Source organism: Pseudopipra pipra, chromosome 10 (assembly GCF_036250125.1).
Source record: "Pseudopipra pipra isolate bDixPip1 chromosome 10, bDixPip1.hap1, whole genome shotgun sequence".
Lineage (NCBI taxonomy): Eukaryota > Metazoa > Chordata > Aves > Passeriformes > Pipridae > Pseudopipra > Pseudopipra pipra.
The window spans coordinates 12,867,753-12,995,782 of record NC_087558.1 but is presented as its reverse complement, the minus strand read 5'-3'; the positions used below and the strand labels follow the sequence as shown (position 1 = coordinate 12,995,782).

Genomic DNA, 128,030 nt, shown 5'->3' with positions numbered 1-128,030 from the left:
TGTAGTTAAAATTACCCCATCTCTGCTGCCTCCTACCACCCAAGGGAAAGTTATTTTTAACTCCAGGTTGCCCAAGGGCTGCTGCACAGTAAGATCTGTTGCATGGTTGCCAAGGGTCTTTGCCTGGCAAGAAATTTGGGAAGAGAGAGCCCTTCCTTCAACCAGCTGGGATCAGTCCAGAGCCTAAGGGTGGGCACCCTGCAAACTGACCCCTCCAGGCTCCCCAGCTCCTCCTGAGGGAGCAGAAGCTCCCACTGAGGCAGCTCTGGAAGTGTAGAGGACCAAGTGTCTGGCCAAGTCCTCTTTTGCTATGCTTTTGTTCTTTTCAGTTTTCAAATAGACTTGGGTTGAAGCTATTCCAGGAGCCGCAGTGGCACCGTGCAGGCAGGACCTCGAGTGCACCGAGTCAAAAGGACAGTCATGCAAAACCAGAGGGGATTAGCTTTTAATGCGCTTTTCAGGGCAAACCCTGAAAGCGTGGGATTGCAAAGATCCCAGCAGAAAAACTAGCCAGCTTGCTGCCCTCCTGACAACAAATCTGCTACCAAACTCTCCCAGTGTCAGGCAAACTCACACAGAAACATTGGAAGAGCCGTGGATGCACAGGAGCACCCCATTGCTTCCCCATCATATCTGACCACGTGTTACCCTCACATCTCCTCTGGCCCTGGCACAGTGGCACAGCTCCAGAGCTCCCTGGGGGCACCTCATGTAAGAGTTCAGGAGCCTCCAGAAGAGATGCCGTGTGCATGTGAGCACAGTTATCCCTGCTCAGCTTTGTCTTTGGGAATGAATGTGGTACTGTTCAGTGCCTGCTACACTTGCTCTCAGGGGTCTCTGAGCTAAACTGAGATAACCTGGCTGTGCACTCGTTTTTTTCCATGTCTGACTTCATTGATGTCTCTATTAAAAGCCAGCAGTAAAACTGGGAGCTAGCGTGCCAGGTGGAATTACATGATTTTTTTTATGTTACTTAGCATTTTAGGGCTGAATTTTTAGATTACCAGAACTTTTCTTAAAGGCTTTTCTCTCTCTGCTGCATCATGTGCAGCAGACATTGTTATCCAGGTGTTTTGCTCTGCCTTGCAAGTAGTCCTTGTGCCTGCTGGGTCTCTTGTGGTTCATATTCTTATGTTATGCCCCAGAGAAAATTCCATGTATTGATAAAAAAGGCAATATAGCCTGCACCACAAGATGCAGCAACCACAGATGAGACTCTGGAGAAAATCAGAAAGGTCTGGAAACTGTCAAGTCTCTCCCAGGGTTTTATTTGGGATCTGTCAGTGACCTGTTCTGTGCCTGCCCTGCTGAATCACCACCACAACCCTCCCCTCTTCAGAGCTCAGTTTCCCTTCCTGATCCCTTAGGAATAATCCATAATAATGCTCTGTAATCTGCAAGAGTCTGCTACAAATGCAGGTTTAAGAGCTGCGAATACGCAGAGTCCAGGGGTTGGGCATGTCTGTCACGAGAGGCAGGACACATCTGGTACTCCTGCAGAAGTCTTGCACTATCCAGCACACAGACATGCAAGACACAAAACTGCAAATGAACCTCTGAATGCTGTGTAGGAGGAACAGGTGTGAACCTCACCACTACAGAACATGAGCTTTCACCTTAAATATATAAAAAATAAAGAGAGGAAGGCTCTGAATTTTGTTACCATTCATGTATACATTTATTAAGCCAAAGGAGTTTGATCATGTCATTGTATGTTACTAGAGCATGTGAGATCTTTTCTTTTTAACTTCACTAACAATGGTTATTTAAATTACTTTTTATTTTTGCCTTTCAAGCTTAAAAAAAATTTACTCTTTCTGCATTCTCCATGGAAGGCTCTTTGTTTTTTTTTTTTTCTTTTTCTTTTCTTAAAGTACAAAACAAATATTCCTCAGACATGTAAACAACCATAATGGAAATGAAACTGCTTCTAAAGTTAACTTCACTGTTACGGACGTTCTGATAGATTTATGTCATGTTGGATGTATTTCAGCTCAGTGACTCCTTCAGTGGAAGTTATCATCACCTGCACTGCCCAGAGGCCCTGGTCAGGGTTAAGGCCCTTCTGTGCAAGGTGCTGTACAAATACTTCAGTGTAACTCTGAGGTCCCTGGTAGAAGGGCATTCACTCTTGTGACTATAACCCTCTCTGCTTCCCCCTGCTCCACCGTGTTCCTCACAAATTACAGGAGCTTGAATGAAACTTCTCCAGGCTAACTCTGGAGCTGATATTCAGCTACTGTTGAAGAGAAATGTTACTGCAGGCCACTCCTGACACCTGCAGTCCTGTGTGTAAAGCTGCTCACACTCATGGGAATGCACATATGAGTAAGAAACTCCTGTGGGGAAGGTCTACAGGATTGAGTCCCTGGATCATTGAACTCCTTTGCAAGAAAGCAAGCAAGAAAAGCAGACTTGTTCCTTTTCTCTAATGTTTCATCAGTATAGTTCTAAGAGAGAAAGGGACGGGGTCAGTTGCTCAGTTTCAGCACCTTGAGCATTTTGAGTTCTGATCCTCAAATTAAAGAAGTCTCTGCTATGCCTTGGGCTACTGTGACCAGGCCTGGAAAAGTCAGTTGGACATTCTTTGTCATGAGGAAGCAGTGGTTTGCCATTACAGCACGGAAGGACTCTCTTTTATGGTATGAAGGCTGCACCCTAGGCAGGAATTGTGAAGATTGTGTTTGGCCATCAGCAGAAATTATTCTGAAAACACTTCAGAGCAATTGCAGTTTAAATAATGATTATAACTTCATATTTGAGGTGAAAAAAGAAAGGATTATGTGAAATAAATAGCAAAGAATCATTGCCTCTGCACAAACGTAACATATTCCTGCCTATGAAGCATTTCCTGCAAATTATTGCCCTTTAGGTTATGTCTGATATTTAAATGAACCCTTTAGAGCTAAAATACAGTACTCTGAAATGAGGTTAGAAAAATTTAAAAAGGACTAATGGGAAGTGTGTACAAAGCTCTCTTTAAAACCAATTTCCCACCTGGGTAGCTTACGAGTGTGAGGCCTCAGTAGACATAGAGCCGATCTGCGATGGCAGCAGGCATGTGTGTCATGATCTGCATGCGCAGCCACCAGTAGTAATCCATGGGGTGGTAGCGGGTGTAGGGGGCGGTGGCGGTGAGGGCGTGGGCGACGCTCTCGATGACGGGCGAGGTGTCCCTGGAGCCGCTGTTGCAGTAGCTCTCCATCTTGCTGACCTGCTCATCAAAGTACTTCCTGCCATAGTCCTTGCGCACGATCTCCGGGAGCTCGTCCCACATTTTGTCGGCAATGGCTTTGATCCGCTCGGGGCTGTACAGTTTGGTGCCAGCGATGAAGTTGCCGGGCTCCACGATGCTGACCATCACTCCCTGGGGCTGCATCTCGTACCGCAGGCAGTCGGAGAAGGCTTCCACGCCGAACTTGGTGATGCAGTACGGGGAGCGGGCAGGGCTGCCCATCCGACCCATCATGCTGCTGATGTTCACCACGCGACCTAGGCAGAGGCCAGGCAGAGCACAGCTGAGCTGTGGCACCTGACCCAGGACAGACACCTGGTACACACCACCCAGCAGATTCCTGAACGCGCATCCCCCTCCTGCTCACTGCACAGCTGTGAGGGCTGCCTGGCAGACCTGCACGGCTCTACCTGAGCAGAGCTGTGCTATGCAACAGCCTTCAGACAGCAGAACAAGCCCAGTGCTCGTGCTCCTTGGCTCATTATACCTGAGGGAACACATGGTGACACACAAAGCTCAGTGCTGTGGGGAACACAGAGAGGACTGGACAGAGCCAGCACGGTGGGAAACAGGATTGCTCAGCAGCAATTTGGACTGAGCCCAGTCAAGAGGAAGCAGGAGCAAGGAAAGTCTCTGGCACCAAAACTGAGCTTGTTTATTTGCAAATCAAAGGCACAAAATCCAGCAGCCAATGGTGGCTCACAGGAACAGATTGCTCCTGTACCACAAACAGGCAGAGCAGTTTAAGTCCACTGCACCCTTTTCTGTGTGACAGCTTATGGCTCCAGGAACAGAGATGGGGCTTTCTCCTTTCTAGAAGCCATTCATTTTGGCTGAGGAGAATGCTGGTAGGAAGCTGTGGATGCTGTAGTCTAGGCAGAGGTTGCAGTTCTCTGCACTTCTTGTCAGTGCTCATTGCTAAGTTGTGTTAGAAAGACATGGTGGAAGAAATCCTGCCCAGGCCACATCCAGCCCAGGTCTGCAGCAACATCCACAGCATTGTTAATGCCTGTGGATGCCTCAAGTGAAAAATATTCTCATTTAGTCAGGTAGTTTGCCCTAGTACAGGAAAGGTTTTGCTCCTTTATGAGACCCACACAAGCTCCAGGTCTGTGTGCCTTTGCTGTACAAATCCCACCTCTCCTACATTACAGACTCCCAGAGCCAACAACTTCCCTGTAAGAAGCTTTTTAAACTTCTGCTGCCCACCCTGCCAGCACTGGCACAGCTGTTTTTTCATACAGCAGGGAGGATTGCTCCTGGCATTTAGTACAGTTTATCACATGGTGAGCTGCAGCTTCTGAACAGGTAAAAGAAGGTATGATGGATTAGATCTTGTGTGGGATGTTGCAGGACAAGGTAGCAGAGATGGGAAAGAGAAATAACTGGTTTTCAGGCCTGCTGCCTTGCTGTGTAACTCAGAGAGGTCAGGCAGTCCCTGTGTATGCTGGGGACCATGTTCTGTCTATAAAGGTAGGGAGGTGGCCACTGGTGCAGAGAGCAGTGCAATAGACCCTTCGGCCTCCAACACAGCAAGATGTGGCTGGATGAGGTACCTGCTACAGGGAGAGCCAGTCAGGAGGGGATCACTCACCCTTTGACCTCCGGATGAGCGGGAGGAAAGCCTTGGTGGTTCTCACAGTGCCCCACAGGTTCACTTCAGCTACCTCCATGTAGGTGTCCATGCTGGTGAACTCAACTTCCCCGAATGTGGAAATCCCAGCATTGTTAACCAGCCCCCAGAGCCCTACAAGACAAAATCAAGCACCTCTGTGAGACTAATGAGAACAGGTTGGTAAAAGCTTTGCTAATAGATTATTGAATCACACAACAGAGATTTTCATTATGTCTTGTACTGATGGAAACCAGATAGAAGACCAGAGCACACTTCATTCTCCTGAGCAAATATAACCACAGCTGGGATCTGACTGTACCATCCAACACTGCAGCCACAAATACTGTGAACAAGGTTTCCTGGGAAGTTCTGAGCCAGCAAACAGAGAACCTCAGCCTTGTCTGAGCCGTTTCTTTGCCACTCTATATTCTTCCATGGTGATTATTTAAAAGAAGCAAAATAACAGTCTCTAAAGGCAAATAATAAGAATAGGAATGACCTTGTAAGAAACAAAAGAGTAATTCTTTCAAAGTGAAATCCCTTCTGTCACCATAAGAACTAGAATGTCTGCAGTGCTGGAAAGGAGAATGTAGGCATGGGTGGGCATGCATGCCATGGCCTATCCCGTTTATTCTGCTGCAACCAAGATGGCAACAGCTGAAGCTACCTACTCATTTGGCATTAAAAAGAAAGACTGAAAAGGAATTTTGAATAAATCAACTCACTTCATAAAATATTCTAATTGTACAGGAAACATACTGAGAAAGGTCTAAGAAAGGCTTCTGTCTGCTGCCCTCAGAAGCAGCAATTTCATCCTGGCCTGGGCTTGAGAACATAGGGCTAGAAAACTTAACTTTTATAGAAGATCCACACATAAAAATTAAATATAAAGAAAGGCAAAAGAAATAGGTTTATGCAAAATCCAAAAGTAAACATTATTGGTTGTTCTGCTTTTAAACAACCTTGTGTTGAATATGGATGTTCTTTAGGCGAAAAATGTACTTCATCAAAGGGTGGAAAGGTTTCAGAAATGTATGAGCAATGGGGATTTTTACAGTACTGGAGCAGAATTTGTTGTCATCACCTCAGCAGAATGAAGTAGGCAGGCTAAGAAAGTCTGTTACAGCTACCCCCTGAACTCGAAATGTTTGTATCTGCAGTGACATTAATGATTAGCTCAGTTGGTTAAAGAATGGTGCTAATAAAGCCAAGGCTGTGGGTTCAATCCCTGTATGGGTCATTCACTTAGGAGCTGGACTCGATGGTCCTTGTGGGTCCCTTCCAACTCAGAATATTCTGTGAACTCTGTAGTGATACTCAGCTGGCTTCATGGGAAATTCTTTGGAAAACCTCTCCATTTCCTTTGCCTTTTGAAAGAGTGGGGGAGACATTTCTATTGTTAATCCCCAATCCTTGGGCACTGGGCAGGTTTTATGACATAAAGGGAGTCACAATAAACTTTAGTTCACAGGAACAAAGCACTAATCCCAGAGCCTTGAATACCACTCTGGTTTCTGCTAATGTCCCCACAGGAGCTAGTGGAGAACAAAGCAGTTTCCTTTGTAGATGCTGTCTGAAGAGGGAAGCTGCTTTCTGATATAGCACAATATTCAAACAGGCCATTTGCTCTGCAAGGCTGCTCCTCAAAGCTCTGTGCTCTTCAGTCATGTGATCAGCTTTTGAAATATACCCTGACAATGTTCTTGGAGCCCAGGCGAGGGAGCTCCTGCCCCCTCTGTGACCTCAGTGCCCAGGCCACGTACTCACCTTTCTCTGGGTCCTGCAGGCTGCTGTTCACGTGCTCCACTGCTCGGTCCACTTCTTTGCTGTCACAGACATTGAGCTGGACCGTTCTCATCCGATCGCTCTTCATGTTGTCCAGTTCCTTGGAGCCACCCTCTCCCTTGTCCTAGAGGGGAAGAAAGTGCTTGTTTGAATCTGGCCAAAGAGCCTGCGTAGAATATCAAATGCATGGCAATCATCAAATCAAGCCAAAGGCTGAGCAGGGCAGCCACAGAGTAACGAGGACAGTCCTGCAGCCCTAAGAGGAAGGGGAACAGACAGGGCTGGTCCTGCAGAAATCCATTCCTCAAGCACCCCCATCTGACCGTGAGCCTTCACCAAGTCAGCTGGTAGAAACTGCTTCAACCACCAAGCAGCCAGAGCTGATGTGCAGGTGTGCTGACAAAAACAAACCCATGAAAATAACACTGAAGTTTCACAGTCATTTCCTCTATTTCAGGGCTAGGTCAAATATACCCAAGCAAAAGATGATGCTTCTTACGTCTACCTCCACTTCCATCTAGCATCTAAAAACACACTAAGCTTTTTCTGCCACTAAAATCAGCACTCTGATCAGAATTCTGCTTATGGTTTTGCTAGTGAAACCTGTGGCACAATGAGAAATCAGCTCATTCTCCTGAGTTGTTTTTGTTCTACAGAAAGCATATGGCCAGAAGACACGCAGGAGGCCAAGCAGTTAGCTAAAGAGCTTTGGTATTTTCCAGTGTTTGTCTGATGACAACTGCTGTTACCAGTCTTGCCACGGCCACAGAGATTTTGAAACATGGGATGGAAATCCAGCTAAAGAAGCAAGATTTAATTACAGAGTGACGCTGCAAAGCTTTCTGCTGATTTTTTTTGGAGGAAGTAAATATTGATCAAAGCCTAAAAGACTTAAGGCATGCTGCTGCATGTCAGTTTATGGTAAAATTGTGAGAGGCCAAGATTTTCCACTAACATGCATTCAATAGAGTACTGAAGACAGCAAAATGGAAAGGAGACTTCAGTGACAGATAAGACATGCCCACTGAAAACTGGGTCTTTCTAGCAGCTCAGACAGAGGAAGTGAAACTCAGAAGTGACTTTGCAACTCTGAAACTTTTGGCTCCTGTCAGTGTAGAGGCAGGCTACTACTCTGAACTGTGTTTTTAAAGTATGGCTGTGTTCTTATATTCTCTAATGTTGATCTTCAGTTACAAAATAGCTATCAAAAAAGTACTCATCTAACCTTTCTCTTGACCTCTTTTGAAAGGCAGTTTGTAACAAGTGTCTGTTCTGCTGTAACGCCTGTAGAGGGAGCCCAGCTAACAAAGAAATCCTTGACCCAACGCTGAGACACCAAAAGGCAGCAGAAATAAAGTACCACATGCCATAAAATCACTGGTGGCTTGGTGTACGTCACAATTATTCAAAATAAACCCTGCATAACTATGTATGGTCTGAGAGCAGGGCCAATGGTCCAGACTCAACCTGACCCCCAAATTTGCTTATGGATAAGCCTATAAAGTTGGATTTGGGGTTCCAGTTCATCTGACATGGAATAGACCACAGTGTTGTGGTTTAAATAAGAACCACCCTAGATACTGTTCAGTCCTGGTTCTGATCTAGGCCAGGTTTTGCTCTCTGAAATTCAAGCAGCCGTGTCTTTTTGGCTATCACCCACCCTCCCTCTCCTAGGCAGAAAGCTGTGCAGAGAGGAGAAGGAAGACTGGGTTTGCTATGTGTTGGTGCACACGCCACAGGTGAAGAACACAGTTTTTGGTTTCCCTACCTTTTGCAGGCAGCCAGCGTAAATAATAAAGCCTTTTTCATGGAGGTGTTTGGCCAAGTCAAATCCAAATCCTGAGTCACAGCCTGTTATAAGCACAGCTCTGCTGCCAATCTGCAAAGCAAAACAGAACAAAACACTCTGGAATTATCTGAAATTGGTGATTTGCAGTTCACAGAACAAATCATGTCCTTGGCCAGGAGCAGCCTGTTCCAGGGATGTTCTCTACACTCTTTGCCAGCTACTGCCACCCAGTGCCTCCTGAAGACAAAAAACGAAGGTTTCATACTGAGTTCACTCCAGTGAGGCAGGATCACTGTCCTCCCAACACAAAGAGGAGTTTGGCACCTCTGGCAAGAGGCTCCCAAGGCAAACAGATCAAGCAAATCACCATTCTCTGGCAGTTCACATCCATCTTGAAATCTGAAAGTAAACCAAAGAGTTCCGAAGACATGTTTTCCCTTCTTCAGGAATTGTTTCTGTATGTTTAAAGTATCCCATGCAGGCCATAGGAAATGGAGAAAATTTGACTGAAGAAAGGATATGGATTAATCTTACTGACTGCTCACTCATCTTTCTCTCTGTAGCACATGAACCCTCTAGTGCTGGGTTTTAAAAGCTAAGCAGAATCAAGTGGGGTTAATATTTAAAATTAAGACCAGTTGGTCATCAGTCTTTTTGTTTGGTTGGGGTTTTTTTGCCTTCTTATTTTTCCAACTTACAATTTAAATAGAAGTATACCTCATTCCTTCTCCAAACTCCTTCTTCTAACCCAAAGAGAGGCAGCAGTTAAGTGACATGCTAAAAATTGCATGGTGAATCAGACAGTCCAACAGCAACATTTGCACATCCAACAAAGTGGGTGGGATTAGGTGATAATTACTTGAAATTCATTCCAACTCATCTCTTTTAACAAACTATAAATTTGACTTTCCCCAGCATACACAAGGACCAATCAGGGTCACACTGGAAGCCCAGCAGTGATGCAAGGATCATATCTGAGTTCCTCTGAGACTCTGTTCCAGAGTTATGGAGCAAGCTGTGCATGTTCTAGCACCGCTACAGTGCTGAGTTCTGTGCCACAAGACAGGCAAGAGGGCAAAACACTCCCCTTCCTTTTGTCTGGCACTGTTCCTGGCAAGTCAGCGCCTTCAGAGAGAGGGCTGTTAAAGGGGGCTACTCTCCAGATCAAGTGGTGAGGACACACCGATTTATTTACATCTCTTTAGACAACCATACCCCAGAATGAGTGCTTTATTAAGAACCTGTCATGCAAATTCCCTCTGCTCTAAGGTGGAAGATTTCATCTGTTGAGTGAGTTCCAAAAATAGAAAAAGCCCACTCGTATGATTGTTTATTTCCATCCTTAGCAGCGTGTACTGTGCTACGTCAATGGAAGCTGTGATAGGAAAGAATGTGGAGTATGTTGGAGATCCAGCTTGGAGTCTCTCTGGCAAATCAGAAAGACAGATTTGGTCACCAGGCTTCAGGGATTTTAAAATCTCAGCTCAGCAGAACAAATTCTTGGAAGTCAAACTCACACTCACCTGATCGACTTCACTTGCATAAGAGCGGCTGCCACATGGGGACAAGAGAGGGAGGAAAAATTTCTGCACAGGCCTGTTAAAAAAACCCAAACCAACAGAACAATCAAGCATGGGATATCTTGTTCATACCTTGCTGCTGTAACATGCACATGAAAAGGAATGTATGCTGCCTACATACATGATGTAGGCTGTCCTTTGAGAAGACAGAATCCAGTTCTCCTTAGTCTGAGTCTGTGTGTTTCCTACAGTATGAAACATTTGTTTCTCCAAAGACCTTGATGCTATTTCCAGCTGCAAGAGCTGTCTGGGTATTATGAAGAATTCTAAAATAGCTCCTGGTCTGAAGGCACACACTTGCTTCCACCCACAAAATGGGCAGTGCAATGTTTGCATTTTCAACAGCAGCAATGCTCTCACTTAAGGGTTGCGTGAAGCTGGGATGTGAGAAGTCTTTCACTTGTTTGATGAAAGTATTCTGCTGTGGTTTTGTCTCTGATACCCAGCCTGAGGTTGAATTTCCTTGGATATATCTCACTGCTTTTACACACAGCTCCACCCTTCTGTCATCCTGGATGACACTTCTGCAGTGTCTACCCATTAGATACTCTTAGATTTTATATCCCCTCTTTGCAAGTGTTTAAGCTAAGAGACATCTTCGAGCAATACCTGGCGTGCAGATGTGAAGCTCCTCCGCACAGTACGTCTGACTCCCAGGAAGATAAAACATGTTCACAAAGACAGACCAGAGCAAAGCAACAACACCTTCCAGAGAGTGAGATTCTATTTAGAAAAGCTATGTTACCAGTAGCATCACTCTGTCTTAGGTCTTGCCATCATTCATCAAAACTGGGCTTGGACAACACACCAGAGTGACTCCAAGCTCTGTCTTTGCCAGCCACCTCTCTAGACTTTATCAGCTGTTTCATTTTTGCTTCAGGCAATGACCACTGCCCTCCTGGAGCCTTCTGGCCTTCCCTTAAACTTGCTGTACTTCATCTACCCTCAGCTCCTCTAACAGCATCTATCCTTCAGCAGAGCTTATCCTGCAGGCTGCTTTTCTGTCTTCTAAGTGAATTTGCATAATCATTCACAATTATCTCCAGCTCAGACATCACGGGTGCTCCCAGGGTGACCTGTGCTACACTGCACAGCAGCTTGCAGACACACTGGCTTCTGAGCCACATCTTGGGAAAACAAGGCTAGAAAAAGGATCTGTGACGGCAGCAGCCTTGAACCAGATGGAAAAGGAGCTGGTTTACATTGGGGCAATGGTGTCCACTCACTCTCCTTCAACAGTTTAGCCCTTTTTCTAACTTAGTGTCACAAGCCAAATCTTGAAATAGTTACAGCCAATTTAATTGCTGTATATGTCAGTCTCCAGGCAAAGTGTGTGCTAACATCACTGACCTGCAATCCTGGACTGGAACTTTTACCTCAACAATAAGCTTCTTTGTGTGTCCTACAGTGCCCAGAAATGTTCATAACATTTCTTTTAGTTGCGTGAACTTGTTTTTTATTTTTCAGTGTCAAGTCCAGTCCTGTTATTTCACTGCAGAGCAGTGATTTTCTGCACTCAATTCACAATAACCTGTAGAGAATGACTACTATATTTATTGACATTCTGCCTACCTTGAACCTGAAGGCAAGGGTAGAAAGTAGATGTTGGCTGCTGATCAACAGGAACGTCATCAGCGGGAACGTCATCAGCAGGAACAGCCACGAAGCATGTGAGCCCCTACACTGTACATGAACGTACCAGGAGCCATTTTTGTCTGCATGACTGAGTTCTAGAGACCACAACTGAGACTTTCAGAATACAGAGATGGTCCTCAGATTGAATCTGTGCTTGTAACCATGCATTGGCTTTTGTTCAGTTCCACCAAAAAAAGGGAGCTTGAAGAGTCAAGTATATAAATCCTGCCTCAATGCATTAAGACACTGGTTTAGTGACAGCACTGCCTTTCAGATGAACAGTTGGATTTTCATTTCAGGTTTAGCAGCTTGTGGGGACTTGCAAATGCAACACATTTTTGCCCTGAGTACAAGACGCACAAAGCACAAATACACAATAAGCAAAACAGAAGGAAGAAAAAAAATGTGCTGAAAATTCTTTTCTCAAGTTAATAAAACATTAATTCCTATTTTAAAGGCCACAGCAGATTCTTGCTGGTGAGCTTTGGTGTGTGTAGAGCAAATAGGAGATAAAAGTCTGTTTGCATAGGAAATCTCTAACAGCTTAGCTATCTACAACACCCTGTTAGCAGAGCCACCCTCGACCCTGATGGTGCTGGACACCCCTATCAACAGCAGTAGAACAACACTGCAGGTGGCAGTTCCTGTTTAGCAGGCCATAAGCCACTTTTAAATGGCTTATGTACAATTAGTGGTACACACACCACTGTTTGGGAACTCCGCTCTAAAACAAAGCCAGGGAAAGCACTGAACTTCCTCTGGATTTGGACTGGTAGGGTTCCAATCATATAGCAATTTAAACAGTGAGGTTTTCTTTCAGAACCAGAAATTAGAATTAGATAGCCAATTTTCTGCATGTTCAGAAAAAAACAGCTTCATTACTCAGCCCACCTCAATTTCTCACTAAAACCTCCCCTCTTAACTTTCTCATTTAATGTGATTCATCGCCTCTTTAATGAAGTCACAGAAACATATGGCAGTTTCTTGCACTGCAGCAAAGCCTACTTGCTGATATGCAAGAATAAATCCTTGCTGGATACTTAATTAATGCTCTACTTCACACCTTTTTCACTGCAGTGTGGAAAAAAACCCACGTTGCCAAACCCTCCTTGCATATAGAGTCCATCTCCTCTGTGCTCAGAGCAGTGACTGAGCACTGGCACAGGTTGCCTGAGCAGGTTGTGAAATATCCACTCCTGGAGATACTCAAAAGCCAACTGGACACAGTTCTGGGCAACCAGCTCTAGGAGGCCCTGCTTGAGCAGGGGAGTTGGACCACGTGACCTTCAGAGTTCCTTTCCAACCTCAATCACCTTGTGGCTCTGAAAATAAACTGCCCCACTGAAATCAAATGAGTCTTTGGTGTGTGCTTTACTCAAGATCTCATGGCTGCTTGTCCACCAAGTTACTTACCTAAAGCCACTCCCTGGGTCCTTGAAATTAAGGGCTTTCCCAGAAAAGTTTAGGAGAGGCCGGGACAGCTTGGTAGCCAACATCCTTTCAATTAATGCACTTTACCAACAGCAAGACTGTTCTTCCTTAGCTCTGCAACACAAGATAGCACCTCTGTTTTAGTTGCTCAATTATTTTGTAAGACATGCTGACTCCATGTATTTCAACAAGAAAATAAAGTCCAAAGGAACTCATCTTTTCCCCTTGCAGTTCCTCATGCTGAGATAAACAGCTCAACCTTGAACCGCTTCAAGATGCTTTTAAATAAGGAAAAGCATTATAAGTAAAGTACCAAGCAGAGAGGCATCTAAACAAAATGTGAATTACTCCTTTAGTGCATCTTTAACTGTATTCTCTGAAACAGGTAAAAATTAAGGTACTTACATGGAATGTATTATTCAAGTGAGCTATATGAAATAATTTTAAACTAAAACATAACTTCAAGTCACAGGTGATGTCATGTTACATATTTCCAAAGGAATCCTTGGGCTTTACAGTTAAAGATACGTTTCTTTGCAATTAAGTAGCTGGTTACACTGGACCAAGCACAGGGAACCACCATTAAACTCACTACAGGGTGAAAACAGCTAAAGAACAAGACTTAGTTATGGAAAGTCAATTTCAATCACATTTATCTTGGATGAAACTGATCCATGGCACAAAAAAAAAAACCAAACCAAAACAAAAACATTTCCCCAGCTTAACGCACAGCCTCCTTTATTGAAGCCGAGAAACGGGATCTAATTGTTAGGGCTTGTTTGCATCTCTGCCGAAGGCTGGGCCGCCGCCGCGGCAGCTCCGGGGCCTGCTGGGAGCCAGGCCCGGGCTGAAAAACAGCGGAATTACCGCAAAAACAGCAGCGGCGGGCACCGAGCTGCGGAGGGAGGGAGCGGTGCGGGCTCAGGAGGGCACGCTGGCTTGGTTAATCCTCAGAAATCCCGGTGGTTTGATCAAACTTTGGAGCTCGGCTGGTGCCCCGCGGTTTTTTGCGAGAAGGTTTGCAGGGAGCGGGCGAGGCGCGGGGTCCCCGCGGGCCCCCCAGCCCGGCCCAGCCCCTCTCCGGGGCGCGGCTGCCGCGGCCCCGAACGCGGCCGAGGGACCGAGGGGGCGCGGCCCGGCCCGGCCCGGCCCGCGTGGGGCGCTGCGGGCGGGGGCCGCGCTGGGGGATGCCGGAGCCCCCGTCCGCCGCGGGCAGGGTCGCCGTGCGGACCGGCTGTCAGGGCTCCACCGGGGTACCGCGACCCATCCCCCGCCCGCGCGTTACCTGGACCGGCGGGTGCCGGACGCTGCTGCCGTTTGAATGAGGCTGGGCTGGGGCCGCGGTGCCGGGCGCGGCGGGGGGCGGGCCGGGGGCAGGGCCGGGCCGGCGGCGGCGATAGGCTGCGGCCATGGGGAGCTCGGCGGGGCTGCTGCTGGCGCTGGGCGCTGCCGGGCTGCTGGTCCTCCGCCTCCTCCTGCCGCGGCGGGCCCGCCGCGCCCTGCCCGTGAGTACCGCGGAGAGGGGCCGGGGCCCGCCGGGCACAGCCCGCCCGAGCGCCCCCGGGCCCAAAATGGCGCCGGGCCGTGTAGCCGGGCCGGGGATGGTGTCGCAGCCGGAGCGGCGGGGCCGGGCTGGTGGAGCCGGGCACACAGTGCGAGGGGGGCGAAGCGCCGAGCTGGGCACGGCCCGGGGCAGTGCAGACCCGCCGCGGGGCTCGGCCGGTCCGTGGTGCGGCGGGCGCTGCCCTCGGACCCCGCGGCGCGGCGGCTGCTCCGCTGCGCACCCCGGTGTGCCTCACTTGGAGGGAGTGTGTTGATAGAATCAGAGAATTGGGTTGGAAGGGACCGTAAAGATCATCCAGTTCCACCCCCCTGCCGTGAGCAGGGACACCCTTCACTAGACCAGGTTGCTCCAAGCCCCGTCCAACCTGGCCTTGAACCTATGGGGCACCCACAGCTTCTCTGGGCAACCTGTGCCAGTGCCTCACCTCCCTCAAGTAAAACTTCTTTCCTAATATCTAATCTGAACCTACTGTATTTCAATTTGAGCCCATTCTCCCTTGTACTGTTACTATATGCTCTTGTAAACAGTCCTGCCCCATCTTTCCTGTAAATTCCCTTCAGGTGCTGGAAGGCTGCAATTAGGTCACCCCAAAGCCTTCTCTTTTCCAGGCTGCACAGTCCCAATTCTCTCAGCCTTCCCTCTTAGGAGAGGTGCTCCATCCCTCTGATCGATTTGGTGGCCTCCTCTGGACTTGCTCCAACAGGTCCATGTCCTTCCTGTGCTGAGGACAGCAGATCTGGATGCAGCACTGCAGGTGGGGTCACACCAGAGTGGAGTAGAGGGGCAGAATCATCTCCCTTGACCTGCTGGCCACACTGCTTTTGATGCGCCCGAGGATAAAATTGGCTTTCTGGGTCAATGTTTTTGCTTCAGGGCCTCCAGCTCAGTCTTGCCCCCCTGAAATAACAGATAACAGCTGTAGCCTGCTTGCAGTGTCCCAGTTCATTCTTCTGTCTACTCTGCTCTTCAGACCTTCTGCATCCCTGTCCCACCTGGAAAAATATCTTCACTTTAAGTGAATGTTTTCAGTTTTCATGGGATTGAAAACCTCAACTTTCCAACCCTGGAAAAAGGAAACAAGCTGAGTTTGCTGTGTAGCTGCACTCATCTTCAAATCAATCTGTTTGATAATGTCAGGGTAGAGCATAAAAGGGAACTGAATCAAAAAAACAAGTGGCACAACAGAAGATAAAGTCTAGGCAAGCATGGTGGGTTCCCACATGGTCTACAGAGACAGGCTGAAAAAGTAGATTCAGTTTCTTCAGCCTGTTCTGCAATAAACATGTATAATTTTGATAGATCACCTGCATTAGTAGAATTAATTCTACAACGTAATAAAGCAGTCATTCCCAGTAGAAAAAGCTCGTGAGGTGTGTGCATCTGAGCTGGCTGCAGGTTAAAATCAGGCTGCCCTGCTGGGGCTGTTTGAACTGTGAGAATTGTATATTACAGTGTCGTGGATCACACAGCAAGGACACAGCCAGTGTTACTCTGCCCACATGCCACAGCAGCACCTCTGGTACCACAAGTTATTCTGTGCTTGTAGCAGGTCCCAGGTGCCCTGTCAGCACTGTGTGTGAGAGCTGACCCCTGTACAGTGTTTCCTGAGCTCTGCATGAACGTGAGTGAAGGAGGCAGCCGAAGTTCCTCAGAAAGCTCATTAAGGTCACTGTGCTGATAGCTGGTCCTCTCTGCCTGTCCCAGCACTGAGCCAGACTGTAAACTGCAGACTGACCTTATCAAACTCCAGGAACAGGCCCATTAGGCCTTATCTTGGGACCTTATCCTTTCAAAAGATAAGGATAACTGGGCTTGTCTGTGTTTGGAAGTTTTTCTGGGATAGGATCTTTTTTACTGGGAGTGGGGTTGATTCCTACTCTCCTCCCTTGGAGCTCTTTGTCCATCAGGCACAGCACAAACAGGTGCAGGTACAGATGTGAGATCCAGTACATCCCCTGGGTTTTTGCACGCTTGTGGGTGCTGCTGAGACCTCAGGCTGTTAGGAGCCATGCTGCTGTAGTCGTGTTTTATTACCAGCAATTAGGGTCATGGCAAATAATTAACGAATAATCATAGGAACCTTCTCATACTGTAGGTTCTCATACTGTAAGTTGTTCCTCACTTTTCTTGCTCTTATAGGCAGCTGAGAGGATTTTTAAATCTCCTCCTTTCTGTCTACATTTTGGTGGTTTGTTTGGGGATTTATTTTTTTTTTCTAGGGAAAGCAAACCAACTGCTGAGAGCTAAAACTAGATGCACAGGGGAGCACACCCCAGCCATCTGCTTTTATCTCCTGCAGCTGAGTTGTCGTGATCACACCAGCTGCAAAGGAACTAATGATGGTTGAAGATTGAGTATCTTCTTTGTTTGCTTTTCCTGGGTTCTGGAAGTGATTGTAGTTTTTATTTCCTTCACGGTTCCTGCTTTTTTGTGAAGTTCTCTGTCTGCAGGATTCAGAAGTAAAGGGGCTAGGGAGGTGAGGCAGAGGAGGAAAACAGTCTTTTTCTTTCCATGGGCCAGCTGCTTGAGTTATTGCAGGAGGTGGCTGACAAATTCTGTGATCTGGCTCATGCTTGATTCTCATCTCTCTTGGAGTTGTGTCACTGTCAATTAAATTAAGTCTGAGCACTGTATATTTAATTCTCACTTATCTTTTTTCCTTTAGCTATAGCTATCTTCAGAGCTTTAGGAGAGCTAGTCTGTAGCTGGGTGCTCTTTGTCTGAAACAGGAGTCGGTGTTAATGTGGGTGTTTGTATGATAAATGCAGGATAGACTTTTGATCAGTTCTTGTTTCAACTTCAGCTCATGACTCCCCTTTGAGAGCAATAACTTCAACATGAGTTATAGGTCTGGGTGTAGCTTATTTGCTTATTGCTCTCTGCTTAGGCTCACCTGAGTTTGTGCAGTAATGCTCTGATCACTATCACCCTGCAATTATCCCTTATTGCTGCTTCACTGCACTGAGTGTCAGCAAAGCAAGAGATGAGAGAGCAATGGTGATTGACCCATTTCTGTCTGAAAAAGTGGCTGGACAAGCCAGTGCACTTAATACATAAGTATGTTCATATTCCAGCTGTTGTGAATACAGTAACAGGGAATATTAGTTGCAGATATCTCCATAGAGATGGAACTGACCTCACTTCCTTATTGCATCCTCTAGACTTTTATTGCTATATCACATTATTGCCTCATGGATATGGTTCCAGCTTGGAGCGTTGTGCAGCACAGCAGCTGGCAGCCTGCCAGTTGGGTTAAGCGTTAGGGGTTCGTTGCTTCACAGCTGTGGTGAGAGGATGACTTTCAAGCAAAGACAGAGGGTGAATGGACTTCTCTTCAGGATTTGGGATTTCTCAAGCCTGTTGTGTCATACCAGATGGAACATAAAATCTTCTCTCTCAATTTATCTGTCAGTCAAAAGACAATAATGATGTAGGAGAGAACTGTAGGATTTGAGAAGTTGTTCCTCTTAAGACTGACAAGTTTCAGAAGGAAACTCTAACCTGCAGTCACATTCCTTCGTGCTGAAATACAGCAAGGAAAGTGCCGCATAGAGTGGGAGTAGGTGGGGAACAGACAGTCGTCACTGGCAGCTAAAAGAGCTGCTGTACTGTTCAAGCCAGTGACATCCTGCCATTTGGATGTTTTCTGTGCTGCTTTTTCTTATAATGTCTGTGAGCTGATAGATCATTAACTTCTTTTTAAATGTTTCTGTTCTCCTTTGGCCACTGGCACTTGAAAGAAAGAGTTCCTGTTTTAGCTCAGGTATCAAGGCAACACAAATTGTTACAGGCCAGCAACTGAATAAATTTAGGATTTCACAGTAGCTGGGAGCTGGCTGTGTTTCTACACTACAGTCTTGTCACCTCGTTTATGCTGGTTGACCCACTGAAATGACTGGGATTAGGCTGCAGTCAGGTTCGTGTGCAGACAGGTGCCACTGTGACTTGCATCTGGAATTGTACCTCCTAAATGGTGTCTGGCCCTGGCAGCAGGCAGCTCCTATGGTGTGGGGCAGGGTGCTGGTGGTGGCTCCATGCAGTGTCTCATGATATTGTATGACTGTCTTTCCCATGCAGGCTGAAGGGAGGGCGGTGCTAATAACAGGCTGTGACAAAGGTTTTGGACATGCCTTGGCAAAACACCTTCATGCAAAGGGATTTACTGTTTTCGCTGGATGCTTGCTCATGGTGAGTAGTGATATCGATCAAAATTCTTCTCTGATTAGAGAAAAGTGCTTCTCAAGTCAAAACATTTTCATCAGCAGTCTCCTTTTACCCCAACCCAAGACCTGAGAGAGGTGCAGTGGGCATGGATCGTTATATCTTCCGTTGTTTCATGTGCCTATTGCATCTTGTCATTCCCATAATTCTGAACTCTTTATGGCAGGGTTTGTCTGTCAACTGCATGTCTGTACAGTAGCTTGCACAGTAGGGCACTGCTCACTGCTAAAAGCCTCTCAGCAATACCACAGCACACTCAATAAATCTGACAGGCCAGGACTGCTGTGGCACTATGGCTTTCTGACTTCCCTGGCATCCTTGTTGCTGTCCTTCACACTATCACTTTTGTGGACTCACTCCTCAAACTCATTTTTAAGCTGTCTCTCCTGCATTATTCAGGCTCTGTTTCCAAAATATCTTCTAATTGTGCTTCTGCAGCTTCTGTAGAAGCTGTTTGGTTTCTGGATACCTGAATAAACAAATTTACTGTACCTTTTTGACATCTGTAGGTCTCTGTGTTTGTTTGTAGGTCTCTGTGTTTGTTTGTAGGTCTCTGTGTTTGATGGGAGGCATCACTTGTAAGAGATAGGTTTAGGCACACCGAATCAAAAGGGGTTGCAGACCCCTCATCCCACAGTCCCTGCTCTTGCATGACACTTACAACTTAGTGTTATGAAGTCCTCTTTATAAACTGGGTCAGCTTCACTTCCATCTCAGATGGGATTTTACCCCTGCTTTGTTTTTTTGCTATTTTGATAGTCAAAACTCATGTAATTTCTGACCTGGATTGTTCAAGATCAATTCATAGCCACTTATTTCTCCATTTGAAGATGGCCATTTCAGCACAGGTGCTCAGGGAGTGATGACCACAGATTTTTGAGTACTGTGGAGAATGAGAATGAACAAAAGTGCCCCTCTTTGCCTTGTGTGATCGTGACAGAGGTTACGTTCTTCCCCCACACCAGAAGGGAAAGTTATTATCAGCTGACATATTGTGTAACTTGAGAGCAAGAGAGTCCTGTTGGAAAATTGCCACTGTTTGGAAATTTCCATACGGAGGCTTTGTGTAATTCCTTCAGTAATCATGTCATACGCTGCTTTGGGATGCCTGTCTGTGCTGATAGCAGTTCAGGCACTCACTTTGCAGAGCAGCAGATATAGGGAACAGAAAGGAGAGGGGAGATAGGGCAGGCTGAGGGGGCTGTTCGGAAGGCAGCGTGTGGAGCAGAGAGGGAAAGGCTTTGCTGGAAGCCACATAAAGAAATTAAATGCTCCTGAAGTGAGCCTTGCTTGGTTGCTTTATTGACTGTGAGCTGCTGTAGCTTCCCTGCAGGGTCAGAGCAGGTGTGGGGGCAGTTGTCATAAAGCTGGTGCCATACTCTTAGTTCACACCTAGTTAGTCCATCATCACTTACTTACATGCTTTTATACAGAGACTTAAAGGATCCCTAATGTACTAACCATTACAGAAAGCTCTTGTATTAAATACAAGGTAATAGACTGTCAGGTGCATCAGGGGCTTCTTACTGATCAGACAGTCAAATATAAAGTTACAGGAATAACAAGAATACTTCAGGCAGGCTGGGATAGAACTGGAGAGGATCAAATGCAAAAGGGATTACATTTAGCAAGTGCAGGTAAGCCCACAGACAAAGTTTCTGTTAATATATTAGGATTAAGATGAAAAAGCACACAGAAACAGATTATAAAGTAACCCGAAATGTAGAAAGTACAGCAAAAGTTGAAATAATCGTCTTCTTTTCTTTGATCCTACTGAGAAAAGAATAAATTGTTTTCAGATGCCTACTGCCAGCAGTTGTCATGAGGACATGCAGGCAAGAAAAGGTAAAGAGCAGGGAATGTTTAGATAAATAGAACATGTTCAAGTTCATAAGGCCTGATGAAATGTACTGATGGGCATTTAAAGGATGAGCCATTGTGATTTCTGCCCCATGGGTGATACTTTCCAGAGCATCTGGAGGCCAGGAGATTTCCAAAAGGCTGGAAGAGGGCAGATATTGTACTTCCCTTCCCAAAGGAGATAGACCTCTGAAATTGCCTACCAGGCAGCTCACCTTCAGTGCACTAGATGCAATTGCTACACACTGCTCTGTCAGTTTTACAAATGATGGGATCACAGTGTGATGGACACTGTCTGTGTAAGTTTACTGGGAACAGACTGTGCCCTGTCAGTCTAATCCTATTCTGGCTAAGCAGCAAGGTAGTTAAAGAGAAAGGAATAAATGTATCCTGAATCACATTTTGTTACAGTCCCTCATGATAGTCTCATGAGCAAACTTGTGCTCTAAGTGACTTGTGCTCTAAGTGACTTGTGCTCTAAGTTCAGTCCCAGGACCATTTTCTTGGAAGTACCCTCTGGAAGAGAATTTTCACTTGGAAAAAAATATGCCCAGAACCAGGCAGAGAAGACTGTAGGCCCTTTGGGGGATAGGGTTCAAAATGATCCTGACAGATCGGATGGAGTCTCAAATCAATTACGTGAAATCCAGTAAGGACAAGCACGAGGTGTTCCGCTCAGGAAAGGCAGGAAGGGAGCGGGTGGATGGGCAGCAGCAGGGTGGGGAGGAACTGGCGCAGATAGAGCAGGCTGGCTGGATCCACGGGTGTTCAGCATTGTGTTTGTGGCTTCCTGATTCCCCCTGACATCTCACTGCAGGTGCCTGAGTGCTTGCCAGAACTTAATCCTGAATCCCATGAGCTTCCCTGGGAAAAAGCCATGGCTATGTCTGTTACAGGAGGGCTCTCTGCTAACAAATGCCTGTGTGATCTGCCTGTTCCTCAGCACCGCTGCCTTGGGATCCTCCAAACCAGATCAGGGGAGAGGAACGAGCAAGGGGAAGGGGAAGCAGCCAAAAGCTGGAGCAAGATTCCTCAGCTGGGTAGAGAGGGATTGTGGGGCTGTTGGGTTTCCTGGCCTGGAGCAGCCCCTGCTGAGCACAGGGTGGGATGGGCAGGCAGAGCCGTGCAGGGCTGTGAGGGCAGGATAACCAGGGGAAAGGAGATAGCTGGGAGGAAATGGCAAAGTCCTGCTGAAGGCCTCTGGAGAGTACTTAGGCAGCAGGCTGGGCTGGAGCAGGATGGCTTTCAACTCTGAAGGAACTGGGAAGAGGAAGCTGGGAGATTCTCTAAGAGGACAAAAATCAGACAAAGTGACAGCAAAGGGAGAGGGAGAAGGGCCACTGCTGCCAAGACCTCGCTTGATTCATGGCTCCTGCTGGTGAATCCCAAGATCAGAAAGGTCATCCCTGGGAGGACAACCTGGCTGGTCCCATGGGAACTTCTCCAGGTGTTTTCCCAGCCAGCAAATCTACCATTAAAAAAACAAGGAGGATGTACCATGTGGATGTCTCAACAGGAAATGTGCTTACAGCCCCTGAAGACCACAGAACATATGATGATGTTCAGTTGCTTCCATACAAATACATGGCTGCTTCATTTGTGAAGAGGTTTTCTGGACAAAGGAGTTGAGCACTTTGTTTTACAGTTAAACAGTGGCTGAAGTGGTATCTACAACTATGAAAAGTGGTTCCAATTGATATTGCGTATTGAAGTCAGTCTTCCAAAATCAATATGTTTTGTCAACAATGAATAAACTGTAGCTGGGAAAGTAACTTTGCAGATAGAGTTGCATTGGTGATAGGGGAAAATTCATCTCAATATGAACAATACAAACCATTTATGTTGGATTTTTAAGTTGCTGTCCTGTGACTCTGTTTCTAAAAAAACAATGAAGATATTTCTTGTTTAGTTTACAAGTATTGTGAAAGATTAAAAAATATGTAGGGAAAGGTGTTGTCAGTGCTGAAATGACAACTAGCACTTGAATACAGATATACTTACGTTTTCATTTTTATGTAGATACCATAAAGCTCTCTCTGTACAAGCTGAATTAGCTCCACTTTTTTCACTGTTAAGTAGCCGAAAGTTGCTTTGTATAACTCAGTGGAGATGCAAGAGCATCTTCCAGAAATACAGTCAGGCATCATACAACCTTCATCTGTTTCAAAGGGAATAAAATGTTTTGGTGACTATGTTATTGGCTACTTGTAATGCCACTTTCAGAGACTGTTTTTGTGGCCAGATAAGAAGCCAACGCAACACCACATCACGTTCGATGTGCACGAGAAAAGCTTCAAGCTGTATTTGCTGTTCTAGTGATACTGGGAAATAAGTGAGTTGTGAAATAACATGCAGCCATGGGGCCAGGAATTCGTTCCTACTATTGTCATAATGGCAATGTAACTATATATTGATTTTTAAGAGAGCTGCCCTGTTTTGCTCAAAGCTGTGATGGACATTTCGTCTCTTTTCCTTCATTACATGTCATTGTTCACTCGACTGAAGGTGGACATGAGATGTTGTATACTGTATTAATTAAATAGCCTGAGATACTTATAAAAAACTAAGCAGTTACATGTTTTTTATATCTGCCTGTCTGCAGAGGCAGCTGAGCAGGTGACTGTGGGAGGGTCGCTCGCCTTGTTTGCCCTCGTGCTGTGGGAGTTGATAACGAGTGCTAAAGGAAGAGTGGCAGCCAGGCACGGTGACTCACCAATTCATAACTTTTTCCTCCCTAAAGAGGCAGAGCCTGTGACACAGGGAACAGTTCTGTGAATTAAATCTCAAGCCTGCTGTGAAACTGCACGGCTAATCTGTTCTCTTTTCACTTTTATTTGTTATTTACCACCTGAGCAAGGCTGTAAGGCTTAGGCAGCAATCCTGCCTGGAAGTGAGCAGGTAAAGTTTGGAATTTTAACTGTGTTTATGTTTGAATAAACAAAAAACCACCACAACAGTAACAGAATCTCTAATGATAGCAGTGGAGTGGGGAGGAAAGAAAGGAAAGCCATCATGTTCTTATTGCCTATAGTGTGAAAAAAAAAATCTGTTCTTTCTTCCTTAGCCAGAATCTCCTTTCATGCCTCATGCCTGTAATCGTGCTGTTGTGTAGCAGATGTCCACTGAGCATCTGTGCTGCTGTGGAGTAAGAGCACAATATTGTATAGGTTGAGCTGTGAATGTTTCCTGCTGTATCCTGTACATCAGACTGTTTGCTGTTAGGCCATGCTGAGGGGGTGCCTGCTGTCTTGTTTTCAAAGTGGTCTGACAATACTATTTCATTAGAACCCAGGCAGTATTTTGAAATGACATGAGTACAGTGCCTAATTAGGTGTTTGCTTTTAAGCCTTGAGTATCTGACTCCAATCTCCTTATAAGTGTTTGCTGTGTCACCTGTAGAGTGTGAAGACTGAGGCAGTGGAGTCACCCACAGTTCTCCCAGGCTGGCACAGTATTTCACCATTTTACAGATGTGAAACCCATCATGTGAGGAGCCAGCAGCAGGGGGGCTTCATGGCCCCTCACGGCAGTGGGTCACCGATGCAGTTATAGAAGTGGTGCTGGAGGAAACAGATAGAAGGCACGTGGGTTTGTGTGGATCCTGTGCTTATTTGTGCACCGGGTTTACACCTCTGTGTGCAATGTCAATAGCTTCTGTTTCCTGACTCTGTGGACATGCCTGGCCCCAAACTGCATTACTGTTCTTGGTCCACCTTAGTGGGACACCTTTCTGTTCTGCTGAGCAGGATGAGAATGGAGATGGAGCCAGGGAGCTGAAGAACATGAAGTCAGACCGCATGAAAGTGCTACAGATGGATGTGTGCAGTGATCAGGAGGTGGCTCAGGCTGTGGATTTTGTGAAGAGGACCCTGAAGGAGCCAGAGAAAGGTATGTGGGGATCTCTTGTTCACAGAATCCTTTCTACAGAGCTGGCCATGCACTGACCAGGTCATTCTCTCTCTGTACTGCCAAAAGAGGGTTAACAAGCCTGAAGGCCTGTGACAGTGTATGGCTGGCAGTCAGGCAGCACTGTCCCCAGGTCAGTGAGGACAATTGTCTTGCTGTTGATGTGGCATCCACATGGAAAGAGACCAAGACTGGCTGGAGGATTAGGCTTTAACTCTGCATCCCATAAAAAGCAAGGAGTGGCAGCAAGCCCACAAGTGTCTTTGTCCTTGAATGTCTGTGAAGGCCATGGAACAGCCAGAGCTTGATCCCTTCCATGTGCTCCTGCCACAGCCTGGCTCATGCAGACCTTGCTAGTGACCCTGCTAATGAAGAGGTGACAGGCCCTGGCTGCTTAGTGCAGTCCCCTCTGCTGTGCAGGTACAACTGAGCACTGCTGGAGCACAAATCTGACCTGCCCCAAAACCTGCATTAATCTTCAGCTGGGTGAGTCCATGTCTCCAGTTTGCCATGCAACATCCCAGAGGTGATATGAAGTGGGATCCAGGGCGGGCTTGGTATAGATGACCTTAATCCACGTGTCACCTTAAGCATAAGTCCAACTCATGGATCCCAAAAGCATGTTAAAGAAGATAGGAGTCCCTTCTTTCCTTCTTGGGAGTGGTTTGGCAGAGGGATGTGAGTTTACAGCCTGGTGTGACACCACCTAACCTCTTCCCATGTAGTGAGGTTGTGAGGCTTCTTGCCCCGCATAGGTTTCTCTGCAGCCTCTGTGCCAGTAGCAAGCCGGACAGCAGCTGTAGACACAGGCTGAGAATGAGCTGAAGTTTAGCGTCTGTGGCTCCAGGACTTCAGGGTTGTGTGACTTGAAGGTGGTTGCTCCTCTTGAAGCTTGGAGGAGACTGCCATGGCCCTGTCGTTGTTCACAGCAAGTATAAAGCTAATAAATAACAATAGCTCTAATCTTCACGCTAATAATGTGAGCACACCTTTCTTCCTAAAGCAAGCATATTAAATGTAACTGAGTAATGCACAAGCTCTGATCCCACACACGTTCTCTCTGCATGGCTTTTCTTCCTACACAATCACCCAGCCCTCATCACATATTTCACAGCTTCTCAAGCTTTTCCTGAGGAGCCCAGCAACAGCAGTGGTGACACAGAGCCATTTCCCACTGAGTGAAAGCTTGGAAAGGAGCAGCTCTGTTGCTTCTATTAATGCAGCAGTGTTTGCAAAACTGTGTGTGTAGCAGGGACAGAGAAGCAAGTTGGACCGGTTCCTCCTGCTCTTGAGAGCCTTATCCTGTAGCTGTTTGCTCCAGCACGGTGTGCAAAGCACCAAAGGCTTCTTTTTAGGCCCATCAGTGTGACTGAGATTGGAGGCTTGCCAGTAAAATAATGGTCAGTAAATAAGTGCTGGCATATAGAGACTATTGAGGTGCCTTGCACAGAGGTGGTTGTTGCACATTGAATGTTGCCCCAAAGGAGCTACTGCAGAACAGTTCTTGTGCTGTACAGTTTTTTGTACCTCTTCTCCCTGAGCTGTGTACATAAGGCTGAACTAATTTTGATAGGAGTGCCCGTTTGTTTTCGGTCTTATGCAGTTCCCACTGTATTGTTGACACTACAGACGTAATAGTGATAAGGCTCTGCTCAATAAACACACCACTGTCCAGCAAACAGCCCCATGCCTGGGCACCCCTCAGCACTTTGTTCTGTATGTAACGTGCCCTGATGGGTGAGCAATGGAATTCCAACAACAAAGTATTGTAAACAGTGATTCAGGGACGTTCATGAAAACTAACCTCATAACCCAGGAAATGGAAATGGTTGTAGAGAAATCTACAGGAATTTGTCAGGAATGCTCTGCAGACATCAGTTTCTGTCTAACAGTTGATAAGTCTTTGGTAAATCCCTGCCAAATTTGCTCTGCATAGTTTCTTGTTACTGGTGAAATTACCCCATCAGGTGCTCTGTTTCCATGGTCCTCCTGCTAGCAATTAGAGTTTGCTTTGCAGCAGCAGAGGGGTCCCCATTCAGGCTGAGATGCTGTACTGGCTGCAGATGAGTATGAATTTTAGAGTCATTTTGACCCACTGAAGCTGGCAGCTTCAGTAAGTGAAGCAGTGACAGGCTGCTATACACAGCTGGTCAACAGCCTCCAGGGAGAACAACCTCAGCTGGGAACAGGGCAAGGTTACTGGGACCCATGTGAGAACAGGGTGTCAGGCTAGCAAGGGCACATTGGTGTTTTCAAATGCACCAGGAGGATACATTCCATTGCACAATGGTAGAGTATTGCAATTTGCTTGGAGGACTGTGTTTGGTACAATACATGGTTACTATCTGACCGTGAATAAATACAGGCTAGAAGTTATTCAAATACTTTCATACATTAGGGCAGGGAAACTGTGAAGCAGAGGCAGGGCAAACAGCCAAAAAACTTCTGAGAAAGAGCTTAATAACTTTTATCAACAGGGTGGCATGACATTTGCCACAGTCCCATCGGTGCTTTTGATAGCAGTGTCGGAGCTCCCTGGACATGAAAGATCTTCCTTAGCCCTGTGCTTGTTCTTGGTGGTAAGAGGAAGGTCAGGGAGTGGAGGGGCCCTGACTCCAATGCACCCCAACAGTTCAGCCTTCACTCCAACACAGTGCAAAATAACCGTGGTGTATAGCAGGACATCTAATAAAGAGCAGCTCTGTTATCTTGTTCCAGCTCTTCTGTTTGCTCCTCATGCAGTTTATGGCTGCATAGTCAAATATTTCAATAAATCCATGAAGTGTGGATTTAGTCATGCAGTTGTTTGCCACTGGGACTCCAGCAGTAATTGCTTTGAAGGGTCAAGTCCTTGGTGACCTGATAAGTCCTGACATGTAAGGGGCTCAGTGCAGAAGCTTTTGGTAAGTGCAGTCAACTTAATTTTGACAGTCTTTGCATGCAGAAGAGATGTTCATTTTTAAATTCTAGTAGTTGTAAGGGTTCATTGTAAGCTTGCTGACCCTTAGTTAGAGTTGAGGGAAACAGATACTTAGACTAAAACACAACAGCTGTTAATCAGGCCATGAACTTGCAGATCAATACCATGCACTCTCCAAAAGAGTGAGTCAGAGTTGTGAATGGGATTTAGAAAGCCATGATATTTGTTTTCCTTGCCTTTTTTTTTTTAATTGTGGGGAAATTGAGCCCCCTCCAAAAATGCATAACAGCACTGAACAAAGACAAACCTGGGACCAACAGGAGGCATGGAAAGATCCAGCCATGAGAAGCCCCAGAACAGCATGTGACCTTACAGCAGGCATTCAGGGAGGCAAAGCTTGTGTGGCCCCATCACTCTCCTTGATGTTGCAAACAAGCCCCTAGTATACCAAGAGTGTATTTCATCTCCTTGCTGGGTTTTCTCTACAACCTTTTTTTCTAGAAGTCCCCAGTTCTTTATCAAGATTTTAGGTTACTGTGAACAACAAGGAAGGTGACTTTTCTGTGACACTCTTCCTTGTTCCACTCTTCAACCATGTGTTTTTTGGCAGGTTTGTGGGGCCTGGTGAACAACGCTGGCGTCTCAGCCTTCGGAGAGGTGGAATTTGCAAGTTTAGACAACTACAAGAAGGTGGCAGAGGTCAACCTGTGGGGCACTGTGAGGGTGACAAAGGCTTTCCTGCCCCTCATTCGAAGAGCTAAAGGTACATACTGGGTAGTGTGGCAAGGCTCAGAGTTATTGTAGCACAGCAAAGAGATGTAGCTAAAAATTCAGGCTGTGCTTGGAGGAATGCCTGTGCAGTCCAAGGAGGCTGTCTGAGGCATGCAGTGTAAGCATTTGGTAGTACAGGGCACTCTTGGGGCAGGCCAAGCACCTACACTGCAGGTGTTATCTTAAATATGCAGGATGTCAGAGACCTTTGTGTAATGCTGGCAGATATCACACAGACAAGATAATCCAGAGTCCACTGAGTGCTTGTGTTTGGATAACTGAATCTTCTCCCTTCATGTTATTCAGTTCACAGATGACTTCAGGTAGTGATGGAATGAATGAGTCAATAGCAGCCAATTTAGATATCTTACAAGACAATGGTATTATCAAAACTCTTTGTTTTATATTAAAAAAGGTATGTATGAGCAGAACTCTGAAGAGCTTCTTTATTTGGTATGTGTGGGAATGCTGGCACAGGTGTGTGTTCTGTGAGGACAGAAAGGGGGTGTATTGAGAAGATTGCTCAGATACCGTTTCCAGAAAGCAAGTAACCACTAAGCAAGCTCCATCTCACTGCAGAAGGGATCTTACCCATCAGATCAGCAGGTCGTTCCCAGGTGGTTTCCACAGGTGGAAATTCAGAGGGAAATGTCTTGTATGATTTGTAAATTCTTTTTGATACTGTGGCAGGCATGTACACCATCCATGGAGGAGGTCAGAGCAGGGGTTAGCCTTGCTTGAATCAGGAGAGAAAGGCTCCTTGACAGGGGATTTGTATGCCTCTTCAAGATTCAGATCTTAGAAATCAGCATCATCCAACTAAGCACCCTTTTACTGGGATGTTCTGGCTGCTGCTTCTGCAGCCCATCACCTCTCCCTGCTCTTTTCTCTCTAGGCCGTGTGGTGAATATCACGAGCATGTTGGGACGGATGGTGAGTCCATCTCGCTCCTGCTATTGCGTGTCCAAGTTTGGGGTGGCAGCCTTCTCCGACTGCCTGAGGCAGGAGATGTACCGCTGGGGTGTCAGAGTCATCCTGGTGGAGCCCAGTAACTTCGTGGCAGCAACCGGCATCCTGACGGCAGAGGGCATCGACAAACAGGCCGAGGCTCTGTGGGCCGGGGCCAGTGACACCGTGCGGGAGGACTATGGGGGGGAGTATTTCACTCGCCACGTGGCCATGATGAAGTCCTTTGTTAACAGTGGCCTGAAGGACATGTCTCTGGTTGTGAATGACATCACTGATGCGCTCACTTCCCCGTGCCCCAACAACCGCTACAATCCCATGGAGACCTACTGGTGGGTGAGGCTGCAGGTCATGACCCACCTGCCCACGGCCATTGCCGACTGGCTTTACATCCCTGGAGCCACCCTGTAAATGGCCGTCCTTCTGGCATCCTTCCAGGGCTCATACTCACGCACAGGTTACAGCTCACTTCTGCACTCCTTGCTGATGTGTCTCCCCTGTAGATGCAGGATTATGGCTTCAAGTCGTGTCTTGTGGAATGCTAGAACAGCATAGCTTTTTTGTTTGTTTTTTTTTCCTAATTCTTGTTTGTATTCCCTACTGTCCTGATTAAAGTCGAAAGGTATTTTCCTTTTAACTAGGAGGCAGAGGAAGGTTAACATAATGGATCAAATATGTGGCTAGTGTAATTGGGTCAGCAGAATTCCCCCAGCGATAAATTTGGCTCATTAATGGGCTCTTGCTTTTCCTTACAAGGATGACCTGCTAATAGCAGAGTAAAGCTGTTGCTATGAGATGGCTCAAAGGGAAAACTAAAATGGGAAACCAAAGCAAAGTTTTCCTTTTGATTGAAAATGGGTCAGTCACAGCCTTCCATTGTTTTTATGATACTGCTAGGAAGCTCTGCTGCACTGTGACTGTCTGCTCTTTCCAGGGAAACAGCCACACTGCCTCTAAATAGCCTTATTACCTAGCTGCAAAGAAGGGCTCTTCCCTCCCTGCACTGTGGCCAGGAGATGCCAGAGCAAACAACTGGGGATAGGCTGGGCTGGTAAAAGCGCTTCTAATAATGAGTGAGGTCTGAGCCATCCCTCAGTCAGTCCCTGTGGGTGCTGGGATTTGCAGCCTCTCTCCACCTGCTGCTGCAGAGCTTTGCGGAACAAGGTTTAAGCTGATGTAGCAAACAAATTTGGCTCCTCTGACTGCTACCTTAGGTGCCTAAACTACTCAGCTGTGGTACTGACACTCCCCCTGCTTCCCTCACGTCACTGTCCCATCCAGACTCCCTCTTGCTGGTGAGGGAGCTGCTGTTGGCTTTCCCAAATCAGTTTTTTGGTTTAATCCTCTGTGCCTGAACAGTGACAGGGTAGTGTGCAAGCAGAATGACCTGACTATGAGCTCTGGAAAGGTCCTTTAGGAGGCACATTTCTTACCTTTAATATTGCACAGTGAAATCTGCATGTCACACAATCATCTTCTCTGAGAACCTCCTGATAACTGTTATGGGCTACTCTTGCCCAGTATCTCCAAGGGTCTCTCCTGTTGGCCATATATAGGATTTCAATAATTTTTCCAAGTGCTGGGGCTGCCTGGCCTCATGCTCTATTCCCTCTGTTCCAGTGGTAACCACTGGTGGAGCAGCCAGCAGGCTGGGGGTGCTGCTGGCCAAGCTGGTACCCCACCCTCTTACTCTAGGGACCAGCTTTTCCTTCCACTGTTTTGCCTTATGTGAGATTCAGTGGCTGTGAAAAGAGCTTATTGATTGCTCTTTTTTCATCTGTCTCTGCTAGCTCTGACGTGGAAACTGTGCCTTAAACTTTTTGATTGCCACTGGCTTAAATTCTTGGAATCTGCATGCAGCCATGAATGCTGTGATGCCTTGAGGAGGAAAGCAGACTTCCCTTGGAGATGCTGTCAAAGCAGTTTGTATTACAAGTAACAACTCCTGGAAATACTGCTGTGCAGTTCTTTTTTATTCCAGATCATCGGCACATGGAGATTGCCTGGGATCCAGGACCTAGAAGGATCCCACTGAACTGCAGCTTAAACAGTGTTTTAATCACTTCTTCCCCCTGCACTGTGAAATATGATTACTGCTAAGTAACTCTGATTTGCACAGAGAGAAAAATAAACTGTGAGATTTGTAAAGCATATACCTCTGGCACCAGTGCTCATTTCTACATTGGTTTTCTCACCCCTTTAGAATCTGAGGCCGGTATTTCATTAAGTTCAGTAATTAAGGTGGTGGTGATGCTTCAGCAGATAGTGGGACTGTAGAAGCTCGGTGAGAACTTCCTGGAGCAGAACAGACAGCATGGTCTGTTTCCTCAGCAGAAGGCAGCTAGAGAGGCCTCTCTGCAAAGGTACACATTGTCAGTGTTTGTGTTTTATGTGATTTCCCTCAAAGGACAGCATTGAGAGCAGTGCTGTGTATCATTCATTGCCTCAGTGCTCTGTGTAACTAATCCAAGTGCTACAGCTGCCTGGTAATAAGGATTAGCTCTTCTCACAGACAGGACAGAGACTGGCAAGCCAAGAAGTGTCCAAGGCCATGCAGGACCTTGTGGTTGAGTCAGGGTTAGGATTTCACAGCATGTGAGCCTCAGTCCCTTCCTCTGCCCCCTGAAAAGTGCTCAGCCAGTGCCTGATCTGTTTTCTGCCTAGATGGGAAGCCCTGGGTGGGTGTCTGGGGGTGAGAAGAGCAGAGTGCTGGTGCAGGAAGAGCAATTACTTTTTGTGGCAGAATAATAAATGTGGCATCTCTTATCTTCTGCGTGAAAGCCGCTACAAGTCTTACTAAGTCTTCTGAACTGCTACAGCTGCACAGAGGAATGTGCCAGGATTGAGGGCAGGCATTAACACCATTAACACCATTGTGCTGCTTTTAAAGGGCACCAAGGTTAACCATCACCCCACAGGCACATTGCCCAGGGACCTTGAGCTGCAAGTCAGGAGAGAGCTCTGCACTGTGTTTTACTTCATAGCTCCAGGGCCTCTCTGCCAGAGCAGTTTTGCTCCCAGGGGTGCAGGTAGCACCTGTTACCTTGTGGGGTCAAGTGCTTCAAGAGAAGTCATTTTCCTGGTGGGACTTTAACCAGGGTTACTATGACAATCAGTCAGCAGGCTGTCCTCATGTTTCCTTCCTGTTTTCTGCCTGCTCAGAGGTGTTGAAGCATTTGGAGCACAGCAAAGAACTTTCCCTTTCCAGCTCTAATGAGAGGCAACCGTTGCTCCTGGAAGCATGACTAAGGAGGGAGCTGTTGGGAGAGGGAATGCTCCCTGACAAGGCCCTTCAGCTCCATCACTTACTGCAGGGAGGGGTGTCAGTCCCTGCATCCCACCAGAGACATCCAGTGGGTGTCTGGAGTATGGCTATGCAGCTTCTCTTCCTGTGGGAAGCAGAGCACAATTGCTTGTGCAGGTACTTACCCTGGCAGCCCTCCAGAAAAGAAGATGGGGATCAAGTGCTCCAATACTTTGGTAATGGGGAAGTGCCTGCAGAAAATCTGCCTGGGGACTCAGGAAAGGCTTCCAGGTGGCAATGGCCATCTTTAAAGAGGATGAGACAGTGTGGTGGCTTGGCTCTTGGCATGAGGTGTCCTAGAGGAGGTGGAGGACACAGTCACTCAGTGGGTTCAGTGGTCTGTCCATTCCAGTAAGAGACTCCAACACTGAGTTTTCCCAGGGTCAGCACTGGTGTGGGGATGTTGCCAGTGCTTTTACTGGCTTTTGCTGCCACACCACGTGCATATGCAGGAAATACCTCTCCTCCCCATCTTCCTCACATACTCTTGGCCCCCACACTATGTAAGTCCCAACCCCATCCCCTCCCTGCACGTGTTCTTTTGCTGCACACCTGCTCGACAAGTGAGTCCCTACAACTCTGTAGCCCAAGAGCACATTTGGACCTTGTTTTTGCACCACTGTCTCTTTTCCACCCATGAGTCACACATGAGCTGCCTGATTCCCTCAGGCTTTGGGGATGGACACCTGTACCAGGTGGCTGCTCCCCTCCTGCAGCACTAACAGGAGCAGGAAGCCCCCAGCTCACTGGGGGCAGGCATGGCACTTGGCACAGCTGGTCCAGCTCCTGGCTCAGGCAGCTTTCCCTCCTGCAGGCACGAGCCAGGAGCTGGCTTCCAGCCCTGTCTGTGCGTGGGCACTTACAGACTCAAAATCAGCCCCAGGTTGATCCGTTGCATCCCAAGGAAGTTCTTACACTGCTCTACATCTGTCTAGGTATGAGAAGATTTTGTTCTCAAGAATTTTTCAAGAATAATTATGTTGGGGAATGGAAGAAATAACATGTGTTGTCATAAAAATTCAAGATAATTTGATAATGCATATGTGTTCTCACCCCAGGTCTCTTTACACTAAAATACATGCCTGACTAGTATTCCTGGGGTACAGCACAGCATTTTTACTACTGTCTAAACTAATCATTCCTAAAATCTCCCAACTTGTTTGAATGAAACTCACCATGAATGGTATCTCTGTGCTGTTTCAAACTGTAACTACATATTGCATCAAAATTACTGACCACTGAATTTATGTTATTTATTTTCTGTACAGCATAAACCCCAGTCTAGCAAACAGTTAGGCCTGTGTTTCAATGCAAGCTGTGTGTGCTCAGGCCCAGCCTCAATGCAGCTATTCATGGGCAAAGCCAAACACATATGCCAGTGTCTTTGTGCTCCACAGCCTGTGCAGAGGGATGTGACTTGCTCTTTGAGAAAGGGCATTCTTAAAATTCTCCTCTGACCTGTGGTGTGAGATTGGGGGGCTCAGAGATACAGAGAGGAAATGCTGTGCTGGCTGGTGGAGAAGTCCATCAGGGCCAAAGTGCTGCCCCTGGGTCTTCCTGGTGCATATATAAAACAAATATAAAACAGCCTTGAGGCCTATGAGTGGGGGATATCTGAGGGTCTGAGGCCACCCTTGAACTCTGTGTGTGATTCCTGCACTCCTGGTAGCTGATGCTCTGCAGTGCTCCTGCAGCAGGGGATCCTGTGTCCCTGCTGAAGGGCTTCTCGCTTGGCTGGCAGGAAGCATAATCTGCAGGAGATTCCCTAATTGCATTTCTTAATGCAGTAGAGGCCATTCTCTCTCTCCGTGAGCAGAGCTGCGATAACCTACACACTATAAATCTGTGTCATGAGGAAGATGTAGGTTGTATATAGGTCATAGAAAATATAATTGTGTAACTGCATTAACGCATCCCTGAGCTAAGGGCTGAAATATGGCTTAACTGCAGAAAATAGGGCTGTGGGCTTTAAATAGCCTTACTCGAGCATCTCTTGGACAGAGCTGGTGATTCCGTGAACAGATCACTGTGCCTCCTCCAGGAGAACGGAAAATCCCTTTGCAGAAGGCGCTCTCTAAGCATGTTTAATGACCTTTTTTAGACCATTTAAAATATATTTCAGTATGCTGGAGGTTGCTGGTCCAGAGAAAAGCATCATGAATCCTCTGGGGAATGTATGAGATCTCCTCTGAGAAGGGGATGCAGAGCAGGACAACTGGGGTGTTCTTTGGGCTGGGCTCAGCAGGGCACAAGAGGACCCATCTGAGGGGAGAGCAGCACCTTGAGCCAAGCTGAGCCACGGAGCCAGGGCCCTGCAGTGCCCATGAGATTTAAATTTGAGCAGGCATCCACAGGCAGGGCCCATGGGAGTCTGGTAATTGCCCATGGGATCTGCTCCCACATCCACTGGAGAAGTCCTATTCTGCCCCCTTCTGCTGTGCACTCCTCACTGCCCTCGTGAGGACAAGACCTGGCTGAACACCTGCCCTGCCAGAACCTGGTGTCTGCTGTGAGAACGCAGCAGCAAATGCATCAACAAAACCTTTTTTACCTTATTTAGCAGCATTAGGCTGCCCTTGGTGTGGGGCACTGGGACATACCGGATGTCCAGGATTATGGACACTGCTGGAACTCTGGTTTTTATGGTGAGCCCATCCACAGGGGTGAGATGCCACTGAGCCAAAGCTTTGCCACTGAGCCAAAGCTTTACCACAGATCCAGCTCTGCAATGTATTTCTCTATACAGAGACCTTTATTTTCTTCTGTTTTGGTTTTTTTTTCTGCTTTCTGAAGAATAAATATCCCTCTGGCTCCTCTCTCTGCAGCAGTGCCAAGCAGTTCCTCAGCCAGGCCAGAAACACTGCTGGTCCTTCACCTTAGGGTTTGTCCCTTAAATAATAATATCCTTTTTGGTTTTCCAACTTCTTAAATCTCTCTCTTTAGTTTCTTGTGTTTTGAATACATAACTGGTTAATTTTCAGGGCAGAGAGCTACTCACTAATAGTATATAGATGAATCACAACATCTTTTGTGCACTTGCACTGGACCAAATTCCCATATCCCAGAGGCCAGTTCACGCTTCCAGAGTCTGTTTACTTCCTTTGCTGTCATAAGTGTAATTTAAAATTTGACACCATTTTGCATAAATGGATTTCAAAGCACTTTTTGCCACTCCTGAAAACAGAGGAAAATTCCCACCTGTCTTCCTTTTCTCTGTTTTATCTCCTGCAAGTTAATCTTTGTTTCTGTATACATGTTGCAACTTGTCTGACCAACCCAAAGCCTCATTTCTTTCAGAGGAGGAAGAAAAACACAAAAAATGAACTTACCAGAGAAAAGACAGAGGCAGGAAGGGAAGGCATGCCCTGAGCTGGGAAGAGCTGGCTATGCAAACAACATTGTCTCCGTGGTGGGACTCTCAGGACTCCCAGATTATCCTGGTTCCCAGGATATGATACCTCAACACTGCAGGTCACACAGAGAGGCTCCAACACTGGATCTTCAAAGGCAGCAGGCCTGCACACAAGATCTCTTCATGCAGAATGGCACAAAATGGCCATGTCTGTGGCAGCTCTCCAGCCCCCGTGAGTTTGGGCTGCTGAGGCACTATCAGGAGATGAAAACTTCCTTGTGGGGATAGGCAGGGAACCCTGGGCTAGCAGCTACCAGAACTGGCACTGGTGGTGTCCTACAAGGAAAGTATATGCCCAGAGTTTCTGATCCCTGCAGTGCTTCCACTGGAGGCTTTTTCTCTTGATAAGAGCTTGGGCAGCTTCTTGACTATCCTAAGAAATGCCAAGGATGTCATCACAGGGTTGAGAGGACAATGTCTCTCCAGCTGCTCTCTCATCTCAAGGCAGGTGGAAAGTTTCTGGGGGCTTCTCTGCAGCGGCTGAAATCCCGGCTGGGTACCCAGTATGATATGACAGTCTTTCCCTGGGGAGCCAGGTCCCCACCAGGCCTGGCTGGCTGAAGCTTCTCTGTTATGTGGGTGCCAAAAGCAGATTTCTGTGTGGTCTGGGGTACGCAATGGGACAATCTCACTTCTCTACTAAGCCAGGTCGCCTGCAGGTAGAATGTCATGGGTGGAGTGGCACTGCCCTGTCCCAGCCCTCAGATGCCTGAACTTTATATGCAGCTCCAGCTGGTTCTAACCAAGGGGTTTTCTTTGCTGGCAGCACTCAGTGCCATTGTCTCCTCTTCCTGGGGCCAGCGAGCCTTGTCTCTGCCAACGCAAGACTATCCCAACCAACACAGCCCACCTGAAAGTGCCCCATGCACAGTGCTGCCTCAGCTGCCACCCTGGACATGTTGTGTGCCTCGTGCCACCTCACCCTGTGTATGCTTTGCACCCACTCCTGCCTCCCCACGCGTGCATGTTGCCCACCCCATCCACACCCCTGTGCCTCACAGGCAGCGCTGCCCTGTCCTCCTGCAGCCCCTGCGGTACCTCCCTGTCCATGTCCTGTGCACACGCCCTGCCTGCCTGCCTTGCAGCTGCCTCATCACCCAGAAATGTGGGTTCAATCTTGCATGAAGCATTCCAAACATGTCTGGTGCCCCCCCCTTTTGCCCTGGTTTCTCCCCAGCTCTCCTCCTTCCTGTCCTCCCACCCCTGCTCCAGCTTCCTGCTCTTTGATGTGCCTCCCCTCCTCTGCTTCAGGGTACAAACTGCTTACCAGGTGGAGATGACTGTTCCCACCCCACAATTAGGTGCAATTATAAGGTTATGCTTTTCTCTGGACCCCTGCTCTGGAGTGCAGCACAGGTGGATGGGCTCAGAGTAGAGTCCTGCTGCGGGCTGAGGACAGACACCTTGGTCTGTGCAGGCGAGTGGTGCTGGTGGGTGCTGAAGGTGGTATGATAGGAGAGTCCTGGCATGGCCACTGAACACATTCTGGCCAGGTGGCCCTGAGCAGAGACTCAGCTGCAACAGCCCAAGCCTGCTCCATTCCAGCAGAGGAGCAGCAGATATCTGGGTGCTTCCCACTGTGGTCAAGCAGAGCCCAGAAATGTGCCCCTGGGGAAGCCTCAGCCAGTGCTTGTGTAGAGACGGGTCCCAGCAGGGGCAGCGAGCTTGGCTGTCAGCTCTCATCACCTGTGCCTCAAGCTGTGCAGTGCCTCAGCACCCATGGGGTGCCTCTTGGCTGGCACTAGCCAGTGGGGGAGCTGGACTCCACTGCAGCCCCTGAGCTCCTGAGTGTGCTGCCCTTGGCTGGAGGTGGGATCCCTGTGTCTCCTACCAAGACATGGGTTTTCTTCCATTGCTCTTGGTGCTGGCTATGAGGGAGGTGATGGCTACAGCAAAGCCCACCCCACCTCTGCTTGCCACTCTCGGTGGCTCAAGGAGCATCAGCTCATGGTGGCTCTTGTCTCCTCACAGCCTCCTGGCCATGTCCCAGGTGAATGTAGACTACTGCAGCTGGTTCCGTGGAGCGTGGCTGAGTGGATGCCTTGCTGTTTCAGTGTGACTCTGGCTGCAGGGTGCCAGGAGCCAAAATGGCAGTGCCCAGCCACCCAGCCACGTCTCTGGCAGGGTAGGGCAGCCCTTGGGTGCTGGGCAGTGCCTGTAGACCAGTGCAAGCACGAGCCCCTCCTGCTGCAGCAGAACCACTCCATCACTGCCACCACCATCAGGGAGTCCTTGCTTCATCCCATAGGAGAATGCTCCACGTGCAGATGTAGATACGCACACAGACACACCTCCACATGGTTGTACTCATGCACACAAGGCTGAGCCAAGGCTGGCCATTCTATGGGGCTTTCTCCTCTGGTTACTCTGCAGAATATGGTCAGCCAAGCTCAGCAGAAAAACTGCTCTTGCTGGTCTGCTGTGCATGGGGAATCCCATCTCTGCAGTGCACTGAAGCAGGGAAATGCTCACACCGATTTTCTGATTTCTAACCTGTTTCTATCACAAGAGGTAGAGATGAATGTGGGGCTTGCAAAGAGTCTGGAGGACACCTCTGACTTTGGTATGGGCAGCCAGAGCCACCCCATCAGGGACATGGGTGGCTGCCCAAGAGCCAATGGAGCTGTGTGCAGGCAGGGAGAGCCCCTGCATGCTCCCCTGCCCTGTGCCAAGCACTGTGGCAGACCACGGACTTGGTGCTCCCCTGAGCTATTCACCACCAGCTGGTGCTGCTGGGTCTGTGTTGGATGAGCCCTGCACAGCTGTGATGGCCATTGAGGTCCTGGGAGCACTTCAGCTGTGGCCATGTTTCAGGGCACACCTTGGCTGCACAGCCCCAGAAGGGGACAGGACTGAGCTATCTGTGGCTCTTGGGGTGGCATTTGGGCAGCCAGGAGTTCAAGAGTGTGTGTGTGCATGTAAGGCATGCAGTGCATGTAAAATGCGTGTAAAAACACACCTAGAGAGAATGTCTCCACAGAGATCAGATTAAAAGAAAATGTAATTAAACACAGAGAACTTCCTGTCAATTACTCAGCTATCCTTGCATAACTGTTGGGACTGGCTGCCTTCACAGATGGCTGCTTTGCTGTCAAAGGCTTTTGCTGGGCACCTGTTGGAAAAAGTGCCAGGTCAGCATGGAATTAATTGCACCGGCATCTTTCCCCATAGTGAGATTTGAAAGTCTAGAGAAAAACTGCTGAAAGGTCTTACAGCTCCTCAGATAAACCTGTGATGTCTCCTGCTGCTTAATCCTCCTCGCGTACTCCTGCAAGTGACTGTGGTGGGGACAAGGACATTGCAGTGGCCCAGAGGGTCTCTGGGGCTCAAGTGGCCCCTGGCAGAGGAGGCTGCTCATCCCCCTGGGAGCATGGCTGGCTGCTCCTGGATGAGAGGGAGCAGGACAGGAGCTGCTGCTGTCCCCATCCCCTCTCAAAGGCTGTGGCACTTCTCCCCTTCCCCTGCCATCTGCACCCAGGCCTGAGGCTCTTGTGAGCAGCTGAAAGGCAGAGAGCTCTGCAGCTGTGGGGCGATACCCAGACACGTGAGGTGCCTTTGTTTGCCTGGGTGAGCAGCCAAGTTGCAGCCCATCTCCAGCTTCATTCCAGCTGCAGATCTAAGGCAGCTGACTGGCCTGCCAAAAAACCTAAACACGTCGAGGACCAGGGAGTGGCTTGTGCCATTGTTGAATAATGATGTTCCCAGCACACTTATAAAGCGAAGCAGAGAGCTCACCACAGAGCTGTTCCTTGCAGCCCTGGTCCTCTGCAGAGCATCACTCCTCCTCATTCACAAGGTACGTTTCTGAATTGAGAGATTCAAAATGGGAAATGTTGGTCTGCAGTGGGGCTCGTTCCTGCTGCTGGAGACAGACTGGGCTTTTCTTTTAAACTTGGGGAAAATGTTACCACTGCTCCTGCAGAGGAGTTTCTGGCCAGGGAAGCAGAGCAGCCCTGTGCTGCAGGGTCTGTACATGCCAACCTACTCGAGCAGAACCCAAAGCACTTGGGCAGCATCCCGGATCCAGGGGCTGTTGGGTATGAGCAGCACAGCTCCTGCTTCTGCTCTGCAGGAAACCCTGTCCTTTCCCTCATCACACCATGCTTTTGGGGATTGGTTCATGTTGCATTTGGTGCTGATTTGAATCTTTACCAACTTCCCCATCCTGCAGTACTATGTATGTCTTTGCACACAATGACTCCTCCAGAGGCAGCTGCGCTGTCTCTCCCACCACCTTGCAGTGTCAGGCAGCCCTGGCATCCACGGGGATGTCTCTCCTGCCATGCAGGTTCCTGCAGGTGTACACTGCCAGCTTCCATTTCCCAGGGTCCCAGCTCTGTGCTGGTTCTGGATCACATTCCTTGTGCTCCAGCATTTTAAAGCAAACATCTCTTCATTTCCCTTTGCCTCAGCATTGGACAATGATGCTCCTGTGTGTCCTCGGAGGTTTATCATCCCTGCATCTTGCTGGGTGTCACATGTGGGTGATGAGTACAAGTGCTCTCACCAGACTCACCTGGTTTTCTGCACAGCCTGAGCACTGTCAGGGCTTAAGGCCATTTTGAGCTGGGCACTTTTCTGGCACAGTGCCTTTGTGCTCTTCTCATGATTCTTTCCTCCTTGCTGTGCCATTGATGTGTTTTGCTGCACACATCCTATTTTTCATGCTGTATTTCACACAAAGTTCTGCTCCAGGGAGGCCCCAGCTCAGCTATTTTCCTTCTCCTCAGGTCTGTTTGCTGCCTGCATCCCAGTGCAGCCATGCTGGGCACGGCAGTGCGGCTCTCAGTCCTGCTGAGCGTCTTCAGCTTTGGGAAAAGCCAGATGTTTCATATGGGACCATGCCCAGATCCATCAGTCCAAGAAGACTTCGATATTGAGAAGGTGTGAAAAGTTTTCTAACAGTCTTTTAGGGGGTATTGAGTTAGGCTAAGGGTGTATGAGACTGATGGCAAACTCCCTGGGTGCACAGGGAAGTTGGCAGGTCCAGTCTCAATGCCTTGTGCTGGAGTTGCCAGGGAAGGTCTGTGCCTCTGCCAACCCCCCCACACTCCCTGTGCCATAGAGAGGCAAAAACTGTGCTGGCGAATGAGCTGGACTGCTCTGTCTCAGCCCACTCATGCTAAAAGCATCTCTTTAAACTTTCTTCTGTTAGTATCTGGGGAAATGGTATGAGATAGAGAAGCTGCCCTCAACTTTTGAGAAAGGAAGCTGCATCCAGGCAAATTACTCATTGAAGGAGAATGGGAAGTTCAAGGTGATCAACAAGGAGATGCTGTAAGTGTTTGCGTTCGGGCCACATTTTCACTGCAGCAGTGGCACTTCTGTCACCCCTCTTGCTGTTATGGGTGTTTATTTTTCTCTAAATTGCCTGTTTCTGTGTCTGGGGGTGCAGACGGATTGCAGTAGGTCTGCTGGGATAAGGGGCTTTGCTGGGGTTACGGCAGAGATGTGGGTCTCTAGTTCCTGCCAGTGCTTCCTTGGGGCTCACCAAGTCTCTGTCTCATTGACCAAGGTGAATGGTGAGAAAATAGATCAAGAGCACATGGTGACTTCAGTATTCAGTATGAAATAGCCTGGGTCTACCCCCTGGCCAATTTGTGATCCCCAGTGATGGCTAAGAGCTGGATGCCCTGGATCCTGTCCCAGGGGCTGGTTATGGGATGGCAGCTACCACCTTGTGCTCCTGCATGCTGAGAAGTGCTTGTGCCCTGTGCTCTTCTCTGTTCCAGAGTAAAGGAACTCAATGAAAAATTGAGGAAAGGTGGAACATCTGGGTCAGTTTTACTTAAATATTTGTCAGCTGTTTTCTGGAGCATTTACCTTGCACAGGTACTAACTGCTGTGTAAGGGGATCAGCAGTCGATATCAGTTTAAAACAGTAGCCAAGTGAATGCTTTTTCCTTTATTACAGTTGAGAGGTTATAATTATCCTGAGCCCTCCTGGATTTTTGCATGGACAGATGCAGAATTCATCTGTTTCCATCACCAGCCCTGGCTGTCATGGGCTGCTGCTGTGAGGGGCTGAATGAATGAGAGGGAGAGAGGGGGGAGCGCAGCGCTGTCCCCTGTGCTCCCAGCATGGCAAGGGTACTTTGTTCTGGCTCACAATAACAACAACAATGTAGGAACACATCCCTTGTGTCCGGAGAGAGCAGCATCCTTGCCTCTCACTGACTGCCCAGCACTGTCTCAGCAGCTCCACTGCTGGGGCAGCGCCTGGCAAACAGCTGGACATTCATTTGCGCCTGCATTGGTCTGTGGGACATTAATCCAACCATTGCTGTGCCCACTGCAGCAGCTCAGAACCCTGAAATATCAGGAATGTTTTGGGTCAGTTTGCACTGTGCATCCCTACAGTATCAGCCCCTTGACCTCTGCTGCTGACAGGATTTGCTTTTGCCTCCTTGGCTGTTCCTGTTTCACAGGGAAGCAGGAAACTTTCCTGCCCTGCAGGCAGCGTCCAGGTCTTGAGGCATACAGGGGAAAATGAAATTATAAGATAGGCAGCCCAAGTCATAGGGCTTGCTGCCAGGAGGGCAGTGCTCCAAACCAGCAGCCAAACAAACCTTGGCTCACCACACAGGTACAGGTAATTTGTGTGAGGAGGAATGTGCAGTGACCTGGAAAAAACGCAAGTAAATAAACAGATGTGAACATGTGTCTTCCACAACTAATAGGAGTTGAGCTGCTCCCTGGCACATCCAAAATCAGTGCTGGGATCCTCCCATCCCATACAGAGAGGTCTTGCTCTCCATATTGTCTGTCATTGCCACTCTGGCACCAAAGGACACCATACTTGCAGGGGCACTTGGAGAGAGGCAGCCTGGGGTGCTGGGGTGGTTTGACCTGGGACACCATTTGACCTGCTGCACCTGGCCCAGGATCTGCTGTGCCCTGGGTGCAGCTCATCCTCAGGGATGAGCTGTCCCTCCGGGAATGCTGGGGTTCACTAGTACCTGTTTCAGCCACCTCCTGACAGTGGATGTGTCAGGAGGGATGATTTAGTGGAAGCAAAAAAACATAATTATTTCCCACTCTCCTGACTTTGTTTCTCACCTTTGTCATTCTCCCTTTAGTTCCAATGGCAAAGTCAATGAAGCTGAAGGAGAACTCATGCACATGGATGTAAAGCAGCCGGCCAAGCTGGGTGTCCGCTTTAACTGGTGTAAGTGTGTGGTGAGGAGGCTCCTGGTGCCCACGGCCTCGGCTGTGCTGTGGTCTGAGCACCACCACGGGCAGCACGAAGCAGGCACTGCTGCCATGGCATCAGGGGTCAGAGACAGCAAAGCAAGGGGTGAAGCTCGCCTGGTGACTTCAGCGTGGCACAATGGGGCAGTGGCAAAGGGTTAGGACAGACTTTGGGACCAGCAGGCAGTGGTTTGGTGATACTGATACGCCATTTACAGCAACAGCCCGCTCAGTGGTGGAGCTCTTCTCACCAGCTGATCTCAAAGCAAGAAAGATCAGCAGCATTACTGTTCCTCCAGGTCATTTCACAGATGGGGACAGGGAGGAGGGAAGGTGGGGGAGGCAGCCCCACAGCCACTGTAAGGGCCAGGAATAGGCTTGTTTCTCTGCACACAGCAGTATAGCTAGTAGCCCACTCTGCCTCTGCTTATAAGTGCCTTTTAACAACCCTAAATATGTTTTCATTTGCTTTTTCCTTCCCTTGTCACTGTAACACTTGACAGGGCCCTGCTGAGGGGCAGCGCATTTTATTCATGTTACAGAGCACTTTCCTCTGTCCGCAGCAACACTTTGGAAAGTGAGCATCAGTCTCCTCTTGAATCCCTTTTTATTCTGCTCCCTCACACCTTTTCCTTGGCTGTTTCACAGCCCTCCCTCACAGAAGGTTTATTTGCAGATACGGGTTGGAGCAGAGGTACTTGCAAAGGAGATACAATGATTGTTCATGAGCACAGCTAGACTTCATTTTGTTCTTCTAAGGCATCACCCACAGCCATTTCAGTTGCAGCATGTGTAGCCCCAACCACCTTCACCAGGCGTGAACCCCAGAGAACAGTGCCTGGCACTTCTAAGGGCATCAGAAATAAATCCCAGGGCACTTACACCTACTTGCTGGACCCCCCTTTGCTTTCCACCTGGTGGTTTGAAACTGGAGTAGCTGTCCGTCATCAGAGCAGATGCTTTGGGTGTAGCTGCCTGATGGAGAAGGGAATTTGGCTTAGCTGGGATGGGCTGAGCTATACTGACTCCCACTGCTGGGCTCCAGCTGGCTCCATGAGCCAGGGCTCCTCGTGGCAGTGGGTGGTGGTTTGTGCTCCTTGGATTACCAATGTCAGCTCCTTCCCACCAGCAAGAACCCTCACACGTGTATGAGCTGGGCTGGCTTTCAGTGGCCCAGGTGAGCTGTTCAGGTCATAGTGTTAACTTTCCAGCAAGTCCTTCCTAGTCAGGGCTTTGTGGCTCTCTGGAGTTTGTCTGGGCAGAACAAGGAGTCCTGGTAGGCTTGTATAAATTATAGCTCCCTGTACTGACCACAGTTATGGAGCAGCCAAAGTGGGAACAGCCCCAGGAGCTGTGGCTGTAGTGCTGCAGAGCCATCCAGAGTTGGTTTTGCATCACACTCACATGCCCTTCTCTCTCCCAGTCATGCCTGCTGCCCCTTACTGGGTTGTCTCCACCGACTATGAAAACTACTCACTGGTTTACTCCTGCACTAACATCCTCTGGCTCTTCCACATGGACTACGCTTGGATTTTATCAAGAGCTCCTGAATTGCACCCAGAAACTGTGGAGCACCTGAAGAGTGTTCTCCAGTCCTACAAGATCGACACCGACAAAATGATTCCCACTGATCAAGCCAACTGCCCTGCTGAGATGTAACTCCCAGCACACAGTGACACAGCACCAGACCAGCGATGAACTTTGTTGCTTGCTTTATTATCCATTAGAATTTCTCTGTGTAACTGAGAAATTTAATAACCTCTTTGCTAACTATAGTTTGCCAGCCCAGAGTTACTCTTTGCTATCATTCCCTCTGTCACTCTTCCCCTTTTCTTTTTGCCTTGCTCTGACTTTTGCAATTGAGTCAATGCTAATGGGTGAAGAAAAGAAACCCTGAAGTGCAGACATGAACCTCTGCTGTTGCTGTGAGTCCTCCAGTTTGTGGATGGAAAAGGGTATGAGATGTGATGTGCAAGTATTAGTCCTGGGAAAAAAATCATTTATCACACAGCTCCAGGTGTTTTTCCCATTTTTGTCTTGATGTTTCTGGGCCTGCTAGGAATCTACAGTGTCTGTTGGCACTGCCTTAGCAGCAGCAACATGGTGGGTTGGTCCTGCAGCCTGGGAACTGACACTGTGGTCTTGAAAGTTTCCCAGTGCAGGGCTGTAGACATATGCTGCTGCTAAGTCAGCAGACCTCCTTGCTAGAAATCAGATCTGGCCCTTTGTATTTTAAGTCTAAAAATGTCCAGAAACTCAGCATCACTCCATCCCAGGTGTCTATATGTGTCCTCTCTTGCCTCTAGGGAATGTGGTCCTGCACTTCCGAGAGGTCAGCCCTGACTATACTTGTAAGCAGACAGAAAGAGATGGGTCTGCTCCCTTGTTTTCTCTTCCAGAGGCTTTTCCCCGAACTTGGAGAGACAGCAGGCTCTGCCTGACACCCTGCTCCCTACTGTTCCAAGTGCCAGGTGCCTGCTGGCACTGCATCTGCCCTGGCAGGTGTTCACCAGGCACCAGGACAACTCTGCTTGAATAGCATTCATGCAACTCATTAAAAATGAAACAAAAATACCTGCTTTGGGGCTTTTGTACCTTCCCAGCTGCGTGGCCTTTGTGAGCAGGCAGGAGGGCTCAGCATGACCTCCTCTGAGGTCGTGGCACTGCCAGAGCAGGAATGCAATGCAACATAACAGCCATGGCTGAAGTGAAATGGTTTGCTCCAGGAGCCTGGAGCTCTTTCCAGCTCTCTGGGGTTGGATGTGTGGGCACCCCGCCATTGCCTGAGCCGTGCCAGCAAACGTGCACTGTGGCTTTGGGTGGCAGTGACACTCAGCTCCTGCTGCTTTTATTAGCATGAAGAAACAGCCATGTGGATGTAGAATGTTGTAAATCTGCTGGAAACATTCTACACGCTGGTGGGACCCTGGTGGTGTGGGTGTGCTGCAGAGAGCTTTCTTGCCCTGGGAGGGCTACAGGGGGTGAGCAGGGAGTCAGTATGCCACTAATCTCACTAGCTGGAGGAGGCTGAGACAGGAGGGATCAGAAACAATTGCCATATTTAAGTCAGTATCCCTTTAAACTTTCAAATCCTAATGCCACAGTTCCTATGACACAGAATCCAGCACTCCACCCTCATTCTTAGGCTGTAAGGGTGATGGACACACCAGGATACCGACAGCTGCATGGTGGCTCCCAAGTGTGTCAGATTTTGAGGGTGGATTATTTCATCAATGTTTCATCAGGTCCCTATCTTCCTCCTCACATGGACGGTGCTGCTGTAACCCTCATCCCCTATGCTGCCACAGGCAGGGTGGCTGTGCAGGCACTGAGCCCCTGGGGTGCAAACCTGCAGCCTCACTGGAGGGGCAGCCAGTGCACCTGGATACCACTGGGAATTGGGTAGGCAGGTCCTGCTGAGAAACAGGAGTGTTTCACTCAGCAGCAGAACCCTGCGATGCCTGACCCCTCTGGACACCACACTGCCTCCCTCGATGTGCCACAGGAATTGTGACAAACCTGGGTTGCTCTGGCAAACGCACAGTGCCAGGGGCATCTCCACACGGTAGCACAGAGAGGGGCCCAGGGACACCACAGCACGGCTGTGGCCTGTCCTGCCATGTGCCACCAAATGTCCCCAGTGCAAAGCACGTGTGGGACACCTTGTGAGTGCAAAACCCTTGTGTGTGTACAGGAGTGCCACCCACACACAAGGCCCACACGCTCCCCAGCCCTGGGGTTGTGCAGACACCCTGAGGGCAGCAGGCCCCCAGTGTGGGCACCGACCCTGGGTACCCCATGTGTCCTGATCAGTGCCTGTAAGTGTCAAAATGGGGAGTGCCAAGAAGATGGAGCCAGGCTGTTCTTGGTGGTGCCAACCAGTAGGACAAGAGGCAACAGGCAGAAAGAGAGGCACAGAAAGTTCCACCTGAATATGAGGAAAAACTTTACTGTGCAAGTGACAGTGCATTGGAACAGATTGACCAGAAAGGTTGTTGTCTCCTTCACTGGAGATATCTCAGAACCATCTGGATACAATCCTGTGGCATGGCATCTCTTCCAATCTGACCAATTCTGTGATTCAGTGATTCTGTGTCTGCGTGCTGCTGCTGTGTCCCCATCCCCGTGTCCATGTGTCCCTGTGCCCATGTGTGTGTGTCCCTGTGTCTGTGTGTCCCTGTGTGTATCCGTGTGTTATCCCTCTGTCCTTATATCCCTGTGTCCGTGTGTGTCTCCACGTCCCTGTGTCCCCGTGTCTGTGTGCCCCCGTGTCCCTGTGCGTGTCCTCCCGTGTCCCCCGTGTCCGTGTGTGTGTCCCCGTGTCCGTGTGTGTGTCCCCGTGTCCGTGTGTGTGTCCCGGTGTCCGTGTGTGTGTCCCCGTGTCCCCCGTGTCCGTGTGTGTGTCCCGGTGTCCGTGTGTGTGTCCCGGTGTCCGTGTGTGTGTCCCGGTGTCCCCGTGTCCGCGTGTGTTTCCCGGTGTCCGTGTGTGTGTCCTGGTGTCCGCGTGCTCTCCTTCCCCCCGCATGCGCGAGCGCCGCGCGGGCAGGGCGCCCCCCGGCGGTGGCGCAGGCGCCCTGCAGGCGGGGTCGGAGGCGCTGTCGGTCCTCCCGGCCGCCAGGGGGCGGGAGCGCGGGGCTGGGGCGGCGGCGCTGGCGCGGGGCGGGCCGGGCCGGGGCGGCGGCGGCACCGAGCGGGCGGGACCGGGCGGGCGGCGCGGCCATGGAGGCGCCCTCCGTGCCCTCGGTACCCTCCGTACCGGCCGCCGCGGGCCGCGGGCCCATCAAAGGCATCCTGAAGAAGAGCGGCAGCAAGGCAACGTCGGCGGGAGCGGCCCTCGGGGCGCGGCGGGCCAACCCGGCCTGCGACGAGGACGAGCACGGGTGAGGCCCCGGCGGTGGGGGCGGCGGCGCGTCCCCGCGGGGCCTCCCTCCATCCCTCTCGCCCTCCCTCCGGCCGTCCCGCTTGGCCGGGGTCCCGCGGAGCGGGGTCAGCCGAGGGCGTCTCCAGCCGGGGCTCTGCGCTGCCCGGGTGGTGCCGGGGGTATCAGGGGGTCCATCCGGTGCCCCCGTGCTGCGGCGGCCCGGGAGCTCGGCTCCATCGGCAGTGGGAGCACCTGCCGGGGCTGGAGCACCGCTGGGAGCGGAGGGATGCCGGGCTATGCTCCTGGGCGGAGGCGGGAGGTAACTGTGGCCGTGGCTCCTGCCAAGGAGTGGCACTTCCCTGCCGGTGTGGCAGCTCACAAAGAGCTTTACAGATGCTACGAGGGTAGTTCGCGCTTTGGGAAGTAATGCTTTGCCATGTGAGATTTACTCTCAGCCTTCTCAAAGGCAGCTCAGATAACCAGAAGCGTGTCCCTGAGGAGGGGACCTCTCCTGGGCTGAAGTGTCATCAAGATGTATTGAATCATACGTAAAGATCTCACACTTGAGAATGTGCACAGGCTGTGTGGTTTGTGATCTGACTGACATGAAAATCTTGGTTTAATTGTAACGTGCTGAGTTAGTCCAAATATGCAAGAAGTGGTCTTTAGCCGGCCAGCACCTGTCCTCTGGCAGTGAGAATTCCTGCACTTTTCCTGATGCACTCAGCATCTGCCTCCTAATGTTGCTCTGAGACTCCATCACATTATGGTGAGCAAGGTTTGACCTGAGCTCTGTTTGTAAAATTGCTTTTGACATTTTTCTTTATGTGGGACCTAACTCCATATTGCAAGGAGAGAAATAATGATTAGAATAAAATGGACATGCAGGGGTTTTTCCTTTCTTTTTTTTTCTTTTCCCGTTCTTTAGTTTTACTATTATGTAGCACAGGGTGTTCAGTACCACACCAGACATGAAGTACAGCTATTGGTAGCCTCTGTTTAATTTTCTACAGTTTCTTTTGTACCATGTTGAATGAGCAGGAATTGGAGTATGAACTGATGAGCATCTGGTGTATTGGTTATTGCACACAGTAATTTCTTGGGAAGCAGTTAGTGGGCAGGAGTCCAGCTTCTATTTCCTGTTTACCAATGTGAGTCAATAAAGTCAATTAGATTATTTCTGAAAATGCCTTGCAAGCTAAAGGATATTGGCTAAACCTGGCAGGCTGCATTAGGAGATTTCCAGGAAAGATCAGTACAGTGTATTTAAAGCTGGCTTGTGTGCAGTTATTATTTTTGATTGGCAAGCATCATCATATCAGTGTTTTTGTTTTTAAAAGAATGATAAATAGTACAGCTGTGATTTTCCTTGCAGATTAAAAATTATTTAATAAATTCAGGTATCTTTTTTCTTCACGTACCTCTGTCAGCAGCCTCTCTGCTTATTTCCAGTACTGAAATTCAGTTTTGAATATCTTTTAAAAATAACTGCAGATGAAAGAGCTCATTGTGTCAGCTGTCATCTTTTAAAGATCCATGTTCAGTAGAGCTCTCATGGGCTTGCATCATTCTTGACCTTGCACTGCTGTCAGTGATGGTAACATTCTTTGGAAAACTTCCTTAATGAAAATATGATGCAAGATGGAAGCTTGAGAAATTAGGACACCCCTGGAACTGCATCCTGAGAGCTGAGATTGTGGTTTATTGGTAGATATGTTCTTGGCATTTCTCATGTGCAGTACTTTTTGCCTCCAGGCCCCTGTAAGAGCCTGTGAGCAATGGGATCTGATATTTTATGGAGTAACAGTGTGAGAGTGTGTGTGTTCAGCACCTGTGGTGGAAGAGATGAGCCTGCTATGGTAGGAGCGAGGAGTGAGGTGTTCCTTGAGTAACACTGCTGCTGAGACTTCTTGCCAGTCCAGGGTGTGGTGTCAAATGAAATTATTGTGTATTTTTAAAGATATGAGAAAATACAAATGAGCACTTCTGAGATTTTGCAAATATGATTTTCCTGAGGAAGATTAGATTTCCTGTTTCCATATCTGAAGGGGTGTCAGGAGGCATTTCCCTGTCATAGTCCTGAGCTCTGTCATTAGTGTTACACTGTGCAGACATGCCTAAGCATGCAAAATTGGAGACAAACAAGGGAGATGTGGGTTTTTAGAGCACTTAGTCACTCTCCTGTGATGGCTTTTTACATGCAGCGGAGAAATTACATGTTTGTCTCTTTGCCACTAATGATTTCTTTTTTCCCTAGCCGAACTTTAAGTTGTGCTTTGGGAGGAGTTCCACAGCCAAGGCTTTTAATGTTGGAATCTGAGTTTAAAGAAATGAGTGTGAAAAACTAAACCACTACGAACTTCTTCACTCTTTTATTTGTGAGTCCCTGCTCGCTGTAGGCTGTCTGATTTCGAAGCAGCGAATACAAAGGGATTGTTCCAAGATTGCCAATATTATTGTCAAGTATTGAGTTGTGAGCCTAGGCAATAAACCTTGATGGACTCTGGGCAAATGAACACAAAGCCTGTGCTGGGAGTTGCTCCCATCTGTCATACTTCCTACTCAGCTGAGCTCTGTCTGTTTACAGGGGCCGTGTACCCTTGGCCAGCTGCCCTGGCTCATAAAAACCCTCACTGTGCAACCAAGTGATCATCTTAGTTAGTCATAGGTGAACTTCAGGCTGATGTTTAACTGGTGATTTTTCGACTCCTAAATAGAAAGGTTTGAATGACTGGCGTTCCTAGACCAGAGCTGCTGCTTTGTCATCAGGAAGCTCATGACTCCTGGCCAGAGCCGCGATCGGGCTCACGTGTTGTCCGCTTAGGCTGCACAAAATGATTAAATAGACCTGAAGCCTCAAACATGAGAGCTTGGCATTGGTTACTGTATGCTGAGGGGATTAAGATCACTCAATTTGTATTCATTTTTGGAGTGTAAGTCTGTGGCATGTGGGATTCAGCATCAGCCCCCACATCTATTTTTTTTCTCTTCAGTTTTTTTCCTCCCACACTGTATTACGCAGTGCTCCCGTAAATGTAAAATTTTAGTTTGTGCTTATCAGTTTTTGTTTTACAGAGAGCATTCTGCTCAAGACTATTTGTGTTATTGAGATTGAATATATTTTTCAAGTTTGTTATTGGAACAGTCTGTTTAACAAGAGTAGTTAAGTGGAAGTCTTCCAGCCAACTGTCCCTCCCCCCCAAAAAAAACCAACCACACCAAACCAAACAAAAACCCTACAAAACTCACGAAGTCCTGTAACATTTGCTTCTTAACTAATAATTTTCAACAGGAATATGTTAATTCATAAAGTAATACTAAATTATGAAATTATTTTACTAGTCTGAAGTTAGATTTTTGGCTTAAGCTAAGGGAAAGACCACCTTATACGAAGCTTGCAATAACCTTTTTTAGCGAAAATGTGGAACATGGTGGTTTTTGTTCCTTTAACATTTTTTGTGGCTTTTAGATCAGTGGAGGGATGGCTCTTCCTCTGGCTACGAGACAGTTGCTTTCCTTGTGGCTTATATGTTTTGTCAGTGAGCAGTCAGTGTGGGTGAGCTTTTGTTTCTCCAAATACACATAAAATGGTACATTTTCTGGTTGAGTGAGGAAATTCTAAATAATGTAACATCACTGGTGCCTGTCTGTGTAAAATGTGAAACTCCCTCAGCTTAATTACAGCAGTGAATCGGTTGGCTTATGATTCCAATTTAGAATTACAAGAGCAGTATTAATAACCAGCTTGTTCTGTGTTGCTTATTTTACTGCAGGGGGGGGATTTGCTGGTTGGTATCGTTTATGTAACAGGTTTGCTAATAATCATAGCAGCTCCCTGAGCAGAGGTGAGCTGGAAGGTATGGGTTCTGTTGAGCTCTTGTGGGGTGTAATAAGAGGAAGAATGCTTTGTTACAAGTTACTGTAAAATCCAGCAGTTCACAAGACACTGATTGAACGAGACCAGTAGTTTCTGGATTATATGAACAAGAATACATTTATAGATCACTGAGTTTATCTGGCTATTATGACTTATTAGGGAAATTAAGTTGCACTGATAATTTGTCATGATAGAAGTATCTATAGAACAGTATTTATTAGTCATACTTTGAACATGTCTGTGTGTCACAACAATATTCTTTGCATTTAGGATGTAGTAAAGATCAAAAAATGTTTTCAACATTCTTTCTGTGGTCAAACAGCACTAATTGTTTTTAGAATATAAGAAAATTTAACTTTGTTTTCTAATTTCAGTAAAAAGTCCCAGAAGTGGGATGAAATGAACATCATAGCTACATACCACCCTGCAGGCAAAGATTATGGCTTGATGAAAATAGATGAACCAAGTACTCCTTATCACAGGTATGCTTGCTAAACTCCTGAGTGCAGCCAGGTGACGTCATAGTTTTACAGCAAAATTTACCTTGTGGGTGATGTAATATTTATTATGGCTGATTATCTGTGACTGTGCAGGCCTACTGAATGTATGCAATGTATTCAGATTTACAAAGCTGCTAAATAAAGCTTATAGCTACTGAGGAGAACTATCTAAAAGGGCAAAGTCAATTTTAGAAGGTTTATGTCTAGCAGGTTTTAGGCTTTGAATGGAATAAATAAGTCTGACTTGTATTGATTTTATTTTTTTCAGTGCTAGAATCTAATGTCGTCATATAATTATTTAAAGTAGATTTGGAAAGCTTCTGAAGTACTAAAGCAGTCTTTTAATTGAAGGTTTTGACTGTTTTCTCAGCAAACTTTAAGCAGCAAATTACTAATAAAAGCTACTTTTTGTTTGCCCTCCAAGCATGGTAGGAGAAGATGATGAGGATCCAGTGAGTGATTCAGAAGCAAATGAGCCCTTAAAAGCAGACGTGCTGAGTAAAAAGTAAGTATTGTCATAGAAAAAATTGACTAAATGTTATGATAATCTGCTCTTTCCTGGGGTACATTTTCTTTATGGAAAGCTGTTGCTGGTTTCTCCAGAAGTTTCATTTTTGCTGTTGTCAAATTAACTGCTTTTCAGTGTTTGATGGCGCCACTAGTAAAATTGCAGGTTGTTACTACATGAAAATATGCAAAAATAATGAACAAAGCAGTCTGTATGAGTGTTCTGAAATGCCATGTATTTGAAATAGTGAAAAACTTGCTGTTTCAGCATTTTGTATTGCATGATTTATGTAGACTGGCAGCTGCAGCTGAAGGTAGAGGACCCAAGATCATAGCAAGGCAAGAGGAAAGCAGTGAGGAGGAGGAAGAGGATGAAGAATTAACACCTGAGGAACGAGGTAGGCATAAGTTGTTTCCTTTGTTTTGCTTTGATTTTTTTTTTCCTACCAAATAGTTTCAGATTTTCAGTTAGAAATGTTTGGGAAGAAAAAATACTGTTAGAAAAATGTTGTGATTTGAAAATGAAGATAAATAGTCTTTGAACAAATATGCTGTTCGTTTCTAATCAGGACTGTTTGGTTTGGGATCTACATATAAACAGGAATTTGCTGTTGCTGGATGCCTTCTTGTATACAAGCTTCAGCTGTGGGAATTCCTGCTAAAAAAATCTAGAGTCCTCAGTGAAGTTCTGGTTTGGGGGTGAGGGAATAGTTCTTAATATGGACATATTTCAGGTAGGCTTAATTCAATGAGTACCACTGCAATTAAGATGCTACTAATTGCTTGCAAACATACAGATGCTATTTCTATTGTTTTCAAAGCAACTAGTAGGTGTATCCAGTAGGAAATCTACAGTTATTCCAAAGCAAATAGCACCTTTAATAGAGATGTGGTTTTGTGTTAACTTGAACTGGAGTGTTTTGAGGGAACAGTCAAACAATACTTCTGAGGTTTCAGTCTTGCATTATCTAGCTGGTGCTTCTCAGATTTCCTGGTCCCAGCTTTAAGCATGTAACCCTGCTATTCTGAAGTAAGAAAAGAAACCAACAGTGTTTGGGCTGCCAATAAGCAAAGTTTATTTTAATTATAATGCATTATTGCTAGACCTGCTAATGTTTAGTATATGGAGCAGAGTTAGGCTTCAGGCCATGGGGAAAGTGGAAAATATTTTCTTCTACATGTGATAAATATATCTCTCATAACTGCCCTTTGGTAGCTAGCCAGGAGTCAGGCCACATCTGCACAAGTTCGTCTTCTGTCCCACCAGTATGTCTCAGTTTGTCCTTAAGTTTACTTAGAAACAAGGCTTGTGAAACTTTGGAATTTTGTGTGCTGCTACCAGATGCTTCTCTTGGTTCAGACTTGCTCTTAGTTGCAAACAGGTTCTTTTAAAAGTGCTTCAGCCATTCCAGTCCATCAATTACTATCCTTTTTGTGAGTCAGACTCAATATAAGAACACTCCACTGCTTGAAGAAAATAATTTTAATTCAGTGATTGACTAAATAATGCATTTTCAAGGTAGGAACAAATTTGATCTAGGAAGCAGCGAGTGCCTCTTTGAAGAAGAAATAGGTTGATTTTTCTTTTTAAGGGAAGAAATAAATATTTGCATTTGTTTGTTCACAGAGAAAAAGAAACAGTTTGAAATGAAGAGAAAAATGCACTACAATGAAGGAAGAAACATCAAACTGGCAAGACAGCTCATTGCAAAGGAACTACATGGTGAGGAAGAGGATGATGATGATGAGGATGAAGAGATGTCTGATGCTGCAGATGTGGAAACAATGAGTACAGAAGCTGCTGTACATGGTGAGCTACTGATTAATTAAAAAGCACGTGTAAGTACTGGTGTCTCTTTGAACTGTTGGGAAACAGTGAGCAGTGCTGCACACTGTCTTGAGAGGTAGATTTGTAGCATGTAACACAAACCACCAGTGTTGATAAATAGCACGTAAGCTTTTGTTTGTTGTGACAAAACAGAAAAGCAAACATCTCTGCTTCCTACTGTTTCCCCAACATAACTGACTTTGGGCAGTGAAATTGCCAACATCCTTTTTAAGGGAAAAGCTGTCTTGTACCCAGCATTAAAAGCTGTGGCCACACAGGAGAGCCTGGCTTTTTGTTGTGGGTCAGTTCCCATTCTGCTCCCAATCCATCCTAGAGCCAGCAACGGGAAACAACCATGAATGTTTCCTCTCCACTGAGAATGTATCTTAACTTCCTAAGGAAGAAAACTCTAATGTAAAACTGGTGTTAGGCCTTCAGTACAGACTTGTCCTTGAGCAGTAATGTTTATTTCTATAGTATGGGATAAGACTCTCAGTTTTGCTTTTAGTGCAGCTACTGGAAGAAAGTCTGGGACTTTTAGGTTGGAGCTGTTTCTGGAACCTGCTTCAGGGCTGTCTCTTCACAGGAAACTTATAAAACTATAGAGGCTGACATCTTCTCTTTCATCTTTAAGCTGCTCTCTGGGTGAAAAGGGTAAACTGTATAATAAAAGTTTTAGATTTTTGTGGTGGTCTTCTGGTGAATAATTACAGTTCACTTCCCACCTGTGTGTGTAACAGCACTTCTAACAAGTTTTTGACATTAAGAAAACAGACATCTGTTGCTGATGGGCTGTGAAGTCTGTAAGCCTCATTCATCTGCGGGTGGCAAAGCTATGAGATGTTAGCATGGTCTGCAGACTTGGGAAGATGCTGCATGGGTTTAACTTGGTTCACATGTGCTTTTCACAACCATGTGAACTAGGACCTCTTCTAAAATTCATTTAAATTCCACGCAATAAAAAGATGATATGCAAAGTTGCATGTTTAAGTTCTGTGAATTGCACGTTTTAGTCCCGTCATTTATTACAGGGGGACTAATGCCTTCACAATTGCTTTGAAAGGGTCATTTGGTTCATGTCTGAGACCCATTACTGGACTGACTTAATCCAGTAACTTAACATATGCCTTATAATGGCTAATTACTAGAACTTCACTCTCCAGGGGAAAGGAGGGCTCCAATAGGCAACCGTATGACCTTTCTCCATGGCCTGAAGCTGCCATCTCTCTGCACTCTGCTGTAAAACAGAGGCAACTCCGCTCCCCAGCTGCATTCGCCACTGGAAAGAAGGCACACCTTTGCAGCATTTTTCCATCTCTGTTGTTGAAGTCCATTCCACCTTCCTCATAACCAGCTTCAGAGCCACAACTGGTAATTATCAATTTTAGACTGCTCATGGCTTATAAACTGTCTGCCAGTTTATCAACCCATTAACTAACTGGTTCGCCTCCACACCATAGCATATAGAAATACTTTCCATTAACCTGATGTAGTTCTCAATTCTTCACTTTTCTATCATTCTGCTTAAACCCTGATGTTTCATTATCTCCTAATCTCTGTATCAACTCTCACAGCTTTTGGTCTCTGTCCTTGGATCAGTTCTTCTGAGGTTCAGTACTGGTCTCACTTCCGTAGCAGCTGGTGAACTGAATGTCCTCAAACGTTCCTACATTGCGATAAATGTTCAGCAACATAGCTGTGTTAATGTCAAAGTTTTACTGGAATAACTTTTTTGAGATTACATCTATTTCTCTCTCTCTCATCTGTATTCTGAGAGCACAGAAGAATTTTCTTATTCATAAATGTCAATTAGAGCTACGGAACATTTCTCAAATTGATGGTTTTAACACTTGCTACTTGGGTTTTTTGCCCATCTCTGCTTTTGGTCATGCTGTGCTTTTGGTCACATTAAGCACTTGAGTATTTAAAACAGTATTTCAATTTGATTGTTTCCTTTGTGGAATTAGATCAAAATGCTATTAATATTCATGTTCCTGAGATTCCCTTGTTAGTACTGTAAGAGTATGGAAAGATTATTCACCTGGATAGCTTTCAAAGAGCTCTTTGACTTCAAATTGTGTTTTAAAGTGCTTTTGTATAGGAAAGGAGGGGTTGAGTGATGCAGGAGCTGATTTTTGCAATGGCTTGTATTGGCTTCCCTGACTAACAGCCCTGACACTTGCTTTTAATTGCAAAGGAAATGTCTTGGGTTTTCTGGTGTTGTATTGTAGCTACATTTTGATAAATTCTTCCATTTGACTTGAGTTCCTGGGAAGTTGTGGAGATCGTGAGGCGATGTGGCTACCACTCGCCACTTAGGCCTGTCAGTCTGTGTGAGTGGGAGCTGGAATGCAGTGTCTTTTTATTCCAACCCAATAACATGATTTCTGTAGTACTGATGATTATTGCAGGTAAAGATGTGACATAAGAGGCATTTCCTAGTGGTCTGTTGTGACTTTAGGGCTCCACTGGCTCCTGGGTTGTCTTTTAGGCAATTTGAGACCTTCTTCTCACTTGGAATTTTTTTTTCCTATGAAGATCCCTAAAAGGTTCTGTGCTTCCCTGATCTGATGTTCTTTTTTACCCTCTAATCCTGTCTGTTTTGTATTTGAGTAAAACTAACTCTTCTAATCTCTACACTGCCCTTTTGAAGAAGGGGCTAAAGTCTTAGGGCAGGTTTATAAGAAGGCTCCTGTCAGACACTCCCAGGTTCACTAATCCAAGTTGCGCTTCTTGGTTACAGACTGAGATTTCTTGCTGATCGAAATGAAGATGGCCAGTTCAGTCAGTGATGGTGAGAACTCTTCGTGTATTTTTGCCCATCTCCATTGTGGCTGCTGAGTGTTCTTAATGGATGGGTCATTCCTTGCTTGCCTCAAGTAGCTGTACCTTATCCTATTCATATGGATTCTAGCAGCCAAGATTTTTTGTGGAAAAGGAAGCTGAAGTCGCAATAGACTGCGCGTGGCACGGGGATTGGAACTAGATGAACCTTTAATGTTCCTTCCAACCCAAACCATACTATGATTCTGTGTTTGCTTGTTTCAACATTTCAGCTTCTCTGGCTACTCCCTGTTTATGACCCCATGAACAACATAAATAGACTTTGCCAGCAGAAGTGACCTTTGTTCCTCTCCATAAAAACTTTTCCTTTAGAAATTCTCTTTGAAATCACTGAAGGGAATATTCCTGATGTAGGTAAATTTAAGCATGATGATTGCCCTGCAGACCTGTCTTTACTTCTGCTGCAGAAAAGTATCAGGTAGAGGGTGTTGTCTGTAGCAGTTTAATTGACAAGCAGTAAGACTACTGTTCTCTCTCTCTGGTTCATTTAGCTGTGCTAACCCTGCTCAGAGAGTGCCCATCAGCTGAGCTGTCACTGACTGGGTGTGCCCTTTGGCCTTTGGTAGATACAGAATATCTGTGTTTTCTTAACCAGGGCAAGCATCACCCTAAAGATGATTTAAGTGAGAAGGCTGGGAGCTCACAGCAATTGGTTCTGCTGGTTATAATTATGCTGTTTGCTTGTTAAACTGCACATTACCAAACCTAACTCATGCCCAAGCTTAACTGGTCTTTTAAAAAGATTATTATCATTTTGATGTGGTATTCTTTGATCTTTCTCTTCTGCCACTAATTTTTAGGCACATACATATATAGAGAGAGAGTGGGCTTTTTTGTATAAAAAGCACTAATAAGGAGTTTTCTCCAATTTATTGCTGTGCTTTGGCTCAAAACCATGAGTTAACAACTTCCTGAAAACACAACAGACTGTGCTCCCTCATGTATAAAGTTGGGGGGTTTTATTTCAAGTGTCTCACTGAATTGAAATTTGACATGGAAAGTACTGTGTTTGCTGATGTTCAAGAACTTCCTGTGACAGGTCTTAACTCCTGGGTTAAATCCTCCCAGTTCCAGGGGTGGTGCTCAGTGTGCTGAGCAGTGGTGTTGGCCACCTTTTCAGAGCGTGAGGGTAAAATAACTACTTTAAGTTTCTGCACTCTTAGACTAAAAGCTAATACATTGCTAAGATGGCAAACATAACCTTTGGAGAAGCAAAGATGATTTCAGGAGGTATTTATGTGTGTTTTGAAAATATTCAATGAGTGTGAAGAATTATCTGTTTTTTTGTAATCTTTCTTACACAGCACATGTTACTCGTGACCAGCTGGAAAGTAGAGCACACAGCATAGAAGAAATCTGTCCAGAACTGTAACTGCTTGTCAAAGACACAAATATAAACATCGCTTCATGTTTTTTGCAATTAAGGCTCTTAAATGTTGAGAAGCATATCAGTTACAATGTTGTATTGCCAAGAATGTTAATTTTAGACTTGTCCATTAGGCAGAAAACACTGTCTGATTGATTTATTCTTGTGCCTAGTATTTCATGAAGAATACTGCTTCATAATCTGTTCAACCAGAATGGCATTCCCTGTATGTATAATGCTGATTATCTTGCGTGATGTACTGTTACTCTTGCTTTGAAACACTCACTATCTTTCGGTTTTTCACTATTTATTTGAGAGTGTTCTAGATGTGGTGTCTCTTATCGAAAGGTTTGGGATTCAAGAGCCAAACGGTACAGCATAATATCAGATTGACATGTGAGCTACTTATCAGATGTGTTAAGCAATTTAAAAAGGGATTATTTAAGTCCTACAACCTTTTTGTAAAGTGTTGACCTGTTAATCTAGATTTCAGTATGTTACTACCTGCACTTTCCCAGTCTTTAGAACAAGAGCTGTGTTATTTCTTAAGAGCGGTGTTTGGAATCGGTTGTTAGTTTCTGACTAAAGCAGTACTAACATCTGGTGGAGAGAATGTTTTGACACTGGAAATGGCTGACTTGATCTTTGCATTTCACTGTCATTATCTCTTCCATCGGGACTGGCTGTTTTGTGGAGCTCTCTTTGGCTTATTGTGACAACATGGAAGTTTCCTCCTGCTTTTCTCTTAAAACCACATCCACTGTCACTCTTCTGGCTCATTTCAGACGTTTGGTTCTTTCCAGTTGCATGAACAGTGCTTGTGCTACTAGCACCTGAGGAAAAACACCCAGCCACAAGGAAATCCACATCAGGACTGTGAAGATGTGCTGAGCTTAGGCTCTGGCTGTTCTTTATTAAAGATAACTGCTGTTGATCTACTCATTTGGGGTTGGCAATCCCCATACTGAAAACCACTGGTCTGTATCTTCCTATGTCCATTGCAACTTAGAGCAACTGCTTTTATAAATGAAGGCTCTTTGGAAGACTAGAAGGGAAACTGCCTAATTCAAATACTTTGTTTACAGTGTGGTTATATAGCCCCCATAAAGAGGGATTCTGCACCTCCAAATTGCTGTAAGCAACTTCCCACTGGGTGAAATTTGACTGGTGAATGTTCGGGTATTCAGAGTAGTTCCTGGGGTTTATTACACAAACAAAATAATACACTTAAGCTTTAGCTTGGTTATGGAATACAGTGTATATCTTAATTTTGATCTGAATTTGATATGTTGCAAAAATCCATATAATTATATGGATCTATTTTAAAATGTCTTTTTCTCCACTGTATATGTGAAGTTTGAATAAAGGAATGAAAGTTATTTTACAGTTATATGCATTCTCAGGTGTGAGCTTTCCTGAAGTCCCAGAGAGACTGAGAGTGAATAAGGTGATAGGATGCTGTCCTTTGGAAGATTTATACAGGAATAATTCATTAGAATGGATGCATTGCCAAAGATACCTGTGAGTTGTGCTAACTGGGTGTTGTAGTGTGCCTTTCCCAACTATCTCCTCTCTTTAGTAGGTAACAGGGTAGTTAGTCAGCTGTGGGTTATTTAATCTTCTAAGGTCCTCAATCAGGATTAATAGCATCTTTTCACAAGAAAGACTTGAACTCTTGATTCAGGCCAGCGTGGTGATGCTAATTTTTCAAGATGGATAATGCTATTTCTTCTTGCATCAAACACAGTCACTTCTATAGAAAAAACAGGGGTTAAGAGCAAGCATTTAGATACTTCTGACTCCTCAAGTGATTTATTTGAGCTTTAAATGTGGCTCGCAAGAATAGGATTTCAAAACTCTTAAGTTTGCTCCCTTTCCATAGCAGTTTGCAGTGTTCAGTGTTGTCTGCACTGAGCTGTGTTTCAGACCCCGTGCCAGGCACTGAGGTCCTGCTCGGCAAAGTCATGTCACTGTCAGAGAGGTGTGGGTGGGTCAGGGGGTGACCAATGTGTGTGGGCAACACAGATCTGTTCTGCGAGGCTGTACAACACATCACCTGTACTTGGTGATAAGTACACGTGGGTACTTTGTACCTGCAGTTAAGGTAAAATCCAGCAGCACCAGCTCTTATCCAAGCTAATGTCCTGTCCTCCTTACCCACCCCCCGCCTTCTGTGTCCAAGACCATTTTGGTGCTCAGTGGGGCTTCTCTGTACCCTACAAGGTCTAGAAAGCATTTTGTTTAACAAACAAACTCTGCTAATTTCCAATAAAGACCCTTCCTGTAATGGCTTCCGAAGTCCCGAATGAAATGTAGCTTTGAGGGAGGTACAGTACATAAATGCATGAAGATGGTTTTAAATTAACCTCAGAATGTATAGTAGGCCCTTTCATCAGTCAGATGATTTTGAGCTGAGTGATTTCCCTTTTTCCATGCCACCAAACCCCTAAGTTCTAGTTTGATGCCATTTTGAAACTTGTTTTAGTTTGGGGTTTTTTAAAGGCTTTGTTCTCTTCATTCTCCTCGGTGCTGGCAAAAATTCTGTTGTGCTGTTTCATCTTCCTCACCAGGAGTGCAAACGTGATGTCCCTGACACTGCTTTTAACTGAAAGGCAGGTTTACTTGGTTTTCTCCAGGCTTACACCTTCATGCATTTTAAAAGCTAAACCAGGCAAGTAGTTACAGATACTCTATATAGCTTTTTTTCCAAAGGGATGTCTGATTTCCCTCTACTTGGGAAATATCAGTTATAGTTCCCTGCTGAAGGGACAAGAGAAGAAATGCCTTTTCTCTTTTTACATTGATGGGGATTTAGCTTGCATGCACATCTTAATCTTTAGGTGCGTATGGTAAAGGCTCATTTGTACAGTACAGAGTGGTACAAAGAGGAAACAAAAGATATACAGCCCTTACTAATGTGGACAGTGAGCTCCACAGCATCATAATTGTGAAGCTTCTTGCACAGGTTTGAGTCCTCAAGCTGCATCTTGTTTAGAGAGAGCATTTTCAATATGCTTCCAATAGGAAGATAACTTGCAAATAAGAGCCTTAACTCTGTCTATAAAGGTTTTTTTTTCTGTTCTTAAAGTTTCTTTCACACCAAGTTGTACACAGTTCGTGGAAACTGCAGATATTTTTTCCACTCTCTCATGTTAAAGCTGTAAATCTTACCAGAACTCTTTGTTTCTGTAATATGCTTTTTTTGTGGTGTTGATTATGATGCCACCTCGCAAATGTAATTATTCTATTGGAAACCAGTGTTAAGTGTCACAACGTAAATAAAACCATTGTTTTCATTACTGCCTTATGGCACTAATACTAATCTATTGGTTGTACTTCTTGGAGCTCTTCAGAAGAAACCAGCAGCTACTGCAGAGTTTGCAGGTGTGTTCACAGATAAATTCTTACACCAATATTGCAATTTCCCTGTGACTGCAAGTGAGGATGTGCTCTTTAGTGTAACTTTTATATAAATCAAGTTTGTACACACTTTCAGATTTGTTGGCTTACCTGGACCTCAGGGTAGATCTGATAACCCGAATCACGAATTTAAGACAGCAGCACCACATAAAAGGTTGCATTTTTCAGGGTGTTTTTCTTTGCGTGTTGTAAGATTTAGGCACGACTGCTCTGTCTCTTCATGGTCAGTGTTGAGTAATCACTCACCAGCACTGAGTAATGGAAAATTACTAACACCAACTACTCCTTAGGAAGTAAAACTATTCTCAGAAAAAGAGCTGGGCTTTTTTCAATTGCGTACTTCAGCTGAAAAGTGGATTTCACATCAATGCAGCCTAAGTGATACAAATATCCCTTAACATGATGCTTCTTCTCAGTGGGTGTGACTTGACTCCTTAACCAAACTAGTGGTAGTTTGGCTACTTTTGGTGAGAGATAGCTCACAAAAACATACGGTTGTTACATCTGTGTAACTTGGAGTTTGGTTCTGACATTTCACCAGTCTTAGGAAAAAACCTTGACACCCTAAACCACAACTGAATGAACCACAAAGTGTCCCTTTGCTTCTGTGAAAGGACACCTGAACTGAGGGAGCAACAGTAAGGGTATTGGAGGCATTCACCCTCTTGGAAACAAAAGAAGTCTTATGTTCCCCTCCATCCTTCCATGCTGACTGTTTCTCCTTGTGACACCAAAAGGATGTCAGAGGTGAGAGAATGGGGAGAACAGGAAAAAGAGGTGAAACGTGGTGCAGGTGCTGGGGCAATGGAAGGTGTGAGGGCTGCAGGGGATAAGTGGGCTCGCTGGAAGCAGCTATGGCAGCTCCTCAAACTCCTGGAGGAGCCAAGTGTGAAGCACATCAGCTTCCCAGCACGGCGCCCCTGTGCCTGCAGGATGGAGCCTGGGACGTGTGACTGCTTCATCTGTGCCAGGTCTAACCTGAACAGTAAGTCGTACTTGTCTGTCCCTCCTTTGGGGATGAGCAGCATGGCTGGAGCTCCTTTGCTTGTTAGTTTTACATCTGGGAACAGTAAGCAGTGCCAAACTGGCTAAAGATCTTTTCTGCATTCTCTTAAGGGATCAGAAATCTACAATGTTTTTGCAGTCCTTCACTGCAAACTGCCAGAGGACCGACATGGTCCTTTTTCACTCTGTGATACGGCCCTTCAAAGAGTATTATCGGGCAAACACGAACACACAAACACTTGATAGTCTTTGACAGGAACACCTGCGGTCTGCGTTTCTCCTTTAAAGACACTTTCGAGTCTCCTCCTGGTAACACAACTCCGCAGTGATTACCACGGTGTAGAAGTGCATCACGCCGGAGAGCACGGAGAGCCGGGGCTTCTGCACGGTGACACCCTCAGCAGGGACTGGCCCTGTGTGCCCCTGTGTGTGCCCTTGTCTGAACCCCCGTGTTAGTCCGTGTGTGCCGGCCCGTGCGCGCTCCCGCCGCAGTGCCCGCCCCGCCGGCCGCGGCACCGCGGGCCCTGCTCGCCCCCCGGCATCACCTGCTCAGACGGGCGCCGGGCCGGGCCTTCCAGCACAGCTGTCGCTCCCCAGGGGAGGGGTTCCCCTGTTTAATAAGGAGCTTTAATGTAACATATCCCGCAGGCACAGACCGAGCACGGCCCGTCCCGCCCCGGCAGCGCCGACCGGGCCCGAAGCCTCTGTTCCGGGCGGCCGCGGCCATGCACCCTCCCATTGGCGCGAGAGGCCGGCGGCCGCGCTCCCATTGGCAGGACCGGCTGTCACTCTTCTCACTCAATCCCTGCGGGGCCGGCGGTTGGCTGCCTCCTCTGTGTGGCCGCGCTGATTGGGCACTCTTCCCGTTGTGCCCGCCTCTCCCGCCTTGCGATTGGCCCGTGCGCCCCCGCCCCGGCGGGCGGTCCCCGCTGGCTGCCCGGGCCGTCAGTCGCGGCGGGGCGGGGGCGGTGCTCGGAGGTCTCTACCCGCCCCCGCCTCGGCACTGCCCCCGCCCCCAGCACCGCCCGCCGGCCCCGGCCCGGCCTCGCCTCGCCCCGGGCTCTCCGCGACACCACCGCCAGCAGCCGCAGCAGCGGAGGCAGCGGCGCCCCGGCAGCATGAAGGTGACCGTGGACTTCGAGGAGTGCCTGAAGGACTCGCCGCGTTTCAGGTACCGCCGGGAAGGGGCCGCGCCGGGGTCGTGCCGGGGGACAGGAAGCGGGGCCGGGTGTGCGCGGGGCGGGCAGGGGCTGCCGGGGCGGGGGCCGTGGGGGCCTGGGGGGGACAGGTATGGGCAGCCGGCTCCGGGGAGAGCGGCGGGCGGGGCTGTGGTGGGTCCTGCCGGGTTGTGGGGGGCTCTGAGGAGGAGGGGGACGCGGGAAGTGCGAGGGAAAGGGGCAGCGTGTGTGGTACGTGAGACTGGGTGGGCAGTGTGCGGGTCCGGGGCTCGCGTGGAGGTGGCAGAGTGCGCGGTGATCGCTGCTGGGGTCACCCCCTCTGAAGAGATGGGTGAGGAGTGCCAGGCAGCTGGTGCTCATCATCCACAGCAATGCCAGCTCGGGCTCGGGAGCGTGGACTCTCTTGGTGGTCCATCTCCGCTTCTCCAGGGCTGTGTTCGTGCTTCAGTCCCCCGTGTCTCCTGCTGCACGGTCCGTACTCGCTGTGCCCACTGTTGGGGTGCCAGTACAAAACAAACTCGTATAATCTCACTTCCTGTTGTCACACCAAGGCACAGACTCTTGTTTTTTCCCCACTCCAGTGACCAGTTGCCTGTCATTGCTGTAGGGTTACTTCTGCTTATGTCGGGCAGCTTTCCCCTTCATCTTCCCCTATGTTTTTATCCATTATCTCTCTATATATTTTACACCATTGTATCTACTCAACATAGTTGTGCCTCTCTAAGGGATGTGTGGCTGGTCTGTGCCTCCATACACCTACCACCCTCCCTGCTCGTTGGTGGAGACACAAACAGCTCCATGACATGATGTGTCACTGCTGTGCCCCTCCTGTCCCATGCTGAGCCCATGTTTGGAGTGCCTGTGGCTCTGTGGTTGACACAGCCTGGATGAGCTCTGCTTGTTGAGGGAAATACTCCTGCCCTTCCTCTGCTCTCTGGCTGTGTGTTCACGCCTCCTTTTTTGTATCAGCTTTACCAATCGCATGGTTCTGGGATGTGGAGGAAGTTGGAGAAGAAGGGTTGAATGGTTTATGCTTGGCAGAAGTTGGAGTTCCTGTTCTTCCCTCCTTTGCTCCTGTCCCTGCTGCCAGCTGGTTGCTGGCTGTTTCTGCCATGGGTTTTTTGGTGACTGTGACATGTATTGTTGGATCCTTCAATGAGCTGGGTGTTCTGGCAGAAGAGACTGGTTGGTTCTCTGCCAGGTTGGTGCATTGAGTCAGCACTGCAAGGGGTGTGAAACCTGCTAAAGCTTATAGGGGGGAGAGAGAGGAAACTTCACTGCCAGAAGCAAGGCTAGAGGAAGGCAGCAAGGAGTGAGACCTCCCCTAGGGCAACAGGCAGCTCAGCTGCTCCACAAAACTTTGCCCTAAGTTGGACATGCTTGCTAGTGTGTGTACTGTCTGTCACGACTGTATTTAATCAGTCCATCCTGTTTGGTGACAATGTAGTTGTAGATTGACTTAATTTAACCACAGAACTAATTGCATTTTTTTGGTTACTGATACTTGCTAAAGTATTAAATACATTAGAGAAAACAAGAAATTGTGACTAAAATTTGTGAGCAGAAGTGTGCTGCTGTTTATTCAGGTTAAGACATACAAGTTCATTTGAATTCACTTTGTATCATTCTCCTTTTGCCCCTCTTGATTCCTTTCCTTCAAGGAAAGAAACTTTGTCTTCAGGATCCTTTAGTACTTCATGGTCTTTCCCTCAGTCTCTGATACTACTACCCTTGAAGAAATTGCAGAAAACCTTGTGGTGCCATCACTTGTTGCCAGCAAAACATCCTTCCAGCCTTTAACTGATAGGAAGTGGTTAAAATCATGAAGAAAAAGTCCTATAGTATTTCTGAAAAAACGTTTATATCTCTCATTATTAGTCATTAATATTTGCTATTATAATTTCGATCATTTTTAGTGTTCCTGTGAATTGCCCAACCAAAACACCAGAAGCCTTCTGAATGAAGGTTACTGCTCTGGTTTTGTTGAGGGATGTTGGAGACACTGATGTAGAGCAAGGTCGTGACAAAGTCCTTCACTCTTGCAGGGAGTAGCATGGACATAAAGCACCTTCCTGTGCTATGTTCCCTGTAGCAAAGCAGAGCTGCAGCTTTCTCCTGACTTTGCTGAGCAGGAGGGTGTAGCCTCCCTCCTTCCCATCACTGTACCTGTTGGAGCAGTTAAATAAACCTGTTGGGAGGCATATGGTGTAGAGAAATGTCACAGAGGTTACTTTCTTATGGTCGTGGACAGATCTGGGAGGACATGGGTGAATCAGAGTTCCTGAGTCACCAAATCTCTGTTTTCATGGGGAACTGTTTAAATATTTTCAAACATGCTACTACAGACAGCTTCAGACACATGGCTTTCTTGCTTACCTGTTTCTTGTGGAGTTCATGTTCATCTCTTTTGGCTTTGAGATTTAGTTGGGCCCTGAATCATAGAAACAAAGGTCTGTTTCCTTGCCTGAAACGCATCTGAAGGGAGAGGGGGTTGTGCCTGTTGATACGTGATTAGTTAATAATGGCCTCTCTTAAAATATGAACAGGCCAAAGATCTAGCAAGGAAATGCATTTGCAGTTCTGCAACAGTGTGTGGTGACTTCCCATCAAATGAAGAAGTTGCCTGGGGAGGGGCAGTCCTTGAGTAGTAAGAACTGATCTGTGCTGGCATGTTCTGTGTATATAATCAGGAATTCCTAGAGTAGTTTTTGATATGCAAATAGTCTTGTGAAACAATTCTTTCTCCTTTAAACAATGAGAGTTTGAGTTTCAGAGTTTAATGGAACAGGCTTTTACATTGCTGTTTCGTTTTTCCTTGTAACTAAAGAACATTTTCTCTCAATGAGTGAGGTAGGCACTGTTAACCACATGAATCAGTCTGCAGCTAAATTATTAGAAAGGAGAAGCAATTTTAAGTGATGTGGAAATAACAGCTATTGTAAGTAGCAGTTAACAGTCTTGATAAACAACAAATAATAGAAAAAGCTTGCAATGTGTGCAATGGTAGAACTCTCTACAAAAACCTTTGGTCTGATCCAGTTTTTAAAAATGTATCAGGAAAAAGATGAACGTTTTTGAGATAATTTCTTTGCCCTTATCTGTCATTGTTGCTGAAGTTTAAATTTTTTTTTGTATTTAAATTCCTGTTTGCTTCCTGAGACCCCAGCTGCAGAACAGATGATGGGTGAATGAGGTAGATGAAAGAATATAAATGAAACTGTTGCCAATTACCATTCTAAGTAAAAGTATCCGTGGATAGTATCTGAGTAGAACTGGTGGTTATAGTGTATTCCCTTCAAAGGGACTCATCTGAGAAGTCTTCCATTTAATCTGAGCTAGAGTGTTGCTTTGGGTGGGCAGTCTATGGTGTAAGACTGGCTCGTCACTGGAGTTCCCTGGTATGTGCTGGTTTTCTTCTTCTGTGGCTTTGCTTCTGGTCTGTCTGAATGGGGCCAGCTGAGGGGCACCTTGTGCTTATGCAGGGGATGAGGCTGAACGGGCCACTTGTGCCATTTTATGGCTTTCTGGGTGTATGATGTGGGTTTTTTCTCTCCTCTTTGGTGCTGTGTAATCAGAGGTAAGTCACTACACAGCTGTTTCCCAGGTAACAAGAAACGTTTTGTCACTTAAAATATGAGTAATATAAGCAAGTGACTTATTTAACTTCTTTGGAATAGGTTGTATTCTGCACTCAGAAAATTATCCTAAGTGTCTAACACGTATACTTTGGTCTGATTATTACTTTCTGAAGAAATGTAGAAATAAGAACATCAGTAAAGTTGTCCCTTCAGTGTTGGGTTCCAGTGGGAAGGTGCTGCAGGGCAGCTGCTTCCCAACCTGCTGGGAGTGGCAACAAACCCCTCGGGTTTGGTCTGGGTTTATAGCACAGCTCATCTGTGGGGTTGTGGCTGAGTTGAAATCACTGGGGCTGCTGTGGGCAAACTCAGCCACATTTCAAATGTGAAGAATTATGTGACCAAGAACTCTGCATACAAAATCTGCTTGTTTTGCTCAGACTTACCTAGCTGTTTTAGAATAAATTTTCAAAGAAATGTTTAGTCTGTGCTTTCTGTCCTTGGTGTTTGGGACTGAGAAGCAAATTTGTAACTTATTTGGCAGGGCAGGGTGGAAAGTATTGCAGAAGAATAGGAAAAAAGATACAGTAAGTCAGAAGAGAAAGCTGCCAAACGTTTAAGTTTGCATTTAGCATTTTTCATGTTTGTGTGGTGGTGTTAATGTTTATAGTTTCCAGTTTGTGACCATAGAACTGCACTTTTTGTAGCTGAAGTGAGTGACATGGAGGACAATCTTGGCAGGGTGCTGGGAAGTTACACGTGTACAACATCCCTGTCCCTACTGCTGGGACTGGACTCCCTTCTGATGGAGTTAGTTAAACTGATTGATTCTAGATTTCTAAGGATTTATTTCTTTTTAAATCTGTAACTATGCCTTTCAAATGTACATTAAGAAAATGATTGACCTAAAGAAAGGGGGGTGTATTTGAACATAGTGTGCAACGTCAGAGCATTTTCTGCTAGGGAAATCATTCAAGAATAAAAAAGGTTTGTCCAAGATCCCTCTCAAATACGTCTTAAAAATCTCTCACGCTGAAACCCTTTAAATCTGAAAAGGCTTTAACAGTAAGTTGTTGCAGTCCTTCCTAATGGAGATTAGAGGTGTCCTGAAATCAGGTCATCTTCATTTGGTTAGTGAACCTAAGTGTTTTTAATTATAATAATAAAAGTTGACTGTTACAATTATGAATTACAAAGTATAGGGGGTTTGATGGTGATTCCGTTTCTTTGTTGTTTGATTATGATTTACATTAAGTAACAGCAAACTGAAAAATCTTTGCTATATCTCAAATTGCTAATAGGAACTCAAGATGTTAATTTCCTTTTTTTTTTTTTCATTTTTGTCTTGGAATCTTTAAAAAAAACCCCACACTGAGAAGGGAACTTACAGTGGAAGTAATAACAAAATCTGCAAGTTATCATAGTGTTGCTCTAGCACAGCAGCAGGGCAGTTGCTGAAGAACTAATGTTAATTAAGCCTGTGCAACTGATCTTTAATGAGTACTTGCAGAATTAGAAGGGCAGCGTATTTATGTGTGAGCAGTGGAACTGTAATTACACGAGTCCTTACAGTCATTCAGGTTTTAAATATAGATTTGAAGAGGTTTAGTTCTTTAGCCTGGAGTGTCTCATTTATGTTAGCTAAGCACATCTCGTGTAATTGCATTAAGAACTGAAGTTACAGATAGTTTTGTATTTTGGGGGGGGGCAGGGGAGGAATATCTGTTAAAATCTCTGGAAAGAGGTTGGTAAATAGAATATTCACTAGGGAGGTGGCAACTATAAAATAGAAATCTGTGTCTTGGGTTAGGTGGGCTTTGGGTGGCTTTACTTTTTTCCTGTGCACATTTGTGAAACTGTTGGCCTCTGAATAGCAAATGTGCTGATTTCAGCTATGTCAGCAGTGTCCTGTGATCTTTTTTCAGGCTTAGCTTCTTGACAACCTTGTACTCAGAGCTACATTATTTAGTCAGCATTTTTCCTCTTCTTACTTCGTGCAGTGAACAATGTGACTTAAATTATTTAGAAATAATTCTAAAAATTTCCCAAAGCAAACTCTGTCCTGATAACCCATTTGGGGAGAAAAAGGAAAAGAAAATACCTAATTTTCATTGACTACAGGAATGTTTCTACTGAAGTTACTGTTCTTAGAGCCAGGAACCCATTGCCTCAGTCTTGATGCAGGTCTTGCTGCCTGAATCAATTAGTTTAGTATCTCAAGGAGATGCAAATATAGAAGTGTCATGTTTACGTGTGCAGGAAACAGAAGAATAAATTCTGAGTAATTTAGTTGTGGTGTGGGGTTTTTTTGCCTCTCACTTGTACATGCAGATTTCAGTTTAAGAACATGTATAGAAGTTTAAACGGTGTAAATGCGTTTGTGATCTTTTTGAGCAGATACTGTGCTGTTTGTTTGGGGTTTAGGTATTCCTGTGAGTTTAGGTAATGATTTAAGGTGCTTTACTTTTTGCTGGTGGCAGATTTGTAACTAAAAAGTAGCTGTCTGCAATGGAAGACCTTGAGGAGGAAATGCAGATTAGTGTGTGGACTGTAATGTCGTTTTAACACATGCACGAGTTTTCCATACTTTTCTGTGTGACAGTGTAAATCCTGATTTTGTTGCCACTTTTTCATATGACCAAAAGATCAAGAACTAGAGAAATAGTAGATATTATTATGATCGTAAAGTAAACAGTTTTAAACAGTCCAGTAGAGTGAAACATTGCTTTGCCTTGCTGGTAATCTCTTCAAGAGGATTCTTTGTGTATGTGGCAGAATAATGACTTTATGGTTAACATTTACTCTGTGAATTTTAAAAGCAGCCAGGCCTCAGACCTGGGTAGATCAGTTGTGTTGCTTTGATGCGCTGCAAAGAACTCATGCCTTTGTGAAGGAGAAATCTAATTTATGGGGTGATGGCCTTTATACATCTTCAAACTGACAAGGCACAAGGATAGACTGAGAAAATAATTTGTTGCAAAGTAGTTTCTTAGGGGTTTTATGAATGAGAGGAGGTTTTGAGCAGAGAAAACGCCTGTCAGATGGCTGGCAAACTTACTCGTGTGGCATGAGCCTTTCTGTGAATCGGGCTTGCTGATTCTGAACTTTCTGTTTGATATTCTAAGACTTTATGGTATTCAGGCACAATACTCTTGAATAATTTTTATAGTTCATATGGCAATAGTAATGGGCATTTAAATAGTTGTATTGTGGTTTCAGTTGGGAGTCTAACAGTCAGTGCACAAACTACCTTTTTCATTTCATGAATTTGTGATCTGCCTTCAGTAACAGTCATTGAAGGAATACTTCTACTGGCAGTTTTGTATGAATAAACATAAGGCAGAGCTAGTGAGAGGTTGCATGATGTGATTTTGACGTTTCTAAGCTGGATATAATACAAAGAGAAATTGGAGAAGCCATGTGTACTGAAATGTCTTCTGTCTGATAAAATTTTAAAAACATATTCTATGCAAGACAATTTCATATTTCCATCTTTCTGTGTACCAGATGTTAATTTAAGTAGGAACACGTGGATATCAAACACACTCAACATTTCTATGCATTTTAAATATCCTAGTCTTCAATTATTAGTTATCTTGTCGTTATTTTTAAAAATATGTATAACTTACGTAATGCTGCAGATCACGTAGCAGATTTTAGTGTACTGATATTTAGAATGGCATGTTCTAGAAGGAAATTTGAATAAAATTCAAACCTTTGGTACAAAGGAAGAACGTGTCGTATTTGGAGTCAGACTTTTGACCATGAATGTTATCCCTTCTGCCTGTCAGAAAAGAGGTGTGGAATTTATTCTGGGAGATGGGGTTTGGTTTTCTGCTCTGTGGACTCTACCCAGGGAGGCACTGAGACTTTTCTGTCCCTGTCTGGTGGTCTCTGCTTGGCACAGCGGTCATGGCCATCGTGAGTCCGTGCTGGAAGTCCTGTCCTGCTCTCCGATGCCTTCCTAGACTCCAGCTCTCCAGTGACTCCCTTCCTGCTCAGTGGGCAGTAATGGGTGTCTGAATGTTGCTAATTGTTTAGATAGAAAGGTACAGCTTGTGTTTTGTTTGTTTGTTGTACTTGTGAAAGTAATCAGACTCAGCATATGAATGGATTCTTGTGGTGAACTTCAATGTAAAGAACATGTGGTGTTATTACAATATCACTGGTTTTATATAACATGCTGTTGTTAATTTACTTTAGGTTTAAGACAACCCAAGTAACAACTAGGTGGGTGAAGAAAAATAATGTGGGTGGAGCAATGTTGGGCTTTGTGATCTTAACTGACACAGCAAAAGGCACTATAAAGACTCAACTGCTCACCTGGAAATGTAGGTTATGTGTTGTCTTTCCTAGACTTGTACCATTCATGTAAATTTGAGTTCCTGTCTGTATGAAGTGTTCAGTAAATAATGACATAGGCCCCTTCTTTCTTAACTTCCTTAAACAGGAAAAGCAGAGTTCATCTCATCTGCTGTGTGGCCATCCCTCCTCTTAAGGCAGATCTTAGGCTTAGGCTCTTTACAACTAATAATCTCCATTAAGATTTGATCCCAAATGCCTCTTGATTTGTTTTAGCCATATGTGTCAGGATAAGGTGAACTGCACCCTGGAAATCACGTGTTTCTACTCTGTCATTTCTAAAGGTGCTTTAGATGACTAACTGGGGTATCTCTGTGTAGATACCAGTATTTAATCAGATAAGGCACACTACAACAATAGAACAATTGCATTGGCTTTGCCAGACAGGGTTGTCATTGAGGATAAAAACTGTTTAAGATGACTGAGGAATCTGATGTTTCATTGAGGATGCAGCTTCTGGCTGACTTTGTGTGTTGCTAAAGTGATGTCTGGTTAAAAGGACTACACACTTGTACAGGATTATTGTCCAGAAGAATCTGTAGAGAATGATTTTTAAAATTAGTCATTTAACTTCCTGAAGTACTTTATTTTGTGAAATGTCTCATTTGGTCCTGTTTATTCTATCCTACTTGATTTATCTCAAAAAGTATGATGAAAAATGACAAGGTGAAACATTAAATGTGCTTGCTATTGCAAAGTATCTACTATATTGTCAGCATCAATCTTGCAAAACCTTGTTTGAAAATATTTGCAGTTGATTTGAGATGAAAAGCCTTTAATATGTATTTATTAAAAGATATGTAAGCTTCTGTTTGGTTGAAAAACAGCTTACCTGCGATTAGCTTTGATAAATGAATGAAATCCCAGGTTCTTTAAAATCTCTTGATGACTAAAAGTAGTGGGAGAAAAGATACTAAATGTATTCAAAGAACATTTAAACCTTTTCCAGAACTGTGGGTGTAACATATGCATTTTGTAGTTTTTATGTTATAAAGTTCCAAATACTTATTTTTTTAATGGGTCACCCATTATCATTTGAGAGGAATGATGAGGAAAAGAGACTGGCCTTTCCAAATGTGAAACCAGTAAATTTGAGGAAAACACCAGTACACTGTATTTCTGTATTCTCCTACTGTAGTGCTTGTGCACTCTCTTGGTTTGAGATTGGATTGATTTGACTGACTGCTTCAGTGCAAAGGCATAACAGGCAAACAGACTGCTTTTTTGCTATATGAGGGAACAATAAAACTATTAATTTACATGTAGAATGCACTAATGGTAACTGAGTGTGAGATAGATGTACGTGTATTCACCTGAGAGCTAAATACAGAATTCAGGTTCAGAATTTGTCTATTACAGCAAAGCTGCAGCCTCCCCTCTGACTATCAAATAGAGCGTTCTGCTTTGGTGAAAGTGTATTACCAAAATATTCAGCTTCTGAAATGGACAAAAAGGATAAATGCTTGCTGAGGACTCAAGTCCTCATAGCAAATCTGAAGCTTTCCTCAGGTTTTGGTAAAGAAGGTCCATCTGGTATAACTGGATCGTAGAGAGCGAATGGTCCTTGGCTCCTCTGGAACATGGCAAGCTCTGATTACAAAAGCTTTGCCAGCTTATGGTGGTTTGGACACAGCAGTGCTCCTCCTTCCGTGGGATAAGGTATGAGTTAGCAACTGAGGAAATTACGAAAGGAAGGGGACAGATATTACCTTTTTTGAAATCAAGACAAACACAAGATTCATATGAAGATTGTATCTTTCTGTTTAATTACACAGTACTCTGACCTCTGCTTGCCTCTACTTTCCACAAGGTTTTCTGTGCAGGTTAAGTCTTGCTGTACCAATGCTGAGCCTATTGATCCTCATAATCCTATATTGGGGGTATCTGGTGATATTTATTCTTTCTGCATTGGCTGCAGTTGAGGTACAACTTTCCAAATCTGGGATTAATATCTTCACTCTTCTTCAGGTTGTTCTTACTTACAGCTTTTAAAAGAAAAGTTGACATAACTCTAGCCCCTGACTAGTAACTCCAGATCATGGGAGTAGTAGAGTGTAGTCTTTAGATGTCCTATCTTGTATCTTTTGCAGTTGGTTAACTTGATGGTTATATTTATGGCTCCACTTCCTGACCTTACTACATATTTGACTTTTCAGATGTTGAAATCCTTCATTCCATCTGCTGCTTCTGTGTTCAAGATTCTGTATTATTGCTGAGATTTAAAAGATTAAAGCAGTTCTGTGATGTTTGCAAATTTTCAGCACAAGAGGTTTCTGCACAGCACCATCAGTTTCTTGAGCTTGTTTCTGCTGCCCGTTTTTTGTTGCAACGCCTTGATACTATAATCCTACTTCCTTATCTGATGGTAAGGCCTCATAAAAAGGTTTTGACTCCTTCTTGGATGTTGGAATCTCTGGTCCAAGTTGTGCAGGACATGTATTGTGATGTGTTGTGTTCTTATCGACTTTCAGTGTAATCAGGTTCTTGTCTGTGAAGTTTTCATGGTCACCGTTGTGTCCCCATCTTGTTAACAGCTGTCTCATGATGAGCAAAACACTCCAGTTGAAAGTTGAAGAAAACCCTGCTGCTCAGACTCTTTGTGGAGGAAAAGCGTTGCTAATTTCCTGCTTAGGCTTGCTATCAAGCTCTCCTGGGATAAAAACAAGCTTAAGAAAAAAATATTAGGCAAAACTATTGGGAAAAGAACACTGTTAGGCATTTCTGGCAATTCAGTGCAAAAGAGCAATGAGAGAAAAAGCTTGGGAATTTAGGGCCAGCCTGTAGCACAGAGGTCCTTACAGACTGTGTGTGATACATTCAGTGCTGGTGCAAGTTTAGTGGTAATCAGTTTGACTTCCAACCACGGATATTAAGGGCAATAAAACCTGTTCCTTTTGGAGGACTGATTTGTTTATCGTGTTCATTACTTGAACCATATGTAGTAAAGCAGTAAAGAGCAAACCAAGAGAGAAGCATGAGTCTTAAAAGGATTTGTCCTGTTTCTTTGTTATATCAAAGACCATGGGAATTATTGAGGAGAAACTAAACTTTTTAGGTGAAAACAACCTTAAAAAGTAGTACCTACAGGCAGACCTTTGCTTTAATGATTCTATGAATTCAGTAAATACCCTTGCTTTATTTCATTTGATAATTTTGTAAGAGGAGAAATCTGACTTGGGAGGAGTAGAAGAATGGCCCTTCAAATATGGAGGACTTGATTCTTGTTTCTCTGGGGAAATTTGAAATGCAGATAGCACTTGCTATGGACCTTGGCTTATTCATCAACATGATAATCTTCTGTTCAGGAAATGCATTTCCATATTTCAATCCACCAAACTCACTGAAAATTTCTAGGATTTCAGGGTAGAGGTTCCCATTTCTGATTAAAAGCCCTACTGTTCATGTAGGGCACGTAGACGTTTTTCCAAGCTATCGATAAAATGTTTTGTGGCAATGACTGAAGCATTAATAATGTAAGGAGTAGTAGCATGAATGAGGAATTTTATCTTAGCATGTCAGGGAGTGTTCATCATCCCTCAGTATAGAGGGACTCTGTGCCAGCAGGGAAAAATCTCTGCAGTGCCAAACCAGGACTTCAATGGGCTCTATGACAGGCTGCAACAGTGTTCTTTCTTCAGACCGTATTAATGGTTATGACACATAAGTTGTAAAACTCTTCTATCTGTCCATGCTGTTATCCAAAGTTATTAGGCCTTATTGTTCAGTGTATGGCTTCTTTGTCCCTCAATATGTCAAGTTTCTTTTTTAGCCTGTGGTTGTCTGATGCCATTATACATGTACCAACTGTATTCCTTGTTAGCATTTTGATTAAGGTTCTTCTAGATAGATTTTTATACTCACTATAGAAGCAGGAAATCAAATGAAGTACACAATGAGCAGTTGAAATGCTGGAGGGGAGGTCTGCTGTTCAGGAAAGGGGGCAGGGAGAGAGGGAGAAACAGATCAGACCAAATAGGTGAGCAAATATATCACCTTCTGTGGTAAACCTGCATTTTTGTTTGCCTTTACATCATACTTGCAGCTTACAGTCTATCTCTGATTAATGTCTACTGTCCTTTTTGCTATCTGTCACCTGACAGGCTCTGACATAGAGGAGGAGACATCCCAGTAAATCATCAGGTCCATATTCTTATCATGCACTTACGCATCTCATCTTATTTCCAGTTTTTCACTTTCCATAGTACCTTTTTTTCCATGCTGTCCTTAAGGTGTAGTGAGTGTTGACTGAAAGGAACTGTCATCTGCAGTGAAGTCCAAGCTGTCCATTGAGAAGCTGTTCTGCACAGAATATGTGCAACCAAGAGAACTGTGTCTTTCCAAGAGTTGAGGACAAGACCTGAGCAGTAATGCTATTAAAATTGCTGTGGTGAAAATCAGTTATTTCCATTTCATGAGTCCAAATACATGAATATATTCAGAAGTCCCAGACTGAATAGCAGTTGATTTTGTGTACTTGTTCTTCCGAAAGTATATTCAAAAGGTTCGATTTAATCGATTTTTCCTCGATTAAAATAAATTAATTGTTAATTCTAGAATTAACAATAATTAATGATTAATTATCTGTAGCACCTTTGACTTCTCCAATTTGTTGTGTGTCAGCATCTGGTTTATAATGAGTACTGATGCCAGCCTCCTCACTTCCAGAAACACAGTCTGAAAATGCAAGCTAGAATATGATAAATAACTGAGCGAAAGCCTAAGGGCAGGATGTGTCCTTGGTGGCAGTTAGATGTTGTTTGAAGAGCTGACTTGAGAAGCCCTGGCTATCACTACTCTTTTGGGAGAGTGAACAGACCCAGCAGCCCCTGTCTGTGGCCATGGTGTGCTTGGCCTTATGGTCAGGTGGGTGTAGTGGATTAGTCCAGACTAAGTTGTTTCCTTGGCACATGTCTGCAGCTTCAGATCTAAGACTGACCCATTCTCTTTTTTGAGGAGATTTTGGCTCATCGTTCTGTTTGGTTCCTGGGATTTGCTTCCTTGAAGTACCTTAGCCTGGAAGAAAGTCTTTCACTGGTCACTTAAAGGGAATGCTATGATGGACATCAGAGTTCAGCTGCTCTTCACTTCTGCTGGGCTGGGTAGCTGGTGACATTATCCTCATTTAAAAAGGTTGCTAAGTCAGATCTTGAGTTTTCTTCCATAATCTCCTGTATTCCTCCCGCACTGCAGCTGTGCAGGAAGCTGTATCTAGCAAACTGAACTGTGTTTTGGGGGGGTGATGGAGGAGAGGGGTCACAGCAGAGGAAAGAAACACATTCCTGAGAGTCCTCATTACAGAGCATGAAGAGTATGGGAGACTGCTCATTTATAAAAGTTGTCCTCCACCCTGAAGCAGCTGTTCTGGTTTTGTGCATTGCCATGCAGTGTTGGAATATCTTGGGAAGCCACAGATGTTTGACTTTGACTCATACACTGGGGCCAATTTGATCCCGATTCCCAATGCTGGAGCCTCCTGGCTGAGATCATGGTGACGCAAACCTTGCTCCCAGTTCCCGCTTCACTAAGGAGCAACAGTTTTGTTACATGTCAGGTTTGGCACCCGGTCGTCAGATGTTTCACCACCACTTCCTGTGTTTATAGCTGGAAGTTGTGTCTTGGCTGTGGACATGACATTTACTCAGAATTATGACAGTTTTCTGTGAACTTTACTCCTGACACAGATGTTTCAGAGAGAAATGCACCTTTGTATTCTGTGGCTTCAGAAAGTATTAAGAAAAACAAGGATAGAATTAACATAGCAGAGTTCAGATCAGTTGTTTTCGATGTATTGCTAACCCAGTATGAAAACAATTTTTGTGACCAGGTGGTACATAATTGATATATGTGTCTGTATTCTGATAGGCTGAGGACATCCTTTGTTGTTCTTGTGCTTGTAATCCAATGCTGAACTAATACTGTGAATGTATTTGTATGATAAGAACTTCTACTAGTTTTTATGGGATGGAAACAGTGAATGTAGCCATCTCTGTGCAAAGAAACATGGATTTGGTTGGAACCCAACAGCTGTTTGATTCATATCCAGCTGTAAGCCCCAGATGTGCCATCCCTCCATTATATGGCAGTGGTGGGAAATAGCCCAGAGGAGCAGCCTGGTGCCTCAGACCTTTGGCATTTCAAAGGTGATCTGCACTGAATCAAGTGGTAGAGGGGCTGTGTGTCTTCCTTTTCTCATGATATCTCTATCTGCTTTTTTTTATACTTCTCTTTTCTTGACCTGCCCCTCATCTTTTCAGTTTTTTGATCTTCTGTTGTTACTTCTTACAGCTGAGCTTATTCTGTCTCAAAATTTTCCTCTTGGAATAGAGCTTTAACTACTGAGCAGATGTGTTGTCTTTATTCTGCCTGTTCTCACTGCCTTTATCTCTCTTCTTCATCTTGAATCTTAGGCTCATTGATTCCTGTGGAGCTGGAACTCTTTGCTAGTTAAAGACACTGAAAAAAATAATATTCTTATCAGATCTTGCTGCAGTTCTGTAAACAAGCTAGTTAATCATGCTTTTATGTTAATAACAGAAACAAATAAAATTTTGTTGCACTGTGATTATAAACAAACAAATACAAAATTGTGGTCTAAATATTGAGATACTTTTCCTTCCTTTGGTTTGTTGGTTTGTTTTTTTTCTCCTTAATGCTTTCTGAAACAAGATTGTCTAGAGACTTAGATGGAAATAATCTTTTATGTAAGAAAATAAAGAAAGTAAAAGAGAAATTGATATTGCCTGAAATCCTTCATGGTCTGAAGCTAGAGAAGAGGAAGAAGCCAAAATGTAGCTGCAGGAATGTGCTTAGATATAAAACTTAGGATGTAACTGTGGGAATGGATTTGGATACAAAAACTGGAATGCAACTATGTGCAGTGAAATCTGCAAAAAGCTGGGAACGTCATGCTCAGTGTTTGAAATCTGCAGGCAATTGGCAGTGTTTTTTCAGAACTATGCTAGTAAAAAAACTGTTTTTCATGAGTTTGGGGCCTGATCAAGTCTTTCTTTTTTCTTTTACTTTTTTTTTTTGTGTTCTTGGCTTGTACTCATGTGAACTAAGATGGAATTAGCAAGAGACAGTAAAGCTGTGGTTCTATGTAGTCTCTCCTGAGTGGTGAAGTTGGCTTAAGAAAGTCCTGCTCCAAATTGTACTTCCCTGCCTGTATAACTTTTTCCAGGAAGAGCTGGTTTTTTTTGTACGACTGAAATGTGAACTGTCTGATCCGATTTTCCAAAAAGCATTACGGAAAACTTCCTATTACTTATTTTTTCCCCCCAAGATGGGCCACTGCTGGTAAATAGAACAGTGGTTCCATGAACAGTTATGCTGGAATGACTGAAAGAGTGAGTGCCCTGTGATGGGCCAAGAAATTAGTTGCCAGATGTTGCCAGAACTTAGTACATTCGTGCTCTCAAGGCAATAGCCCGATGAAGCAACAGCGTCCACAGACTGAACAAAATGTCATCCATCCTCAGTCTTCTGTTTTTTCAGGTAGCAGTAAGGAAGGAGGTGTCAAAGGAAACACCAGCTCTCAAGCAAAAACAAGTTATGCTTTAGCAGTGCTTCATGAAAGCAGCTTTTACTGGCAGGTAAAATTTGACTGGCCTGGAAGATTCAACCAGTCTAGAGTAGAGGTAAATGATATAAACAAGCATGCCATCCAACCTTCCTGCAAGTCAACTGACACGTGGCAAATGCTTTATTTTTTCCTGATCTCACTGCAAGGTCAGTCATGACATAGCTGCAGGTTTGCAGGTTTGAGCCAGGAGAGTCTCCCATAGAGTTACTTAAGAAATTTCACTCATAATTTCAGTTTCTTTCCTATGTCATTACCTTCAAACTTACTACTGGCTATACAAGAATACAGGAAATCTATTTCCATGTGAGAAACATTAGGATTAATAAAATTTGATGTCAAATCTTTATCAATAAACTATGTCTTATCAGTGATGTAGTTTTTTCTTTTTTTTAATGTCAAATTTTCTGCAATTCTTGTGGTTCTCTAAAATCTATGCTGTTTTGTAGTTGAAATTTAAGTGAAACTATGATGCCAATAAATGAGTTAAATGAACGTGTCCTTGCCCCTTCCTCGCAGTCCAGAGTATTTTTGTATAAAGTTTTAGAGGAAAACATTTTTTACTCTTGCAGGGCAGCTTTAGAAGAAGTAGAAGGAGATGTGACAGAACTGGAACTGAAACTTGACAAGGTAAGCTTTTTAATTCAACAGTGTTTGTTCTTAAAAATGTTAGAAGATGTGTTTAGGTTTTGTTTTAAAGTTCACAGCTGGGAAGTGGCAGAGGCCGACCAAGCACTCAGCTCTTGCAGAGGGAAGGGATCAGGGTCGAGGGCAGCGCTGGGGAGACCCGGGCTGGAGTAACAGCGGGAACAGTCGGTGTGGACTCGCTCTGTCCCACCTCAGGGTGTGCATCTGCAGTGCCCCACCCGGCCCCCTCACACCCCTGGGGCTCAGCCCCCCTGGGAGCTCCCTGCAAACTCATTCAGCTTTCACAGGCAAACTTTCTCAGGTTTCACCTGAGATAAAAGCCAGGGCTTGGCAATCGCTGCATCCAGAGCCTGTTTTATGACAACTGCACACTGGGGGGACATCTGGATACTCTTTGTTTTAAAGTCCATGCCTTCTCTCTTTGGTAATCTGAGGCACAGTCACAGCAGGCCAGGTTTATATACATATATATATATATATATATATATATATATCCTTCACTGCTGTCTGGAGGACTTAAGTATCGTAAAATTCATCCTGCTTTTTGTCATGCTTTGTGCACGTGTATGAAAAATTATGCATAGCATCTTTTCAGCACCTTACAGTCCATTTGTTGCTTTCCTCACCTTTGGAGGCTTTTGTTCTTTCTGTGCCAGTATTTTGAAAGTGGCTTATTTTTGGGTTTCATCTGTATAAAATCTTCTTTCTTTTGCATTTTATGCTAAACGTTTAAAGTTATTTTTGTCTGTATTTTCACATGGCAGGCAGATGTCATTTGCTCACCTCCTTAGCTGCTTTTTGAATAAATACTTTTATTCCTGCAGCTGTGAGTTGGCTGCAGAAAGCTAGAGAGAAAGATGGTGTTCTTGTTTACTTCTTGTAGTAATATTTCTAGTTTTTGTAGTTAATAATCTAACCATTTGCTCTTTCAAAATAAGTTCAAGAAACTTAATTTTGGTTTGGTGTGAATCTTGGTGAAACTGATGGGTATAAGAGACATTTTTACTGTAGGGATGATGAATCTGTTTTGGTAGGTCAAACTGGAAGTATTTAAGGGATCCGAAAAATCTTGGAAGCTTGACTTTTCCAGGAGTCTAAAGGATCTGAAAAATCTATTTTGGAAGTTTGACTTTTCCATCAGTCTAAAAGGGTCATTTCTGGGGACAAGAATTTTTAAATTCCTTAAGAGGCATTATTCAGGGCCTTGTAGTACAACACTGAAGTTGAAAGCCAAGCTTCTTTTGTGAGCTGAATTAACTATGGCCTGAGGTTAATGATTTATCTAGGCAAGGTTGATAACTTTTTCTGCTCAGTTATTCACACTAAACTGGGTTTTATTGTCCCAGAATTGTGACTTTGGGCTACATTGTCTTCAGTTTTCTTCTCCCTGGAAGAAAGGACATTGAGTTCAGCCTTGTGAACAGAAGTGAAGGAAAAAGGTTCATGTTGGTAGTGATTTTTCTGTCTATTGTTCAAGCCATTCATCAGAATGTGGGAGATCTTGCTCAGCTTTCTACTTTTCCTAGGAGGATCTGAGTCAAAAATTACCGAGTAAATACTGAGGACCTTCCTGTCAGACTGTGCAGTACCATGAGGGCTGCAGTGCTGCCCGAAGCAATGAATGGTGGGGATGGAAACCCATCAGAGACTTGTCTGTTGTATGAGTGAAAACATGAATTCACCTTTTGAGGTGTAACCATTTCTCTTCAGCTGCGCTTTGTGCACAGAGCCCTTTGCTTTCCTGTGCCTGTGTTCTGAGTGGCTCAAGATGAAACAATGGGTGTGGGTTTCTTTTTTGTTTGTTTGTTTGGTTTTGACTTGGAAACCACAAAACCCTTGTATTTGCTTGGGTTCTAAACAGTAATTTTTCAGTTGCTATGGTTTTTTCCCCCATTTCTCTCTTGAAATATGTGCAAAATCTTAGTTAACAATAAAACAAATAAAAAATAAATGAAAGAATTTATAAAGAGTGGTAACCTTCCTAATGGCATATCAGTTGACCTAGAGTAGTATTTTTATAGCTGTCACTATACAGTAGAAAGCTTTTCTTAAAATCCAGGGCTCTGTACACTTAGCAGTAAACTTTTCAGATCTGTATTTCAAAGCCTTAATTAAGCTCAGTGTGTTCATGTTTATAAGATAGTGTAAAAAACAAACAAAAAAAAGCCTTCTGCTTTCTCCTTTTTTCCCTCAATTTAGCTGGTGAAGCTTTGTATTGCAATGATTGATACTGGGAAAGCATTTTGTACAGCCAATAAGCAGTTCATGAATGGAATTCGAGACCTTGCACAATATTCCTTTAAAGATGCATTGGTTGAGGTAAGTTCCTTAAGAATTGAAAATGAAGGGAGAGAAACAAACTTAAAAGGGTAAAATAGAAGTAGTTGAAGTTTATGCCTTTTTTCTCCTTTTTCTTTGAGATGTCTTTAAGAGTGAGGTTTTTTGCCTGTGGTGCACTGCAAGTGTCTGTGTTTAGTTTCACCTCTAACCTGCAGTGGAAGGGGTTTTCCAAATTCCAGAAAATAGGTATTAGATTAGTGTGTGTACAAGTGATTGCAACACATTAACCAGTTTTTTTGAGTAAGAGTTGTAAATGTGAAAAATATTAAGTAGTGCAGTATTAAATATTGTAAATTAATGTGTTGGATTGTGTGAACTTCCCATAGTATTTACTCAACTTTAATTTTTCGTGCTTTGCTTCAGTTGGGTATTTTATGTATGGGTAGCAGTAACATTTTTGTTGCTTGTAGCTGTGATAAATTTACTTGATATTACTCCCATGGTCTCCTAGCATAATGATTTTAGTGTAATAATCATGATATAAGGAAATGAATTTCCATGTCATTTACTGAAAAGCTGTAAACCTCTGAAATGTTGCTTTTGTGCTGTGTGTTTCGTAGGGCTTAATTTAAACCACTTTGATTTTCTCTTTACAGAACAGTTTGACAAAGTTCTCTGATACATTACAGGAAATGATCAATTATCACAATGTGAGTATTTCTAGCTGAAAAGGTTTTCTTGTTGATAGTGTTTGCAAAGTCATGGTTTAAGTGGTATTAAATATCTCTCATTTCATACTTGTAAATATTTTATTAATGTTTTGTCTACCAAGTATTTATAAATATCTGTTTCTCTGCAGATTTTTATCTTGGTTTATTTTTCATTTGCAATTTGTAAGCATTGCTAAAACCCAATGTTTTAAGACAGTAAATCCTGGATAGTTTCATCTTTTTAAATCAAACTGATGGGTAGCAGTTAAAAACTAAGAGCATATTCCTTTGCTCGTCTGAAATAATGATTACTTTTTCCATATTTTCTACTTTTTTTCCCCTATCCTTTGTAATGCACGAAATGAAGCCTCTCTTATTTGCATATAGTTTTGGTTTTGGAAGTATGACAGATTTAGAGAAGCGTAGAGAAAGTAGAAAATGCTAGGACTTAAGACTAATAGTGATTTTTAGCACGTCAGAGTTCATCAGAAAGTCCAGTTTTGCCTGGATTGAAAACTAGTTTGTTTGTTTTACTCTAAGGAGTTGTATCCTGAAAGCCAAAGGCATGTATTCGTTCTTCTATTTTCTTCCTCTTCCTTCACTGCTTTGGTAAAATTTGGCACAGCACAACTCTGCCTTTTGGGCAGTTTGAAGGCAGAAAGCAAAGAACAAGGAATATTAAAACAAGATTCCTCTGTAGATCTGAGTAGGACCAGTCTGAGTTCTGTCCTGTTTCTCTTTCCTCCATGCCCTTGCTGTGCTCAGGCATAGTGAGTAGAACAGTGGCTTTTACCAAAAGATACAAACATCAGTAGTGAGGCACACTGTGGGGTTCTGATGTAATGCTTTGCCAGACATGCTGTGGTCCTGCAGGGCTTCCTGGCTCAGTGTCACTCTGTTGTTGACCAAGTTGAAGAGGTAGGAGATGCTCCCACTGAGATCTGAATGACTGTCAGTTTTTTCATATGGGGTTTTGCTACAAATAAGTTCAGGAACCAGCCTAATGCAGCATCTTCACTGAGTCAGCAGTGGGGGAGTAGCTTTGACAGCTAATGGCAAACAGTGGCTTTCTTAAACTTGGAGTGTATGAAAGGTGGTGTGTTAGAAAGGCTGTAAATCCAGTCAGACTGTGGTCTGGGCACTTCTTTCTGTTCTTTTTGGGGAAAAGATACTTATGTATTTTTCTGCCTAGCACACTTTTTCTCTTCATTACTGTAAGCAGAATTGCAAGGCTCATATTTCTGGGAGTCCTCTAATCATTTGAGTACCCATCTGGTTATACTCTTTTGTTATTGATCTTGATTGGTGCATTCCTCAGGCACTGGCAAGCTTAAATGTCAGCAGTGGGAGTATCCCAGCATGACTTCCAGCCTGTCAAGAAGTTCTTTATCTATTCTAGTTGTCTGTTTTTCTGGTTTCCCAAAGTGGGAGTACAAACAAGATCTTCTGCGTGTTACTGGTAGATATAGGACAATTCTGATTGGAGGGGGCCCCAGGAGTTGTATGGTTCAACTTCCAGCCGAAATCAGGGTCATCTGAGGCTGGAGCAGGTTGCTTAGGCTTTTATCCCATTTGGTCTTGAAGACCTCCAAACACAGAGACTGAATGGAAGATACAGTACCACTGTAAATGGGTGACTTAAATTCAATCATGTTTTCCCTCTTTCAGCATTTCTAGAAAAAAAAGACAAGCTGCTAAAGGTTTTGCTGTTTGTACTTGGCATTGCATAGCTTCTCATTTCCAAAGTCTGTGAAGAGAAACTAAGACTGAGAACACTTAAAACATTGTTTGACCTGAAACTGAGTTCTTGACTTGCTCTTTCAATAGAATTATTTAATGCTTCAAGATCTTTACCTTTTGTAAGAGATTCTGTTCAACTGGGCCAACTGCTGCTTCCTTATGTTCTTTCACCTCTTTATTTTTGTGATGGTGCCTTGCCTATTTCTGTAATGCAGAATGGGAGGTGTAGAGGGGGTGGAAATTGAGGCATCATTTGCTGTCTTCACATTAAGAAGTGACAAAAGGATTTGTTCAGTAGCCATTGACCTGTTCTGTTCCATCCTAAAACTCAGAGGGCAGATGGGAGGCTGAAGGGATGTGTGTTTTCATTCCCCAGTTAGAATTTCTGGGGTCATAAGAGAAAATTCAAGTTCTCTCACATTCAGGTGTGCTTTGGCCTTGAAAAATTAACAATTTCCTTTTAGCAGTTCAATAGTGGGCGTTTTTTTTTAAAACGTATTATGTAAAGGAGATGGTACTAATTACTCATGAATGTTACATTTTCACCATTAATTTCAGTCTGTGGGGGGTTTTTGCCAGAAGTTAAGGGCATGTTCTTTCTATGGTTTCATTTGTCTCTTAATTGTTGATAAATTGTGAAAGTCTAAGAACCAAAAGAGTTGTTACTTAACATTCGAAGTTTTTTCTTCAAGACTATTACTGTACAATTAACATAATAAACTTATTCTATGAAAGTAGGTATGTCTCATACTGTCAGGATGAGAGAATAGGATGCCAGGAGCTCTTATCTCCCCTTATAACCATAGTCTTTAAGAAAAGACCAGCAAAAGGTGTTCAGTTTATTTTCCTTATTTTCTTCTTTATATTTAATTTGTTTCAAAACTACTCTGTAGGGGTGGTGTTATATCTTGGTATTAGAGGCACCAATATTGGTTTAATAATAATTCATTTAGTTCTGTATAATTACCATTTGTATATCTAAAATCGGAAGGTATGAATACCTCTAAGTTACTGACCTACATAATAATGCTTTTCTTTCAGATTCTCTTTGACCAAATCCAAAGATCAATTAAAACACAGCTTCAAACTTTTGTTAAAGAGTAAGTTCATTTGCACTTTTAATGGGAAAATTATATGTAAAGTAGAATTTAAAAACATTGGCTTTGAGTGAGTTGGTGAAACATCCTTCCTGCAAATATCCAGCCATAAACTGAGAAGTTTGTAGTAAAGTTGTCAGATATCACCCCAGATCACTGAGGCTCTAGATCCAGCTGCAGAAATATTGAAATAGTATGAATTACTGATCTTAAGTACTTGTTGTAATTGTCTAAGCTTGGGTGGAAAAAGTACTGCCCAAAGCTTGTCTCCAGTAAGCACAAGATGTGTTTCTTTACATGTCAGTTTTGTCCTTCCCTCGGAAAAGACTAAGAAGCTTCTGTTACAATTTGTGAGTTCCCATTTGACCCAAGCATGTATTGAAGAGTATGAAAACAGAGAAACCACCTAAGGCAGTCTTGAACATGGTCTGTCTAATGTAGCTTTAAGCACTTTTTCATGCTTTGGAATTAATTTGTTATCCACCTTTCCTTTTTCTTTAGAGATATTAGGAAATTTAAAGATGCAAAGAAACAGTTCGAAAAAGTGAGCGAAGAAAAAGAGAATGCTCTGGTGAAAAATGCCCAAGTTCAAAGAAATAAGCAGCACGAAGTAGAGGAAGCAACCAATATTTTGACTGCAACTCGGAAGTGTTTCCGACACATAGCTCTGGATTATGTTCTTCAGGTAAGTGCAACAATTAAAGCTATTTTTCAAAACCATTTGTTACATATTGTTAGAGATGTGTCCTTTAGAAGTTCTTGTTGCAAGCTTCTTGGAAGCTGTGCAGAGAGTGAAAAAGGGAGAACTTTATCTGCAAGTAACTTATTTTTTTAATAAAGTCTAGGGAACATTAATTTACTTGATGCATTCTTATTGCTTGGTTCTTCAGTATTCAGTGCTCTTACTGTAATGGCACAGTTTAATTTTCAAGTTGAACATTAATTTTGAAAAAATCCCAATATTTACCTGACATTCACCTAAATGTTTCATGAGTTGATTATGCTGTAATTCCTAATATATATGAAGTAAAACCTTTAACCTAGCCTAGGAAATACAAGTTACCTGAATAATTCTGATATAGGATGTTGGCTATTTTAGCTGTTAGCTTTGGTTTTTGTTTAACAAACCCAACTTGTTTAGATGCCTCAGAGTCTGGCATTTTGCCATATGGGAGGGCAAGAACTTAGAACTGTCCTTTTACTTTTTAGTGCAGGTCTCCCATAGAGTGTTGAGAAGTATTCTTTGTCATACTGCTTTGAATCCTGTAATACAGTAATAAATTTTCTTTTGATAATTAAAATTCATCTGTTTCATACTTGCACACAGCTACAGCAAAACAGAATTATTGCAACTCAGATGGTACGAGAGGTTGAGGGCTCCTAAGTGGGCCTGAGAGTCTCCTATAACCAAACACAGAACAGCCCTTTACAGTTAAATTTATTCTATGTTAGACATTATCATCTTGATTTGTGACAGTCCAGTCAGTTATTTAAAGCTTAATTAACTGTTCTATAGCTTGCATTATTACCTGTAAAGTGAAGTGGAACTGATCAGCCTGGGCACATGCACAGATATGATGGTCTGTGGTCAGTCTGAACCTGAACTCCTGTCTTTTTTGCACTGAGAACAAAGATAATTTTGGTGTTTAAAAATTCATGTAAATTATGTACCAATGGAATATTTGTGCTAACTAGTGTGATGCACTAAATGGTGTGGGGGGAGCTGGCAGTCATTACTGTAGTAGGCCAGTTTCTTGTGTGAACATGGAACTGCATTGTCTCCTGGAATTTGTATGTTCAAAGTATGAGCAGTTCCTGGGATGAAGATGCATTTAAAGTTACAGGGAAAAGTTTCATCATCTCTTAATTAATGTGGGCAAAAATGAATTCAGCTTTAGAAATTCTTTCTACTTGGGTGGCTCTTCTGAAAAAGTGGTTTCACAACTATGATCTCCTTGGAGCTAGATTGGCTTTAAATTGTAATTCAAAATCTCTTCTTTTATTTTAATTTGTTTTGCCTCATAAGTTGAGGGGTTATTCTATACAAACAAATCTTCATTATTTTTGCTGCAGAAGGTTTTCCAAAATACTGACCACTTAAGTAGAGAAGTGCAATCTGGTTTTGATTATATCTTCAGTAAGTTTATTTCTTTTGCTGGAATTTTAAACTGACATAGAGGTGTTAAATTACAAAATCATGCATGTTTCTGCTAAGCTGGGCTTTTCAAGTAAAGTCTGTAGTTCTGGATGTCAGCCTTTAAAGATTAGGGAACAAAGAAGATAGAGGAACTGGATGAATGGGAAAAATCAGTTATTTTTTTTTCTATGGAATGTGAAATCTTTAAGTTCTAGGGCAACACCGCTGGTCAGTGACTTCAGATAGCTTAAAAGCACAAATATACCTGGAAAGTTACTTATTGAAGCTGTTATGATCATGCTTGTTTCTGAGACTGGGACAATATCCCACTTTTGGGACACTTAACCACTGTCAGTCTGAGGAGAAAAAATAACCATGCCCCCATCCTTTCCTCTCCCCTGGCAGCAGACAGCAGTGGTGCTGAGTGCAGCTTCTTTGGGAAGTTGGTGGGCTGGCTGAGCTCACACTGTCAGAAAGGCTGTTTGAAACATCTTGAGTTCAATCTCTTGGAAATGGGTACCTGTTTTCCTGACTTGAAAGGTGTATTACATTACTTCTAGCCAGCACGTGGTGTCCTGTATTCTCCCTTCCAGTGTAAGAAAATGGTGACTATCACTGTGAAATTCGAGCTTTGCAAGAGTTCTCTGGTTGCATCATTTTGATATCGTGGCAGAACTAGAATGCATCTTCTTTTGAAAGTGCTTTGTGAAGTCTGATGTTATCTTCCAATGTTTTAAGCTTTGATATGATTATTTGGAAGTAATTTGAAGTTTACTTATGTGGGGAAAAATTGCAAAAATAGAATAAAATAAGTTGCTTGTTTGTTCTTTTTTTCTAGATCAATGTTCTTCAATCTAAAAGGAGAGCAGAAATCTTAAAATCGGTAAGATGCACTCTATGTTCTACATAGAAAATATTTACACACGTCTAAAATTAAAAATGTGACCATAAAGCAATATGTTAAAAACTTGATCCTGTTACTCATCAAAGCATTATTGGTACATTTAGCAATTTGGTGACAGTCATTTTGACCATTACCATGACTGGGTGTACATGTTTAACTGCTTTTGACAGTCCTTTTGGTTCAGATTTGAACACTTTTTTTAGATTTTCACTGCTGGGTTTCACAGTTAAAGTGAAACTTTGCCAAGAATTCTGCTGTTTAGGTCTGGTACATTACTTCATAAACAATAAGTACTACTTATAATCTATTACTACTATTCTAAGAGGGATTCAGCTCTTTCTAAGAAGAGGATAATTTTTAATATAAATAGTACGGTATCTGCTAAATTAATAAACAGCTATATCTGCATCCCAGTTTTCTTCTGATTGTATTCCCTTTTCTGTTTCACATTATCTCTGTAAAAAGTTTATTGAGGTAGGGACTGACAAACTAAATGGTGCTTTTCTATCAAATGTCTAAAGTTGCCCTCCCATAATTTTCTTAATTCCTTTAAACAGGAGATAATAAAACTGACATGAATTAGAAGTAATTTTCTACCCATAAGTAGATTTCTTTTGTTTTGCTCATGGGGTTAATCCCATCAACTGATTTCTGAGATTTTTGGCCTGGTTCTTTGCTGCCTTTACCTTTCACATTTATTTTACAACACTGGAAACTCTGTGAGATATTGCTGTAAAATTATCAGGACACAAGAGCAGAAATTAAACCTGGAATTGTATTTTAAGTTGGTTTCATGTGGATTACTGAAGTGATGTGTTTACATGATATCTGATATATTTTTTAAAAAAAATAAATATTTACTTTTTCCTTCTAGATGCTATCATTTATGTATGCACACCTGGCTTTTTTCCATCAAGGCTATGATCTGTTTAGTGAACTTGAGCCCTATATGAAAGATCTTGGTGCACAGGTAACAAATTATTTTAAAAATTCATAACTATATGCTGGAATGGATGAAAACCTGATATATGCCTATGTATCAGGTACATCATAGATTTATTCAACAAAAGGAGAACTGTGGTGTGATAAAGGCAAAGCATAAAAACATACTGTAAATGGCTTGAATGAAACCAGTTACAAACTGAAAGTTGTCCATTTACTAAAATTAATACTGCCTTTAGGATTTACATACTTAAAAATAGCCAGGAGTGCTCTTTGAAGTACCCTGTGGTATCCAGGACACTGAGGTATTTATTTTTTTTAATTTTTTGTATATGACCCATGTTATAAATATATTTAATAATAAAAAGTAGATTAGGTTTTCCTTCCACTCATGTGCTTTATTTACTGTATCAATTATGTGGTGTGCATAATTAAACTTCGATGTGTGCAAAAATAACTTCAGTGTTAGCAACTTAGACCATAAAATGGAAGTCTGATTTTAATAAGTGGTGCAAAATTGAGTTCCTACATGGAATCCTTCTTGCCCACTTTTGTTGTTTACGTTTAAGAACAGGCAGTTGCAGCTTCTGGGTTTTCTGTGAGGGACTCATGAGAAGGTTAGATGGACCACTGCCAGCTGCACACAAGAGACATTGAAAATGGTTATAAAAATAGATTACAACATATGAGATTCGAGTGTATGTCTGTGGTACAGGAAGAAGACTCAGCAGTGTCTTGACTTGTTTTCAGTGCAAGTTAAATGGACCTGAAAATACTCTTACAACACTTTTTATTTGCCTACATCTGAGGACTTGTAACAAGTGCTCTGATAGAAACTCCTTTATTGCCACTTCCCAACCAGATACACCACGCCGCCAACCCAAATTCTGAGTGTCTCTCCAGGTACAAAAGCAAGTAGATGACAGCAAACATTTATTTACATTTATCTTGAGTAGATGTGTCCCTGAATGTCTAAGAAATTACATTGTTCTGATCTGGTTATTCCTGCCACCACACTGTTGTCCTCTGTGCCCCTCAACCTGCTTCTGTGTCTGTGCAGTGAAGCAAATTGGGAACTGTAGAAAATAACTCCCAGCAATGCAATGTCTGAATAGTTATTTTTCTGCGAGACAAGTCCCCAGTCAGGTTACTGTGGGTCTTAACTCCTTGTAGAAGAAACACGTCAGTGTTTGCCATAATAGTGGCACCTGAACAGTTCAGGTGCATGTTACCCTTCCTTAGTTGTGCCCTTTATTCTTTCACATCCTTCTGGTTTGGGTTGTAATTGTTGAACCGGAGTGTTTTGGTAACATAAAATGTGTGTCCTGTACCTCTGTGGAAGAGGGGATGGGGAAAGGAAACAAACCTATGGAGTTGGTAGTGGTTTATGCTGCTGACCAGGCTTCAGTTTTTCCATTTCATTGACATGATTGGAGCAAGAAAACACAAGGTTATTTTTGAATGTCTGGTCATGCTTTTGCTTGCTCTGGTAAGGAGCACTGTGTAACATTGATTTTGGTGCTGGTATCATAGCAACTGAAGGAGTTAAATTTAGCAAATCCGAAGCTGAGAATGTTTTAAATACATTGCAATTAGAGCAGGATAGACTGAAGACCCTGAAGTTGTACAATTGTTCTTTTGTGGCAGACCTTGGCATTTAAGTAACGGATATTTTTCATGACAGAAGCAGGCTTGTAAATAACTGTTGAAAGTTTAACAGTTAATGGCTTTGCAGTTTATACTGGTTGAAGCTTCTGTCTCTAACAAAGTGTGTGTGACATAATTGGGATTTGCTGGATTTTTGTGACAACACTGTTAGATTCCTTCTGTTGGTGAGTGAGTTTTCTTTCCCAGGTAAACTTCATATATGATCTTAATTACAAGGTTTAACAGCACCTGAAATAAAATTGAAGTGTTCTTGAATAGTGTAGTTATAATTTTTGAATTCTTTTTCTTTATATTTTCAAATAACTGTTTTACATGATGGAGTAGGATTGAGCAGTTTTGCTTTCTGGTCGGGGTAGGATCCCCTGTGAATCAGATCATTGTAGGGGAATCTTCAATGACACAGAAGAGTAATATGAGCTTTTGCATGGAAATTATGGAATTTGGCACTTTTCATGTGAAATGTGGTTATCTTAAAAAGAAAATGTAATTGAATTTTCATTGAGATGACTATTCAAAAAGCTAAACATTTTAGTCTGACTTAATTCTCTACAGAATACCACCTACAGCACTATGTTTATAAAAATACATTTGCCAGTAAATGCAGTAGTTTGAAAAACCTAATTTTTTACGAAATACCCAGTAATGGTATAATGACTGGGATTTTGGTAGTTATTTTTAGTTATGTGATATGCTACAGCTTTTGATAGTTGTATGCTGTTAGTCTCTTTTAAGACAGTTGGTATGCTGCTCACCTGAGTGAAAAGGAAGGAATTCTGATTTGAGCTTTCAAACAGGAATGATACAATGCTGTCTTTATAGTAAAAAAATAACTTTATTTTTATAGTATAACTTTGTACTTTATAGTAAAAAAATGATGGAATGAGCTGCTGTTAAAACTTTGTTTTGGCACTTATGCTGTGGTAAATATATCCTCAAACACTTGTATTTAAGATAAATTAGAGGTAATTACCCTACTCTGAATGTGGCTGTCTTTTGTTTCATCTAGCGGGGTAGGAGGAGGAATTTCTGGGGGGCCATGTGCAGATTCCTGAATCTGAAGGTTTATCAAGAAACTGGATTCCTATGAAGTTTTGAACAGCCTTTAGATCAGTTCTCGTCTTTATTCCCAAGGGTTCTTGGTGCAAAATAGTCTTTGAGAACAATGGCATCCCAGTCTCTGTTTTAGAGGCTCTTGTGTCATTTTTAAGTCCTATAGCTACATAAATGTGACATCTGAATACTTCAGTCTTCAATGTGTTCATGTTCACAAATACCTGTAAGGTGTGAAGGTGCTGGTGTGGCCTTTTAAGCCAGAGAGGAAGACAGGGAGAGAGGAGTTAAGGAAGGTAACAGAGTGTGGAATTGGATCCAGATGTCCCAGCTATCTGGTGGCTCCGTAATTGTTGGGGATTGTCTGGCACAAGGGTGTAAGAGCCTGTTACTGTCACTTCTTTTCTCATTTATGTCATGTCAAGCAGGGGAAATAAAACACTGGGGAAATGGCCAGGGTTGGCAGGGCTTGTCACTTGTGGTTCTGAGAGTGGGTGGAGGCAATCCTATTTGTGTGTGGATTAGAGGTTCTGTTAGTCACACTGTGCCTTCCGCCACGTGACTGACTCAGCTGGAAAGCTGGTGCTGCTCCCTGTTCCTGGTCTTCTCGTTCTAGGCCTGGAGCAGAGCCAGGTCTGTCCCACAGATGGAAAGCTGCAGGCTGTGCACTGTGCTCAGCATTGCATTGGCATGGTTAGTCAGTGAGATGCTGGGACTGGGTTAGTGGCAGGCTTGTATTACAGGCTGGATAAAGGAGTTCATCAGATTCCTGTTGTGTAAGTACCAAGCTAACTGGTCTTTCAGGCAACATCTGCCTGTCCACTGCATTTCTTATTTAAACATGAAAATCTGTAAAAAACAAACAAGCATAAAACAAAAACAAAAGAAGCAAACCCACTAAACAAAACCAACAACAAGACCCCCAACCAAACAAAAAAAACCACAGAAACCCCCAACCAAACATATGTTCTCATACAGGATATTTGGTTCTGTAAAATTTCCTGCGTTTTTTTTTGTTTTGTTTTGTTTTCTGGTTTTATAAGGAAAAGGTTTGTGTGGTAGTGCTAGAGAAATGCTTGCAGCAAGTTTTGGGGCTTTTTTATTATCACTGTAAGGATGCCAACTTAAATATTGTGACAGTCTCTCTTCTTTTCAAAATCATATTGTTGTTATTTCTGAAACTAGAAACAATTTGAATGCCTTTACCTAAGATTTCCAGGAATCTTGCTCAAACACTGTTGGTGACCTGATCAAAACTATCTATGCAAAAGCCTGGTTGAGGCAGTTCCCCTGCTTTGTGGAGGGAAAAATCCCTGTCATTTGCTCCTTGTAGTTTCTGCTGCTCCTGCCAGTGCTGCTGCAAAGGCCAGCAGGAGCAGCTAAAGCCTGAGTCATCCCCCTCGGAGGCTGAGCACCAATGCGGTGCAGAGTTGCTGTGCTTGGCACCATGCTGTTTGAAACATTCCCTCTAGTGCCTACAAGAAATGTACACCTCTGTAGAGGTTAATTCAGGATGGTAGTGCAGTGCTTTAAACGAGACTTCAGTGGTTATACAAGGTAAACACTTTGTGACAAAGAAGTAATTATACTATGCAAATAAAAGTCGTGCAGTGTCTAGACATAATGTGTTCTCTTTTTTTTTTTGTCAGCATTATGAAATCTACTGAGCTAAATTTCTCGTGATATCTAAAGATCCAACTTTCTGTTTCTCTTTACAGCTGGATCAGTTGGCTGTAGATGCTGCAAAGGAGAAGAGAGATATGGAGCAAAAGCACTCCACTATTCAACAAAAGGTACTTGAGAGAATATAAAAGGCAGGCTGCACACACATTTTTGTATCTGTAGCATCTCTTCCCAGCAGTTTGCATCTCTGCATCAGAACTGTGAGGGATGGTATCTTTTAGTGCAGAGAGACAGATTTACACATCAGTAAGCACAGGGTCAGATTGGAGATATTAATTTTGTTTTACAGAACCAAATATTATATTTTTACTGAAACATGAATAGAACAGTATAATTTATTCAAATGCTGGGATTCTAACATTTCAGTTACATCTTGGATTCAATGCAGTTGTACAAGTTGCTGTGATTCCCTGCTGTGTGTCTGTAGAAGAGGTGTGTGTGCTGCACAGCCCTACAGTCACACACATACACAGCACTTTGGGCTGTGCCAAATATGAGTGCAGCACTTTGAGGTGGTGTGGCAGCTACTGTCACATATAAAGAGCAAAAGTGAACTTTTGGAAAGGCTGTGTAATGCATGGGTTTAACTGTACACAAATATGAAAGTGATAACATTGGATTCCTGCTTTGGGAAGATTTTTATGTGCAATAATTTTCTTCCTTTTGCTTGTTGAGAAAAATGTAGATAGTTTATGTTGAGGGGGAAAATGACTTCTGTTGTTTGGATGTTCCAGAAGCTCTAGGTCAGTATTGGTTTTGCAGGTATAATACTAGAAGTTAAAAATATTTCCACTGAACTCTGGTAGTGAGCTAATACTGCAGGTACTTTTGAAAGGGATTAGATACCAGTTTAAAGGTAATGCTACACTTCTTACTCTCATTCAAATATGTTCTGTATCCATTCAGATGGCATAAATTTAAAAAAAAAAAAGCTCAATGTAATTGAAATCTGACGAGTAAATAAATTCAGAAATGAAAGCAAGTGGAGATTATAATTGAGGTAGCCTTAGTAGGAGCCAATATTAATACTAATGGGAAAAGGTAACATTTTTGGTTGCTGAAAAAATTTTTGTTGGTTCATCCTGTCATTCCTTCAGGAATTGGTGGGAAACAATAGGATTGCTGTGAAATCGAGCAGATGTGATGATGGAGTTTAGGACAGTCCTGATGTGCTGTGTTTGGAGGAAGACAGGAGATAACAGCAAAGGAAAGGGAAGAAAGAGGGGGAAGTGGGAAAGAGATGGAACTGGAGAATTAACATTGAAATTCAAATTTTAATTTGTTTGGGCTTAATAGGCCTAGTTTTAGGAATGGGCACTAGTTGAGGAGTTTACTGTTAGAGAACAGTGGTGCTTGGTGAAGTATGTAAGTTATGAGCAATTATCTTTTAATTAGCCATAGGAATAATAACTTCTTACTGTGAATTATGGTTGGTGTTTACAGTCTTTGTTTTTTCTTCAAATGCTGCTTAAGGCTGCCTTACAGGTAAACTATTTTTAGTAGTATCAAATATCACTGAAACTTTTAAACTTCATGAAACTCGATAAGTCGTATCTGTGTGTAATATAAATGTTCTTGATTTCTAGTACAAATGGCAATCACAATGAGGTTACTTATATTGTTGCTTGCTTTAATTGACAAGGCTGTCTCTAAAATATAATCAGAGCAGTCAGATTGTATTGTATGTTGCCCTCTTAAATTCTGTGTCTCGAGTTGTGTATGTTGTCTCCTGTCCTTGTCAGTCACTGTTGCATTTTTGTGATGATAATGCCTGGACTGTGCTTTCTTGGAGATTGCTCTTATAGCTTGTCCAGTCATTTTCTTGGATTCTTATTCAAATCATGTTGTCTGTTTTTGTCTCCTCCTACTTGCTTTTCCCAACCTTCACACAAAGTTAGTTTCCAGCTCATCAGGATGAGAACTGCCTTAGACCTTGGATCTTGTTCTTTGTATCATTGTTTGTCATCTGGTCAGTTTGACCCAGATGGCAACTCTATTCTCTGTTCCCATGTCTTGTATTGTTGCTTTCTACTGTGTTGCCTCTTAGACATACATTCCCAAATCTTTCCATGTTTTATAAAAACTGAAACTTCTGAAGCTGCTTGTGTTGAATATCCCACAAGGTATATGTGCATTTAATATACTGAAGTTTTAATCTAATGCTTCAGAATGATGCCTTTCCTTCATTGTGTGGATAAAGAACAGTTCCTTTTCTGAAATGTATAGGTAAGTGCATATGTGCACACACCTACCCACCCACTACCTGTGTTTGCATATATGTGCACATGCATGCAAAGTAATTGCACTAATTAAATAATCCATCTCACTTTTCTGTAGAATCATCATCCTGTTCATTTAGGCTGTTGTAGAAGAGGCTGATACAGGTGTCATGGAAGGGCTTGGTCACCGATATAGTGTGATTTCTTTTGTAAGAGAGCTGATATCTGATTTTTGTTTGTTTTATTTCTTTTAAGTGTTGAGGTCTATTGACACAGAAAATATGCAGGAAACAATTTTATTTTCTTTAGTGTAAGAAATTATTTTTTCCATATTAAACTGGAGCAATACATACTATGAATTAATCTAGAAATGACATCATCATTCTGGGAAATTTTTGCAATATATTTTTATAGGAAAAAAGAGTGATGTCACAGTGACAATACTTAAGACATTACTTTTGTGTGAGCAGTTTGCAGCCCACTGCTGCAATAACATATTGAATTAAGAAATAATTTAAAAGTCACTTGGACCTGTAAACAGCATTATGGCTTTTTGGTTTTGTGACAGAGCTAATATTTTGTTCCAAAATAAGGGAAATAATACAGGAAAAGTTATTTCTTTTGAACTTCAAATAGTTTTCGTTTTATTCAAATCCCCTTTTCATTAAAATAAAAATCTGCTTCCGAAAAACTGCTCAGGAAACAGCTGGAGTGAGAATGATTTGAAAATTTTTAACATCTTGAGTAAACAAGGTGGTAGGAAACCAGATGCTACCACAGTCACGTGAGCCAGAGCTGCTGTTGAGAAGTAATGCAAACTAATTCCTGCCTCCAAAAGCAAAGATGTGCTCGTGTTTCAAATGACTTGTTTGCTCAGTGACGCTCTTGCCTTCTCTCTCTGTTTTGGATTAAAAACCTTGTTACTTTTTGTGTCTATTGTTGTTTTAAGCCCTTTCTGGAGGGACTTTCAGGTTAAGCATGACAAACATTTCTTGCTGATCGATGGGGAAGGGAATGGAATGGAAGCAACTTTCTGAATGGAGGGTTTGCACAATTATTGTCCTTTATTTAGTATATTCTGGCCTAACTTTTCAGGTTAGCGTTTTCTTTGGTAGTTACACTCCCCCATTTACTTCCCTTATAAAAAACTTTTAAAATGCTGCATCTCTAGAGTAAAAAAACATTTTGAAAACGTATTCAATGTTGAGATAAATGTTAAGATTCAGTGTTAAAATACAGTCCCTAAGATTTACTGGTAAAATGGCTTGAACAGCTTTCATGACCTGATAGCAGTTTTCATGTTGAAAGTAAATCAAAAGCTCTGCTGCTGAAAAGCATGGGAGGGGTTGTTTTGGTAACAAGAGAATTGTATGTAGAGAAACATAAAACATGCAAGCTATGAAATGAATCAAGTATGTGTGATGAATTGATATGTTCATATGAAAATACATTCACTGAAACACTGTCAGGAATATTAAGTGTTCTGTGACACACCAAATTAGTATTATTTCTGGAGATGAAAGTTGTTTTTCCATTTCCAGCTGTACCATGTACCATGCTGTACCTCATGGACATTTAAAGAAAAAGAGAGGGGAAAAAAGGCATTGAAAACATGCTGTATGCTTCATTTATATAACCCACTTGTACATGTTTGTTTTCCAGTAGCAGCCAACCATGAAAAACGAGTGTCAGAATAGAATCCATAGATGTTTCTTCTTTCAAATCTGAATGAAATGTGTGATGTAGCACTTCAGTGTAACTTGCATAATACTGGCTTGATTTTCTTAGTTCTGATTAGGTGAAATGTACTTTAGCCCTAACTGATACCTAATTAGTAAACAAATTATGTTTAAAATAAAATATTTATCAGTTGTGTACCTGCTTAATGAACACAAAATTCTGAATCACATACAGTGACTGGGTTTATTAACATGTGATTCTCTTATGCAGGACACTGGAAAGATATGGATGTATTTCTCTCCACCCCCTGATGATTCTTCATGATTCACTAAACTTTTCCATATACCAAGTTAAAAATAAACTATAATGTGACTGCTTTTCTCCAATTTTTTAATTATAAAATAGCAGAGACTATAAGATCAGATACAGCTTACCTAGTTTCTTTTCCTACTTGTATCCATGTAATTGAAATGAAGTGGGGCATGGGTTTTTGTGATTGTTTGGTCATCTTTTTCCTGACCACAACTTTATTAATGAAGTTTTATGGATAAAGCATATGGAAGCCTTACCCCCTCCTCCTCGAGCTGGTAGTCTGCTCTCTGCAGTTAGGAAGCTATTTAACATTTGTCTGTATACTCTTGTGTCTTTTTTTGCTGTATAAAGGTGGAATTCAGTCAGGGAAGTCATTAAAATAACACTAAATGCACTTCATGAGGAAGGGTCAGTGTTTTAGACAATTTGGACTGAGACTGTGGCGTGATAAACAATCCAAAGAAGGTTTCCTGTCATACTTGTATATGTCTTCAAAGCACGGATCAAGACTCATTGGAAAAGACAGTTACATTTTCTGCAGCAGTTCTCCAAACCCCAAGGAAAATGTGATTACACAGTAGTTTGATCAGAAAAGACTGAGGGAATGTATGTTGTCTTTCACTAGACAAGGAGTTGCAAGCATCACTGAGGCAGGAAGATGCAAATCTTTAGCAGGTTTCATTATGTTTGGGAGCTGGTAAGTTAGAGTAATTTATCATTTTTGTGGGAGGGAGGGAATGTGGCATCAGCCTGTCAAAGTTGTGCTTATAGTGGTTTTCCTTTTTTTTTTTTTTTTGAGAGCATAAGAAACCAAAAAGAGTTTTTAACACTGAGAAAGTTTGTGTGTGCCATAAGTTGTGAAATACTAAATTAAAATTGTAGTGTGATACTTAAGTGTTTGTGCTTACATTAAGTCTTTTATATTCAGGATGTTCTGATCTCCAAAACAGGCAGAAAATCAAAGTTATTAAATGCCGAATAATAAATGCACAAATGCAGGCATCTTCCATTGATCGTCTGTCAGTTAAATAATCTGGATTTAACATTTCAAATTTAGTTAATCTATTCAGATTGGTACTAGCTGAAAACGCTGAGTAAGTTTAGGGTATTTATGCTGTGCTGACCAGGGAGTTTAAAGGCCCCATTTTAGTATTTGTAGCCATTTCACTGTCATGTCTAATTAACCTTGGATTGGACCAAACCATCTGCATGTATAAGAGCAAACATCATGTGTAGCACAAAAGTTGTGTGGAGCCCGGGCTGTTACATAGGGCTGCTGATGTTGGTTTTGAAGCTGATTACCTTTTATTTCTTTTTTTTAATGTTGCCTCTTTTCCTCGTGTACGTAGATAAATTCCTAAGGAGCAAAGTGCAAAACAGACTTACAGATATGCTTTTCACACAAAGCTGATGTTTGCAATGTAAAATAAGTAACTGCTGAAGGTTCAGGAAAGTGATATTACAAAATGTTCTGTATCTTCAGTATTTAACCTGTTCATTTTTTATTTTTTTTTGAAAGCTAATTTTCAGTGATGTGTCTCTTATGCCCTTGTAAAGGGGAGGAAGCCATATGTTGCTAGTCTACTTTAGGATATATTGAACTAACAGTGAAATTAAATTACAGCATGTATGTTATTTTGATATGTGGACATAGCATATGATAAATTATGTGATTCCATTCCATTTTCGTGTACCCCTAGTAGCTGTTAGCCTCCCACTCACTGAATATCTGAACTCTACCTCCCTGGGAAGAGTTCATGCTGTTTTCAATGAGATGTGAAAGCAAATGATCACCACATGTATTATTACTTAGTCTAATCTGCCTTTGCTGGAGATGTGAAGCAGTCAACCTTCTAAAATTTGTAAAGCTGCTATTAACTGTTATTAGCTGATGTTATTTGTTATTAGGTTGATGAAAATGTATATTCCCTTGTCCTACCTGTAGTTTTGTAATCTTATCCAAGATCATAAAGGAAAAATTACTAAGTTCTTGTCATCATTTCCAGCACTGTAACTGCTTTAATTTAGAGTTAACTGATGGCATCATCTTTATTTGATTACTTGTCTTCTAAATTCCTGTTCAGCTCAATTGTCAAGATGACAGAGCTGAAGGAAATGCTGAAGCACAACTGGCTTTATTCAGGTGTCTGCAACAGGCTGCAGCTGTTTTTCAGTTTTGATTCCTGACTTTCATTGCCCCATTTCCTGTGCTTTGCTGTCCCTCTTCTTGGGAATATATGTGAGATCATTTGAGCAGTTGAAGCTGCTCAAATGAGATGCTCTGTTAGCAATGTTTGCCCTCTGTAGAGGTCACCAATACCTGAGCAAGAAATTCCCCTTGTGTACAGGTAAAGTAAAAATCTTCAGTGTTCTGATCTCCTAAAACTGCATTTAAAAAAAAATCTTCAGGGACTGAGTCATGGTTTGACTATTAAGTGTTGCAAGCAAAACATCTTTCCTAGATATGTTTACTCTTTGACAATAGTACTGCCCATACTTGAAATTTTATTTGAAACTGCAATGTCTTTTTCTTGTCTTGTTCCTTTGTCCTAGGATTATTCCAGTGATGATACAAAACTAGAATACAATGTAGATGCAGCCAATGGTATTGTAATGGAAGGTTATCTGTTTAAGCGAGCCAGCAATGCCTTCAAGACTTGGAACAGGTAATTATTGAGAATCTCTATTTGCTGCTTATAAAGTACTGCTTGGTAAGCTGAATTCTGGTCTGACTTAAAATCTGTGTAACTCTCTGATTCCACAGCTTTGACAGAACACTGGGGTGACTCTGTTAATTGAAGTAGAGATGACACTTCAAAACCATTTTTCCTTGTTTTCTGTCCTAATTGTTTGCAGACCTTTTTCTAAGAGTGTACCTTTGTTTGTATAAGTCCTATGTATGGAAAGCCTGCTCTGTTGGGTGCAGCCTTGCTTTGTAATTGTGCTTTGGCCTTACTTTGGGGTTGAAACAGAGCAATCCTTGTGATTGCATACAATAAACTCTTGAGTGGATGTGCTAGGAAAGTGTTAGAAGACAAAGTAAAATGGAAGTTGGGTGGCCAGTGGAAACAGGGAAGCACAGTCAAGGACTCAAGCTATTTTTCCTGAAAGATAAACAATGTAATTGTTATATTTTACAATTCCTGTCTTGTGCAGTGACTTTTGCTAAGTAGTTTTGATGGTTCTTTTGAAAATTCAAAGTATGTTGTTAGTCATATATCTTTAACAATGTACATTTTACTATTTAAATATTTTTCTCCCTGAATAGGATTTCTTTTGAGTTTCCGAGGGTATATACTTTTCTCATGGAAATACATATGCTGGAGCATTTATAGCACAGTTGGATACAGTTCTTGAATTTTAAAGATAATTTGTTGTAATGCAGAGTTCTTTTTCCTATCTCGTGTTCTGCAATTTTTTCAGCAGTGCTTCTGTTAAACTATTTACTTTGTTTCAAAGGCCAGTATATGCATTTGGATGTGTGGTCCCTTCCAGTCTTAATTATTCTATACTGTATTGAGCATCTTGGAACACCACAAATCTGTAACAAATTGGGATTGCTTCACTTCATTCTGTAGACTGATGCAAGGGCTATGCTGTCAATCAAACTGTATCTGTGTTAGCAAGTCATGGGCAGCTTGTACTCAGGATTTTGCTTTGGACTAATTCTGGTCTGGTCCTATGGTCTGATTATTTGTCTGTAATTGTAATGTACCTTCTGGGTTAGTTTCCTACAAGCAGAATTCAGAGTTCTCTGAGACAGATCTGTGAAGCATCAAAGGACGGCGAAGGCAGGAAATGGGGAGATGTGCTTCCAGAGCGTATTCCTGGTGTGAAGTAAAACGTTAGTGTGAGAATATGGAGAAAAATCTGCAGTAACAGGGCAGGACATTGTCCTTTATTGGATTCTCAGTGGGCTGAAAGGTGGAAACACCTTTTTGCCAAGGTGTTTTGCGGGATTAACTGAAGGCAAAACTGACTCTCTCTGAGTTCCTCTTTTGGGTAACAGGAAGGCCTTCCTCTTCAGGGAGGTGACAGGAGGGAGCAGGAGAGGAGTGTTGGAGGATAGTTGGGTAATATTCTCTTTCCACACGGCTCCATATCTAGTAATACTGCGCATGTATCTTACCTTAAAGTGTTTAGAGAGTAGGATTCAATTAAAACTGACTTCTGTATGTTGGAAATTTAAATAGACACAAAGTAAATAAGTTGTAATTAAATCAAGATACACCATGACATTCCTTCAGATTAAGTTACAGGTTTGAACATATGTAATAAGAGTGTACCCAAACAATAAGTTATTTAAGAGAGCCAAGGTAAACAGCTTGGTAATGAGTCAGAACTACCTACTTTTATTACATAATTGATATTTACTTATAGTTTTTCTCCTGTTTATCACAGGAGTGTTCAATAAAGCAAAACCTTTAACCTTTTTAATGTTAGATTCTTGATAATTTATCTCACTGTGATAGACTAGTTGGATGCTTCAGAATAAGAGAATAGGATTAGATATGCTATCTGTAAGCAGTTCAGAAATTGAATAAATTATTTTAATTTTGTATTTCACATATTCACAAACCACTACTAATTGTTATGAAACTACTACTATCATACATAAAATATGCATTTAAGACCTTCATGAAGACAACTTTTAGTTTCTGAATCTAGCCCCTCCATTTTTTTCTATGTTTTAATAAAAATAGAGAGGTATTTTTGTGTTATTTTTATTTCTGAATACATTTGTAATTGCTTGTTATATTCTAGGCACTGGAATGGTCACTGCCATTTTCCATTGCCTGTTTCCCCTGATGGAATGCTTTACTTATGTAGTGTTGCAGTTTCAGCTGTGGGGAGCTAATACTGATTAAAGTTTACCATATATTAGAGATTAGAATGTTTTTCCAGTCACTAGGTAGAGTACAAGAAAGGACTGTGTCATTGCATTGAACTGTTTTATGTGTAAAAAAATATACAAAATATCAAAGGAGGAAACATTTAGAGAATTATGTATTTTATGTGAGGAAATTCTGAGCTGAAGTCAGAGACCCCAAGACACACAAGATACTTTCAGTGTTCTTATCAGATTGGTAGTTTGCTGCTTCATTATATGCCCATCTTTGGAAGGTGGGTGGAAAATCAACCAGCTGAAGCAAAACCAGAAGAATTTGCCCAGAAATACAGGAATTTCCTGCTGTTCTGAACCGAGGGCGACAGCACTGATCTTCCTGCTGACTGCTAATTGCACCATCAGTAGTAATATGTATTTAAAATGGAAGCTTCTCTTTTCCCTCTGCTGCTGTCACTTGTTATTTTGTTGGTTCTAGACCTTTTTTAGAACTCCTTTAAGACCAAATTAAAGGCACCAAAAGCCATTACAATGACCACTGTTAGTGTAAATTTGCAAGTATTAAAAACATAAGGGAAAAGGAAATGGTACAATAGATTTTTGTCTAGGTTTGACACACGTCAGTGTGATTCTAGCTGACAGACTAGAGAATTGTGATCCTTCTGTGTCACCTATTGGTCAGTGAATCCATGGACCCTCATAGTGGATTATGAGGGTCCCATATCCTGGAAAAAGCCTTGTTGTTGGGGGAGAAAAAAAATCAAAACTGTATAATGCAACCCTTTGAAGGAGGGCAAATGTGTTGTAATGAATGAAAACTTCTTTTGTTTCTGGTCCAAGGTAATGTCTTGCTGGGATGATGAAGTTTCTTCCTAGGGCACCTGGCAGCTTGGGTTTCATTGTCTCAAGATTTTAATTATTTGGGCTTTTGCATCAAGTTTCCTGCTCTTGGAATGGTTCTGCATGACAGAAAACTTTGGCTTGAGAAACAAATAAGTGTTTGAGCAAGTTGCAGAGTAAACCACGAGCTAGCTGCAATTCAGTGTTGCTGTGCTTTGAAAGAGATGGAGATTTTGTAATCTCTTTTTGTTGTGACTAAAGGACAGTGTATAATGTACACGAGTGTTTCAGATAATACCGTTTAGTGAAATCAGAGTTACATCTTTATACTGCTAGGTCTTACAGTAACAGCTAGGGAGATATACCTGTGTTTTGAATGTGTGTCTATGTGTTGGTAAATGATATACCTTATTGTACACCATTTTTCTTAAGGCATCAGGAGCTGGAGTCAGGTGCATTTACTATGGCACAGAAAGCTGTTTTGGTTCCTAGAAATTCAAATGAAAAATAAGTTCATATCATGAAGAAAGATATGCGTGAATAAATGTGTGTAGGGAGGAAAGCATTTGTCAAACCACTAGTATGTTCTAAATAGCGTTTAGATTGGGTGCATTAAATGTTTTCCTTTTTAATTCTGCTGTATTTTCAGGTCATGCTAATTCTTTGCTTATTTTGCTCATTTTGCATTTTTTCATTCCTTCTCCTCCTTTCCCTTATGTTTTAATCCTACCCCATTTTTTCACATGACAGGAAAAAGCCAGATCACATCAGGTACCAACCAGCTTCTTTTATACCTTCCCAATGTTTCTTTGGCACGCAAAAAGCTCTTCATTAACCCTGCATTTAATTTTGATTACTCGCAATGGATGTATAAGTGACTCAGTCTAAGAAAATAACAGAAGGATTCTGCCTGGGATGCCAGCATACCTGCTGCTCAACACTTTTAAAAGAATTAGAAAGATTGAGCTAGTTTTTAGCTAAAAAGGAATTAAAGCAAAGTTTCTGCACTCAAACTTCTGAGCGTACAAATCAGTGTTTTGACTTTTTCCAATTGAAGTTGGTGAGATTTTCTTTTTCTTATCAACTGCATTGGGAATAGAGATGTACTTTTAAATGTTGTGCATTCTTAGTCACTCTGTTTTACTTGTGTGCTGCTTGCAACAAGCGAAGAAAACTGTTTCCTTTTAAGAATCAATAAACATGATTCATTTTTTTTATGTAAAACTCAAGTTAAGTTCTATATTTTCAGTATTATTCTGTTCTCTGAAATCAGATTTTTTTTTATAAATTTTGCATTATTTTATATTTAACAAATATGGTTTTGAATTGTTTAGATATAAAGGATGGAAAACATTCTGCTTCTAAACACAAACTAAATTTAAGCAGTGAGACAGTGTAAATTACTTTAAGATTCCCAAGTATGTTTTCTTCTTCACGATGCTTCTCTACTGTTTTTGACAGAGTGGCACATTTAAAGAAAGTGTGGTAATAATCAGTACTTACTGCACACATGTTGCCTAAGGGTTTATGAACATTATTCTTACAACAGAATAGCTGTGGGTTACCCTATAAAAGCACCTTCATTGTCCCTCAGGAGTTCATGGCTGTTACTGCTGCAGGCCCCCAGCATTCTGTTTCCTACATAGACTTTATTGATGGTATTTGGTTAATGAGGAATAACTCTGAAAGATTTTGGCCTGAATAAAAGTGCTATGGCACTGACACCTTGGGGGACAGCCTGCCACTTTTATCTTGTCAAGCATACACTAAATGCATCAGCTCTGATGTCTACTTCAAAAGTATGATCTGCAAGTTATCCTACATTCTAAATTGTTGATCTTGTTCAATAAAAGTTTCTTTTAAAAAATTACCAAAATCTGCAACCTTTTTAGCTGGACTGGAAATTTCTCTTAAACAGGTTTAATTTCTCTGCTAGGAAAAAAAGGGACTGAAATACTTTGAAAACTTCTAGACTAGACTTTGAAGGTGACACAAATTTGTGTTACAATTTGTGTGCTCAGTTGTATCCAGTGGATGAGAGTGGAGCTTATTTACTATAGTAAATCCTGAAATATTTAGCTGTAGAACAAATGAAGCCTTGCATTAACGAAGTTAATTACACTGCCTAAGGCCATTATTAGGGATTTGCTCCCTTGCATGTTGTCTTGAGGCAAGGCTGCTTTTTTTCCCCCCTTTATTACTTAGGCACCACTTTTCATGTTTTTCTGTTTTGTGTTATATTAAAAAAAAAAAAGGCACATGAAAAAAGCCTGAGTTTATTTTCCTTTTCTGGTATGCTTTTTTTGTTGAGTTTCCTATTTAAATATTAGCAACAACCTGCCTTATGCAGGGTATGAGGCTTAGTTACTGCATTTGTAAATAGATGATAAAGGTGATACCTTTTCAATAGCAGTGACCAAAACTACTGCTGTTAATAAATTGGAAAAATCAAGGACAACAGGATATCCTGTTGTTGCTTTTTAAATTAAATATATCTGCACAACATTTGAAAAGATTAATTGTTAAAAGGTAGAATCTCATCTGTCTACTAAGCACTAACTTTTTTAACAAATACTAGGTTTTCTGTTTTGAATCTAACATTTTTGTATATCCTAATTTTCTTTAACAATCTTTGTGCGCTTCTTTCCATGAATGGCTTTTGGTGGTTGAATAAATACATGGAGCCCTCTTGTTACTAACTGTAGTGAACTACAGCTTGAAGCTCAAAGGTCTGTGGAGAACAACAAGATCTGTTGCAATACAATATTTTGTGTATGGTTACCATTCAAACTAATTGGCAGTGCAGGCAAAAATGACGTGTGGTACAAGTGGGGTGTTGGAGATAATTGAGGAATTACGCTGTGGTAAACACAGGTTTGCATTTTAAGCCTGAACAAAACAAAAAGTGTAAAATTCACTGCAGGACGGAATTATTTTTTACGTTCCCTTCATTTTTGTCAGTTCAAAACCAGTGATGATTAGTTAGCTTTTATTTTGTGCATCCCCAGAATATCTAGAAAGGTATGGTTATATCTGGTCCTTTTTTTGTTATATTCAGTGGTCTGATAAAACACCATTGTTAGAGATCTGAGACACTTCTAATTATTTCCCAAATATGAAAGATCTTTTCATTCTCTGAGTTGTATCCTATCTGAACAGGGGATTAGAGAGGGAAGGATACAGTTCAGAGTTTTTAAGCATTACATTATCTTTTGGATTTTAAAGGATGCCTTCATTAAATCTTTTATTTTATATTTTCATTCCAAGCTGAGGCTTAAGTCAAGATCCTACTTAAAAAGTTATCTTGGGTTTTTTTTAGTTTTTATTTGCAATCTTTTTATTTCAGGATCTAAAATTTTAAGAAATGCCCAATATAGATATTAAACCTGCATAGGATAGCAACACTAGTATTTTTAGTGCCTTAATAAGTTATTTCTTAGTTCTACCCTCAGAATTATTTTGGGAGTAGTTTACGTGGTTCAAGTATTTTTGTTATTCAAACTATCTGAATTTGTGTTATCAGCTATTTAAAATTGTAGCTTGCTGCTAAAATACAGAAGGAAATGTTCTTTGAAATGAAAATGTTTTTTTGTGATAGCTTAACTAATGTTGTCATAACATGAATGTGTTTGTTTAGGACTCAAATTATTTGAACCTTGCTTTCTTTTCTGTTTTGTCTCTACTTTCCCTTTTTTCCTTCTTCTCATGAAATACTTGCCAAAACTGACTGCAGCATTACTCTCGTGAATTCTTTTATTCAGTCTCTCTGTAGACTGTATGTTTGCACATTTCAGTCCAATAAGCACTGTAAAATCAGTTACATATTCTCTGGATGTCTCTTCATTTGAATAGGCGCTGGTTCTCAATACAAAATAACCAACTTGTGTACCAGAAGAAATTTAAGGTAGGAATCGAAAACTGGCTTGGGATAGTTTGGGGTTTGGGTGACGATTTTGCCGATAGATTGGGAAAACAGTGCTGACTTTGGCATCCTGCATGATCTTCAACAACCCACTGCTTTTTCTAAATTGGTTTCTCCCTTTGTAAAATGAGACTAATGGCTACACTGACAGATTCTGAGATTCCTGTGCAGTGACTTGTAAGCACATACTTTATTTGCTGTGGGGTTTGTAACCTAGTTAAAGCTTTAAAAGTTGTTGGTCCCAAAAGGCTTGTGCACACTTGCTGCCAGTCAAATATTCCGTGCTGTTCTCTGAGCAGTTGTGTTTAACTCTTTCAGGACTTGCTCCCTCCAGTTACTTACTGGTTCACATACCCAATTTAGCAGCTGGGGAGAGAGGGGGAAAAGAGGCATGAAAGATTTATTATGAAGCAGTCAGGGCTGCTTTGTACATGTATTTACTGACGAAAATGCACAGGGGTTCAGCAGTCAATATCTGCCTTTCTGCTGGTGGGAGGGGCAGTAGCTGTATATTACAGAAGCAAGTCCAGCTCTGCCCCAAGCTGTAGAAGCCTTTTTAGTCAGCTTTTGGGCCCCTGCTCCTTTGTTTGCTGTTCCAGAATCTGCTTTTGTACCATGTAGCTGTAACTGTTCTTCAGGTTGGAAAAAACTAGAAAACTGTATGGAGACAGTGGGGAAAAAAGAGGAAAGAGCTTATGACAAGTCCTTCCTCTTTACTGCAAACAGCCTGGGTTCAGAGCTGTTCCGTGTTTTCTGATGCTGTCAAACCAAGGGGCTTCATCTTTGTGGTTGGAAAGGAAGGAAACAGTTGTGTGTGTGTGAGCACATTTGGTTGGGTTGGGCATTTTCTGTTTGCAAATTCCCATTACCTTTTTTTTTTTAACTGCACCCTTAAAATGGTGATAGCTTAGAATGGAATTCTTATGAATTGAATCAGATTTTCAAAAGCAATGCTTTCAGCTTCTGGGGTTTTTTTATTTGGCATTTACAGTACTGCTGATAATTTTTCAGATTTTCTTGTGAGTTAATAGCATCTCTTAGAAAGTATCTTTGTACTCCTTTGAATACCATTGTTTAAATACTGTTATTTAAATTGAGGGTGTTTAATACTTAGTGAATTGCATTGTAGGCAAAAAGAAATTCTGTATTAAATTTTCATTAAAATTTATCTAAATATATCCTGCTAGGTATCTCCAGATCCACCTGTTTCCAATTTTATTTTTAGGGGAAAAATTTGTGTAAACAGGCAAATAGAATTGAATTATGCATATTTTGGGATTACTAGCAACGATATTATTTTTCCTCTCTGACATTTTTGTTAATTTTTTGTTTCTTAGGATAATCCCACAGTAGTTGTTGAAGACTTGCGGCTCTGCACAGTTAAACACTGTGAAGACATAGAAAGACGTTTCTGTTTTGAGGTGGTTTCTCCAACAAAGTAAGGAGAAGTGATATAGTATGTTTATTTAAAAATAATAATAATTAAAAAAATCATTACATCCAGTTGTCTTAAAATGCAAGACTAACATTTCTCTTGGGATAGATCAAAACAGGAAAACTATCTGAACAATTTTGTTCTCTGAAATTTTGGCTAAGAGTAAGTGATGCTGTGAGAAGTGTTCCTGGTATTTAGTTTACTTTTGGCATTAAAATAAACATACATTCTTGTGCTTTTTTGCATAAATAGCTTGTGGTGCAGAGCTGTTGCAGCTCAGAAGTAGCTGATACTATCAGCTGCTTAATAAGGTAGAAAATAGGTCTCAATTTCTCCACATTTCTGATTGGTGTAATGAGAGAGAAGCACATTAGTAAGTTCTCTTGGTAATGCTAAATTATATTTCAGAATGCACTAAATGAAACTGCCAAATAAAATTGTTTTTCAGCTCCAACAGTGCAGTGCATTGGCTGTATTTGGGGAAGTTTGGCATCCTGCCACAGCAAGGGCAGGACATGGATTCCTCATTAGTGGTTTTGAGATGTGACCATATTTAAGTTTTTGATACGAGGTCAACCTGCTTTTAGGTTTGGATGTTATGTGCACTCCCCACTCCTTACATTTCTCTTCTGAATAGATTTCTGTCCATCCTGATGTTTGCATTCCCAGTTGTGATTCACTATAGCTTGCATTTTGCTCTTCCTTGTCTGTGCTTTTTTGAGTGTTGGAACAGTTTTATACTTCATGACCTGTTTCCTTTGACTGTTGGTGTGAAAAGTAGATCATTCTTTGTCAGAGAGCTTTAAATTATTCTCTCTTGATCTCAGTGAATGAAAGTGTGTTTCTAAGGACTGTACTTGTGTCTTGTGTAACTAGTCATGGGGGTAAAATGCATATGAGGATATGAAAATGAAAAATTTGGAATAAAAAAAGGAATAGGAAGCTAAGGCATTCTTTAGGTTATTTGAAGAGTCAGATCTGTGTGTTTTAGCATTACCTGCAAATAATTTTGAAATACGGAGTTTACAACTCACAAAGGCTCAGCCGCTTTGTTATCTCAAAATAAATGGGTATATTAGATGATGCCTGCTAAACAGTATACTTGTGGGGGTAGCAAGGAAGTTCCTCAGGAGTTTTTATTGTTGGATGTCAGCTGCTTGGCCACTCTCTCTTACTCTGAGCACTCGTGGTTTGTCACAGGAGCTGCATGCTTCAGGCGGACTCGGAAAAGCTGCGGCAGGCCTGGATTAAGGCTGTTCAGACCAGTATTGCCACAGCATACAGAGAGAAAGGAGATGAATCTGAGGTGAGTTTAAAAATCAACCAAATGACAACCCCCCTTTAGACACTGAAAACTTAAAATAGATAAAACCTCTTTTAATGAGAGGGAAGGAAAAAAAAGAATCCATTATTTGTCTTCCACTGGAAATGCAATGAAATTATGTGTAATCTGTCTTTCATTTCATCTTATTAATGTTATTTTGGCCTATATATTTTTATGAGATTTTTCTGTAGTGTGATTAAAATTCATAGGATACTCCTATACTCAGTTCTGTGTTTCTTCTAAAAAGCTAAATATTTTTTCAGTTCTATGGATTTCCTTGGCCTTTAATGCAGTAGTGACTTTTCTTGGATTCTAGTGCACAGTCAGTATCTGTGGGACTTCTGTTACTTTAATTTAGTATGTCTCTTTTTATTGGTTTGTTTGGGTTTTTTTCTCTTTTAGAAACAGGAAAAGAAATCATCCCCTTCTACTGGAAGCCTAGAATCTGGGAGTGAGTCAAAAGAGAAGTTGTTAAAGGGAGAGAGTGCTCTGCAGCGAGTTCAGTGTATTCCTGGTAATGCTGCCTGCTGTGACTGTGGCTTGGCAGATCCTCGCTGGGCCAGTATCAACCTTGGAATCACACTGTGCATCGAGTGCTCTGGGATACACAGGTTGGGGAACTCTTCAGAACTGTGTTTGATTTGTGCATTGACTTAATTAGGAAGGGTGGTGTTTGCCTCTTCAAATGTATGTGGAAGCAAAATTAGGGACCCCTGTTTGTAAACACAATATAGGTAACTGCTTTCTCTGCATAAATTAATGTTCAATCTGTCTAAGATATAGCATAGTAGTTACAGGTTAATTTTTTTTTCATGCTGTTTAGGAGCTTGGGAGTCCATTTTTCAAAAGTAAGATCTTTAACGTTGGATTCATGGGAACCTGAACTCCTAAAGGTATGATAGTATTTTTGAAAGAGATTTCTGTTTGGTACTTAGATTGTTGTTCTAAAGCCTCTATATCAGAAAATTCAGTGCAGGAAACACTGGAATTTGTACCCGGTAGATGTCCTACACTTCTGAGTAGAAAATGTTTATAGTTGTGTGTTGTTTTATTTTAATTCACAGTTTTTATAATCCCCGCTGTAGCAGGAGTCGTTTGTGTTACAAACTTGCAAGTCAGAAAAATTTACACCACCTTCAGGTTTGCAAGTGCATTTTGAGTACCAAGTTTTATCTGATATTTTCAACATCTAAAAAAGGCAAAATCTATTTACAGACCAATAGTGTCTTGTAGCAAGCTGAAAAGTTTTGCAAGTGGTGTATCAGCCTAAAGCATAATCGTACTTGAAAATTTGAATGCCAGCTCTTAACAGTAAGATCCTACTGGCTTATGGGATATCACTCATGCAACTGCTTGTGTGCTATTTGTATGCCAGACTTCCAGCTTGAAAGATGGCTATGAAAGTCATGTGAGTCTGCAATACTGACATAGGAACTCGTGCACGGGTGCATGTGTGCGCCTGGATAACTGATGCAAAGCGTTTGTTTCTAGCTGTGATGTTCTGGCACCTAGGTATTGCTTCTCTATTCTGAACTATCAAAAGACAGTGTGAGTAGTGGTGTTTCATTTGTGGTTTGACATTGAGTTATTTTAATATCAGTGTGTTCATGCTAAGAAAACAAACAAACAACCCACCCCCCCAAAAAAAAACCTTAGACCCCTTGTACTATTTATGTAAATACCAGAGCAAAGTATTTTACCTGGTATTAGAAGCAAGAAGTCTGCTCATTGCCATCAATAGGGCCAAATTCTCCTTTAAGTGGTATCTGCAGGCTGGGTTTTGTATTTGTTCTTTTTCTATAGTTGTATCAGATTATGGTTTAGCAAAACTGTCCACTGGATAGGATGGAGTAGAATTCATTAAACTGTCGGTTATTGATGGGGTAAGAACAGCTCCTGGCAAAGCTGGTGGGAAAGAGCACCTTTGTTAATGTGGCCTGCAGGTGTCATTCTGGTGGTTGTTTTAGCAATCCTCTTTCAGTAGGGAATGGCAATTTAATAGAGTGGACTGTTTTTTTTGCTCTCTTACTCAGGATTTGGTGTCTCTGTTAATTGACTGTTTCATTATCATGATGCAAACCCATACTTATTTCTGTAAGTGTACTTTTACCAGGGAAAAATATTGTAAAAATAGGCTGAGTGAGGTTAAAAACAACTAAATAGGTAGATAAAGCCTATTACAACTATATTTGAATTTATTTATTTTGCTTTATAGCTTATGTGTGAATTGGGAAATGATGTTATAAATAGAATATATGAAGCGAAGTTGGAAAAAGTGGGAATAAAGAAGCCACAATCTGGAAGCCAAAGGTAGTATTTTACTAGCAGTGCCTGTTACTTCCTTTTCTTGTTGCTTCCTTCAGCCTCTGGCTTTAAAACATGCTGCCAGTTAACTGTGTAACACTCCTTTGGTGTACTCTTTGTTTACCTGTATCACCAGGATGTTTTGCTCTCTCCCTTTTCTCACTCTGTCTTTATTGGGTATTCCCTCTGTTGGTCCCTTTCTGCTTCTCCTGTTCACTTGTTCTTTTTCTGATCTCACTCTCTCCTTTTGATGACAGCTCTGTAGCATCAAAGTGGTCATGTGGATTTTGTTTCCTCTCTTCTTGGTACCAGCTCAGCCAGCCAGTACTCCTGAGTGCTCCTGGAAGGAGCCTCTGGCTGTGCCTTTGTTTACAGTGACTTTGTTCTTGAGTTTGACTTTTGTTTCCTGATCCCCCAGAATGTTCTCTTCTTCCTGCCTACATTGTACATGAATTCTGCTGTTTTACAGCAGCCTTCTAATCATTGTGCTGCTGTCTTCAATTCCTCTGATGCCAATTTGTGTTTGAAGGTAGTTTTCTGATATTTTGTGCTGCTGTATAGGGTATCTCTTAAAACTTGTTTTTTTACTACCTTTCTGGTTCTGTGCTGCTTGCTACCAGGTAGTTTTATGGTACAGAAAACAGCATTTTATGGAGAGTTGGCAATTTGGAGACAGTGATATTAGTATAAATAATGTAGGAGATTTGCTAGCTATTCCTTCTAGTGGTAACTGCTTTCAGCAGTTTCAATGGTAATAATTATAGCCCCTTTCATCATGGCTGTGAATTGGCTTTGTGTTTTAAGCTGATAACCTCAGGTTACAAGAAAAAATACTTTGGTATGTGATATGGAATTGGGGGCTGTGCCTACCTAAGACTTGTTATGTTTTCTTGTATAATCTTGATATTCCCTTAACAAATGTTGCAATTTATATTTACATAAGAAACTAAATATATGCTTTATTAATTGGTTATTAACAATGTAAAACATATAAAGGTTTAATACCGAGAAGTAACATACAGTAACTAATGCTTATTTCTTCCACACACCACTTTCTAAAGTGTCTGCCTGAAGGAAAATACACTTGCATAAACTTAACAAAATTACTTTCTTTTGAGCCTTATGGAAAGTTAATCAAGAATCCAGAAAAAGTTAGACAGTGTGCTTTGCATATTTCTGAAAATGTGCTATAGGTCTGTCTTATGTGTAATGCCAAACTACAGTCTTGGTTACTGACTTTAGTATGAAATAAGCATTCTTTTAATACATGAAAATACTAAAATATTAGCTTACTAACTCCGGGGATTTTGTACATGACAGGCAGGAGAAGGAGGCATACATCAGAGCAAAATATGTGGAGAGAAAGTTTGTAGAGAAGCAAGCTGCATCAGTACCTCTGCTTGAATCTGGAACAAAAGTTTTGCCTCCAAGTCAGGAAGAGAAAAGGCACAGTGGCCCTGAAAAATCCCTTTTGGCAGGGGAACAAGGTGCAGCATCCCAAAAAGGTATTTACACACTTATCTTCTTAGCTGTGTTACCCATTGTTCTTTGTAAAGTAATATATTTTTATATCCATTGATTTCTGCCTCATGCAGAAAAATCAGAATCTCCTTTTTAATGGGTCGTAGCCTAGTGCAGAAGTATAGGGGAGAAAAGACTTGTTCAGAGATGTGCATTTTTACATGGGGAAGAACCTGGAATGGGGATGCTTATCACTCAGAAACATATTAACCACCTTCTTCCCTCCGTATTTTCACCCTTAATTTCTCCAATAACGTTCTCTCCTGCCCTGTCCCTTCCTTACTGCCTGCTTTGTGCTTTGCTAACTTGCATGTCCCAGCGGTTGCTGTAAGTAGCGACGAGGCGAGACGGGAGTCTCTGTTCTGTCCTGATGAACTAGATTCACTCTTCTCCTACTTTGATACCTCTTCAAAACTACGTAGTAGTAAGTACTACAGCTGTGGCGTGTTCAGTATTTGCACTAGTGATCCATCATGTGTTGTGGCCATCTCCCTGCTTTAATCTATTGTCTCCAGGCTACTGCATTGCTTAGTGTCTTCATGAAATAATTTAAGCTTTTTTACTTATCCTGATTTTTTTTTTCCTTTCTAGTGATCTTTGACATTTATTATTATTATTATTATTATAAACATTATGGTTGCAAAACATGACTCCATATTTTTCTATGGATGCATTAAGGACACTGAATAATTACTAGCCATTTTTAAAAGTTGTGCTCAGGACCAAGTATAAGAGCTTGCTTTATTATCATGGTATCTGTGAAGAGCAGATAATTTAGGCTCTGCATAGTAATTGCAGTTTCTCCCCAAAACAGTCCGAAGCAGTGACAGTGGGATCCAGCCGAGTGCTGAGGACAGCAGAGAACACCTTGCCTCTACTGTATCAGCTAACAGTTTGTATGAACCAGGTGTGTTAGGCTTTGCATTTTAAGATGAAAATTTAAATGCTACCACTTGGTAGCATTTTTTGTTAAAGAGATTAGTGCTTGGTGATACCATTTGTCTCTGCTATCCTGGTGGGTTGAAATGCTTTTAACAAGGGTAAAAATTGCTTGAGTAATCTTTCCTCCAGACTTGCTACCAAGAATGGCATTAAATCCTTCTAAATGTGTTCAAAGAACTGTTTTTTCCAGTCATATGAGACTGATCCAAGACTTTGGTTTTTTTTGCAGATAGAGCAATGCTGCATTTTGAGGCAGACAAGTCTCCACAGAAATGCATAATCCTGTTATAAATAGATAAATCCTTGGAGGCAGAATTCCTGTTGAGTCACAGATAATGGGCTTTTATGTGTTGTTTGAGCATTCTTGCTTAATTTTTCTGTTTTCTACTTATGTGGAATTGACCATGTCCTTAAACATTACCCTCTCAACTCAGAAGTTCTATAAATTTATGGATGAAATTATTTGCTATATAATATTAGCATGCTGTTCTGACAGATGTATTGAGTATCACTTGTCAGAATATCCAAAACATTTATTTATAAAGCAAAGTTAGTCTTCTACATCAAAGCACTCTTCTGAGGTATGTTGTAAATCCAGTAGTTCACAGCTGTGGTTGTAGGCAGGCAGCACGTGGCTTGGATCCTTTTTGACTGTGGTATAAAAACATTTCTGGTGCTGTAGCTCGTGAAAGCTTTTATGTAACAACGTTTTTTATCTCCCAGACTTCACTCTGTATAACTGTTATTAAGGTGAAGAGAAAGATTATGCTTTAGTCCCAAGATTATAGCCACAGCAAGTAATTGGTAAATGACAATGGTATCTTTTAATGAAAAGTAGGTCAAAACAGTATTAGTCTCAAATTCAGGTGTATCAAGCTGTTGCAGATAAAGATATATTTGTATGACTACATCTCTGCAGGAGATTAGTTTTATTCATATCTTGTAGTTTAGAATAAAACACACTTCAAACCTAAAATAATTTCTTAGAAATGACATGGAATATCTAGATTGCAGGATATACACATGTGCTAGTAATGTGGAGAGAATGATTTCTGTGCAGTAATAGTTCTGTCAAGAGGCTGTGCCTGAATGCTGGAACAGGCTAAGGGCATCTATGATTTCCCTGGCAGAATGAGGCAAGAATACACAGCATTCTGCAAAACCTGAACTTCCTTATGCCAGAGTGATGGTTTTGACCAGAATTCCAGGAGTTACCTTGTAAAAACAGAGATTAGATAAGCAATTCTTTTTCTTTTCAGAAGGAGACAAGCAAGAGTCTTCTGTGTTCTGTGACTCCAAGCAGCCTAGTCCAGGATTGCAGTTGTACCGAGCTGCCTTTGAGAAGAATCTTCCTCATATGGCAGAAGCATTGGCCCATGGAGCTGAAGTAAACTGGGTCAACGTAGAAGAAAACAAAGCAACTCCACTCATTCAGGCAGTGCGAGGGGTATGTGATATACAGCCCTGGCTGGTGGGGGAGGAGGGAAGGGATAATGGGGATGTTTCTGTGTCACTGTTCCTTTTAAACTGCTTCACTAATGGATGATAACATGATGCTGAAGTTCTATTTACAGTGTTCTAAGTTCTTTCTGAACTATTTTTTTCCTGTTAATGCTTTGTTTGGAATTGTATAACCTTAGTAGTGTTCAAAGTTGATATGGAAGCAAATCCCTTTTGTTTCCTTTGCCACATGGCTAAATGGTGAGAAGGCAGAACAGATTTGGCTCTTATTCTAGAGATCTGGTGCTGAGTTGTTTCCTTGCTTTTATTCCATAGGGTTCATTGGTTACTTGTGAATTTTTGCTGCAGAATGGGGCCAATGTGAACATCAGGGACATGAAGGGAAGAGGGCCCCTGCACCATGCCACAGTTCTGGGACACACTGGGTAACTTGCTGCTCCTCAATTTGTAAACTGCCGTCCTTTACTGTAGTTGTTCATGTGAAGCTTCTTCATTGCCCCAGATATTCTGGCATTTTAATACCATTTCAGGTGATAGAGGTTTTTTTTAAACTCTGGCTGTGAGAAAGAAAATAATATTTTGATTTAGCAGTCTCATCCACTAGCAAAACACATGTGTTTTCTAATGTGGATTAAATAAAGGTTTTGCTTACTACTGTGGTAACATGTTCTAGATGAACAGCACTATTTTGACATATTTGAGAGACTTTTTGTGATTTAAGCCAAATACATGGTATCCAGCCTGAATTTATTTGCATTTTTTCCTTTATTATTGTCAAAAATATTCTTAAATGCTTTTTCTAAACAGACAAGTGTGTTTATTCCTAAAACGAGGAGCAAACCAGCATGCCACTGATGAAGATGGGAAAGACCCACTGAGTATAGCAGTAGAAGCTGCAAATGCAGATATTGTAACATTGTAAGTTGTACATTCTGTTTTTTGACTAGATAACTTAAGTTTTGCTATTCTGTTTCAAGTTAAAAATAAAAGAAATGTCAAAATTCCTTTACATAAAAACAGGGAGAATGAGCTAAAATCAGAATTCATTATCCATAGATGACCTCATTGATGTGATGTTCAGGAATGCATTGTAGGTCTTGCATTGTAGTCTTTTTTTGTGCTTTGAAGATGACATTGTTCTTTTTGTTTTCTAAATCCCAGGTTGCGTTTAGCACGGATGAATGAAGAAATGCGGGAATCAGAAGGACTCTATGGGCAGCCAGGTCAATACTCTACTAATAACCACACTGAAATGCAGTACAGGAAGTGTATACAGGAATTTATCAGTTTACAATTAGATTCTTAGTGTCTGAGGGAAATCCAAGATAGCTTCATACATTTAATGTTTTTTTATAAACCAACACATGTTAAAACTTCATTGAAATTCACTGACATAACTTTGTAAGAGTATTTAGAGGAACTAAAAGGAGAGTTTAAATAGCATCATTATAGTAGTGTGTTACTACAGCCATTACCACTCTGTTTTGCTGGTAGTTGTCCACAGTTTTCTTCCAATTGTTGTTCCTTTGAAATTTGTATAATGTTAGGATATATCTGACATTATTTAACAGTGGCTTTCTGACCCATCTTGCTCAGAGGAGTTGAGGAGTTCATCTTATTACAGGATACCATTCTCCTTCCTGTGGAATGGTCCTCTTTTTCTTTTTGTAAGAAAAAAATGGTTGCACACCAGTGTAAAAAGTGTACATCAAATATTTCAAAATAACTCCAGACAGAAATAGGAAAGTATTATTTCCTCAAATTTTATTTTTAAATATTTTTATTTGTTAAGATACTAATAAGAAACAAAACAGTCATTCTTGAGTATGTATTTTTGTATGCATAGTATCTTTCTGTTTGGTTAAAAAACTGGCAGACATTTGAGCCAACTGCAACAGGAAAGTATCAAATTATATTTAATGAATATGTGCAACTTTATTCTCAGGCACTCAGTCCCAATTTATACCATGTCCTAATGTGATATTTGTGCAAGCCATTGCCTCTGTTATGGTATGCTTCCACAGGAACCTAATTTAATGTCATGCAAATACCAGTAATGAAGGCACACTTGATTGTGAAGTTAGACAGCTAAAAGCACCCTGCTATACCTGGCAGAGGTGAAAGGCAAACCTTACTTTTAAGGTTAAGTGCTGAGTACTCTTGGCTCACTCCTATAAAGCCCTTCTGTATTTTCCACTGATTCAAAAGGATTGTGTGCTTATAATTCTTACCAGATTAAGACTGAAATATAGTCAAGGGGCAACACTGAGCCTAATGTCAAAATCCTAGATGAAATCTATTAAATAGACCAATTTTATTTGGTTTCTCCTTAAGAATAGGGGTTTTTTTAAATCTATTTTTGAACAAATCTTCAAGGAAATTCAAATTAAACAAGAAAAGTACTATAGACACTCAGGAATTCAAATGCTTTCCTTGACAGTGAAACAGTTAATTTACAAGTATTTGTCTGATTATGAGCTCAAAAGAGGAAGAATTCCCCTCTCAGAAAATGAGGAAGGCTGTTGCCAGTGTGGCCAATTTCAATTTAAAGATGTTTTCTGATACAATGCATACTACTTCACTGACAGGCTAAAGGTAGCAAATGCTGAAGTATTTCTGAGTTTCCTCTGTTTTGTTTTAAGTGGTAAAAATAATAACTATCAGTTTCAAATAGTAAAATGGCTTTGTTTTAAGGGAGGTGTGTATTTTGGCTCAAAAGCTCTGTGCTAAATCATAAGTGAATATTTTAGATCATTTCATTGACCTATCACAAATCCAAAATTATTATAAACCAGAAAAAATGTTTCCATGGTTTGTACAAAAATCCTTGGTTTTTTACTAAACCTTACAAATGTTCATGAATGCTTCATTCCTAACAAATACAGGCACTGCCTACATGAAAACGTGAAGTAGATGGGGGAGACTATTTTCCCCTGAAAATTCATTTATATATATATATATTTTTTAGACACATTCTTCAATTAGGTAGGTGAAATAAAAAGCTAGAAAAATATTTCATTGAAAATATTGTGACCTTTCTATCAGTCTGTATTACAGTAGAATCTAGAGACTGCAGTTGATACAATCTCATCCAGATACTTTGCAGCTGGTAAGGTGAGATTGACAACAGTGAGTTGCCACAGGAGGCAGAGCTTCCCCAAAATCAGGGGAAGGTATCAGTAAAATAATTTTTGACATTAAGGCCAGAAGCTGTAGCACAGAGTCCCAGCCAGGAGATCTTGCTGTATCTTTGGGTAGCACAGCACTGCCCCCTTCTATTCTTTACTTGCTGAAGCCTCTTTTAAAAGTTTAAAAGTCAATATTTGGGTGTTTTGAATGTTCATGTCTGCTGGAAGGGTTGTGTCAGAGTAAGCACAAAACCTGTCTCTGCTGTCACAAGGTATTCACACCTTCTCGTGGTTGTAGGAGATGCAGGTCTTTTTCACTGCATATACAAGTTAAATTATTTGCACTGCCCTTATTTTAGAGCTCCAGTGTTCCAAAATTATGATTCTAGAAGAAAATAAGGATTTTCAAGACAATTGTATTTTTGCTGGGAGCTATGTGAGGGTAAATATTGATGTATGAGTTTGCTGTCATCAGTGAAGCCAACTACCAACTCCTCAGCTCTAGTAATGCAGTTGAACAATTGCTAATGTAGCTAATGGCATCAACATTTCTAATGTAAATCTATCTGGCTGGTTTGAGCTACTGAGAGAATGTATATATTGTTTTGCAAGGTACAGTTGGTCTTCCAAAATATTCCTAGAATGGGAACTAGCTGAAAACAGCTTGTTCCACAAAAGGTTCGTTTCTGGTGGTAGAAGCCATATGCACCATAGTACTGTTCCTTGTATAACACTTGAGTGCTCATCTCCTGGTGCTACAGTATGTCTGCCAACTCTTTGGTACTAGCATTGCTACTTTTTCTTCCTACCTTTTCTTGAATGTATGATGTGTGCCTTTTGAGTTACTCTGGTGTTAAATGGTAAAGCAGTGTTACAGTATTTTTGTACATAATATCTGCACTTTAGGGAAAACATTGCTTGGAGTTTCCAGAATTCAGTTTTAAAGTAGAATTTTAAAATAATTATAATGTTTACAGTATTAAGTACTTTAATGCAGCATACAAACTAAAGGGGCACTTTATTTTAGTCTATTTTTGTATGTAATATTTTTGTTATGTAATAGAGCCAAAAACAGAGCCACAATGTATCTTGCAGAAATAGCTTTCCATTTTTCTTTCAAGTTAATTTGAAAGAAGCAAGTATGGCAACTTGAACTACAGTATTAGTTCAGCAGTGAAACCCACTTCTGTATTAAAAGCATAATTGCTTTTATCACACAAGCTTGATTCTGCCTTGTGCCCTTCATAGCTGTTCTTTTGGTGAATGTTGCAGCTCCATTCTGTACTGATCTCCCAGTGCAGGCAGTTATCACAAACTGCTACAATGAAATGTGTCCTGTGCCTGCTTCATCTCTATAACACAGAATCTCAGAATGGTTTGGGACCTTAAAGATCATCCAGTTCCAACCCCTCTGCCATGGGCAGGGACACCATACTTGAAATTAAATCTGAAAACCAAAAAGGAATTTCCCTAGAACTGACTTTTCCTATAGAGCAGTATTGAATGTATTCATCTTTCAAAGTCTGGGAAGAATTATGTCACTGCATCTTTGTATAAACCCACATGCCATGCACGTTAAATATTTCTGGAAGGTCAGTTATCATTTGTAAAAGTGTTTTCAAAAGAATGGAGTCTCATCTCCAAAAGAATAATAGTTCTAACATTGGAAATAGAAATTAAGATATGGAAAACCAAAACAATGTAACTGTTCACAGTAGTGCAAATGTCTAAGCACAAAAACATTCTTTTTTTCCACAATCATGTTGGAAAAAAAAGCTTCATGTTCAACATACATGATGAGAGGGATTTTGGGTTGATTTCTTTGTCATGCTATTAATCAAGCTGTCAGCAAGAAACAGTAGTGCTGGGATCTTGTGCACTGTGTGATCATCTGTGTGGGGAAGACAGTAAAATTTGGATGGCTGCATAACTCCAGACCAAATGAAATGTGTGATGCATTTAATTCCCTTTGAAGGCAATAGGGTATGGTTAATGTTTTAAAATGAAACCTGAACTCAAGGCCCAAAATGCTGCAACAGATGAAGGAATGTGAAAATGTCCATTTTAAAGTGGCAAAAGAATAACTTGGCAATGACTCAAGAAGTAATCATTCCTGAATATGTCTTCCTGTGTGGAGGGGGAGGAACACAGGCCTGGTGGAAATTGGTGCCATCCCTCATTTTGGAATATATACTATTGGGTTGTGTTTAAGCACAGAGAGTGAAGATTTAAAAAAAAAAAAAAAAAAAAAATATTTTTAAGGGAAATATCATCACTCTTATAGATAAAACTGAAAAATATAATGAAAGATGTAGATGAAGCGAATGTAAAAATTTATATTTGCTGAAGTAGTAGACCAAAAGAATTTATGACCCATGATTTATCTACTTAGGATTGCTTTTTTTTTTTATATACTATTGCTTGCTGATTGTTTCTTTCATGGAAAGTTCTGTTTGGCTGTAAGAATTCTGACCTCTGTTTCCAAGTTAATCTTTATTTATGCCATAATTCTATTTTTCTGAAGATGATCTTGGTTAGCACTACCTTGCAAAAACAAGGATTTTATTCTTTAATGGCTAATAAATATTTTTCTTTTTAAGTTGCTTTAAAATGCTTTCACTTTTCCTTTCTAACTCTAAACTTTCCTCTGTGTGGCTGCCTGTGAGGTACTATTTCAGGTATAGTTTGGCTTTGTTTAATTTGCTTCTACAGAACATGCATGCAAGTAACCAGTCTCCAACAGTTCACATCAGTGTCATTCCATCTATAAGCAAACTTTTTACATGAATAAGTGTTACACAGTAGTTGATTGCACAGTAGAGCATTTGTGCAGTGGTGGGTGATGTTGAGTATCACAAATGTTTAATACTGTTTCCCTTTTCTTTTCTATCTAGGAGATGAACTTTATCAGGACATTTTTCGTGACTTTTCTCAAATGGCAACAAATAATCCAGAGAAGTTAAACCGCTTCCAGCAGTCAGATTCCCAGAAGTCTTAAGTGTCAAGAAGGAAAAGAACCTGATGCTTATAGTACAAGTCATTTTTTACTTTGACAGAATGAATTATATGCATTTTGTTAGATAGTTCAGATAAAATGACCACTCCAATGTAGCTTTAGATTGTGGTAGCTGGGGAAATGTATGAGTTGTTTTATGTTCTACAGTACATATACCTCAGCAGCTGAAATAATGTTTAAAACCCTGAATACCTGCTAGCTCAGTATAAAAATAGCCCCAGTTGTGAGTACGAGGTTTGTCTGCAGCTCGTACGCCGAGCACAGCTGGGTGTGTGTCACAGACTCCCAGTGGCAGGATGGTCAGAGCAGCTCTGCTGTCCAGGATCATCCACTGTCATCTGTCTCCCTGTTGCCGTAAAGAATGTGCCTCTGACAAGAAGGTCTGGGTTGCATTTTCTGGGACTGTTTGGAAGGGAAATCAGATAATGACATACTGAGTTGTCCTTCTGTTTGTGGGGCTGTAACTTAACAGATCCTCTTGTGCCTGTGCTGACTCTGGTTAGAGGTAGGCTGTTAGTAACAGACATGGTAACTCCTGGTCTTGCAAGCTCTTTCACAGTGGAAGCTCTAACACCAGGCTGGCCTTTATGCTGGTGACTGCAGGTCAGTCACAAAGGGATATATCCTGGGGGACCAAACTCTTAAGAGCACTCGATTTTCTTTTTTTTTTCCCCCCTCTTAGATTAAACTTTCAATGCAGCAAGTATCCTTCTAAATGAGCATGTGGAACCTTTCATGAAAAATAAACTGAATCCTTCTGGACATGATGTGGGGGTTTTTTGTAGTATTTTGACATCAAAACTTGAAATTTGAAAAGTGAAAATAAATACTGAGCCAATGGAGCTTGTGTAGAACAGTCGTGCACAGGCTGTTTTTTACTTTTTCTTTTTCTTGTTCTCACTGCTAGCCCTAAGCTGAATATATGAAGTCTCATATGTCATGCAGCCACCCTAAATTTAGGACAATCAATCCTTTATATCAGGCAGCAGTATCCCATATATGATCTGTAATGATGTGTATGTGTTGTCTAAACTAAGGTGAGCATGAGAAAACCTAGGAATTTCACTCCACATTTTTGGCAAGTATTGGGTGAGCACAGCTCCAGCTATGTTCTGAGGGCAGCAGCACAATTTGCTTTATTCAGTAGTGAGCCCCACTCTGATGGTGTGCATGTATAAATGGTGTCTCTAGATATATACTTATATATCAGGTTATTTAATACCTAGATAGGAATCACCTGAAGCCTCAAACCAGCAGATGCAATTCTTTATGCTCTATTTGTCTGCCCTATGGACAACTTTAGCAGAAATTTTAGGGAACATAGTATCAATGTCAGTTTTTCATAATCCTAGTAGCTGTGGCATTATGTTAACCTGCTGTTTAAATGTATTTAGGAAATGAATTGGCTTTTCTCCAAGCAAAGATAAGCAAAATTGGATTTAAAAAAATTAAATCTGTAAACTATGGTAAATTTAAACTTTCTGGCACGTTAAATTTTAACAAAGTATTTCAAACATTTATAATTTTGCATCAAATATATAATAATGTATCAAATCTGGATATTATTATTGCCACAAAATTAGTAGTGTTGTAGAATTGTCCACTAGATTCTTTTTCCAAGCAGAAGAATCTAAAAGTTCTTACAGTTTTTGCTTTGTGTGTGGTCTAATTATGCTAGGAAAAGCAGACTGTGCCCATTTAAAGAGTGCATTTAGTCTGAATAATAAGAAAGTTAAAGATATCACTTGTAAGCAGTAATTTTTAGTAAGTTGTTTTTAAATAGCTGTCTATGAATGATAATATACTTCCTAATCATCAGTATTTAACAGCAGTGGGTGTTTTAGTAGATCTTAGAGAAGGTAAGATTCCCAATGTACATATGGGACAATGTAAGATATGACTGTATAATATACACTTTAGACATAGGTTTTTCTAAATATTTGTCTTTTGCAGCCAGGTGACAGGCTGTATGTAGTGTGATTGGCTGTAATCTAAAGCTGCCTAAAGCTTGATGGCATAATTGCTGTCTCAGTCCATGCTGCTGAAAAAAGGTCTGAGACACTTATTTCAAATCTCCATTGGTGATTTCCTTCCTAGCCACAAAAATCTCTCTAAAAAATTTTGCAGGATGACTTCTCTAGACAAAAACCTTCCTTCCCTGTAGCTCTGCAGATCCATACGCTGCATTCCTGACTCCCATCTGTCTGGGAAACAGTATCAGTGTGTCTGTGCTAAGGGACTAATCACATACCTGACTGACAGGTTGTGTGACTTGTCAGCAGTGCTGGAGTGTCAGTGGCTCAGGGAGTAGCTATGTCACTGCTCATCCTGCAGCCTCATTCCCCAGTACCTTTCAGGTACGCCAGGATGTCCAGTATGAACTGCAGTCAGTTAGAGCTTTTTGCAGGTCAGGTGCAATACATGTGGTATCATGTTGCTCATCAGCAAAAATGAATATATACCATTAAATTACATGGAATGTATTGATGTTGCAGTCCCACCAGGCTCTGGCAGGCTCAGTGCTCTGTGGCCTCAGTGGCTCACAGTATTCAGCCCTCAGTAATAATGTATGATTGTCACCAGGGCTCTGAAGGTCCGGATTCCATATCAAGTTTTGACTCAAGTGCTAATCTTCTGCTCAGTAATATTATGAAATTTTTATCACAAAGTGAATCTGAGTACAAGTAGAATAGTAAACAGTAAGGTTCCATTGTGGATAAACATCCTGTAGTCTGTACCAGGCAATGGAAAGCTTCAATTCTAGTTCATGTTTCCACGTAGGTATGAAATATAGTAGGCTTTAATTGGTGAGGGACAAAGCAGTAGATTCCTAATGCATTTAAAAGGCAGCTTTCACATGGATTTTTAGTAATTTACTAGATGGCCCACTGAAAGATAGTGTAATAGTTTTCCTATTTATAGACACACGTTCCAAGAGTCTCTTGGAAAGACAAATGTTGAGGAGCTCAACATATATTCTAATGCAGCTTGATTTCAGAGGTGTAACTTACGTCCATTGCATGTTGGTTTAAATAGTGTCTGTGGTGTGCCCTTAGTGTCTCAATTGTTTTGACTGTTCATAAGGTTTCATGTTTTATGTTAATGTCAGTTCAGTGCATAAAAACTTATAATTCAGTATGATAATTCAGAAATTTGTCACTGAGTTATGTTAGCTGGAATTTGTTCCCATGAATTTGGGTGAAGGTAGAGGTGTTTCTTTACCTTCACAAGCAGCCCATGTTGCAGTCTGATGAACACATGTTCCAGGTGCTCATTAGCACCTAGCTGGCTTCAGACTCCTTGCCAATTAGGACCTAATCCAGGAAATCACTGGAATTAGTGGCAGTCTTTCCACTGATTTCGAGGGGCTCTGGATTGTACCATTTGTGACTTCTAATTGTTAGTGTTTTAAAGGATGCTGTATTAATACTGCATTTTTTCACTCCATGGGGTTTTATATTTCACCTGTTTGTATACTGAGCTGAAATAGTTTTAGAAAATGCAACCAGACCTTCCCACTGCTGTCAGCAAATCCCCGTATGAGAGGAAGTTTCTCCTGTTTTGCAGTATGACATCAGTACATATGTGTTGTCCAAATTCTTAGTTCTCCTGGATAGAGCAAAAGCTTTGTAGCACTAAAGAAAAAAAGGTGAGAACTAGAATAAGCAGGGCATTGATGTGATGTTTCCAGGACTTCAGTGCTTCTCTGTAGCCGTCTGTTTTAAAGTGTGGATGTTACCTCTGCTTCTCAAATGAGAATCTCAAATGACATAGTGACTATGAAAGGACCCTTTGATAGAACTGCAAATCATGTGTAAGTACCAAGGACGTGATATTTTTAGTGTCAAAAGGACTGAGCTGATCATTCTGATTCTTTAATACACAAAGTATTTTGAGAATCAGTTTTGCAGACTACGACCTCAGCCCATTCATCATGGACACTTTTTCCCAAGTTAGAGTTTATGCCACTGCTCTGTGCATCCTGACAGCCAACGTGCCTTGCTGTTGTGCTTGCACGGAGGCACAGTTTTAAAACAGGACAACTCTGGAAAGGCAGTACTGGGGAAAAGCATGAGTGTACCACTTTGGTATATTCCCTTTCATATGCTTGCTTTATCTTTCTGCATACGGTAT

The 128,030-nt window shown here is 42.4% G+C and overlaps 5 protein-coding genes across 19 annotated transcripts; 4 read left to right on the top strand and 1 right to left on the bottom strand.

Annotated features, from left to right (window-relative positions):
- Positions 1-1,654: 1,654 nt before the first annotated feature.
- On the bottom strand, positions 1,655-14,445 carry BDH1 (3-hydroxybutyrate dehydrogenase 1). The gene is made up of 7 exons (XM_064666289.1): positions 14,356-14,445; positions 13,053-13,184; positions 9,948-10,020; positions 8,404-8,514; positions 6,618-6,759; positions 4,830-4,982; positions 1,655-3,492 (listed from the first exon to the last, which is right to left on the bottom strand). Exons 2-7 carry the CDS (start codon positions 13,133-13,135, stop codon positions 3,023-3,025), a joined length of 1,032 nt encoding a protein of 343 aa, XP_064522359.1. The 5' UTR covers positions 13,136-13,184; positions 14,356-14,445; the 3' UTR covers positions 1,655-3,022.
- LOC135419655 (D-beta-hydroxybutyrate dehydrogenase, mitochondrial-like) lies at positions 14,094-31,431 on the top strand. 2 transcript variants are annotated; one of them, XM_064666291.1, is made up of 5 exons: positions 14,094-14,323; positions 18,712-18,822; positions 24,462-24,603; positions 28,152-28,304; positions 29,208-31,431. In XM_064666291.1, the coding sequence occupies exons 1-5, from the start codon at positions 14,258-14,260 to the stop codon at positions 29,687-29,689; spliced, it is 954 nt and encodes a 317-aa protein (XP_064522361.1). In that variant the 5' UTR covers positions 14,094-14,257; the 3' UTR covers positions 29,690-31,431. The 2 variants fall into 2 exon arrangements, with proteins under 2 accessions (XP_064522361.1, XP_064522360.1); XM_064666290.1 differs by lacking the exon at positions 14,094-14,323 and adding an exon at positions 14,375-14,575.
- An 8,235-nt stretch (positions 31,432-39,666) lies between these two features.
- Positions 39,667-45,759, top strand: APOD (apolipoprotein D). The gene is made up of 5 exons (XM_064666292.1): positions 39,667-39,790; positions 40,725-40,878; positions 41,150-41,271; positions 43,074-43,162; positions 44,609-45,759. The coding sequence occupies exons 2-5, from the start codon at positions 40,756-40,758 to the stop codon at positions 44,842-44,844; spliced, it is 570 nt and encodes a 189-aa protein (XP_064522362.1). The 5' UTR covers positions 39,667-39,790; positions 40,725-40,755; the 3' UTR covers positions 44,845-45,759.
- A 2,082-nt stretch (positions 45,760-47,841) lies between these two features.
- On the top strand, positions 47,842-60,358 carry PPP1R2 (protein phosphatase 1 regulatory inhibitor subunit 2). 4 transcript variants are annotated; one of them, XR_010433077.1, is made up of 8 exons: positions 47,856-48,065; positions 52,298-52,405; positions 52,848-52,928; positions 53,225-53,328; positions 54,558-54,740; positions 55,922-56,129; positions 57,502-57,552; positions 58,907-60,358. XR_010433077.1 is itself a non-coding variant. In XM_064666347.1 (7 exons), exons 1-6 carry the CDS (start codon positions 47,905-47,907, stop codon positions 57,504-57,506), a joined length of 642 nt encoding a protein of 213 aa, XP_064522417.1. In that variant the 5' UTR covers positions 47,842-47,904; the 3' UTR covers positions 57,507-57,552; positions 58,907-60,358. The 4 variants fall into 4 exon arrangements, 2 of the variants coding, with proteins under 2 accessions (XP_064522417.1, XP_064522416.1); XM_064666347.1 differs by lacking the exon at positions 55,922-56,129 and having other exon boundaries at positions 47,842-48,065; XR_010433078.1 differs by lacking the exon at positions 55,922-56,129 and having other exon boundaries at positions 47,857-48,065; positions 54,558-54,769.
- A 3,967-nt stretch (positions 60,359-64,325) lies between these two features.
- ACAP2 (ArfGAP with coiled-coil, ankyrin repeat and PH domains 2) lies at positions 64,326-124,663 on the top strand. Of its 11 annotated transcripts, XM_064666303.1 has the most exons (27): positions 64,480-64,564; positions 80,003-80,100; positions 80,660-80,717; positions 82,935-83,054; positions 83,672-83,725; positions 86,507-86,565; positions 87,064-87,247; positions 89,538-89,582; positions 90,478-90,573; positions 94,982-95,056; positions 96,420-96,431; positions 101,711-101,823; positions 105,594-105,614; positions 108,696-108,747; positions 110,103-110,203; positions 111,401-111,506; positions 111,927-112,135; positions 112,348-112,417; positions 113,740-113,834; positions 115,149-115,333; positions 115,669-115,773; positions 116,164-116,256; positions 117,551-117,738; positions 118,068-118,177; positions 118,560-118,670; positions 118,914-118,975; positions 123,775-124,663. In XM_064666303.1, exons 2-27 carry the CDS (start codon positions 80,078-80,080, stop codon positions 123,876-123,878), a joined length of 2,451 nt encoding a protein of 816 aa, XP_064522373.1. In that variant the 5' UTR covers positions 64,480-64,564; positions 80,003-80,077; the 3' UTR covers positions 123,879-124,663. The 11 variants fall into 11 exon arrangements, 10 of the variants coding, with proteins under 10 accessions (XP_064522367.1, XP_064522372.1, XP_064522363.1 ...); XR_010433074.1 differs by lacking the exon at positions 80,003-80,100 and having other exon boundaries at positions 64,327-64,564; positions 118,914-123,558; positions 123,775-123,963; XM_064666293.1 differs by lacking the exon at positions 80,003-80,100 and having other exon boundaries at positions 64,329-64,564.
- The last annotated feature ends 3,367 nt before the right edge of the window (positions 124,664-128,030 follow it).

Coding starts and splice junctions, on each gene's coding strand:
- BDH1 (XM_064666289.1), bottom strand. CDS start 13,135: ATGTTGGCTACCAAGCTGTCCCGGCCTCTCCTAAACTTTTCTGGGAAA. Junction 6,760..8,403: donor ACGCTGGCTGCCTGCAAAAG/GTAGGGAAACCA, acceptor CTTCCCCTCTAG/GACAAGGGAGAGGGTGGCTC. Junction 4,983..6,617: donor CCTGCAGGACCCAGAGAAAG/GTGAGTACGTGG, acceptor TTTGTCTTGTAG/GGCTCTGGGGGCTGGTTAAC.
- APOD (XM_064666292.1), top strand. CDS start 40,756: ATGCTGGGCACGGCAGTGCGGCTCTCAGTCCTGCTGAGCGTCTTCAGC. Junction 40,879..41,149: donor AAGACTTCGATATTGAGAAG/GTGTGAAAAGTT, acceptor TTCTTCTGTTAG/TATCTGGGGAAATGGTATGA. Junction 43,163..44,608: donor GGGTGTCCGCTTTAACTGGT/GTAAGTGTGTGG, acceptor TCTCTCTCCCAG/TCATGCCTGCTGCCCCTTAC.
- LOC135419655 (XM_064666290.1), top strand. CDS start 14,480: ATGGGGAGCTCGGCGGGGCTGCTGCTGGCGCTGGGCGCTGCCGGGCTG. Junction 14,576..18,711: donor GGGCCCGCCGCGCCCTGCCC/GTGAGTACCGCG, acceptor TTTCCCATGCAG/GCTGAAGGGAGGGCGGTGCT. Junction 28,305..29,207: donor CCTCATTCGAAGAGCTAAAG/GTACATACTGGG, acceptor TTTTCTCTCTAG/GCCGTGTGGTGAATATCACG.
- PPP1R2 (XM_064666346.1), top strand. CDS start 47,905: ATGGAGGCGCCCTCCGTGCCCTCGGTACCCTCCGTACCGGCCGCCGCG. Junction 48,066..52,297: donor TGCGACGAGGACGAGCACGG/GTGAGGCCCCGG, acceptor TTCTAATTTCAG/TAAAAAGTCCCAGAAGTGGG. Junction 54,741..58,906: donor TACAGAAGCTGCTGTACATG/GTGAGCTACTGA, acceptor TTTCTTACACAG/CACATGTTACTCGTGACCAG.
- ACAP2 (XM_064666293.1), top strand. CDS start 64,512: ATGAAGGTGACCGTGGACTTCGAGGAGTGCCTGAAGGACTCGCCGCGT. Junction 89,583..90,477: donor GAGCAGAAATCTTAAAATCG/GTAAGATGCACT, acceptor TTTTCCTTCTAG/ATGCTATCATTTATGTATGC. Junction 118,178..118,559: donor ACAGTTCTGGGACACACTGG/GTAACTTGCTGC, acceptor TTTTCTAAACAG/ACAAGTGTGTTTATTCCTAA.